Source organism: Leucopleurus acutus, assembly GCF_964270905.1.
Source record: "Leucopleurus acutus genome assembly, chromosome: 14".
In the NCBI taxonomy this organism is placed as follows: Eukaryota; Metazoa; Chordata; class Mammalia; order Artiodactyla; family Delphinidae; genus Leucopleurus; species Leucopleurus acutus.
This window is the reverse complement of record NC_139156.1, coordinates 36,579,034-36,689,607: the sequence shown is the minus strand read 5'-3', so window position 1 is coordinate 36,689,607 and position 110,574 is coordinate 36,579,034. Positions and strand designations below refer to the sequence as shown.

Sequence of the window (110,574 nt, the reverse complement as noted above, 5' to 3'; positions counted from 1 at the left end):
GAAGACTGCGGCAAGCAAGGGGTCCCCATCAGCTTTGTAGGTAATGATGTGGCTCTTGAATAGGTGATACTGACCACCCATACCCTCCGCTAGCATGTTCTTGCCAAGTTTAGTTATTCCTTGTTCTGTCAACATATTTCAAACAGCTTCATCAGGGGTGTAGGGAAAGGGGTAGATAAATGCTGGGGGATGGGTACATCAAGTTCATTGTACTTTTCTTTCTGGTTTTGTATATGTTTGGAAATTTTCATAATAAAATGTTTTAAACATCAATCTTTTTATCATTATTTAATATTTTTCCCAATCCTCCCACCAAATATTTCTCTGTGCTAATGGGACAAAATCCCAGTCATCTCTTACTGGTAGCTGCTCTGGCAACATGTATAAAAATGTATTGTTCAGTGGAGTTTAAAAAAAAAAGACAAACTTTGAAGCATGAGAAGAAAAACTCATATCTACCTTGAAGTCACACTATTTCATTTCAATAAACAATTTCCAAATTAGACCTATTGGGACCAGGAAGATGAGTGCCAAATAGATATTACCATCTTCATCATCACTGGGCAATGGTATAGGCACTTCAGAAAGAACTCACCTCTTGACTGAGAAAGCGTGACTTTGGTAATGCGGAAGGTGGGACAAAGCGTGCTGCCCAGCCTTCTCCACATCCTCCCATCCCCCCACCCCCCGCCCCGACAAATACTCCCAAAGAGGAGCCTGGATCAATAGACAGCAAATTAAGCCACTTAGCCTGGAAGTAGTGGTCTTGATAGAACCAGACTCTTGGAAAGATTCTTGGAAATTTCCAATCCAGGATCCTCCCATCTATACTGATTGGAAGACTGCAGCATAACCCAGAGGATTTCATCTGCCCAAGGAAGGGCTTATTTCCAAATGGTTTCTTGAACCCACATGAGAAGATCTGAGCAGGTGCAAAGGGAGGGAGGCAGACTCCAGCATCAGACAGCTTCCTAGTTTTACAGGAATTCACTACAGGCACTAGAGTGCAGTGACTGCAGAGTCAGAAGACGTGGGACCTAATGCCTCAGTTTCCATGCCTATTAAATGGTGATAATACAGACTGTTACGGGGATTAAATAAGACAATGCATAGGAAGTGCTTAACACGGTAGCTAACACATTGGAAGTTCTCAATAAATGGTTCTGCTTTTTGTAAATTATTTGATCGCTTACCACATCTTTATATGCCAGTTACATCCTGGCATAATCCAGACAGAGCCACTCACAATACAATCCAAACCCTTTGTGCAGGGGAAAAATGTTTTTCCAAACATGACTATCAACTCATTTTATTATGCTTTTGAAATAAGAAAATGTTATCATCAACAGCCAATCTGTTAGTGAAATCACAATCTGAACAAAAGGCCAAATGGTACAGTGTATCTACAGAAGTTAGACATTTCGTTTGCTTTTCTACTCAGTCAATTTCAAAGTAGAACTTGCAGTGATATAAAGAAATATTTAAGATGTAAAATCATCCCACCACAATTTTGTTCTTGATTCCACAAAACAAACACATCATTCCCATGAATTGCTCCATTTTGAAATAAACAGTATAGACAAATGGAACATAACAGTAAAATTTTGTGTCGATGACAATGGTAACCTCTAAGATCTACATTTTCCTTACTGGTTTCCTAAAAATGCCACTCCAAAAAGAAAAGTATAATACAAATGTATGCATGTATAAAGGCAGAATATCACAAATATTTTATACAAATTTTTAAAAGCTCTGATGTCTATGCTCATTTTTCATGAGTACTTATAATACTTTAGAGAAATTACATCACAGAACCAGATAAACAAAATTTTACCGTGATCATCACTAGGAAAAAATATGTATAAGAATATTTATAACTCTTTATATTTCAAAAAATCTTTAGGCTTGAAGATTCAAGAAATGACATTTAGTGTAAAGTGCTATTCCAAACACATAAAACTTCATTTTAACTTTGACTGTTTACAGATATTTTCCAAATATTGTTTTAAAATTGCAAATGACAAAGGAAGTGTTTCACAACTAAATTCTCAAACTAAGTATAAAGATAACAGGAAACATTCCTGTTTTCTCTTTGGAAAACACCTATGAGATATTAGTTTTCTGCCATCAAATCAAGTCAGCATTTCATTCGGAAAGCAATGTATTAATATATAATTTTATATATATATATTTAAAATCCAGTTATAGGCAAAGACTCTTGCTGAATGTGCTTAGTCAACCCTGGATCTTCCTCATGGCTGTGTTTCTTCTCTCAGCACCCCTGGCAAGGCATTTGTGAGATCTGTTGGGGGACAGTGGATTGAATGGCCTTCAGGGTCAAAATAGTTCCCTGAGGTTCAGATTTTAAATTTTTGAATAATTAAAATCCCCTTTCAATTGTATAACTTGCCCCTGTGTTACAAGTGCAACATGATTTGGGATTCAGGATTATAATTCAGAGGACTTAAAATGGTCGGAGACAGGCTGGGGGATCTGGCCTTTCTCTTCTCTCCCTATGCCCTCCCTCTTCAATCTGAAGACCACAGGAAAGTAGGGTACTTGGGAATGAGCAAACTATAATCCAATGAGTTAAGGTATGTGATTATAAACTGTAAAACAACACACCACTAGCCTTCTTAACTTTGTCCTCCCTCTCCCCTGACCAAAGCTACAATTTGTGGGAGGGCTGTGATGCTGAGGTTAACCCCTGAAGTCTTCTCATTCAGCTGAAAAGGTCCACTAATGATTATCTGTAAAGAGATGAAGAGCAGTGGACATTGGAACAAAAATTAACACAGGGAGAAAGGAATCTCAGCTTCAGAGTATCTCTAGAATAATATTTTTCAGGCAAAATTCCCAGGTCCTGTTTTGGGTAATGAACCTAAATATCTGATCTGAAAAGAAAACTTTCACCAGAGACCTGCTGATTCAAGAATTCAATTCCTGCCCAGTTGGAATGCTGCCAACATCTTTCCATTCCTAACAGGAATTGTCTACAGTTTAAATAAATGCTTTATTTCTAAAGGAAAAAAAAAGGGAAGCATTAGAGTTAACATTTCTGGTAAGAATTAGAAATCGCCCATGTGTCTTGGTGTGTTCTACTCAATTTAGAGTAAATATTATATGTGATAGCAACAGAGGTGAGCGTCTGGTTGGAGGTTAAGTGCCTCGTTTTAGGAAAAGAGCTTTCAGTGGTGGTGGAAGGTGAGGATGACAAACCTTCTTCCTAGTGGAGTTTCTCATTAGCATTTGAAACAGGTTGTCGAAGAGTACTTTAGGTTCTTCAAAAGGCAATGATTAATACAGGACCCCCTTCTCTGAACAGCATAAAGAAACCTACATGTCAATGTTTCTGTTTACCTTCTAACTGAGGAGGGAAGATGGAAGGGCAGAGAATTTGAAACAAAGCTGCGTCCAGTGTCATCTGCTTTGGTCGTGCCTTGAAATTACCTCTATTTACAGTGAATTATATCAGCTAGGTCCTAACATTCTCCATAGTGTGAGTGCTCACTGCCCAAAAGATGCGAGTTCAATTGTGAGTACAAATCCCAAATGGGGAAACTCTGAGCCAGTCCACCTTGCTTTGTTATTTGCTATTTTTCCATTACAAACATATTAATAAAACGATAAATTTCCTTAGAAGGCAATACTTCTGCCAAAATTAAATCCTTCAGAAACATGTACAATACAGTGGTCCCACCTCTTTCAGCCCTGAAGATTCAGGCTCAAGGCCATTGATCATGCGGGGTTGGAACCAAGCATTGCTATAGCCACAGACTCCCCATCTTTCTGATCTAATTCTCTTGCTACAGAATAAGCCACCGATCCATTGGTCCATAGCTGCAGCTTGGGATCTGATTCTTTGGCAAGGAACTGCAGCTGGGTTTTTCTCATCTTCTTTGCAAGTCTAGCAAAGCCAAGCAACACAGAACTAAATATCATTGAAAACCCACAGAGAAGAAACGCTGCAGTGTAGCTGCCAGTCGTGTCTACGAGCCATCCTGTAACAAGCAACAGAAAAATGATATTGAGTTGAAAATTCAATTATTTACCCATTTTCAAATCTAATAATTTGTCAGGATAATAACAATAGATGGCTAGCAACGCTGCTATAATTTTGACATAAAAAGCAGATGTCCTAAAAGTATTGTGCAGCAACTGAAAAATGCATTCTATTTTCTAGGGAAACTTCTAAAATGGATTGTTGTTATTATGTAAAGTGCTTGGAAGTGTCACACTCTTAGTATTCACACAATAAATATTAGTTATTATTAGTAATCCCATGAAATACGGTAAAAAAGATAAAAACAGCATCATTCAAATTACTGATGATGGGATTCTTTCTTTATCTAGGGTGTTAAGAGAATGTAATTGTACAGAATGCTAGTAGTAGTATTCCCAGCAGCCACATACTGACTATCCTGAGTAACAGAACACGCTTCTAGATAAAGCAGAATCCAAATTTTCTGTTGGATCCAGTCATCGTACCCCATCCAGTTTGAAAATTAGAACGTTGGACCATCTTACAGTTTAAAATGCAAACTTCAGAAAGCAGAATTCTGTAATCACAGAATTTTTTTTATCTCTTTTTTTCTTTATCTTTAAAGAAAAGATAAATTTTCTTTATCTCTTATTGCAACAAATTAACCACAATATCTATTCCGGCTCTAAATTTTGAGGAGAACCAGAGTATATGATATGCAAAATATAGGTCACAATAATCAGAGACTCAGTGGGGTAAAATTAGACCTTGGCAGGAAATTATTTTGTGATTAAAAAAGTTTTTTAAATTTTTATTTTATATTGGAGTATGGTTGATTAACAATGTTGTGTTAGTTTCAGGTGTACAGCAAAGTGATTCAGTTATACATATACACGTGTCTATTCTTTTTCAAATGCTAAAAAGGTTTTTTAAAATTCCTCCAAACTTTACTGATATGCCAAGAAAATCCACCAGAGAAGTGTACGATTTCTCCTCTCACCTACTTCAAAACGATTAGTCAAAAAAGGCATGCAAAAATTGTTAGAAGCCCTAAGTTTCCTGCAATCCAAACTACTCTCAAATATTTTAGTTATCATGTGATTCGCTTGTACATTTTTGTAGCAGAAAACAGAAGAGATTGAGTAGAGAGTTATCTTAAAAGTAATTAAACACAAGAAGTATTAAATAGGAACTCACATGCTAATCCTCTAGTACCTGGCAATGAGTATAATGTCTGATTTGCCAAATGAAGGCCATGGTTTGAAAAAAGGATCCAGGAATCCCAATTTATGTCCTATGACTTTTTAACAGAGTTACACTGTCCCTAAAGGTTGGTAAATACAAAAAAGTGGCTGTGGAGGGAGGATGTGGGAACATTTTGGGGGCATTTTCCAAAAATGAAGCACTAAACATGTAGTCCTTTATCATGGAGTTTAAACTGACGAGGAATTTTCATCAGCAGCTGTCAAGCAGTCAGTTTCCCTTGGTTTGATGCTTTAGCAATTGCTGGAGTTTAGAAATAAGCCAAACTTTGTATTCATAATAGCAGCTAAAGCAGAAATCCTGCGTTCTTCAAAAAATTCCCTCCCTTCCTTCTAAGCAAATGTTTGACTCATATCTCTTCTGCCTATCCTCAGAGAACTTCTTCACTCTCGTTTTTAATTTAGGCAGGTAATAATCTGGACCAATTATTCTCAATCTTTAGTGTACAGGAGCATCACAAGAAAACTGGCTGAGAGTGTAGATTCCTGGAACTCACCCCCAAAGGTCCAGATCACAGAGGGAGGGTCAAGGAGTCTGCATTCTAACAAGGGCCCCAGGGGATTCTGACGCAGGTGGTCCCAGGACCTCATTCTGAGAGACACCGGTCTAGACCACACACCCCAGCAAGAAGGCATGGGTTCTGACCTGTCTGCTGCTATACCGACAGCGCCAAACACAGTGCTGGTGTACACGGGCAATAAAGATTTGTTGAATTACTTGTTTAATGTATGCAATAACTATTTGTTGAATTATTTAATGCATGCAATGAATATTTGTTGAATTACTTATTTAATTATGTTTTTAATTTTTATATCATTTTTACAGTTTACAAAACATTCTAGATGCTTTACCCTGAATCCCAAATCTGTATATCCAAGTCTGGCCTCCCTCAAATTCTCAGATTTCATCCTTAAACAGCACTACTGAGCATCTTATTGGGTATTTCTGATATCTGAATATGTCTAAACATTAAATTTTTAGTATTTTTCTGGCAAAGCTACTCTCTCCAGCTTCCTTATTTCTTTCAACTATGCCATTATCTCCTAAGTTATCTTGGACTTCTTTCCCTCTGTCATCCCCACATGCTAAATCCAGTTGATTTTTTTCCCCCAAATTTCCCCCTCGCCCCAGAGCTCATTCTCATTTCTGCCGCAGCAGCCCTAGTTCAGGCCTTCATCAGATGGCTCTAGAACTATTAGGATAAAATCCTGTTTCTCCCCTAAGTTACCAGATCAATTGCTAGACCACGTTTTCTAAAATATACTCTTTACTATACTACCCCTTTGCACAAAAGCTGTAATACTAGCAATATTCTCTGAAGCGTATAGGGCCCCACTCCTTCGGCTGGCACTCAAGACATGACACCCGCACTTTATCATTTCAACCTCACTGCCTACCGCCCCCCCTACTGGAATCCTGTTCTCCTGCCAGCCTTCCCTCTGAACGTGCCCAACTTATTTATAAGTCTGAACAGCTGCTTCATTCCATTGCTTCTATCATTAGTATGGAATGGAATCAAGATCCTAATTTGGGATTTTTTCTTTCCAAGTATGCTAAGGTCCCCCAGTTAGTGGGAAGAAGATTATAAAACAAGGATGTAGGTGAGACCATGATGTTTTGGTGGCTCTGGCATCCCTTTCTCTTTCACGCTTCCCAACTTACTTCCAATCCTCATGGGTGTGTGTGAGTTCACTGTTTTTACATCAATATGACAGAGAAGAGGTGATTGGGGTTCTCTCTGCAAACTTACCTGCGATGGGTGGGCTCACCAAATATGGCACTGCATGGAGGAAGTACACCACGCCAAGCGCTGATGACAAAGAGGTGGTCCCCACGATTTCTGCAGTCACTACTGGGATCAGAGTCACATAGGCACCATCAAAGTAGCCAAAAGTACAAGCGAAAGGCACGAGCAGGGGGAGACTCTGAAGCATTGGGAGGCAGAGGTAGCAGAGCCCATCCATTCCGATGGCAAAGAGGTAGCAAATATACTGGTAATTCTTCAGACACCTGTGGATGTGAAGACCAAGAATGAGTGCAGTATGCACAGGTTCTATTAAAGAGCTCTAGAACCGTGCCCAGGTGGCAGTAAGCACTACAATTATTTATAGAGATGGCCTCTGCACTGTGTGTTTTCTACGTTGTCTTCCTGTCTTTCTCTTGGTATATGCAAATGCAAGAATGTATCTTCCCAGGAAGCATGGTATGGTAGAAAATAACCTGTGCTCTAAAATTAGAAAGATAGAAGTTTGAATCCAATTCTACCACCTACTAACTGCCTAACTCTAACCTCAATTCCTTTAGCTATAAAATGGGGAGGCTGTCTATCTCATAGTGTTATTCAAGGATAGTTGTGAAATAACACATAGAGTGTCAGGAGACTAATATTTTCTAGATGCTTTCATATGTGTCATCCGTTAGTCTCCAGCACATCATATATGCTCAGTAACCCAAGTGGTTATACAAAGAGGAAGCCATAATATGAAGAAACGAAGGTGATGTGCCAGAGATTATGAAGGTCTTGTATTAGGACTAAGTCGTATTTCAAGACCTCCCCAGTGGTACTTCCATGAACACTTCCCTTTGTAGATCCAAAGCCATCTACGATACCAATTATTTTAAAGACTCTGTATAATATCAGCACCAGCAATTTATGCTTTACAAATGTTTTTCTGCCCACAATCTCATTTAAGCCTCACAAAATGCTATAATGTCCATAGGCAAATATTGAACTGGCCCATTTTACAGATGAAGACCCTTGGGGATCTGAGGGTCAGGTGATTTTCTCTAGGTCACAGGGATAATCAGGGGCAGAGCCAGCACAAGAACTTAGGTCTTGTATATCTCAGACTAGAGATCTGTCTCTCAGACTTATACCAGGCTGCTTCTTGTTGAGTTATTTGATTGTAAGGATGGTTACCCTTTGCTCTCCCACCAACTCATTAACCATTAAAAATATGGATTTAATACTAAATATTATATTCACGATACTGGATAATGGCAGTTGGATCCTGATTAGTTCCCAAAGACATAACGTGTGAGAAGCCATAGGATGACAGCTCTTCCACGTCATAGCTCAAGTGTGAGGAGTCCATCATTTAGGAGAATATGAGTAGTTTGCTCTCTTCAATCCAAACAGATTAGCATTAGCTGAAGAAACTACTCAGTAGATTTCTTATAACTTTGGTTTCTAAGCCTAAAATCATAATGAAACTATTTGCTCTTTGCACTGTCAAATATAAATACATGGCTACAGGGCTTCCCTGGTGGTGCAGTGGTTGAGAGTTCGCCTGCCGATGCAGGGGACACGGGTTCGTGCCCCGGTCCGGGAAGATCCCACATGCCGCGGAGCGGCTGGGCCCGTGAGCCATGGCCGCTGAGCTTGTGCATCCAGAGCCTGTGCTCCGCAACGGGAGAGGCCACAACAGTGAGAGGCCTGCGTACCGCAAAAAAAATAAATAAATAAAAATGAAAAAATCAATCAATCAATCAATCAAATATGTGGCTACAGATAATGTGTTATTATTGACCTGATCCTCCTGCCTGGACTGGAGTCTGTTCCTCTCTCTATTGCCAGCCACTCTCTGGGGTGGTTCAAAAGAAACTAAAACCACAATGCCCAGACAGAAGTTGTCTCACCGGAGGACTGATTTGACTTAGAATGGAATTAAATCTGTCACCAGAACTTCGCTTCTGCCATTTATACATACCCAACATCCTAAAAAATCTAGAACAGGTGTCAGCAAACTATGGCCAAATCCAGCCCACTACTTGTTTTTTGGACTGTGAACTAAGAATGGTTTTTCCAATTTTGAATGTTTGGAAAAAATCGAAACAACAATAAAATTTTGTGAGGGAAAAATTGTATGAGAAATTAAAATTTTAATTTAAAATTAAATAAAGTCTTATTGGAACACGGCCACTCTCTTGGTCACATATTGTCTATGGCTGCTTTTGTGTTACAACAGCAGAGTTGGAGAGTTGGAATCATATGACCCACAAAGCCAAGGTGACTTTGTCTGTTTAATGTCTGTCCCTTTACAGAAAAGTTTGCTGACCTCTGACTAGAAGAACCAACAAGGGAGTTGCCTTCAGATATCCAAAACCTGTTAACATTATTCAGACCTAGGTATTCTAGAGGGTAAGGTGATGAGGGGAAACTCAAAGTTTAAAGTTCCTAGTGGGGACCCAATGGCGGTTTCATGGATTTACCTTCTGTCAGTTAGCCATCCGAACGTGATATTGCCAATAATGTCAATCACCCCAAGTATGGACATGAGAAAAGCAGCTTGCTGGTGACTCACTCCAATACTCAGAGCATAAGGCACCATGTATACAAAGAGAGGGCTGCAGCCATAAGCCATAAATAGAACAGAGATGGCCAATACAACGAAGTCTGACATCAGTAAAAAATTGTATTCCTGCTGCAAAGAGCCACAGAGGCAGGTCTGCACCCATTCTTTAGTCCAAGTCGAAGAGGGAGACGCCCGCTGAAAGCCTTGTGTCTCAGTTCTACAGACATGGTTCTGCTCTGAAGTTGTTTGGTCATCTTTAAGAGTAATTGGCCGCATCAAGGCGCCGCAAACACAGAGATTCAGAACGAAACCCCCAAGGATGAGTAATGCTCCCCTCCAGGAAAATTGTTCAATAAGGAGCTGAACCACAGGAGCCAGGAGGAAGATGCCAATGCCGCTTCCCGACATGGAGATCCCGTAAGCAAGGGCTTTCCGTCTGCTGAAATACTTCCCAACCATGGCAATAGCTGGAGAGTAACAAAGTGCGAATCCAAGACCTGGGGGTAAAGAGAGCCCTGTGAGCGCTGGTGGCGCGGCGCGGAGAGCCAGGGAAAGGGCATTTCTCAGAATCATGCTATGTGGAACAAAGAGAATCTGAGTCAAATAAGCCCTTGGAAAACTGCTTTCTACACCAAGCTGAAAGTGAGTCTTCCCTCACCAGTCATCCACAATTTGCAAAGTATAGCATATATATGACTTTCTTCTTGGGAAGAAAAGCCTTAAGGGAATATGACTTAAGCAAAATAAAATGAAGAACTTAAAAACTATTATACAAGCTCAATTTGAATTAACTAGAAAATCAGGATAACACTGACCTAAGAAATTTATTCTCCCCACCACTTCTTTTTTAATAAATTAAAATTAATTTTAATAAATTAAATTATCTCTGGATAATTTAAGTAGTTTTAAGTTATCCAGAGAATTACTTCAACTCTTCACTGCCCCTGAAGACACAACTCTGATAATCTGGACCACACTGGAATTTGGGTCTAAATAGCATTTGTGACCCCGTGAAAGCTCCAGAGTAATCTCACATATTGGGAAACGCTGTGCCAATTTTATACACGAACGTAGCATGTACACGTAGCCACCTGAAAATATCCCTTAAAGTCAGCAGAACGCCTCTTCAAGATTTTCCATTTCTATTCCTTTTAAGTCAAGAAAACTTGGAGGGCTTTAAACCTGGAATTTAAATGTCAAGGAGGGAAAAGGAGAACTACCTTCAGCTCCTGTTCCCATCTGCAGAGCAGAGTGAGCAGTGATCCCAATTTGCCTGGACTGAGGGGTTTCCCAGATGTGAGGCTTTCAGCACCAAGACCAGGATAGTTCCTGGTAAACTGGGATGATGGGACACCCTAGCAGTCAGGCCCTTTGGATGACAGGGGACAGATACCTTTTGTAGCTGACAGAGCTAGATTTATAACCTTACTACGAGATTATATCCTTTATTGGCCTGATCATGCTACCCCTGTGGCCCAGACAAGAGTTAGTGTTACCCTCCCCTCTAAGTGATGGGGCAGAAAACTGCTACTCTAGTCCCACCAACCAAGCCCACCTTGATCCTATGCAGTCCCTGTAAGTGTGATTTATGGAACGCACATCAGTTGCTTCTCTTTCTATGGGCTTCATTTTTCTAAAGATACTTCCATAACATCGAAAGAAAATGTGCAATGTAAGAATATTCACAGTGGCTTTCATTTTAAAATGGTAAAACCCCATTTATTGGACAATGGTACTCACTATAAAGTAGGGGCAACTCAGGTCAACCACAGACAGTATTTCAATGTCTTGGCAAAGATGTTGGGAGAATGATCATTGCCGAAAATTTATGTTGCTCTGGCTAATGTCACATTGCTTCTGAGTGGAGAATCTCAGCCATACACGGCTGCCCAAGGGAAAGCCAGCAGTCACTGCTGTCAAGTGGCTGAATTAAAGTGGTGACACATTTTCACTACAGTACGACAGTCCATTGCATTTCTAGCCCGTTTGGTTAACTGCTAGGTAGGCAGACATTAAGATAAATTATGCATCTTACAAAATGAATATTTTATGAATTACTGATCTGTTGGTGGGCTTGACAACCCCTGGATAGGGTGGGGTGAGAAGGGTGGTACGAAGTGCCCTTACCTGTAAGAACTCCCAGAGTGAGGTAGAGATGCTTCAGACTGGTGGCAAATGAGCCCAGGATGAGACCAGTAGATGCAAGCAAGCCACCCAGCATGATTCCCACTTGACAGGAAAAATGGTTACTGACAACACTCCCAAGTGGAGCTTCAAAAACAATAATAAATAGGTTCAACACAAAGGCCCTGAGGGCACTGTGGAAAGGCTGTGGGCTCTGCATTGGCAGAGCAGAGGACGACCCATCTTCAAAGCCTCGAGCCCGCCCCACTCATTCTACAGATTTGGAAACCAAGGAGAGAGGAAGTGACTTGTCCATGGTCCCACAGAGAATAAGTAGCAAAGCTGGAATGAGGATCACATTTCCTGACTGGCGTTTGACGGCTCATTCCACATCTCCATTCTATGACAGCCATAATCCCAGGATTATGTGGTGTTTTTTAAACAGTGAATCAGCTCCTTTAAACTACATGTCACTTGCACAGCGATGTGCCTTGTACGTTTCATATAGTGTTGATCATACACAATTAACAATAATTATGACAGGTAAATGGTAGAAAAGGAAAGTGGGCAACACGGCATGGCCAGCAGTGTTATGCAGGAAAAGGCCAGGCAGAGAGATCATAGACAAATTTCACAATCTGGCACTGTTTCCAGGCTTTTGGAAACCCTGTGGATGAGAAATCAAAGCCCAGAAGATCTAGGAAATGAGATGATGACATTTTGGTTGGCCTCACTCTATTTGTGGTTTAACAATGTGTCAGAATTGTGCCAACTTCCAGGCTTATAGACTAATAATTAAAGCTGGAAGAGGCCAAACAGAAATTGAAGCTTAGGGGAATATGACATACCCAAGATCACCAAGAACTATACAGTTCAGGGAACCTTACACCGAGTGCAGGGTTATTTCACCCTGTTATTCTGGCTCCTTGGGTCTCTCAGACTGATGGCAGAGATGATGGGTGAGGAATGTATGTGAATTTCTTTCTGAAGAATAATTCATGCTGACACCAGTACTCCTAGTAACAAGATCAGAAGAGCCAATTCTCTAGGTATCTGTGGAGTATAATTTTTATATCGATCAGGTTAAAATTGGGTGTGACACAAATGTACACGATAGAATCAGTCGTCAGCTTAATATCCCATCTAGTTAGAATAGTGGCTGGCTGCATATATAACCTCTGGAGAATAGGAATGAGCAAATCTCCTGAAAATATATCTAATTCTTCAGACTGATGCTGCTATGGCTATTGGAAAGTGACAAAATGTATACTAAACTCAATGAAAAATGTTCACTTCCCTGTTCATCATAGGACAGATATGGCCCCAATGGGTGTCCCAGATGTGATTCTGCAGAATTTAAATATTCTGCATCTAACATGACCCCGCTCTTAGCTCAATGCCTCACATGGTCATTGTGACCACTGTGGTCACTGAAGGCCATTTATTCCTCTTTGAGGGATTATAAATATTCTCCAAAAGATAACAGTGAGAGAAATGAATCACCTGTATCCTCCATGAAAGATAAACATGGCTGTCTTGGCATGCTCACACAAAGGCTGTGCCTAATCATCTGACCCTGAAAACCAAGTGATCATCTTACTGGTTAAAATAAAAAAGACAGGCTAGAAATAAAACCTGAAAATATGGTTTCTTGATCCCTTATGACCTTCCTGCGTTATCAGTAGCGTCTACTTAGCCATCTCATGAAACCTAGAATTGCACTCAAATTCCTCCCAACCAAGGAAATACATTTCAGCACAAATCAACCAATTCCTGATTATGTACATTTTTCTAAAAATAAATATGAATCAGTACCTAGAATGGAATAGATGACATTATTTATGATACCAAATAATACAGTATTTCTCTTTTGCCATTAAGACATGGCCTGAAGAGATAACAGTTTTCTAAACTACTCAGGAGTCACCTAAATGAAAGGATTAAATGGGTCTCGTCTGCAAATAGATCATTTTGATTTGACCCAATTGCGGAAAATTTCTATGGCACTCATTTAATAACTTTGGTTGGAAAGTTTTAAAAAGAAAACTCTCAAGGTTAGTTTTTCCTTAGATCGATGAGAGATTCCATGAATCTTGAGAACACTCTGTACACCGTACGTAGCACCTGTGTGGCTCTTGATGAAAACTACAGCCATAGTGAATGTGCTTATCTCATGATTGCACCATTCTATCCTTCTACAATACTTCCCTAAGAATGAAGATCGATGCATGAAAAACGAGCCAAATTTTGAACCCTCTGGGAAGGGATGAGAATGAAAATAAGACTTGAGACGTGATGCACACATTGTTGGCACTCATTTAAGGAGATCACATTGAAATGGCTCATGGTACTTTCCAGTGGCTGTTTATGTGACTGGAGAACGAGGGGACCACAGCATTCAGAAGAAAGCAAGCATATACTGTACGGTTAACTGCGTCCAAAATCAGGACAAGTACTGTGATTGCCCAGTTCCCTATCTCTATAGGTATGTGTCCAATTGACTGTATTCACTACCTGGTCCATCTGACATCAGCCAAGAATGTTAACTGCAAAAGCACATCTGGGGGAGTTTGGCTAAATGCAGGATCATACTTTTCTTTTTATATGGTTTTAGCCAATTTTTAATCATAGCCCTTCTACTCAGAAAAACTGGTCATCAAAGGCAGTGGAAGGTCACTGTCATGTATAGATCAAGGGTAGCCAGTAATTATCTATCCCTGGAGATACTCACCGCAGAGCATGGTCACACAGTCTACAATGGAATGGATCCAGGCTGTCTGTGCATAATCCTGAGAGAAGTATGTCTGGAAGTCCACAAAAAAAATTGAAATACATCTGAAAAAAAAAGTGCAAACATTTTATACCAAAAAAAAAAAAAAAAAAGAATGAACATGTATTCGATTGAGAGTTTCAAGTTTTGGTTCAATCATCTGTTCCAGTCTCCAGGGGTTTTAATTGATTTTCAATGGTACGTTGCTGGCCTGTAATAAGTGGGAAATCAGAAGCTAACCATTGAGATGTTCTAAGGGATAAGAACAAGTGTTTAGGACTTCCCTGGTGGCACAGTGGTTAAGAATCCACCTGCCAATGCACGGGACACGGGTTCGATCCCTGGTCCAGGAAGATCCCACACGCCGAGGAGCAACTAAGCGCATGAGCCACAACTACTGAGCCTGTGCTCTAGAGCCCTTGAGCCACAACTACTGAGCCCGTGTGCCGCAACTACTGAATCCCACACGCCTAGAGCCCGTGCTCTGCAACAAGAGAAGCCACCGCAGTGAGAAGCCCACGCACTGCAACCAAGAGTAGCCCCTGCTCGCCGCAACTAGAGAAAGCCCGCGCACAGCAACGAAGACCCAACGCAGCCAAAAATAAATAAATTAATTAATTAAAGAAAAAAAGAAACAAGTGTTCACCCACTAGAGTGGCTGCTGAAACCAAGTGGTTGCGAAGATCACTGCTGTAGGGAAGGTCTTATGGAAAAGATGACAGGTCAGACACATGGATTGTTACTCATCATACTGTTTCACTAACATCTGAAACTTCTAAGAGGTTGTTATACAAGTTAAGACTTGACAATAAAGTATTATACATCACCCAGCAATTTCACTTCTAGGTTTTAAGCAAAGTTAATAAACAGATGGTGATGATACTAATAATAGATACACATAAAAGGATATACTCCGGAGAACTATTTATAATAGCCAAATATTGTAAACAGCATATATGTCCGTCAGTAAGGGACTGGTTAAGTAACTTATAGCACATCAATAAAATGAAATATTATTAGGTATTAAAAATGATTTGCTTTGTATTTATTGATTTGGAAATAAATTCACAATATAATGCTAAGTAAGTTACAAAATAGCTCATATAGTAAGGGCTTATTTTTATAAAAATGTACTTCATGTAACTAGAAAAAGACTGAAAGCATATTAACCAAAATGTATCCGGTCATTATATGTGCATGGTGAGGTTATAAATGATTTTTTGTCTTTATTCTGCGTTTTGAATTATTTTACAGCGAACCTGATTTCTTATACAATCAGAAATTTATCTGCGTGTGTGTATATACATACGTATGGGGGTGTATATACAGAGACAGAGACAGAAACAGAGACAGAGACAGAGAAATTTTTATGCTGAAAAATAGCTAATTACTTAGGAAAAACAAGACATAAGTGATCCAGAAGCAATAGTTTGGAATGAACCGCACACAGATAATTCAAAACAGGAAGCTTTTAGAGCTCCGAGATAGCAGGGAAAGAAATCAGGCCTTGCAGCTTGGAGATGAGATAGGAGGATATCTGTCTCCTTGGACAGGACCACATTCCAACTCATTATGCTTCAGCAGCCCCTAATAACCTGTTATTTTACTCTCTCTTTCCTCTCCAGTTGCTGCTGGATGTAAAAGTGAGTGATAGAAAAGTTAAAGAAGGGGGAAGAGAATCAGGACTGCTGTGTTATGATGGTCCAGCTTCATGGGCATACAACCTATACAGTCACACAGAATCTGGCACTCAGAAGCATTAAACTTGGTTCAACTCAGCTGTCACTGTCTTAAAACTCCTAATAATTTTATCTTTGAATTTGCATATTGTAAGTGAAGTCCAATGGGACAATGAAGCATGCATGTGAGCAGAGAGCTACGGATTCTTCAGTCTGCAGTTCTGTGCTTTTCCATTTGCACATAGTCTTAGAGATGCCCCAGGACACAGAATTCCAGTAGACTCTTGTGTGGGAGTCCAGTAAGACTCAGACTGAGTACCAGGTAAGTGTGTTACACCTACAGCTGAGTGAGCATGTGCACAGGGGAGTGACAGAGAAAGACCATGCTTTCCTTTCAAACCAAAACTTGCTTCAAATGCAGAAGGCGGCAATGGTGTTTTAAGAAAGACAAAGGGCCGAGGATTCCTATCAGATCCTTTCTTACTCGCGTTGCTTCTCTGGATTAGCTGATCACTTATGCTGAAAATGATGACACAGAAGGAAAGTAAAAGGTAGGGCTACCGGTAATATAAAGATGAACGGCAGATTTGTGCTACTAATTTAACATTTCCATTCTCTTTACTCAGAACAACACTAAATAGTAAATTTAAAACACCGTGAAAAACCGAGACCGCTGAAAAAAGGAAAAGCTTCCCATTTTAGTACGTTTACCAGCCCTTTTTCTCCTGCCTTTTGAACAAGGGGTCCTGCATTTTCATCTAGCACCAGGCCCTGTAATTATGTTGCCAGTCCTGGTGATAGGAAAGAGAAAAGAGACGGTATAGGGCAGCGATCACCAACCTTCTCGGCACCAGGGACCAGGGCCCGGTTTCGTGAAGACAATTTTTCCACGAAGCGGGGCGGGGTGGGGTGAGGTGGGGGATGGCTCAGGAGGCAATGCGGGCGATGGGGAGCTGCCGATGAAGCTTCGCTCACTCTCGCCCTGCTCACCTCGTGCTGGGCGGCCCTGTTCCTAACAGGCCGCGGGCTCGTGTCCGCAGCCCGGGGGTTGGAGACCCCTGGTATAGGGTGCTAAATTCTAAGTCCCAGAAGGTACTGGGATGGAGTTTGATGTGCAGAGTACAGAGAGGGATCAACCCTTGTGGGCAGGATTAGGCAGAGTGAGCTGGGCAAACAGGTATAGGCCTGACAGGCCTCAGCCAATCCCCAGGGAAATGGGCGGGCCTTTACGCACCTCCCTCCGTCAATCATTGGATATGGGCACCGCTGGAGGGGCGAGCTCTCGCGAGAGGCAGCTCTGCGCAGGTGAGGGGGACCCTGCGGACACTGACAGCTGATGTTCACCCTGCAGCTGAGGCCCTCCAGATGGCACACCTCCGTGTTCACCAGAGTCCCGTTCTTGTCCTCCACACTGAGCACTGTATGGGATGATATCTATCAAAGGGACATCCAAAGTTGTCCTTCCCCTTTCACTGATTTAAGAAACCAGACAACGCGCTATAGTAGATCCGATGCTAGGTTAATAATTATATCAGAGTTTGGAGTACTGAAACATAGTCACGACGAAAATGCAGAGAATGATAACATAAACTGCCCGGCTGAGTATATAAATTTAAATTTAATTAAAATATTGCAGAACTTTTTCTAAAGCATGAGCTAACTGCAACAGACTTATACTAGTTTTAATTCGGTACAACAATAACAGGAAACTCTACGATGTCTCTTAACATCCTAAAGATTGCTAGACTAGTACAAAAAGTCTATTATTTTCTCCTAACCACTAGGCCTTCGATTTAAGTGAATAATGATTTCTTGGATATAGCCTCAGTATCAAAATAGTTAAGTTATCCTTAGCCCAGGGTTTCTCAGTCGAAGCACTATTGACATTTCGGACCTGATAATTCTTTGTCCTGGGGGCTGTCCTGTGCGTTGCAGGATGTTAAGCAGCATCACTGGCCCCTGCTCAGAATGTCTCCAGACGCTGCCAAAGGTGCCCCCGGAGAGCAAAGTCAGCCTGTTTAGGACCACTGATCTAATCAACCATCAAATTCTGCTATCCTACCTTATACATATCTTTCAAACGCTGCCACGGAGCTCCATTGCCTTTATCATTTATCATTCATGACAACACTTCTCTCCTGGACTGCAGCCAAAACCCTCCTAACTGATTTTCCTGAATTCACACTTGGCTGCCTTCAGTATATTCTACACTCCATGGTCCAAGTGTCCTCCTCACTAGAACACAAATCAGACCCTGATGCTTCAAACTTTTTTTTTTCCCGTTGCGGAGCACAGGCTCCAGACGCGCAGGCCCAGCGGCCATGGCTCACGGGCCCAGCTGCTCCGCAGCATGTGGGATCTTCCCGGACCGGGGCACGAACCCGTGTCCCCTGCATCGGCAGGTGGACTCTCAACCACAGCGCCACCAGGGAAGCTCACTTCAAACTTTTTAACATGACTTATGAGACCCTGCGTAAGTTGGTCCTTCTTAGCATCTCTCCTTTCTTCCCATCTGGTGCAAGCCTCCCTCATTCTTTTAGTCTCAAGATAATAGTCAACTCCTCCAGGAAGGCTTCCTTGACTACCTGAGTCTGGGCTTGATACCTTTCTTAAGTATTTCCACTACATGCTGGACCCTTACCACACTGTGTGGCAATGTGCTTTGCATTTGTTTGTATTCTCCACTAGACTCTTGCTCTGTGACAGCAAAGACCAGGTCTGTCTTATCTTGCATTGAATCCCCAATATCTAGTACCATAGCTTCCATATATGCGGTGCTCATTAAACATTGTTCAAGGTTCAAGGTACGAAAGGAAGGAAATTAGGAGGGAAGGCAGGCTGAGAGTTGCTAGAGAAGTCACTGGAAGATAAAGAAGTGAAATGGTTGAGTAGCAACTTCAAGAACGTGAATGAAAGGAAGAAGAAGAACAGATGGCATCTATGTAGGAGCACGTGGCTAGATACGGTACAGTAGAGGTGTGAAGAATCTGAGCTTATAAGCTGAGAGAAAGAATTAGTAAAAGAGAGATGCAGAAGTTGGAAATGTGGAAGAACATAGGACAACTAAGAGGAAAGCACCCCAAACAATAATAAGATATTTTGGTGTTGTAAATCATAATCTCTTCTCTCCACTAAATTGTTTTGGGGGGTTTAATATTTGTGGGACTATGTTTATTTCTTGTGACTTTTTTTACCTGTTCTGTTATTTTGTTTTCTGTTTGATGGTTTTTTCCCAACTGATTTGAATAGTCATATCTAACTGTAGGTATGTAAAATTCAGAAGTAACACCTGAGATTCTTGCCCACACATGTGAGTAGGCTTGTCAGAGGTAAAATTTAATAACCACATACATATGCTTCTTTTTTTAATATATAAATTTATTTATTTTTTTATTTTTGGCTGTGTTGGGTCTTCGTTGCTGCGTGTATGCTTTCTCTAGTTGCAGTGAGCAGGGGCTTCTCTTCATTGAGGTGCGCGGGCTTCTCATTGCAGTGGCTTCTCTTGTTGTGGAGCACGGGCTCTAGGTGCACGGGCTTCAGTAGTTGTGGCATGTGGGCTCAGTAGTTGGGGCTCATGGGCTCTAGAGCAAAGGCTCACTAGTTGTGGCGCATGGGCTTAGTGGTTCCGCGGCATGTGGGATCATCCCGGGCCAGGGCTCGAACCCGTATCCCTTGCACTGGCAGGTGGATTCTTAACCACTGTGCCACCAAGAAAGTCCTGAAATATGATTCTTAACATAGATATTGTGTTTGGTAACAAGATGTCTTGAAGAAAAAATATGTAAGCAAGGCACATTAACGAACAGAGGGAGTAAATAAGTAAGAATGCCTACTTTAATAGCCTGCACAACTTTAAGCTTATATAAATTTTATGTGTAAGGAAGCATCATCAGTTACAAGGTAAGAGTGAAATATGATTTTTAAATGCCCTGGATTATAAATGGTAGCATTGTCTGTAAAGCAAAAGCCAGCAAGCAATATAAACGTCCATCAATAAAAATGTTTTAAATAAATTATGGAAACATCCATATGGTGAAATTTTAAGCACCTACCTTTCAGTGAGGTAGAGCCATATGTGCTGATATGGAAATATTTCCAAAAGATATTATTAAGCAAAAAAAAGTTCAAAACAGTGTGTATAATATGATCCCATTGGTGTAAATGAAAAGAACATGCTTTATATATGGACATAAGGTTTTTAAAAAATTTTCTGGACAGATCTCAAGAAACTATTTATGAGATTAACTTTAGGCAGGGAAACAGGGATTCAGGAAGTGAGGAGAAAAAGGCTTTATCTTATATGTTTCTGTATTGTTTGAATTTTTACCTTCCAGATGTATGGTTTAACCTTTAAGCATATTATTTAAATCAAAGAGAAGGGAACACTCCCAAACTCATTTTATGAGACTAGCATTATCCTAATACCAAAACCAGAAAAGAACATTACTAGAAAAGAAAACTACAGGCCAATATTCCTGTTGAGTATAGATGCAAAAATTCTGAATAAAATACTAGCAAACTGAATTGGCAGCATATTAAGAGGATCATTCACCAGGTTCAAGTGGAATTTATTCCTGGGATGCAAGGATGGTTCAACATACACAAATCAATCAATGTGACACATCATATTAATAGAATGAAAGAAATGAATTGTATGATCATCTCAATAGACACAGAAAAAGCATTTGACAAAATTCAACATCCATTTATGATAAAAACTCTTAACAAATTGGGCATGGAAGGAACATATCTCAGCATAATAAAGCCATAAGTCACAAGCCCACAGCTAATATCATGCTCAATGGTAAAAGGCTGAAAGCTTTTCTTCTAAAATGAGGAACAAGACAAGGGTGGCCACTCTCATCACTCCTATTCAACATAGTCCTAGAAGTCCTAGCCTTGGCAATCAGGCAAGAAAAATTAATAAAAGGTATTAGAATTGGAAAGGAAGAAGTAAAATTGTCTCTATTTGCAGATGATATGATTTTATATATAGAAAATCCTAAAGACACAACCAAAAGGCTCTTAGATCTAATCAATGAACTCAGTAAGTTGCTGGATATAAAACTAACATACACAAATCAGTAGTGTTTGTATACACTAACAATAAAATTTCCAAAAAAGAAATAAAGAAATTGATCCCATTTACAATAGCCTCAAATACAGTAAGTTTAACTAAGGGCAGGAGATCTCTATGCTGAAAACTACAAGACATCAGTGAAAGAAACTGAAGAAGACACAAATAAGTGGAAAGATATCCCATGTTTGTAGACTGGAAGAATTAACATTATTAAAATGTCAACACTATCAAAAGCCATCTATATATTCAATGCAATTCCTATCAAGAATCCAATGGCATTTTTTACAGACGTAGATAAAACACTCTTAAAATTTATATGGAACCACAAATGACCCTAAATAGCCAAAGAAATCCTAAGAAAGAGGTATCACACTTCCTGATTTCTAACTATAATATAAAGCTGTACTCATCAAAACAGTTTGGTACTGGCATAAAAACAGACACATAAACCAGTGGAACAGAACTGAGAACACAGAAATAAACCTAAGCATCAACTAATGTTTGAAAAGGGAGCCAAGAATATTCAATGGAGAAAAGACAGTCTCTTCAGTAAATAGTGCTGAGATAATTGGATATTCACATGTAAAAGAATAAAACTAGACCCATATTTTAGACCACTCACAAAAATTACCTTGAAATGGATTTAAGGATTAAATATAAGACCCAAAACTATGAAACTACTAGAAGAAAACATAGGAATAAAGTTCCTCAACATGGGTCTTGGTAATGATTTTTTGGATATGTCACCTAAAACACAAGCGACAAAATAAAAAATAAACAAGCAGGACTACATCAAACTAAAAAGCTTCTGCACAGCAAAAGAAATCATCAACAAAGTGAAAAGAATGGGAAAAAATATTTGCAAACCACGTATCTGATAAAGGGTTAATATCCCAAACATACAAAGAATGCACACAACTCAATAGTAAAAAAACAAATAACCCAATTTTAAAAATGAGCAAAGGACCTAAATAGACATTTCTTCAAAGAAGGTATACTAAAGACCATGAAAAGATGCTCACCATCACTAGTTGTTAGGGAAATGCAAGTTAAAACCACAATGAGCTATTACCTCACACGTGTTAAAATAGTCATCATCAAAAAGATAAGAGACAACAAATGCTGGTATGGATGCAGAGACAAGGGAACCCTTGTGCACTGTTGATGAGATTGTAAATTGGTACAGCCACCATAGAAAACAGTAGGGATAAAAATAGAACTACCATGTGATCCAGAAATTCCACTGTTGGGAATAGATCCAAAGACAATGAAAGCACTAACTAGAAAAGATATCTGCACCCCCATGCTCATAGCAGCATGATTTTTAATAGCCAAGACATGGATGGATGAATGGATAAAGAAGGTGTGGTATGTATATACAATGGAATATTATTCAGCCAGAAAAAAATGAGGAAATCCTACCATTTGCAACAATATGAACAGACTTTGAAGGCATTCTGCTAAGTGAAATAAGTTAGAGAGAGAAAGACAAATACTGTATAATCTTAAATATATGTGGAATCTAAAGCAACAACCAAGCGCATATAAAAAGAGATCAGACTTATGGTTACAAAGGCGGGGGGTGGGGAGGGGAAGGGAATTGGAGGAAGGTGGTCAAAAAATACAAACTTCCAGTTATAAGATAAATAAGTACTAGGGATGTCATGAACAATATGATGACTACAGCTAACAATGTTGTATGATATATAGGAAAGTTGTTAAGAGAATAAATCCTAGGAGTTCTCATCGTGAAAAGTTTTTATCTTTTTTCTTTTCTTTCCTTTTTATTGTAGTTATATGAGAAGACGGATGTTAGCTGAACCTATAGTATATGTAAATCAAATCATCATGCTTACAAACTATTATATATAAAATAGATAGACAACAAGGTCCTAATGTATAGCACATGGAACTAAATTCAATATTCTGTAATAAACCATAATGGAAAAGAATATATATATTCAGTTATATATATATATATATATATATATATATATACACACACACACACATATAAAAAATTGAATCACTTTGCTGTACACCAGAAACTAACACAACACTGTAAATCAACTATACTTCAATAAAAAAAATCATGCTGTATGCCTTAAAATTATATAGCGATGAATGTCAATTAGTTCTCCATAAAACTGGAAAAAGAATTAACTGCCCAATAGGCACTGATCCTCTGAATTGACAAGTCACCGTGCAGGCTGCTTTCCTTGTCTCTGTCTCCAGTTCTCTTGGTTGCTTCCTGGTGTGTCACCCTTTTCTCCTCTGAGCCTATTGTGCTCAGGTATCCTCCTCTCAGCCTCTCCCAGGAACCTCTGAAAACAGGCCTTTGCCGCCAGCCACAATCCTCTTTTCTGGTTCCCAGCTGCCCTTCTTATAGAAGCACTAAGCTCACTTCCAGAACTTTCCTCTCATGGGAATGATGAAAGTTTCCACATGTAAGAACAAAGATGAAAGAGATGCCTTTTAACTCTATGACCTCCTCACTCCCAGAACACAAGATCCATAATCCAGACAGGAGAAAAATCAGACTCAACCATCATATTATTTTAAACAAATCTACAGTTTATTTTGACACATAATCAACGAATCCTTACTGTAGCAAAAACAAACATCCTGCTTCTTTCCTGCATTATCTATTTGTTATGGGGGGTACATCGATGCTTTTATTTATTTTTATTTTTTATTTTTGTGGTACTCCGGCCTCTCAACTGTTGTGGCCTCTCCCGTTGTGGAGCACAGGCTCCGGACGCGCAGGCTCAGCGGCCATGGCTCACGGGCCCAGACGCTCCGCGGCATGTGGGATCTTCCCGGACCGGGGCACAAACCCGCGTCCCCTGCATCGGCTGGCGGACTCTCAACCACTGTGCCACCAGGGAAGCCCGATGCTTTTATTGATGATGCTATCAAGTGAAGATATGTAGTGCAAATCAGTTTCTTTGGCTGCCAAGGGAGTGTTGCCAGAGAAGAGCAACAGAGTTCAATTTGAATGAAGGCACCTCTAGAGGAGAGAGCTAGCACATGCAGATTTCAAGTGTGGCTTTATTCCAAATGTAAATGAGATGAATCATCTCAGTGTACACACGTTTAACTTAAGTATAGTCAAGGCTATGCCCTTGGGTAAAAGGAAAAGAGGAAACATGACCAAATGAGATGAGAGAATCCCTGTATTTATGCTCTTTCTGTCCTTCAACCTAGAAATCAGCCTCCACTACCACAGCCAAGTGCAAAATGAAGCAAAAGAAGTTAAACTCTAGGCTTTAAGCTTCCAACGGCTCAGTATTCTGGTGAGCCGAGATGTTTTCAAGGACTATTTTGAGCTTATATATTTGTCCTTTGTGGGATGAGCTGCTTATGAAAAGAAATGTCTGGCAGAGCCATAATATTGAGCTGAAAATTGTCCTAACCCTCCAGGTTTATGTGGCAGAGATTATAGGAGACCACTACCCAGGACTTTTAAGTGTCAGGAAATCACATTCCTTGCAAAGAAAAAGATATCCGATCAGTCAAAGGAAACACACACACATGCACAAAACATATATTTTCACAATGACAGGTTCAGAACTAGAACGAAGCCGACTTAGAAAAAAAGACAAGCCAGGTCATCTGATAATAAATGGAGAAGAAAGTCCCACCTACCTGGTTACTGCCCGGGTGCAGATGGTAACAAGGAAACAGCCAGCCACAATCATCCAACCCCATCCTCCATCCGGTGGGGAGGTAGACTGAGCTCTATTTACTTTTGCCATGGTTTCAGTTCTTTTTTCTTCTTTTCCAAGTTACTCCAACAGCCCAGTTATGATCTTGGAAGGGTCTGCTGTCCAGTGATTTCCTGTTGGCATTCAAGACTGGTATAGAATGCTACCTGGAACATGGGTTACTGGCCATCTAAAACCAAAAATCAGGACATAGTTGTATTTTATTGCCATATCCAAAGACACTTTTTCACTTGGTGAAAATGATTATTACTTTCCTGTTAAATATGATTATTTGTTAACTGTGAATACTGGCCTAGTGCAAAGACCATTAGTTGTCCTTGGAACCTCTCCCCCTTCTTCTTTTTTTAATAACAGATCTTCTCAACTTTTAGCCAAATCCATGACGACAGTTTGGATACCATACCTTGAAGGTAGATGTGGCAACGTGGTTTAGTCTAGACTAAAGGGATATGAGCAAAATATTACATGCCACTGCGGGTTCCTCAGCTCAAAGGCAAAGGCACTTTCTTAAGACTTCCGCCACCTCCTTTCCCATAGACTGGAATGTGGATGTGGGGATGAGAGAGTTCCAACCACACAGGCCCAGACATCGCCCAAGGGGCTGGCAGAGCTGCAGGACAGAAGGAGCCTGGGTCCTCAAACGACTCTGTGGGGAAGAGGTGCCTCTCCAGCTCCCGACTTCACACACCCCTCACTGTTACACCAAAGTTAAATAAGCCTCAGCTTTATTTGAGGCTCTCCATTCTGGAGTCTTTCTGTTACAACAGCTTAGGCTATGTCTTAATTATTATACTGAATGATTCTGACAGTAACTGCGTTGGCCTTTCTGACCAAGAATGCTATAATTCTTAGATGGAAAAAATTGAAGCAAGAAGAGAATGAAAAATAAGTGAAACAGAATAGAAAGCCCAGAAGCCAGCACATAATAATTCAATACAACTAAATAAGGAAGCAAAGAGGGATGGGGAAAAAAAGGATTATTTGCCACCTCCCATTACAACTCTCCATTTAATTCCTTTTTTAAAAAAATAAACTTATTTATTTTTGGCTGCACTGGGTCTTCTTTGCTGTGTGCGGGCTTTCTCTAGTTGCGGTGAGCGGGGGCTACTCTTCGTTGCGGTGCGTGTGCTTCTCATTGCAGTGGAGCATGCGCTCCAGGGCACGTGGGCTTCAGTAGTTGTGGTGCATGGGCTCAGTAGTTGTGGCTCGCGGGCTCTAGAGCGCAGGCTCAGTAGTTGTGGCTCATGGGCTTAGTTGATCCATGGCATGTGGGATCTTCCTGGACCAGGGCTCAAACCCATGTCCCCTGCATTGGCAGGTGGACTCTCAACCACTGCGCCACCAGGGAAGTCCCTCCATTTATTTCTTAACCTTCTAGATAGATCAGAGCTAAATGTAAAAAAGAAGTCATTTAGAATCTAGGAGAAAACATATGCAAATAATTATCTAACCTCTGGATGGGAAAAGGACTCCCTGAGATGTAAAGTAATGTTAACAAACCAAGGTAAAATTTTGTTGATTTGTCTAAATTAAAATTTAACATGTCTATACGCCAAAACATGTAATAAATAAGACCAAAAGGTAAACCATAGACTTGGGGGGAAAAAAAAAAGCAACACATGATTCAGAGAAGTAACATCTGCAACATTAGTTCATTCAACTACCAACACTTATGGAGGATCTAATGTGTGTTAGGCATTATTCAGGACACCGAGGATTCAGTGATAAGCAAGACACACACAGCTCCTTGTGGCAGACAGTTTCTAAGCTACCCCTACGGTCTCGCATCCTGTTGTTCTTGTCCTTGTGTAATCCCTTCCATTGAGTGTGCGTGGGACCTGTGACTTGCTTCTAACCAGAATATGGCACAAGTGATGACACATGACTCCCATGATTAGGTCATGCTGAATAAGACTCAGCCTTGCTAGTCGACTCACTCTCCCGCTGGCCTTGAAGAAGCAGGCTGCCGTGTTGCACACTGCCATGGAGAAGGCCACGTGGCAGGGAACTATGGGCAGCCAGGAGCTGAGGACAGCCTCAAAAGCTAAAGTGACAGCAAAAAGCTAAAGCTCTCAGTCCTACAACAGAAGGAAATTAATTCTGCCAACATGCCAAGTGAGCTTGGAAGCAGACTTTTCCCCTAGTTGAGCCTCCGGTTGAGAACACACTCTGGCTGACACTTTGATTGCGGCTTTGTGAGACCCTGAGCCAAGCCAGCCAGGCCCAACTAAGCGCGGCCTGAATGTGGTCCCACAAGAACTGTGAGATCAAGTGTTTCTTACGGTATACTTTGGCATGTCAATCAAGCTTCTTAATTACAGTTAGGGATGAATTTTTTAAGAGACTAAATCAGAGTTTTAACAGGTGATTTTTCCACTGGATTGAGCCAATCACCCAATTTGGGGTACAATTTTATAATGATCACCAGAAGAAATTTTAAATAATATTGATTAAACGAAACATCAGGGACTTCCCTGGTGGTCCAGTGGCTAAGACTCTGGGCTCCCAATGCAGGGGGCCCAGGTTTGATCCCTGGCCAGGGAACTAGATCCCGCATGCTGCAACTAAGAATTTGCATGCTGCAACTAAGGCCCAGCGCAGCCAAATAAATAAATAAATAAAATGAATATTAAAGAAAAAAAAAGATCTGCTCTTTATAAATAAATAAATAAAACATCATTTCAAATATGACTAAGCATGCATTGTTTGGTGACCACAGACCACGCACCACCTGGTAAATCATGGACAAACCAAACTGTCTAATAAAGAAAAATTTACTTTAAAACCATGACTTTCTCAAGAAAATGGCTCCTGTGTGCCGCAACTAAGACCCAGCGCAGCATGAATGAATGAATGGATAAATAGATAAATATTAGAAATACAACAAGGGATGCAAAGTTGAAAAAATTAAAAAAATAAAAGAGACCCCAGAGAGCTACTTTGCCCCTTCTGCTGTACGATGTCACAGTAAAAGCATGGCATCTATGAACCAGGCAGTGGGCTCCCACCAGACACTGAATCTGCCAGCTCCTTGATCTTGGACTTCCCAGCCTCTAGAACTATGAGAACTAAAGGTCTGTTTAAGCCACCCAGGCTGTGAGATTTTTGTTATAGCAGCCTGTACCAGCTAAGATATCTAAAACTACAGATTTCCAAGTCGTCTTGAAAAACTGAGAGCGCTAAAGATACTGGTCTGGCATTCCTTCTTGGCAGCCATCAGCTGGAGTCAAGTATGACACCCTTCCTTTGGATAACACCTGTACAGCCCCTTCAGCCCGCCCCTGACCTCCTGTACTGTCCAATCCCTGTGCCATTTCACTCATGTACAACACCTGCCTGACTCCTTTAGGCAATAAGATCTTCCACTTCTGCCTATACTGTGTTGCCATAAATCAAAGTTTCTTGAACAGCCATACGTGAGTCATGTTTATGGCATGCGTGACGCCTAGCACTCTGGCGATTTCAACAGGACTAGCACTGGTGATTCTACCAGCGCCCGCGGACAAACACACACAATGTCATAACTCACCGATCGGACACAAACATGTGTCACGAAATGATAGGATCGGTTGTACAAGTGAAAAAGCCAAAGCTTAGAAAGCTGACTATAGTCCTAGCCTCTTCAGAGTTTTTTCTGTTAAAATAGTCCCCAAGGTTAAATTGTCTTCAATGTAAGATTATAAAGCCATCTACCCATACGTGGACAGTGTGAGACCATCCTCGGTCTGTGCTGCCCAGTGCTGTTGAAAAATTCTGAGACAGGCAGTGCTATGCAACAGCCCTTTGGAAAGCAACACAGGGCAACGGATCAAGGATTAGAAAGTTATTCGTATTCTTTGAAGAGTAATCTCAGTTCTGGGAAGTTATCCTAAGAAAACAATTTAAGAGAAGCTGAACACTACTGGCAAAATAAATAATAGCTGTGCTATGAATAACGTAAAACCGAAACAACCTAAATGCTCAACAACTGGGAAATGTCTAGAGAATTATGATACGTCAAACAAATGGGATAATAGACAATCCTTTAAAATTATAAAGAAGAAGAAAATACTGTAATATGGGAAAACATTTATGATGCAATGCTAAAGCAAAAAGGGGACTCTAAAATTGTGTGTACAATGTGAGGGAAGCTATGTAAAACTTCTGTAAAAGATGTATACTTGTAACTCACAAAGAATGGGGAGAATATGCAAAAAGAAATTTAGGTGGGATGGTATAATTAAGATTCATTTTCGGGCTTCCCTGGTGGCACAGTGGTTGAGAGTCCGCCTGCCGATGCAGGGGACGCGGGTTCATGCCCCGGTCCGGGCGGATCCCACGTGCCGCAGAGCGGCTGGGCCCGTGAGCTGTGGCCGCTGAGCCTGCGCGTCCGGAGCCTGTGCTCCGCAACGGGAGGGGCCCCAGCAGTGAGAGGCCCGCGTACCGAAAAAAAAAAAAAAAAATTCATTTTCAAAATTGCATTCTATTCTGAAGAATACTATAATGGTGGATACATGAAATTATACCTTTGTCAAAGCTCAGAACTGTAGAACACAAAAAGTGAACCCAAATGCAAACTATGGACTTTAGTTAATAATGTATCAATATTTGTTCATCAATTGTAACAAATGTACCACACTAAGCTAAGATGTTAATGACAGAGGAAATTGGTGGGGGAAGGAGAAAGGGTACACAGGAACTCTTTGTACTTTCTGCTCAATTTTTCTGTAAACCTAAAATTTCATTAAAAAATAAAGTCCATTAATTAAAATAAAGTAAAATAAAATCGCATTCAATACCATTTTATATATAATTTTCTGAAATAAATATTTCAGGTTACTCGTGCAGTGTAAATAATGAGCACAAAAATCTCTTTTGTATGGTTTCTCCAGGACTAAAAATAACCATATTATTTACTGACGCTGCACATTGAAAATTAGGTGGGCTTCCCTGGTGGCGCAGTGGTTGAGAGTCCGCCTGCCGATGCAGGGGACACGGGTTCGTGCCCCGGTCCAGGAGGATCCCACATGCCGCGGAGCAGCTGGGCCCGTGAGACATGGCCGCTGAGCCTGCGCGTCCGGAGCCTGTGCTCCGCAACGGGAGAGGCCACGGCAGTGAGAGGCCCAAGTACCGCAAAGAAAAAAAAAAAAAGAAAATTAGGTGATTATCCCATAGAAGACACAGGGAAGGTAACAAGCCTTTGGCAAAATAAAATGTTCTGTTTCTTTAAAAGATATTTAACATCATTAATTTTTACCTTGCCTCCGCTATCCCCAGATGATTCCATTTTTATTTGTTTCAGTTAGACGACCTCCTTTGGCATTCCCACAACTTATAAGTTCAGAACTGATTGGTGAGGGTCTCTCAAAAAAACATAATTGCATAAATCCAAATAAAAATTGTTAAGTAACAGCATAGTGAGCAAAGGTATGTTGTAAGTTAGAGTCAAGCTGGGTAAACCACAGAACAAGAAACATCCTCACACGGTTCCAGGGTGGGGAGAAAGGACTTCTCTGAAAGCATCAGTATGCGAGACTGTTACTAATAATTCCTCATGAATAGTCGCCCTTGAGCCTCACAAGCCTCAGAGATGGGCACGATTTCCCCCCTTTCCACGATGAGGAAGCTGAAGCGCTCAGAAGTAAAGGGACTCGCCTGACAACACCGTATCTGAGTCAAAATAGGGATAAGTAGCTCTGGTGGATTTTGGACAGTATACTTGCCCATCTGCCCTCCAGATTTCAAAATTGTCGTTGGGCATTTCTGTCAACAAGCCATGGTAAAGCTTAAGCACTCATTCATGTGAGTGACCATGACCAAAGGAAGCAGGGGGTGGGGTGGGGCAGCAGGGGAGGTTTAACCACCAGGTTAACTCAGGGGTGTATGGCTGCTCACAAAACATGTGAGTTTCTTTCAAAACAGGTCGTGTAATAGATTTATATGTATTCAGAAGAGATGCACAGGTTAAACAAGGCTAACCTAGTTTCCCGGAGACTTTGGAGCAGCCTGTGGTCCCCTTAGAACATCAGCCTGAGCCTCTTGTAAATAATTAACCCACCTGATATGACACAAATATAATGGAAAAGTCTTCACTGAGTTAAGAGAATACCTACAACTATAAGCAAAGAAAGTACATTTCCATCGTGCAATTCTTCATTTTAGTAAGCAGCCTTCCGTTTATTTTATTTTGACATCCAACCACTAAAATATAATTGTATTCTGCATCTCATTTTGGCTTCAGGAAAAAAAATTTTGAAACAAAAGAGTCTCTATATTAGGATGTTCCTCTAAGGTTACTCCTTAAACAGTACAGGTTGGGATATATTTTCAATTTCACTTTGTCTTCTTTGCTTTCAAAAATCTAATCATGTGTAAAAAATTCTTGCTAACAGTCGATCACCTTCCAGTAAGGCACTCCATTTGTAGGGCAAATCTTTCACATTGCCCTCAGTATAGTTTTCTGAAGTGATCCCTTCTATCAGAAAATCTACACATTTCTTACAGTTAGTATGCAGTTGGAGAAAAGGCACTTATTTGGGTGGGCTCCCAACACTGTCTTTCCATTGTTCTTTCCTTCCTTGATCCTTTCTGCTTATTTCCAGTGCCTTAACCTTTAGCAGTATCCTTACTTTTTACATTGGTTTGCAGACAAAAGAGAAGTAGAGGTGTGTGGCAGAAAGATACCAAGAGTGGGATTCAAGACTACTGGGTCCAAGTGACACTACTTAGTCGTCTGATCCTGCGTGAATCACTTCCTCTCTGCCACTATTTCCTAATCTGTAAAAACAGGCATCAAATTACTGATGTCTAAACTTTAAACCAGTTGGCTGATTGCTAAGTATCTCTTCCCCAATATCTAAGATACCTGGTAGACTATGCTTATTGTTTATTTCTCTGTGGAACAAGGAAAAGGGTCCCATCCAGAATAAATCCATTTATAAGTAAGAAGTCACAGTATTGTGTTGTAGAGGAAGTTCTCAGCACACAGAAAGGGAGAGCAGAAGCCTACACCAAGAGAGGAAGGGGAAATTTTTTTTAAAGGAAGGGTGATGAGCTGCCCAGATATCTCAGGGACCACGTCTCCCACTCCCTACAGCCTTGACCAGGGGTAGGTATGTGATAGAGAGAAGACATAGGAACCTGAGCAGTTGAGGGGGAAGCTGTAGTAAGAAGGCCTGTGCTGTGTGTCCCATGGGTAACAATGGGAAGACACTGCTTCACTGGGTGCCTTTGGCCTGTGATGTGTCTGGGCAGAGAGAAAGCCAAGACAGTGTCCACCGACTGTCCCTCACCGCCAATCTGGCGCAGGAGTGATCTGAGGCTCTCTCATGTTCTCAGTAGAAGACAGCTAAGAGATGAGAGGCAGGGCTGGGGCCAAGGGGAAAGTGGCTCCGTGGCCAATAACCTGAGCCTAATGGAAATCATGGCTGATCCTCAAGAACTACAACAAAAAAGGTGAGGAATTTCCCCCCGTGCTGGACAGTCAGAGAGTACAAACTACAAGTTCCACCAGCAGCAGATATGTCATCACAGTGCACAATGAGGAGAGAAGCCACTACCTAGAGACCACCAAGATGAGTTTCATCAGCAGGACGCCCAGTGACCAATACTAGGGACAGTTCTGCTTAGGCCAATGAGAATTCATGGATCTGCATGCCAACCACCTCCGCCACTGTTACCATGAGGTCACATGAATTCTCCCCTAAACCAACCACTCATACAGGAGAGGCAGGGATGAACACAATACAGGGGAGAAATGACCTTTACACAGAAATCAACCTTCAATTTGGCTGCTTATTGATTCAAGAAAGACTGAGCTAAATGAAAGACATTACTTTAACCTTGCAAAACCTGCTACAAACTTTTTACATTGAGGTGTAAGTTACATACAATAAAACACACCCATTTTAAGTCTACATTTTGATGACTTTTGACAAATGTACACACTCATGTAAAACCACCACAATCAAGATATAGAACATTTTCATCACCCCAAACATTCCCTCACGCTCCTTTGCAGTCGATCTCCACCAACCTCAGCATTGCGTTACCACTGGTTTGCTTTCTGTTGATGTAGATGAGTTTTGCCAGTCGAGAATGTCGTAAATATAGAATCACACAATATGGACTATTTTGCTTCTGGCTTCTTTCACTTATGACAATTTTTTAAAATAAATTTATTTATTTATTTTTGGCTCCATTGGGTCTTGGCTGCTGCACACGGGTTTTCTCTACTTGCAGTGAGCGGGGGCTACTCTTCGTTGCGGTGCTCGGGCTTCTCACTGTGGTGGCTTCAGTAGTTGTGGCACACGGGCTCAATAGTTGTGGCACACGGGCTCAGTAGTTGTGGCACGAGCTCTAGGTGCACAGGCTGAGTAGTTGTGGCACGCAGGCTCAGTAGTTATAGCGCACGGGCTTAGTTGTTCTGCGGCACGTGGGATCTTCCCGGACCGGGGCTCGAACCCGTGTCCCCTGCATTGGCAGGCAGATTCTTAACCACTGCACCACCAAGGAAGCCCCTATGATGATGTTTTGAGATTCATCCAGGTTGCTGTGCATACCTGTACTCGATTCCTTTTTACTGCTAAATAGTAATCTGTTTTATGGATATATTACAATTTATTTATCTGTTGATGGACATTAGGATTATTTCCGATTTTTGACCATTATGAATAAAGCTTATGTGAATATCTCTATACAAGTCTTTTATGGACATAGGTTTTCACTTTCTTGAGTAAATACCTAGGAATGAAATTACTGTGTCATATTGTAAGTGTATATTTAACTTTAGAAGATCAACATGGCTGTATGATATTACCGTAACACATTAAAGCTCCAGTGTGTAATGGAGTCTCATTGTAATTTTAATTTGTACTTTCCTTAGTACTAATGATGTTAACCGTTTTTTCATGTTTTATTAGCTATTCATATATCTTCCTTTGTGAAGGCTCTGTTCAAATAGCATGCCCATTTTTAACTGGGTTGTTTATCTTATTATTGAGATACAAGAATTCTTTGTATATTCTCGATACAAGTCTTTTGTAGATATATGTATTGCAAATATTTTCTCCTATTCTGTGGTTTGCCCATTCATTTCCCAATGGTGCATCTTGAAGAGCAGAAACTATTAATTTTGGTGAACTGAAATTTATTATTTTTCCTTTTTAGTCAATTGTATTTCTATACATTAGTAGTTGTTGCTGAAACTCAGCCTCTGTTCACCAGTGCCGAACAGAAATGCGGAGACAGAGTTTTGGGTGAAGCAGAAAAGAACAGCTTTTTATTGCTTTGCCAGGCAAAGGCGGCCATAGTGCGCTAATGCCCTCAAAACTGGGTGTCCCGCCCTAGAGGAGGTAGCGAGGAGTCTTATAGTGTTCAAGGAGCAGGGCGTGATCAGCACGTGGATAATTCTTGGATTGGTTGGCGTCAAGATGAAATTTCAAGCATCATCAACCTTCTGGTTTCAACCAGTCTAGGGTCTATGTTCTTGCGGTCAGCAGTTTTCATCTGGTGGGGGTCTGCCTCCTACAAAAACACCTTAGCAATGTGTGTCAGGCCTTATCTGTAGCTTTCGGGGAAAGCTACAGTTCCCCAGCCCAACAGCTATTCTTTGTTTCTACATCTTCACATTTCCCAATCATTAACTCTTGAGTCAGACTTCTACTTCAAAAGACAAGGACACAGGGGCTTGTACACAATTTCATAGTGAACAAATAGAAAGTGGAATTTAAAAATACCACTTTACATTAGGCATTTCATCAAAAGCCATGAGATGCCTAGGAATACTTTTAACATAATATGTGCATTATTTGGACATTCAAAAGTACAAAACAGTGCTGAGAGAAATTTATAAAGGCTTGAGAGAGAGGGAGAGCGAGCGAGCAAACATGTTCATTCCATGGACACTGAGAAGATGTCATATCTACCCAAGTTGATTGCTTCAATGAAATGCCAAACAAAGTCCAACAGCTTTTCTTCTAAAATAGAAACTGACAAGCTGATTCTAAAACTCATATGGAAATGCAAAGAACCTAGAAAATCCAAAATCATTTTCAAAAGATAGAACAAAAGTTGAAGGCTTCTCCTAACTGATTTCAAAGACTTGTTCTAAAACCAAAGTAATCAAGAGTGATATCGGTATATTAGATTAGTGGAACAGAATAGAGAGTTTAGAAATAGACCCACACATTTATTCGTATGGGAAGAAAACGACTCTCTAGTGTCACCTCACACCATACACAAAACCTAACTCGAAATAGCATATCTAAACATAAAGGCAAAAACTATAAAAAAAAAAAAAAAACTTCTGGAAGAAAACATAGGAGAAAATCTTCATAATTGGGGGACAGGCAAAGGTTTTTTAGACAGGACATAAAAAGCAAAATGAACTCCCCACTCTTGCCTTCATAGAGGCTTTGAAGAGGTTTAGATTTATTATAGCAACAAAGAAGCTGTTATTTTTTTCACATCTGTGTCATCATATGAGCAAATCTCGACCCTACCACAACTTACTAGAGAAGATTTCCAAATGGACTCTACTATTGCCTCTACAGTGGGAAAGTACTCTTTAACGATACACCGTCTGTACCCCTTAGGGCGTCCCATTTGAAGCTCTTTATTGAGATACTCACTCCTGTCTCCGTAGAAACAAGAGGAAACTGAGAGATACTATTTCTGATAATGGAAACTCAGTGTCCTCAGCCACGACCTGTTGGCCGAGGACTGTCTGGTCCCATATTCAGCCCATATATATGTCCGTATCTGTAGCCAAATATCAGCCTCATTCCCAGCCCATCGTCCCACTCCCACCTATCCCATGATACTATATGTTCCTTGCAACCCACTGAAAAAATCGAGCTTTTAGTATCTTCTTACATGCTGTTTTCTTTACCTTCAAATTCCTTCCTTCGCCACTTTCCCACCTGACTTATCATTTCTGCTTCAACTGCTTCCACCCCATCTCCATCCTCAAAGTAGTTATCTTCCTGTTACAGACTCTTGGAGCTCTCTGTACATACCCCTCCTGGCCCTTATCAGATGCACTGTTGTTATCTATTTAACGTCTCTCTCTACCACTGGCCTGTTTAACTCCACAGAACAGAAACAACCTTAAGTCATCCTTGTCTCTTCCCCCAATTCTCTCCACCATCTCCAAACCCCAACACACACACACACACACACAATGTCTGATGCAGAGTAAGAGCTCTATCAGTGTCTAATAAATGAATGAAATAAGCTCTGCCTTCACCAGAGAGAACCCCAGCAAGTCATAAAAAATAAATTAAAAGCATTAATAACAGTCACTAGTTTTAACATGTAATTCAATTGAAAGAAACGGGGAGAAGAACTTCATCTTCGTCAGAAAGGTCTAATCTTCAGACATCAGGCAAGAAAATCAACCATTCCAGCTAGAAAATGAAGAATATTCCGCACAACCGGCTTCCCTCTAAAGGACGCTCACTCAGGAGCAAAGCAGTCTTGTCACAGAGGAACCAGCCAGTACTTAGAGCTCAAGTCTCTGACTCCTGGGCCAGTGAAGCCACACAGCAATAATAGTAACGACAGTTACTATTTGGGGGCACTTAATCCACCAGGCTCTGAATTCACTATTATACATATGTTATCTCATTTTATCTTTTTTTTTTTTGTCTAAATGTTTTTATTGGAAACAAATAGTTGCACCAAGCAACAGCTTACTTTCCCCACTCCAAATTAGAACAGAGCACGACAGGGGCAAACATCATTTGGCAGGACGGTTCCAATATGTGGACATCCTTCTTTCTACTCACTGTGGTTGGGGTAGCTTTATTCGTAAGCAGTCACTCTTAGACACAATATTAACCCCAAAGTGTTAATGTCACTCAAAAGGAAGTGGCCTTAATTTCATGTGTGGGGCAGTATGTTCTATAAATGCCAAAAGGTGGGAGAAGCACAAACACAACCCACTCTTTAAAAAAACGAAATAATTCAAAGTAGAATTTTTCCATCCCCCCTTTCTCCTGTCATAAAAAGTAGCGCTGGGCTCTGACACCCAGATTTGGTTTTTATCCTGGTCATTTACAAAGTGTTCCCCCATATGACTTGCATCATTAGGGTTATGAATGATAGTTCATTCACTCTGAAGAAAGTATCTACTCCTTTCTCCCTTCTCGCCTCCATGCTCATGTTCCTTGGGGCGGCTGCTATCTGAGGGTCTCTTAGAGCCACCGTGCTGTTTGGCTTCTTCCAAAAATTTGTCCAAACCAAAAGGATCCTCCTCAAACTGGACTGGTCCTTCTCGGCCTCTGTCTACGGTCTGAACCAGAAAACTCCTTATTGGGAACAAATCTGTGAGTCTTTATTCTGGCTTCTAGGTCATCACTAACCATGTCCTTGTCCAGATTTTGACTGGGCCTGTAAATATTCTGGGCCATATCTTTACCACCTCTCCAGGCTTGATCATAAACATTGTGAATTTCATCTTCCCCACCTGCAAAACCACTCTCCGTACCCTTGGATTGGTTGAAGAGCCTTTGGTCATACTGAACTTCACTGGAAGTCCGAGGATTGGGCACACCAAGAACAATGACTTCACTGATATCTTGATTTTCATCTGCAGTTTCAACCTATTATCTGGAGCTGCACTGGAAAGATTCCGGTCGTGCTGTCTCTCTTTTCGCCTGTCACGCCGGATTTCATCCCTCTCACATGCCTCCCCATTCTCTTTTTCCACATGGGTTTTGATCCCAGCTCTTCTCTCCCCCTGGCTTTCTGGGCCATTTCTCTAAGTTTCTCTTCATGTTTCTCCTTTTCTTTTTTGAGCCATCTTTCTCTCTACTTGAGCTCGCATTTCCACAGCTTCACGAGCCTTCCAGTCAGCAATATAGAGGGCTTCGGCCAGTTTTGCAAAATTTTCACTGATGTGAACCGTCTGCAGTCCTCTTCCATCAGCCGCCAGACGTTTATCTAATGGAACTGTATAACCCTTTGCATTTTTCCAGTTTGAAATACAGGAAGGAATCTTCCACTCTTGTTGTTCCTTCACGGTCATCTTTCGGCTAGGAGAGTGCATGACAGGTACAGGAGGAAAAGGTGGTCCCCGGGGAATCTTCTTATTAATCTTGAACCTTGGAGGCTCCATCGGATCTTTCTGCATTTCCACCATTTGAATAACTCTCTGTTTAGCTCCAGAGTTGAAAGCCACTCCTTGTTGAGATGGTGTGTATTGGATATACTGAGGAGCGGCCAGTTTATCAGCTGCTGCTCGGACTGGCATGGCTGCAGCAACCTTCTGTGATAAAGGATTTTTCTAAGGTTACCCTTGTCTTTTTTCTCTTTAATGGCTTCTTCATCAGGTCTTTGCAGGTCTGGGTCATCTGCATTCATGACTTCTTTGGGAACCATGTCAGTGTACTTGCTATAAATGACCTTGTCTTTTGACTGTCCCTGTCGAGCAGTTGCATTATACTTAGTTTTTCCTTCAGCATGCACCTGAATGGCCAGTGCATTTGACACTTTTTCCTCTTGTCCCATATTCAGGGGATACTGGGCCACATGGATCGCTGGAAAAGCACCTCCACCTCCAAAGTCCTCTAATAACCGAGGTATCCAGCCTTTCCGGTACCTGCATGGGGGAGGTTCTCTTTGGGACGAGACCAGTGAGGTTTGTCATGATCTCTGGGATCTTGCCTTTTCTTCAGCCTCAAGCTGGTCCTGGGATAGCTGAGTAGGCGCAGGTAAAGAGCTGGTGAGCACCATCTTATTCCGCCTCCTCTTCTCATTTTATCTTTATCCCAGCCCTGTGGAGGAGGTATTATAATTTCCGTTTTACAGATAAAGAATGCTCTAACTATCCAAGATTTAGCCTCGGCCTGAGTTCAAAGCTTGTGGTCTTAATCTCTGCATCCCGTTGCTCTCCACTGGCCTCCAAGCTCCCTCCTGGTGGAAGCCATGATTATGTTTGATCTTGTGTTTCCAGCACTGAGAACAGTGCCTGGCATATATTTGCTAAATGCTACGGTGAAATACAAACCTCTTGGGAAAGAGAAAGATATCTTCCCTCCCAGCCCCTGGATATTTTATTACACCCTCTTACCAATGATTAAATGTCTGCTTCTACCCGCCCGGGGCTCAAGGGCCCACTGAACACCCCGGCCTAGGGGATGTGCATTGAACGGCCATCTTCCAGGTCTGCCATGAGGGAATTCCAACACTTCTGCACGGCCTTTATAACAGTGGAGAAAAGTATCCCAGCTGAGCCTTACAGACTTCTATCCAGGGGCAAACTCAAGCCCCCAAAACAACTGAAAGTCGGGGAGAAGTTAAAGAAACCCCTTCTCTCTCTACTTGGGCTTAGACTGTCTCTGGCTCGGGGACCCAACTTTTTTTCCACTTGAAGTCTCTGGGTCTTAGGGACGCCTTCTAACGCATATGGACTTATTTATTTTTGTTGCCCAATGATATTACACATACGTTGTGAAAAAAAATATATTGTTCTTGGGACTTCCCTGGTGGCGCAGTGGTTAAGAATTCACCTGCCAGTGCAGAGGCACGGGTTCGATCCCTGGTCCGGGAAGATCCCACATGCTGCAGAGCACCTAAGATCGTGCACCACAACTACTGGGCCTGCGCATCTAAAGCCGGTGCTCCACAACAAGAGAAGCCACCGCAATGAGAAGCCTGCGCACCGCTCTCTGCAACTAGCGAAAGCCCACGTGCAGCAATAAAGACCCAACACAGCCAAAATTTAAAAAAAAATTTTTTTTTAATATATTGTTCTTAAGTGCAGAAATACTTTGCTTTTTTTTTTTTTTTTTTGCTTTTCTTTTCCTTTCTGCTTCTCTCTGCTTAGTCCTCAGACAGATTCTGGTAACAGGGGAGTAAATAATTACCGACTTCAACCAGAAATTTTTGGATGTCTGTCAGGACCTTTTGGCACTAAACTGAAACACTAACCTTTGCTAATGAAGCTGCCGACGTTTCTACATTGTCTATGAGACTCTGAGGATAGGAATACTTTACATAAGATGTAGAATAAGCAGCAGGGTGATTTATATGGCATTTGGTCTACAGAAAAGGAGAAAAAGGTACAATTTTTGATTCACAAGAAGCAGAGAGTAGAAAGCAAGTTTCTTTCTCATCCTGTCAGTTCCTAATCCAGAGTCGCTGATTCTAGGCAACAACAGAAAAATGCTTACTCCTGAGTCCAATAGTTTGTTGACAGTGTAATTCAAAACAAGGAGCTTGCCCCCGGTAACCATTTTCTGCAAAAATACAGTTCTTTTCTCTCCTATCTGGAAATACAAGTAAAAGCAGTGATAGGCCTGAGCTGTAGCTAGCCCTCTTTGATAAAAAATACAACATGTAGTTGAATATTCCAGCACTTAGCACAATGTCTGGTATAAAACTGGTGCTCAATATTTGTGGGGTTCAGGGAAGAAATTTTTGTGTCTAACTCAGTGACCTTGCAGAACTCTTTAATTCTAATTTTACACTCAACAGCATATGGAATCATTAAATCAGATGACGTTACATCAGAGGCTTCTTGGCTACAGAGGAGAAACTTGGAGCTTGAGATGCATTTCACAGAATCGTTTTGTTAGTTGACAGAGAACCTTTTATGGAAGAACAGTGCTGCCTGTCTCTACAACATTTTCCTTACTCTGTCATCACTGCTCCCGCCATGTTGTTGACATGGAAGGGGAACCGAGTGAAATATTTCAGTTGGCTGGAAGTTAACCCCTCAAGTCACGGGGTGTTCTGGAGAACTTGTGTTTCAAAGAGAGTGCAGGCAGGGATTCCCTGGCAGTCCAAAGGTTAGGACTCTGTGCTTCCACTGCTGGGGGCCTGGGCTCAATCCCTGCTCCAGGAACTAAGAGCCCACAAGCCGTGTGGGGCAGCGAAAGATAATAAATAAATAAATAAATATATATATATATATATATATAAAAGAGAGTGCAAGCAGAAGAACTCAGGTCTGCACTCAGAGTGTGAGCTCCCTGTGAGCAGGGACCCTTAATGCTTCAGTGCCTAGGATGGTTCCTGGAAAAAAATGGCACTCAGTAAATATTTAGTAAACGAACACCCCCAAATCTTGAGTTATGGATGTTTTCTCAAGTCACGTGGGGAGGGTGCCCAGGGAGCTTGAGGAATGGGGGCAAGAAATTACCCATTCTTTCTTTGTTCTTTTTAGCCACTGTCAAACCAGATTAACTAGCCTTCCCATTATCTGGGTAACAGAGGCCTAAGTGAATATATCTCAATGAGATACCCTGAGAACACGGGGGCAGGGCCAGGTCCTGACACCAGACAGGGCCAAACCTGGAAACAGAACTTCACTGCCAGGCTGGCTGTCTCTTCTTGCTTTGACCGAGTGGCTAAAAACGAACGTGGGCTGCTGAGAGGCTCACCTACAGGGCCTGGCCCTCGGCCCATGTCTGCCCCATACTGCACAGGCCATCAAATTCCACAGGCCCTCAGAGATGTTTATTTTTGCACTCTGTAGACTCTGCTCGCTGCTGGAGCCACGGCAGGTCACACAAAGCACAAGGTGTTGCCAAGCTGAGAATGTGGGGTGCTCCTCAGTGCAAGACCCAGGACCAGGGCTTCCCTGGTGGCACAGTGGTTGAGGGTCCACCTGCCGATGCAGGGGGCGCAGGTTCGTGCCCCGGTCCGGGAGGATCCCGCATGCCGCGGAGCGGCTGGGCCCGTGAGCCATGGCCGCTGAGCCTGCGCGTCCGGAGCCTGTGCTCCGCAACGGGAGAGGCCACAACAGTGAGAGGCCCGCGTACAGCAAAAAAAAAAAAAAAAAGACCCAGGACCTTAATTTCTCCCCAGAAATGAAAGTTAGGAGAGCTTTTTACAGAAGTTCCTTTAACAGGTAGGTGGTTGTCTTTGTCTCTGTCTTTATTGAAATAGTTAGGAATGAACCAGTTCATCCCACTTCCTTCTAGATTTGGACCCACAGAAAAGTCTGATGAACAAAGGCCTTGGAAGTAGTTTCCAATCCTTGTGCATGTGAGGTCCCTCTATACATCGTAAAGTATTTCCTTAGCCAAGCAAGGCAATAGTCATGTTTTTAGAATAAGTTATCTGTTGATCGATAAAATATGTAAAGGCAACAGTTAAAATGAATTTCATGGCATTTTCAAATATTTTGTTTTATTTGATGAATCACTCTGACATTTACAACCAGCTGAAAAATTGTGGTAACTGTGTAAGATATTTTTCTGTCCACTGACAGGATGCCGTCATGTACGTGTGGATTTGCCCACCTTGTACTAATTCTGTCATCTCCTCCCAGGTCTGACACCCCCAGATTAGAAGCCCCTCTCTGTTTATTAAGGGTAAGCCTAGTGCCTTGAAGAACATCAATTCCTTCTGGTTTATGAGGCATATTATTTGTTCAAGGTCCCAGAAGGAACTGGGAAACTGGGTAGACTTCAACAAAGATATTATTTATAAAGGTGTGAACAAGTGTTCATAAAATCTAACAAAGGTCAGTAGAGTCCTCTGGGGCCAGTAACACTAGCACTTCTAGACCTGACAGGCAAAGGGAGAGAGCAGTTACTGGAACCTTCTGCAGAGTCACTGGGTAAAGGAAAGCAGCCAGTCCATAAGGATCTGACAGTAAAAGAACCAAGGAAAAAAATACACCAGCCTCACACTCTTCCTGCCTTCTAAGTCCCATCAGTGGCTGAACCAAACAGGAACCAAGTTGATGTAGCCTATAAGTGTCAGCCTTCCAGGGCAGAGAAGTGGGTGGAAATGGGATGAACAGTGAACTTGGAGGTGCAAATGGAAACTGTCCTGCACACCAGGGTAACCTGTAAGCTTGCCCTGTAGTGCACTAGGGCTATGGTTAAAAACGAGATCAAGGGGCTTCCCTGGTGGCGCAGTGGTTGAGGGTCCGCCTGCCGATGCAGGGAACACGGGTTCGTGCCCCGGTCTGGGAAGATCCCACATGCCGCGGAGCGGCTGGGCCCGTGAGCCATGGCCGCTGAGCCCGCGCGTCCGGAGCGCCTGTGCTCCGCAACGGGAGAGGCCATAACAGTGAGAGGCCCACGTAAAAATGAGATCAACTCCTGAGCCAATCAGTGCTGGGCCTTGTCTTTAAATTAGATCAAGCCACTCAAGGTTACCGACTCAAATCTTCTGGTGTATTTCAAACACAAAACTCAATTTGTGGAACCAACCTCCTGTTTTGCTGCTCATACTAAAATGCTCCCTTAGTTTCAGCCAGCGATCACCTTTAAAAGGACAACTCCAAAATCTGCATCTCTGCTGCCAATCTTCCTCCACAGTTGAAAACTCCGATTTCCAACAGCCTATAAGTTACCTCAAAGTCACATGCCTACAAAGCACTGGCTGGTCTATCCTGGAAACACATTTTATTTTCATGCTTTCACCATTTTCCAACTAGGTATGCTAGAACACTCTGAGTCTTTTGACTCTCCTCCCCAACCCTCGGAATAAGTGAGTCCAACTCGTACCACTTCCTCTGGTATCCCTCTCACACCTGCCCTCCCTTTTTAGTTTCCCATGACCTTGTACCTGAACGAAGGCAGAGCCTGTCCCAGCTGGCCTCGCTAATCCTGACTCCACCACTTAGTGGCTCTGTTTAGACTTTCCTGCGCTTACTAATTATGACTCTTATATAGTGTCTCAGGGACTCAGTTTCCTCATCTGTAGGGTAGAGCCATGCACAGTACCTACAACTAGGGACAAAGACCTCCTTTCCATTGATTCCACGGGGCAGAAACTCCAGTGGAGCTATTAGCACCCCTGGTGTTTACCTACTCACCTACTTTTCTCTGCAGGAGGAGAGGTTGGTTATCTGATTCATAGGTTTGGGAGAAACAGATGCACATGCTCAGCCTTTTGTTTTTCTTTTTTTTTTTTCCGCTTGGGATCTGCCTGTGAGTAGAGAGGGCTCATCCTTCTCAGCTCTTCCACCCTGTACATGAAACAGGGGTACATGCCCTTCAAAGGAGGCCTGTGGTTGTTTGAGGGCTTCCAAGGACGGTGACTGGGTAAGTCCATCTTTTATGTACCCAGAGTGCTGCAGCCCTTCCTGGCTGGTAGTCCTAAGCCTCATTCCCCTCTTATCAGCATTATCAGCACATAAGGCAGCATTTTAGTCTTTGATTCCTGTTTCTACCTCTAAATTGGTATTAGACTTGTGAGAAGACAGGTGGTTTTTATTGATCCAAATTTTTTTTTTTTTTTTTTTTCCGGTACGCGGGCCTCTCAGTGTTGTGGCCTCTCCCATTGCGGAGCACAGGCTCCGGACGCGCAGGCTCAGCGGCCATGGCTCACGGGCCCAGCCGCTCCACGGCATGTGGGATCTTCCCGGATCGGGGCACGAACCCGTGTTCCCTGCATCGGCAGGCGGACTCTCAACCACTGCGCCACCAGGGAAGCCCTTTATTGATCCTTTTGATCCCAATTCCTACCTCATGGAGTTGTTAAGAAAATGAAATGAGGTAATCCATATTATATCACAAAGCATAGGATCTGCCCGAAGTACACATTCAAATAAATGTTAGCTCTTCTTACTGTCGTGGCTATTGTTGTTATAGATTGCTTCCATGAGTCTTAGGAAAGGGATAGGAATTCTAAATTTCAATATCCTATGATTATCATAATACTTTATATCAAGATAGTGTGGAGAAGAACAGCTATAAAGTGATTATATAACTTTAATTTGTAAAATAAAAGTTATAAAGCAGAACCTTCTAAACAGCAGAAGAAAATCTATCACCATTTCCTCTCCAAAGACTTCACATGGAGGCATTCACATGTGCTCTGAGGCTGGGTGTGAAAGCTGTTCTGAAAGCACATTTCCCTGAGGAGGCTTCCAAGAGGCCCTTAGGCCACGATGCAGCTGTAAACAGTAACATAACATGGCTCAGAAAAAACAAGTTTTAAGAAGAAAAAAGAAACCCACATTCCTCTGACAGGATACTCCTCTCTGAAAGAGTTCCAGAGGTCTCCCCTGCCCTCAGTTATACTACTGCTCTTTGAGGCCTTTAAGATTGCTACAAATACGAATGCTGCATTACATTTTGAAGCACATAAACCAGTGCACTTGGCCTGGGGTCAGACATGCCTGCCTTTGAAACCCAGTGCTGACAACTAATAGCTGTATGAACCTGACGTGCGACTTAGCTTCCTGAGTCTGTCTCCTGCTCTGCATATTGAAGTTAACAGTTCCTCTTTATTAGGGCTTTAACGAGGATTAAAGGGCAAATATGTGTCAAAGCTCCTGACACCTATGAAAATATTCACATAATAACATACATTAACTCCCTTCCCTGTTATACCAGCTGATACATTTTTCATCTTCTTTTGTATCTTTCAATAATTTTCCAAATTAAAAAGTGAAGCAAGGGCTTCCCTGGTGGCGCAGTGGTTGAGAGTCCGCCTGCCGATGCAGGGGACACGGGTTCGTGCCCCGGTCCGGGAGGATCCCACATGCCGTGGAGCGGCTGGGCCCGTGAGCCATGGCCGCTGAGCCTGCGCGTCCGGAGCCTGTGCTCCGCAACGGGAGAGGCCACAACATTGAGAGGCCTGCGTACCGCAAAAAGAAAATGAAAAAAAAAAAGTGAAGCAAAAAAAAAAAAAAAAAGCAAAGCAATTATACAAGCTATATAGTAGCATACAGTAGGCACTCAAAAAATACTTACCTAAGTTAAACATATACCAGTTACTAGTTCAAACAGTGACATGGTTAGCAAATTATTAGTAAATAAGTATCTTTATCATACCTGAAAGCACCCATATTTCTTGTCTTAGAGTATCCAAAGGAAAAAAGGGAGAGACCCAGAGACTTTATCTTTCTATGTCAAGTTTCCCTTATGATATTGGGACAAGACAAAAGAACTAAATAATTGAATGAGGGAGAGTGGCAGAGAGAAAATGATGGGGAAAACAATAAATCCAAGAAATACTATGCTCTTTGAACATTTAAACTAATTTTTACTTCTTTGCAGTATTTAGTTGGTTCTTTCTTTTGAATTGCACACTGAAATTCTTTGCAGGCAAATATCTGTATATCGAATATCTGTGTCCATGTTCTCTTCCCTTTTTAGTGACTTTTCCTAAGTAGTACATGTCCCAACCATGGATCATTATAAAGCCTTTACGAATGATGGTTATGAGGACTGTAGCAGCACCCAAAAAATGCCTGTGTTGGGCTAACTCATAGTCAGAACACAAAATGTACAAGCTATGAGTACAACTACAGAAAATACATGTGCACAAGGACAAAATGAGAAGGGAATGCAGAGAGAAAGAAAATAGTTGTGTGAGGAAAGTAAGATTATAAATGGTCTCTTCCTGTATTTTCTGAACTTCTTGGAATAATCTCATACCCTTCTTATAAAAAGTAATAAAACCACTTTTACATAGTTGTATCTAAGTGTATTCTTACTGCTTTCTTTCCCATTCAACATCGATTCATATATGCTTTTTTGCATATTTGACAGAGCTGACATTTGACATTTTATATCTTTACCATGGTTGAGTTTGCCCTCTTCTTTTAAACTTGTCAAAATTTTATCCTCTTGGAATACTTAGGAGGGCTTTACTTTGGGACCACTCTCTTATACTTGGATCAAAGGTCACCCCTCACTTCTTTTCTTCCTAACAGGCTGAAAACAAGAATCTATCTGTGGAAAGAGAAAATTTACAATCATTTTTTAAGGCTGTCTAAGGAAACAATCCAATTAGCAGAGTTTAGTTCTGTTTTTTTTTTTCCCAAAAAAGTGAATGTGTGTGTTGTGTATGTGTAAAATAAAGAAATTTATTCCAGCATGCTCTTTCACTATAATTTTCAAAATTGTTTTTCTCTTAAAAAGTGATGAAATATTTGATGAGTAACTAATAGGAAGTGAAAAAGTCCACTTTAGGGCAACTGTACTAGACAGAATGAGAATGTGATGTTCTTTCTCGTGGCATTTTAGGCTCACGCAAAGATATCATTCCCTTTCCTTTGATAAACTTCTTGAGAGAATGCTGATAATGATAAAACTGTCTTTGCTGGGGGCTAGTAGAAGAATAAGTTCCTTAATATTTTCAGGGTAAAAATAAATAAATGCTTGATTTATATTGAAATAATTTTAGGATCTTAGAATGAGAATAGAAAATAAACATTTTGATTTCTACAAAATAATTAATTGCCTATAAGATTGAAAAGTACAGTTTCATCTGTAATTAACCGTTCAAGTCTTAAATCCATACTCCTCACTTAAAAGAGAATGTCAAATAATACAAATTTATTTGATTTCTTGTTTCTCAAGAATGCAATCCATTAAGAACACAGCAAAAAAGGCTGATGAATGGCTGAAGTCTACATTCCAAAGGCCAGTGTATTTTTACTGTGTATTCTATGCTAACAAGGTTGTTTCAATGGGTTTCAAGCCCTCCAATGATAAGCTATAATCACAGTGCAGTGCAAAAAGGTATCACAGACAAATCTGTAACCAAGTGTGAGGAGATCATTGTTAAGAGTCTAATGGCAATAGAATCGACCAAGAAAAAAAAGAAAAGACCCAGAAAATTCAATGGCTTGGAGTCATTTTGTATACAAGGAAATACATCAACATGTCTTAATTCAGAGCTTCCCAACTGCTGAACAGTGCTACAGGTGTGATATGGGTCTGTATTAGTCAGCTTGGGCTGCATAACAAAATACCACTGACTGAGTGGCTTAAACAACAGACATTTATTTCTCATAGTTCTGGTGGCTAGAAGCCCATGATCAAGGTTCTGACAAATTTGGTTTCTGGTGAGAGCTTTCTTCCTGGCTTGTAAACGGCTACCTTCTTGCTGTGTCCTCACACGGCCTTTCCTTGCCACGTGTGTGTATTGGGGGGGGGGGGGGAGTTGTCCAGAAATAGAGAGAGGTGGGGGGAGCTCTTTGGTATCTCTTCTCATAAGGACACTAATCCTATCAGAAAGGGCCCCACATTTATGACTTCATTTAACCTTAATCACTTCCTTAGAAGCCCCATCTTCAAATGGGTAACAGCCACACTGGTGGTCAGGGCTTCCATATATGAATTTGAGGGGGGACACAAGCATTCAGCCCATAACAGGATCCCTCAGCTGGGCAGAACCTTGAGTTGGCCAGAGCCCAGGCCAGGAACAGTCTCATGGTTTACCCCAATTTGGCTGAGAAAGATCATGATTTTTGAGGTCTGGCTCCATGAGAGAGGTTGGGAAGCACTGCTTTTAATGGACCCTGAATGCATCACTGCACTGACGACCGCTATGATAATAAATCTCAGTGACCCCTTAGAATGAAGAAAAATTACAATAATAATTAATGCTTAAATAACATTCACTATGTGCCACACCTGCTCTCAGTGTTTCTTTACACATATTAACTCATTTAACACAGCAACCCTCTGATACATGAAGTATTATAACACCAGGCTCAAGAGAAAGTCCTTTGTCATCAGACTGCCTGAGTCCACATCTCAGCTTCTGCACTTTTAGCTCTGTAACCTTGGTCAGGTTACTAACGCTCTCTGAACCTGTTTCCTCTTCTATAAAATGGGGATGAATATACAAGTGTACAATTCCAAAAAGTTCTGAAATTTTTTTCCAAAATTTTTCCATAGGTTGGCAACGTACTCATTTTGTGGCTAGACCCAAACACTCATAGTTTTAATATATCTTTCCGAGTGGGATATTCTTATGTTTCAGTGCAAAATCATTTCTGGTTGGTTGATCACAGGGTGCTCTCCCCAGCCCTGTTGGGGGGTTACATATATATATTCTATATACCACAACAAAACACTTTGTCCTAAGGATTTCTGAAAAGGTTTCAACTCACAGCTGTGAGAATTTAGTTAACTAACATACTTAGAACAGTGCCTGGCACATGTGGTAAGTGATATACTAGTATTAATTATTATTGCTGTTGTTCTTATTATTACTGCCATTCTCTAGATGAAGAAACTGGGGCAGAGAGAGATCAAGCAGTCTGTCCAAGCCACAGCCAGCACGTGGCACAGCTGAAAGTGAACCCAGACAATCTGGCTCCTAAGACTGTGGTCTTAACCACTGCACTATACCCTCTCTACAAATTACATACGTTTCATTTCTGTTCAGTCACGTTCAATGTTCCATGTTTAAGAAATATCACTCAGCCATAAAAAAGAATGAAACAATGCCATTTGCAGCAACATGGATGGACCTAGAGATTTTCATACTAAGTGAAGTAAGTCAGACAGAGAAAGACAAATATATGATATCACATATGTGCAATCTAAAAAAGTGATATAAATAAACTTACTTATAAAACAGACCCACAGACTTAGAAAACAAACTTAGGGTTACCAAAGGGGGAAGGTGGGAGGGAGGGATAAATTAGGAGTTTGGGATTAACAAATACACACTACTATATATAAAATAGATAATCAGCAAGGACCTACTTTATAGCACAGGGAAGTATACCCAATATTAAATGGGAAAAGAATCTGAAAAAAGATAGATATATGTATATGTATAACTGAATCACTGTGCTGTACGCCTGAAACTAACAGGACATTGTAAATCAACTATACTCCAATATGAAATAAAATTTTGTAAAAGGCAATGTTTTAATAAAATATTTTTAGAAATTTTGTCCAGCTCAGCTTCAAGGGAATTCGGCTCCATCATTCAGAATGATCCAAGAGCAGACCCTGGGGGAGGGGGCCTGCAGCCATGTCAGTTCTGTAAGAGCTGCACCTCCCTGGCCCAGCTCACCGAACAGGAGTCCACACCTGATCCCAAGGAGCCAACCACAGGCTGAACCAAACTCTGAGATTCTACGTCTTCACAACTGGGAATGGGAAAATGAAGTGACTGAGTCAGGCTGGAGCTGGGAGGTGCTAGGAGGCAAGCTGGGGAGCCATGCTCTGCCACGTTCATACCCACAGGATCTGAGGACCAGCAGAGGAAGGTAGCAGTTCTGTGCAGACCAGTGGTTCTCAACCAGGGACAATGTGGTCCCCCAGGGGACATTCGGCAATGTCTAGACACATATTTTGCTGTCACAGCCAGAATGCTTTTTTAAGCATCTGGTGGACAAAGGTCAAGGATGCTGCTTCACCCTACAGTGCACAGGACAGCTCTGCAAAAAAAAAAAAAAAAAGAGTATTATCTGGCCCAAAGAGTCAATCATGACAAGGCTGAAAAACCCTGGTATAGACTCAGAGCAAGCAGCCATGTGGCACACAGAGAGGGTGAGATAGAGGAGTTAATTGCTTTAGCTCCAGTGGCTCCCCAGGCCCTGATTGCAGCTGCTCAGAAAACCTAACGGCTCTTCCTGCCCCAAGTTTCCCTGAACTACTTTATGGCCCGTGTTCTTCCTGTCCATGTAACATTCCATAAAAGTTCCCCTCTACCTTGCAACAGTTTAATGAGTTGATGTTACCTGCAACCAAAGATACCAGAGACAGGTTTGGGGGAGAGCAACTCAGGATGGTGGGAACAGTGTTTCAGGCAGAAGGAACAGTATATGTAAAGGTGCAGAGATTGAGAAGGCAGGTGCAGAAACACAGAGGGAAAAATGAAGAACAATGCGGGTGAGAGGAAAAACATGAGTCAGGGCACAGAAGCAGCCATAAGCATGGTGTGTTTCCATGCAGAAAGGAGAGTGGTCTGACTAGATCAGCAGGTGTGTGCTGGGGAAATGAAAGAAATTAATCTCAGTGGAAACAGCTTTGAAAGAGGCATCAGACTATACAACTGTAATACAGGCCTGCATATCAGTGACTGTTCTAGGCCTAATTCATCCTTTGAATGGATAAAAGAAGAAAAGCACGTTTGGGAATGTATACTCCCTTAGCAAGCCATCTCTACTTGGTAAAAACACTGCCCTCTCAGTAAAAAGTAAAAAAAAAAAGCAACAAAGAGCATTTTCCCAATATGTGAAATAAACTAAAGCAGAGACAGAAATCTCTAGCATTCATGGCAATCAGCCAAAAGAGTTTTTAATCAGTAAGCTCCTCGGTTCCCCATTCTGTACTCCAGGGAAGATGCAGGGTGGGTGGGCAGCGATCTCACTGCCTGGAACTCAGAAGGGTCTGCGGTTGTATGTAAAAGCCTCATATGGTTTACTTATTTAAAAAAAAAATTTTTTTAAAGTCCACAAAGACTGAGAAATGGCCTTCCCCTTCACCTCAGTCAAGGAAGGAGATTTAGGATTCATAAAAGCATCACTAAGTCTTTCTGGGGAAGAAAAAACAAACAAGAGAGTCAAACACACATGTCGATTATGCAACGGTGACACGTAATAGAAATAAGCCTAGCAACAAAAAGAGAAAAGGAAATGAATGTTATTAAAACTGAGGCCTCCTCAATGCCTTGTTTCTCTTTTTTCCTCCTTGCTTTCTAACATGGATAATGTGATTCCCTGAGGAAAAGCTGCTTTTGTAGTCAGCAGGTCAAAGGTCTTAGATCCGAAAACAGTGTATACACAATGTTCCAGAAGAGGTGTGTGTGGCTTCCTGTTACTGAATCGACCCCTGCAGGTCAAAAGACACTCAAAGATGAAATTTGGATCTATGGGATGAAACGTATACCCTTTCACTGCCAACGGGAAGTGCTTCAGACACTGGTGGATGGCCACCAGGAACCTTTTCACAGCTGGCTGGGAAGGAGGCCTGGGCGCTGTGGGATCTGTACAAAGGGTCAGATTCCTCTGAGTGAGCACAGCCATCCTGGGGAAAGGCAACAAGGCTCCTCTAACGGGAAATAACAGCTGACTGACCAATTGGGTGTTTAAAGGAAATGCCCAGGATGGTGTGGCAAAAAGACTACTCAACATTTTAATTCCATAGGTGAATGTCATCATCACAACAGCAGCCACTATTTCAGCATTTACCTGTGGGCCAGGGCTTGTGCTCAGGGAGTTACACACATTAATTATAGTCATTCAGAAAGGGATCTGGGTATCTGCCCTTCAGCGTCGGTGCAGCTCGGCACCATGGTACCACAATTTTGCACAGCAGAATTGCGCTTTCCTTTCTGAATTAATGCTATGTCTATAAAAGTGCTTACAAGGGCTTGGGAACCAAACCTTCACCCCTAAATTGGCAGGCTATGGGACGGGTTCAGTTAGGCTTTGAAAATAAGCTGGCTTTCATTAGTTGGGTCATTGCAATGCCTGTGCCTGGGATAGCAGCAGTAGCAACAAACCAACAACAGGGACAGTTCCCCACCAAAGGATGCTTTAGACATCTAAAGATGCTTTTTCCCTCAGCAGTTTGGGGGATTTTCAAAGGACCACCTCCCTCTGTAAAAGAAGTTGGGAGGAATGATGACCAGGACGCAGAAAGCTCATGGTGAACTAAGATACAAACTATACCCAGAGATATCAAGAGCTGGTTGCGCTTATTCTGCACAATGTTAGGATAAGTAGAAGTTCTGATGCGACAAGAGTCAAAATGGGAACTGACATGTCAGGAAAGTGACTAGGGAGTGGCTTACATCCCTGTTAGCACAAGCTATTGTATGGCCTCTTGAAAGGTGTCTTTTGAGAAGAAAGAAAGGGTGATTGAACTTTTTACTTTTAAATAATAATCTCTAGAAAATGTGGGTATATTTTAATGGCATTATATAGCGAAAAAGCCTTTGAAATTACCCCTGGTATTGTTTTCAAAGCCAGGTTATTTAAATAAGGAATCCATGCTCACCATTTTGCAGACGTAGTATTTTGACCCCAAAAGTACTGCTTAAATTGATAATCAATAATGCACACCAGACTTGGTTCCCAGTGACCTTTGATGTTTCCAAAAATTATATTCACCTTCCTGGAGATCAGCCATTATTGAGGATATTCAAAAGAATAAGCTAAAAGTTTAAAGTAGTTTTGAAAAATAAGGCTCTAAAATATCATGAACAAGGATAGCTTGACCTTAAAAATTCCTAAGGATACTTTTAAAAGGGTAATATCATTTAGATATATATTTCACACTATATTTTTGAAACAATATTCTACTACATGTATTTACACCTGTGACTATATAATAAGGTCTGTTATTTCAGATATGATGAAAAAAAGGTGTAAAAGTTATTGTTGACTCATCCCTAAAGATATCAGTCCCATGTCCTTCTATGATCATAAAAGTCAATATAATTGGTGGTCAGCATCAAAGAGAAAGTGGAATAAACTGAAAAATATAACTCCCCTTGTACCAAACATCAGTATCCATAATGCTACATATAATTCTGTTCACTTGCAAATAAAAAATACATATATAACAATCTCAGAAGAGTCAGAAATAGACGACTAATATGTCTCAAGATACGAAGTGTCTTCATATGAAAAGGAATTAAAAAGTAGGGTGTTTCTTCAATTGGCAGAGAAGTCGATCAAAGGGTGATGGGCTTGAAGATTACAAAATCCTGATGAGTACATCTGGTGAACCTAGATTAGCAACAAATCTCAGAACTTGCTGGCAACACCTGAAGCCTGGAAGAGATTGGGTTGACTTATACGTAAAACAGTATTCTCTGATTCTCAAATATTCCAACAATCCTCTACCACCTGCATGTCCAACGATTCAGTTCATTTCTGACACTATCATCCTGGAGTTGGCATCAAATCCCACAAGTTACAGGGCTCAGCCCACAAGACTGCCCCCGCCAGTCTCAGGTCCTAGGGCACCTGTACCTCTGGCCGACCAACTAGAAACTGGGCTTTCCACCAGCCCCTCCTCAGGCTATAAAAATTTGCTAGAATGGCTCACAGAACTCCAGAAATCAAAAACACTTTAGTTACATTTACTGGTTTATTATAAAAGATACAAAGGAACAGCCAGATAGAAAGGTACGTGGGGCGAGGTCCGGAAGGGTCCTGAGTTGGGAGCTTCTGCTGGTGGAGTTAGTGTGTGCCACCCTCCCAGCAAGTGGATGTCAAGTTTACCAACCTAGAAGATTTCTGAAGCTCTTGTTCAAGACCGTTTTTTTTTTAATGTTTGTCTTTTATGTTTTTATTTTTATTAATATTTATTTATCTGGTTGCACTGGGTCTTAGTTGTGGCAGCCCCTTTATAGAGCTAAATCTCCAGCCCCACTTCTTTCCTCTCCCAGGAGATCAGGGAGTAGGGCTGAAAGCTCCACCCCTCTAATCACTTAGTCCTTCTGGAGACCAGCCCCGCCCTGAGGCTATCAAGCCCCGCCCCCATTACTTCATTAGCATAAACTCAGGTGTGCTCCAAAGGTGCTGCTTATGAAAAACGAAAGACACTCCAGTCACTGAGGAAATCCCAAGGGTTTTCAGGGTGCCTTGTCAGTAGCCATAGACAAAGATCAAATATATATATATTTTTACTGTAACTCAGGAATGTTCAGTTCAACTTTCAACTGAAATAATGAGATAAAATGAATACGAAATTCTATTGTGATGGGCCAGATGACCATCTTCAGAATTTACACCAAAAAATCTCATTTCACAGCTTTGGGCTCCTCGCCTAGCTTTGAAAATAGAAAAGGGCTGGGAGAACGGAGTTAAAAAGAGGATTATTTTAAGACAATTTCTTTAGAGATGGGGGATGCCCCCCCCCCACCTCAAGCTTAGAAAAAGGAGGAAATCAGGGCCTAGCTGGGACTCTGTTTGAAAACTCAGTGGAGGGGACTCCAGGCCCAGGGGATCAGAAGAAAGGCTGGCAAATGGCATTGACCCTGGCAAAAGGAGAATTGCACCCTCCTGGGAATAGTAACTGCATGCCCCCTTCCCCATGGAGTCTCCAGGGATGCAGGAAAGTTTCCCACAGGCCAGCCGCAGACTGCCATGGAAAGAGCTGCCTGGAGCCATTATAGTCCCACCCAAGAGGGCCTCCGGGCAGGGGAAATGGTCCTCTAAGGAACAGCAAGGGTCCATAACCACCAGAGGACCAAGAGCTGAGGGGGTTGGAACCAGCCAGAGGAGAAGTACTACATGCCTCACAGGGGCTGGGCCTAGAAAGTATGAATGAAAAAATAAAGTAATAGAATAGAATAGAATAGAATAGAATGTAGAATAGAATAGAATAAAGATGAAATCATCCCCTAGATAAAGAGTGTACATACCAAGTAAGATTGTACCCTAGTTTCCTAATCTCCTCTCCTACTGAGCCAGCAAGCCCTAGAGGAGTTAAAAAAATTTTTTTACAACAAGTTGGGAGAAAGGAAACTTTAGGCTGGACACCTTACCCATCCTCAGATCATGTGCTTTGGAAACCTACGTGCTTCTGGAAAGGCCTGGCTAGTTAGAGGCACAGTGATTCATTCAGAGACTTATGAACCAAACTAGACCAGTAAGAGTCAGCCTTGCAGCATTTGCTGGAACTACTGGGAAGGAGCGCCTTCTTTGCATGGGACTCCAAGCCGAAGAATGGATACATAGAGCTGCTGGTAGCCATTTCTGTCTCCACTGGGAGAGACCCCACCTAAAACGAAGTCAACCCAGGAAAGAGAAGGAGTAAGAGAAATACATAGTTCTGAAATTGTATCAACATCTGAATCAGTTTTAACTAAATCCTACCCTCGGAACTCTCTGTTCAGTGAATAAATGAATTAGCTTTTTGCCAAGTTGAATTTGATTTCTGTCACTTGCACCCGAGCTCCTGACTAATTTTTTGAAGCATTGTTATTCTGGTCTTATACATATGGCTCAGAGCTTATGTTATTGTCCAAGATCATGTAGTAATAAGTGGATAAACCAGGATGCGAACGCAAAGCAGTCAAATCCTCCATCCGTAGCTCTTTTCAGTTCCTCAGTTTGGCTCCCCATCCCTTAAAGTTATCCTACCAGTGTTTTATAGGCCTAAACAAACACATTTTTATCCCTTTTTGCACAGATACTCAAATAATCAGATGAGCCAGCAGTAATCAGAAGCAGTAGGACTGGGACAGTGAGTGTGTAACATGTAGCAGATAAATGAAGGGTTCTCACTAAAGTAATTTTGTCAAAGCAGACTAGTACCAAATCAATCTCCAGTTCCTCTAATGCTAAAAGTTCTGGAAGCCTAGGAAATTGAAGTATCGTGAGCCACAGGAACACAGTAGAAATAAAGAAAATCCAAGTAACCGTACTGGCTCCATTCCTGTTGGTAGACTGATTCAATCGCCCACACACTATTTTCTCTTTTCTTGAAGAACTGTGATACAGCGATACTTAGGTTCAAGTTTTTCAGCTATCTAATATGGAAGTCTGCCAGGATTATTAAATAAAGCAAATGTTTTAAATCCAACAAAGAAATCAATCAGCCAAGGATCAAAGAGGATATATAGCTAGTTCATTAACAAAGACATATGTTCTAGCTCACACTGTTGATAAGAGTATTAATTGGTTCAATTTTCTGGAGTGATATTTTGCAACATCTATCAAAAGTTTAAATGAACTTAACTTCTGACCCAATACTTCTACATTTATTTAGGAATCTGTCATATATGCTCAGATATGTTTGGATAAGGGTGCATTAGCATTATTTATAACTGAAATAAGTTTCTATTTGCAGGGAATCAGCTGGATAAATTGTGGTACATTCAGACTGCGATTTATTATAGATTGAACACACACGTTTATCTCTGCTGTCTCCTAAAATGCCACTGATGGTAAAGGAATAAAAAAGAAATAAGCCACAAAGATAAAGAGAGCAGGAAAGATGATGATAGCAGATAAGAAATGTGAACCAAATATTGGAAGCTGGGAAATAAATGAACAGATGGTATAGGACTTAGCCAAACGGAGAACGCTGAAACCTAAGCTGACAGGGAAGGAATACAATAAGGAGTAAGCTGACTGTAGAATCGCAGAAAGACTCAGGGATGGAGGAACAGAGGACTTCTAGACGCAGTGAATGTGGTTAAAAATAGTATGGATGGAAAGTCTTTAAAAGTTCTCCTCCCCCCGGCACCTGCCCCAGAATCAGATAATGCCACTTGCAGCAACATGGATGGACCTAGAGATGATCATACTAAGTGAAGTAGGTCAGAAGGAGAAAGACAAACACCATATGATATCACTTACATGTGGAATCTAAAATATGACACAAATGAACTTATCTACGAAACAGAAACAGACTCACAGACATAGAGGACAGACTTGTGGCTTCCAAGGGGGAGGTGGGGGGTGGACTGGGAGTTTGGGATGAGCAGATGCCAACTATTTTATATATAGGATGGATAAACAACAAGGTCCTACTGTATAGCACAGGGAACTACATTCACTATCCTGTGATAAACCATAATGGAAAAGAATGTGAAAAAGAATATATATGTAGACACACACATATAGGTAACTGAATCACTTTGCAGTACGGCAGAAATTAAGACGACGTTGTAAATCAACCATACTTCAATAAAATTTTTTAAATAATTCACCCCCCACATCCTGAGACAATTAGCCTCCCCATCTCCACTGGGGGGAGAATGGTGTGTACTCTGTGGAAATGCTACACACTATGTTATTGGGAACAGCAGATACAGTTGGGGTGCAGGGGGAAGGCGAGGCGCCATATGAAAACCATACTGAAAGGTGAGATACCCTGTCCCCAAACCCAGGTCTCACTGGACTCCCAGAACACTACCAGCCAAGCTTGTGACCTCAGGGCAAAAGACCGAGATGTATCTTTGGAGAAACCGACCAAACTGAGGGCAAAGGTGCTAACCCTTGGGAGATGCAGGAACTAATCTAACAAAACTGCTGGATCCAGAGCTCCTCCTTCATAATGCAGCTTGCCAATTCACCAATTCTTCCATCCAATCAGCTTTTTAGCATCTCGCTCTTAAATGAATAGACAACCACAGATCGCCAGATAATTAAAAGACTCTAATATAAAAGCTCAGATAGAGGGAATCAGGAGGAGAAGGGCGGGGGGGAAATGAACTCAGAGGAAACAAGGACAAAGACAATTCAGGGCATGAAAGAGAAGGACAAGGTCAGGAAAGAAAAATTTTTTTTTTAAACTTTAGTTGATATCTTCAAAAAGATAGAGAAAAGATAGTGCACAAGTCAAACAAGAAATGGAGGCTATAAGAAAGAAACATTCAGGAACCAAAAAAGAACTCTTGGAATTAAAAACATGATAGTGGAAATTTAAAATTTAATGGAAGGATTGGAAGATAATGTTTAAGAAATACCCCAGAAAGCAGACAAAAAACACAAAAATATAGAATATTAGAGCGAAAGAATAAGAAACTGCATTGGTTCAGAAGATCAAACATTCAAATAATAGGTATCCCCCAAACAGAGGAAACAGAAAGAAATACATGATGAAAGAAACACGACAGAAACGTTCCACATCTGAGTGTCCAACAAAATTAATGAAAAACCCCACAGCTCCCAATCTCACACCATTTATAAAAATCAATTTCAGGTGTATTATATAACAAAATATAAGAAACAAAATGATTAAGCTTTAAGAATATAATATCTTCATGAGCTGGAGGTAGGGAAAGAATTCTAAAACAGAGCTCAAAAAGCCCTTAATCATGATGGGAAGAACCCTGATACATTTGATTGCATTAAAATTAATAACTTGTGTTTATCAAAAGATATGATTAAAAGAGTAAAAAGACAAGACAGAAAGTGGAAGAATATATCTACAACATATATAACCTAAAACGGTTCCTATCAAGAATATAAAAGACACCCCTATTAATCAATATGATTAATAGGACAATCCAACAGAAAAAGGACCTGGACAGGCAATCTACGCAAATGGAAATCCAATGGTCAATGAGTACATGGAAAGATGCTCAACTTTATTTGCAAGCAGATATACAAATTAAAAACACAAGATAGGTGTGAGCCCTAACGTAAGCTATGAACTTTAGTTAATCATAATCATCATAATAATGTATCAATACTAGTTCATCAATTGTATCAAATATTCCACACCAATGCAAGATGTTACTAATAGGGGAAATCATGGAGGGGCAGAGAAAGAGTATATGGAAACTCTATACTTTCTCTTCAGTTTTTTTGTAAACCTAAAACTGCTCTAAGAAATAAAGTCTACTAATTAAACACACACACACACACACACACACACACACACACACACACACACACACCCCACATGATGAGATACCACCATACATGCATCACGTTAACAAAAAATATTAAAAGTTTGGCGATACCAAGTGTTGGCAAAGATGCAGAGCAATGAGAACTCTCGTACACTATTGGTGGAAGTGTAAATTGGTACAAATATTGTTGAAAACCACTTGGCATTATCTAATAAAGTTAAAGAGAGGACTTCCACATGACCTCTCCTAAGTATATACCAACAGAAATGCATATACAAATGTATGAGAGCACATGTATGAGAGTGTTTATGCAGGCATCTCTGGTAAAAACCCCAAACTGGAAAACCCCTAATGTCTATCAATATTAGTAATTCGAACAAAGGAATACCATGTTGCAATTAAAATGAAAGAACCACAGCTACATGCACCTATACAGACGAATCTCAGAAACCTAATAATAAGTGAAAGGAACAAGTCCCAAAGTAATATGAACAGTGGTATTCTATCCTCAAAAATTTTATAAAACTAAATTGTATTATTTAGTTAGAGACATACAAAAGCGAAGTCCACAATACACAGGACAGTGGTTATCAGGTTGGGGGGAAGGAAACGTAATCAAAGAGATCCAGCGCACAGGAAGTTGGGCTGGAGGCAGAGTGTCTTCTAAGATATTGGCAATGTTCTATTCCTTAATCTAGGTGGAGTTACATAGAAGAAAAAAAAGAAAAAAAGAGCAAAACACTTTGAAAATGTAACTAGCCCCTCTGGTTTTTTAACTTCTGGTCTCCAGATCAGTCATTCTCACAGCAGCCAAGTCAGAACATCAGTAAGCAAAGTTCTAGGGCAAGAAGGGACTAGCTCCTTCAAATACGTTCATAGAACTCTGTGAACTGTTCTATTCTCCCTCCGCCGTCATAAAGGGTCCTTCAGAGAGCTCTCTGGTTGAACCAACTTTGTAAAGTGAGGGTAGCTGGCAATGATGAGGGCACCAACAAGACTCTGACACCAACAAGACTCGGACAGTTAAAAGCAAAAGGATATGATCAACTCTAAGCAAAAGTTTTCTTAGTGATTTCAGGATTTATTACGCAAGTGGCAAGAAATTTAGGAACTGTCTTTAACCTGATTGGTGGCATTAAGATATTTGAAAGAAAAAATGTATATATAGAAAAAAAGAGTGGCATTGAGCATAGATAAATGGGCAAAAGGAATAAAATATTATAAATAAATAATATAAATAAGTAAATAACATAAAATACAAGAGAACAGGGACTGTGCATAGGTCCACTTTGATACTGTACTGGGATCATAACCCCTAGTTATGATCAATCCATTACAATGAAAAAAGTGTTCTGAAACAAAAAAAAAAGTATAAATTACAGCCTGACCCACCTTCATGGAGCCCAGGGATTCAGAAAGAGCTGAGAAAGGCATGGTTCTAAGCTTACAACTCCCCTCTACCTGCTGGACAGGAAGTAAACTCCTTTTATGGTTGCAGCTGCATGTCAGGGAGGTTGAGCACTGAATCCTCAGGAAGTTCTGACACTTTGTGAGCCGGGGAGGGAGTGAAACTAAGGGAGAGGAGGCTTGCGCGCCTCTACCTCCAATCTGCGCTTTAGTTGAAGAATATCCACGCTCTGTGTCTGCTCAGAATTAATGTGTTCGGTCATGCGCCCTGTTGATAAACACTTTCCCCATGGGTCAAGGAAAATATCAAGCTTCTTTGGTTTTATTTATTTATTCTTAAAGAATACACGTAGAAACAGAAGAAGAATACATAAGTTAACATATAGTATTACGGGGCTTCCCTGGTGGCGCAGTGGTTGAGAGTCCGCCTGCCGATGCGGGGGACGCAGGTTCGTGCCCCGGTCCGGGAGGATCCCACATGCCGCGGAGCGGCTGGGCCCGTGAGCCATGGCCGCTGAGCCTGCGCATCCGGAGCCTGTGCTCCGCAACGGGAGAGGCCACAACAGTGAGAGGCCCGCGTACCGCAAAAAAAAACAAAACAAAACAAACAAACAAACAAAAAAAACATATAGTATTATGTTATAATACTATATGTTAACATATAGTATTAACATATAGTATTCATAGCAATAAGAAATGTATACTATTCTTATATCGAACTACAGTATGTTGCATTTTTTTGTATCAAATTTCTGAAAACTCTGGGACTTCCTTGGTGGTCCAGTGATAAAGAATCCGCCTTCCAATGCAGGGGACGCAGGTTGGATCCCTGGTCGGGGAACTAAGATCCCACATGCCACAGGGCACCTAAGCCCACGCACCACAACTACTGAGCTTGCCCGCCTCGACGAGAGGGGCCGCGTGCCACAAACTACAGAGCCCACACACTCTGGAGCCAATGTGTCACGACTAGAGAAAGAAAACCCACAAGCCACAACTAGAGAGAAGCCCGTGTGCTGCAACTAGAGAGAAACCGAGCAGACCGCGTGCTGTAACGAAAAGATCCTGCATGCCTCAACAAAGATCCCGTATGCCACAACTAAGACCCAACGCAGCCAAAAAAAAATAAGGAAAATAAATAAATTAAATAAATAAATATTTAAAAAAAAATCTTCTGAAAACTCAAAGACCAGGTCTTTTCAGTGGAGGTAGAAAAGTATAATGGTGAATAGGGGTAACTGAAAAGCACAGGGGGAAAATTCCACATGGTGCAGGGAAAAGAGCACTGAATTAGGGTCTCAGGAACCAAAGTTCCTCTACATGCACACAGCTGGTTAGAGGCAGAATGGAGTTAAATTTGGACCTCCTGACTCCTAATCTAGCACACATCCTATTACATGCTATTGCTACACTGTGTACAGCTACTGATTGAAGGATTAGAAGTGTGTAGACATCAGAAAGAAAAGACCCACCGACAGACGCATGGATAAAGAAGATGTGGTATATATATACAATGGAATATTACTCAGCCATAAAACGGAATGAAACTGGGTCATTTGTAGAGACATGGATGGACCTAGAGACTGTCATACAGAGTGAAGCAAGTCAGAAAGAGAAAAACCAATATTGTATATTAATGCATATATGTGGAATCTAGAAAAATGGTACAGATGAACCTGTTTGCAAGGCAGAAATAGAGACACAGACGTAGAGAACAAACGTATGGACACCAAGGGGGGAAAGGGGGGTGGGATGAATTGGGAGATTGGGGTTGACGTATATACACTAACTAATATGTATAAAATAGATAACTAATGAGAAACTGCTGTATAGCACAGGGAACTCCACTTCACTGCACAGTAGAAACTAACACAACATTGTAAAACAACTGTACCCCGATCAAAAAAAAAAAAAAAAAGAACAGAGAGAGAAAGAGAAAGAAAACCCAAAATGATTTCATTAAAAACATGTTTCTCTTAATTAAAGAAGACCTTTTTGGGACTTCCCTGGTGTCACAGTGGTTAAGAATCTGCCTGCCAATGCAGGGGACACGGGTACGAGCCCTGGTCCGGGAAGATCCCACATGCCACGGAGCAACGAAGCCTGTGCGCCACAACCACTGAGACTGCGCTCTAGAGACCACGAGCCACAGCTACTGAGCCCATGTGCCACAGCTACTGAAGCCCGTGTGCCTAGAGCCTGTGCTCTGCAACAAAGAGAAGCTACCACAATGAGAAGCCTGCACACTGCAACAAGGAGTAGACCCCACTTGCTGCAACTAGAGAAAGCCTGCACATAGCAACGAAGACCCAACGCAGCCAAAGTAAATAAATAAATTAATTAAATAACTTTATTTAAAAAAAAGAAGAAGACCCCTTCTAGTAAGATATAAACTAACATTTTCCTATTGAGGTCAGAATTATATTTTATGTATGCATGTAAACTACATATTTATTTCCCCCAAATTGTAAATTATAAGGGCACACAGATTACATAAGATAAAGCCAAAAGTAAGTACAATTTTTATTTTATCTACTTCTGTACTATTTGAAAATTTAATAAGAAACAAGTACTACTGTTACACCCAGTAAAAATATAGTGATATTTCTAGTTCAATTGACTGAGATTAATTACATTAGCTATGAGCTCTCATTTACATAGGACTGGCTGAAGTATAATTCCTGACAAGAGGAGTTGTTCCAGATATACAGTTACAGTTACGTGGACAAAATAATTTGTAAAACTATGTATGATCTACCACATTTTTATCAAATACACATAATACGTAAAATATCTACAAAACTTCTGGAACATTGCATAAAATGGAACAAAGGAGAATGTTAATTCAGGTAAAATCAATCCACTTCCTATGGTGAAGGCCACAAAAGTTGGCTTTAAAATTTCTAGACATAACCAATAAAGGAAAACCCAGCCAGATACATGATTTGTAATGTCCATAAGGTAATGACAAAACAGCTGGACTAAAGCCAGACAGTTTTTCCTAACAGTAATAATAGTGTGCTTACACAGTGCCTACCATATGCCTGGGCACCATTCATTTAATCTTTTCTACAATGACCCAAGTGAGGGCTAAAACTGCTAGCGCCATTGAACAGATGGGGAAATGGAGGCACACAGAAATTAATGAATGACTCACCCAAGGTCACACAGGTGTTTAAACCCTGCCTGGAGTGCTGGCTCCAGAGTCCCCACAAATTCCATTTGAGGCTGGAATTCAGACAGAGTGACTTTTAGCTGCTACAGTATCTCTCCTCAATCCCTCATAGGGAACACCGTGTGATGTAAGACTAACACCCTCAAGAGCATTCTTACAGCAGGCACCGTGCCACAGTTTGGAGGGCTTTTTAGATTGGACCATAAATGCACAGTTGGATGGAAGGCGGCACTATTTATTGGACCACCTCATTCCCCTCCTTAAAACACTCCAATGGTTTCTCCATTGCCCTGAGAATACCACCTATCCTCCTTATAACATACAAGGCCTTGAAGGGCCATCTTCGTACTTCAAATGTCACCTGTTACCACTCTTTCCCTCAGTCATGCTGAAGCAGCTTCCCACGTCTTCTGTCTATTCTCTGAACATGCTAAACTCATTTCTGCCTCAGGGCCTTTGCACTTGCTCTTGCTTCCCTGGAATACCCCTCCACCCCCATGGTCTTTACAAAAATGGCTCTTTCTTGTCATTCAGACCTCAGGTCAAATGTCTCTTTCTAAGAGAGCCCTTCCCCACCATAACAATGCATGATACCCCCTGTCCCCACAACCTCTAAATTAGACTGTTTCAATTTCTTCATAGCACAGTTATCACTATCTGAAGCTGTCTCATTCATTAATTTGTTTACTGTTTGTCTTCACTACAAAACCATAAGCTCTATGAGGGAGGGAATTTTTTTTTTTTAACATCTCTATTGGAGTATAATAGCTTTACAATGGTGTATTAGTTTCTGCTGTATAACAAAGTGAATCAGCTATACATATACATATGTCCCCATATCTCTTCCCTCTTGCATCTCCCTCCCTCCCACCCTCCCTATCCCACCCTTCTAGGTGGTCACAAAGCAACGGGGGGAGGGAATCTTGCTTATCTTATTTACTGCTGGATTCTCAGCACCTAGAACATACCTAACATATAACAGGTCCTGAGTAAACAAACATTTACTGAAATTGAAAAATTAATTGAAGACAATGTGATCCTTACCGTGTTGCTTTTTATTTCAGTTATTTAGGCTGGCTACTCACACAGCCCAGATCCTCAACTGCTTGAAAGCCCAGCTTCAGTTAGGGCGGTGTAGGGAGTACACAGCCTGCACAACCACCATTTCATGCTGGAATTCGGGCCAGAGTGATGCCCCCAGAAATATTCCTGGTCCAGCTGCAAACTAGAGGCCACTTGCATTCACCAGCTGGTGGGCAACGCTTCTGAGCAGAATTAAGCCACTTGCCCAGGAGTTTGCAGCATTTCAGAGCCTCACACTGGAGAGCTATCCAAAATGTGCCAAGTGCCTGGAGCCCTTGGGATTAGAGAAGCAAATAAACATCAGTCATCTCGGCCATACATCCGCCAGGCATCGATACAGTTGATACCACTTCCATAAGGAGTGTGCATTTAAGTTTCCAGCTGCCAAATCACACTGGCTGCCACAGACTGAGACAAACACAACACTTGTGAGTGTTAATTTGGCAGAGGACAAAGCAGTCCCCGACTTCGTATCAACTAGGCCTCCATCTGTCCAAAGAAGCCAGCAGTCAGCTTTCTCTTATCCCTTCATCAATGATTGAAAAGATGAGAAGCAACAGTGATGGGCAAAGCTTGTAGGAAACACGTGCTCTACCCTAGATCAAAACCGCAAGTGGAGGTCAGGTCAGGGGGGTCCTATTTGGTAATAAGGACCTTGTCAAAACAGATACATGCTTAGTTCATTTCTCTCTGATGAACGTTCTCAAAAGCAGCCCCATGTCATTCAAAACAGCAGGCATGAAGGAGGATGAAGCCCCACTCTCTTTCTATAACAAATCTTAAAAAATGATAACCTATCAAATGATTTGTTTCTCACATAACTGACTTATACCTTTTTTTTATATTATTTTCCTTTGACATTAAATATACCTTACTAAAGTGGTAGGTCCTTGACTAGCCTCATTACATAAACATAACCTTGTTTTATTTGAGAAAGGTTTTAAAATAAGGTGGTCAAAATGTGCTTCAGCAAAAAGAAAACTCACCAACAATTAATGTAGTGCCACCTAATCCATGGTTGTTATCTCATTCCTACTTAGAATTATAAAAGGTCCCTGTAAAATCCCATTAACCTGAGAAGAACCTCTCTTCATGGCTCTGTGCCTTCTCCAAGTGGAAGCACAGAGTGATTAAGTAGATGAAACATGAAGTGATTTCACACCCAGAGGGTAGACAGAGAAGGGCGCGTCCGGAAGTGCTTGGAGCGTGTGGATTTCTAAATGTGTGTAAAGAAGTAGAGACACGAACAGGTGAGTCATGGGCAGTGACCCGTAAAGGCCACGGGGCCATGTGGGTTGGAGGAGGTGTCACTGCAAAGTCACTGGAGAAGACAAGCCCCAGGTCAGATGGAAAGAGGCTTGCAGCGGAGTTTGCAATTGTCCTCATATGATTTGGACCACTAAGGCCGGTGCTGGGCCAGGGCTTCGGTGATGGAAGCGAACGGCAGCCCTTGGAAGAGGCTTTGGAGGAAAACGAGGCCACGTGCCCAAAGGGTGGAAAGGAGGGAGGAAGGCAACAGAAAGCCAAACCCCAAAGTCATTGACTGCTTCTTTTTTGAGAAGTTTGGGAGAAAACCGAGCACAAGAAATGTTGAGATGAAATGAACAAGGATGTCTTATCCAGATGTGGTGTGATTAAGAAGTGGAATCACTCTTGTGCCTCCCAGACACACAATCTGTCCTCAGTGTCACCTGTTTCCAGCTCTATGAGGCCCCAAATTTAGTCATCACATCTTACCACTGTTTCTTATATCCACAAAAAACCAGCACAAGTCCTAACAGCTCAAGTTGGGACAATTCCAACAGTCTCTCTGACTTTGCTGCAAATTCTTGGCCCTCAGACTAGGCAGCCAGAATCATCTTGTCAGGAGAAAACAAACAAAAAATTTAAAAATCTCCCATAAGAGGTCACTGATAATTGATTAAAAGAGTCAATCACGTGTAAAGAGGCCCTTAACTAGTGCCTTTCCTTATCACCTGTCCCCTGGTTCATCACTCTCTCTATCCCTAAAAAAAAAACCCCAAAAAACAAAAACATACTTTTAACCCACCCTTTTACCCTGTAGGTGATCAAATATAGTAACTGGGAAAAAAAAAGCAATAAATTATATTATTGTAAACTGGACAAGCCTCATTTTCATAAAGGTAGTAGTAATTTGCTCCAGGAAAGGATTCCTTTCAACTCTTGAATTGGTACATAATGCAATCTTTACTACTTTTTAAGCTGACATAGGCACTTGCTATGAGCCATAAAGCTCTTTGGAAAATTACAAAATATATAATTTCACAGAACAGGAAGAAAGCAGCCTTCCCTTTCATTTGTAATCCACCCAGATGACCAGTCAAAACCTTGCCGAGTAAACATACCTAAAAAGGAGATTTCTTTGTGTTAAAAATCAAAATGAGGGAGGAAGATGCACTTGGGCACCAGAAAACCACATGCTGAGGCCTGGTTATGACAATGTCTGTAGTCTAATCCACTGCCGAGAAGCTCTGTTTCTGCTTCACTGGGCAGAGGAATGTGTGGCAGCCGGGCCTCCAGCACTGGAGCATCTGTGGACGGCCTCCACCCATGGACAGTGGCAATGCGACAGGGGCAGCATCAGGTCCAAAGTCAGCAAGTAGGGGGACTCACGTGAAGTCTTCACATTTTTTTTTTTGCGGTACGCGGGCCTCTCACTGTTGTGGCCTCTCCCGTTGCGGAGCACAGGCTCCGGACGCGCAGGCTCAGCGGCCATGGCTCACGGGCCCAGCCGCTCCGTGGCATGTGGGATCTTCCCGGACTGGGGCACGAACCCGTGTCCCCTGTATCGGCAGGCGGACCCTCAACCACTGCGCCACCAGGGAAGCCCTCAAGCATTTTTAATTACATATATTATACATGCTTAATGTGGAAAAAGGAGAGAATAGAGCAAGAAGACAATAATAAAAATCAGCTACATCCTGCCAACTAATAGGCACTGTTTTTATTTGGAATAAATCCTTTGAGTTTTTTTATATTATATATGTATGTAAATACATTTTAAAAAACAAGACTGAGAATTCACACCCATTACCATGGCTATTATTGAAAACAAAAACAAAAATGTTAGCAAGTGTTAGTAAGGATGTGGAGAAACTGGAATCCTTGTGTATTGCTGGTGGGAATGTACAAGAGCGCAGCAGCTATGGAAAACAGGATGATGGTTCCTCAAAAAATTAAAAATATATAGAATTACCATATGATCCAGCAATTCCACTTCTGGGTATATACCCAAAATAAATGAAAACAGGGACTTGAACAGATATTTGTACATCCACGTTCATAGCAGTATTATTCACAATAGCCAAAAGATAGAAGCAACCCAAGTGTCCAGATGAATGGATAAACAAAATGTGGCATATGTACACAGTGAAATACTATTCAGCCTTAAAGAGGAAATTCTGACCCATGGTACATCTCAGATGAACCTTGAAGACATTATATGAAGTGAGATAAGCCAGTCACAGAGGTACAAATACTGTGTGATTCCACTTATGTGAGGTACCTAGAGTGGTCAAATTCATAGAGACAAAATGAGAATAGTGGTTGCCAAGGGCTGGGGGAGGGAGAATGGGGAGTTATTGTTTAATGGGTATGGAGTTTCAGTTTGAGATGATAAAAAATGTTCTGGAGGGACTTCCCTGGTGGCGCAGTGGTTCAGAGTCCACCTGTCAATGCAGGGCACACAGGCTCGAGCCCTGGTCCGGGCAGATCCCACATGCCATGGAGCAACTAAGCCCGTGTGCCACAACTACTGAGCCCGCATGCCACAACTACTGAAGCCCGCATGCCTAGAGCCCGTGCTCTGCAATAAGAGAAGCCACAGCGGCGAGAAGCCCACGCACCGCAACGAAGACCCAACGCAGCCAAAAATAAATAAATTAATTAATAAAAAAAAATGTCCTGGAGATAGATGGTGATGATAGTTGCACAACAGTGTGAATGTACTTTAATGTCACAGAACTATACTCTTCTTTGTTTACTGAAGTATAGTCGATTTACAAAGTTGTGCTAGTTTTGGGTGTACAGCAAAGTGATTCAGTTTTACACACACACACACACACACACACACACACACATATATACATATATATATTCTTTTTCAGAGTCTTTAGAACTATACTCTTAAAAATGGCTAAAATGGTAAATTTTACATTTTGTATTTTTTACCAAAATTAAAAAAAAAACCCATGATGATCCTATCTGTAATTTGCTGTTTTCGCTTCATTTGATACCATGGCTGTTAATAAAGGTACCCTGTCTGATCATTTAGACATGATTGCAAAGTATTTTACTGTATGAATGTACCATAATTGAGTTCACCAATCCTCTACTGTTGGACAGTTAGGCTGCCTCTGATTTTTCTCTCCCCAAAAGACGCTGTATGATTCAATCATGTGACATATCAGGTTACACTACATTCCTGATGATCTTTCTTTTGGACTCATTAAGCTCATTCACAAATATTCTGAAAATCTTGCACTTCAGTCAGCAAAATTTCCACACCATTAAAAAATATTTATTAACTACTTGTCCCTGTAATATATTAATAATTAATAACAAAGATAATGATTAATACTTAATTTTAAATATTTATTCAGTACTTGTACACTTTTTTTTTTTTGGCCGCATCGCACGGCACGCAGGATCTTAGTTCCCCGACCAGGGATTGAACCCATGGCCCCTGCAGTGGAAGTGCGGAGTCCTAACCACTGGACCGCCAGGGAAGTCCCAGTACTTGTACACTTTCAAACTTACTATGGAGGACAAAAGTTAGAAATATTACTAACTGAACATGACACCATGGGCAAGATTCAAAATACTTAACAAGAGGTGGATAAAGGTGCCAATCACTCAGAGGAGAGGCCAGCTGAACAATGGGTCAGCCAGACCAGTTAACCCTGACTAACCCCAAAGAAACCATTTAACCAGGAGTATGGAGTAATACAGGAGTTCTAAAGCAAAAGTTTCTGAACAGACCCTATCTTTTGTTGGTCGCCCAAAGGAGAAAGAGCATAATTGGGAAAAGAGGAGCCAGACTCTAGATTGGTAAAGTTCGAAACCCCTATGGGACCTGGAAGTGGACCCAGAGGTTCTGTCGGATAAACTGGGCTAGAGCCTAGGAGAGAGATCTGGTGTGCAGATCAAATATACACTTGGAGGTCAGAGCACACAGTTGATCACAAAGACCTTTAAAAGCAGGACTTTCAGACTCTGTGGGTGTCCCCTGTTAATGGCAGAGTCAATTCAGCACGTCTGGAGGGAGCCTGAGATTCGCATTTCTGATAAGCTGCTGAGTGAGGCCTATGCTGGTCCCCAGACTACGAAATGAGAAACAAGGTGTCCTGAGGGTGGGTAGAAAAGGAGAGAGAGGGGGACTTCGAAGAACCCTGATCTCTAGGAGAGGAGGCTGCAACGAAATTGAGAAAGGTAAAAAGAAGTCCAAGAGAGCCTGGGGTCACTGAGGTCAAAGAAGAAAGGAACAATACTGCAGCCCTGCTGAAGAGGTACTGAGCCTGTCATAGTCCACTCGGGTTGTCACAACAAAATACCACAGACTGGGTGGCTGAAACAGCAAACATTTATTCTCCCACAGTTCTGGAGTCTGGAAGTCCAAGATCAGGGTGCCAGCCTGCTCGGTTTCTGGTGAGAGCTCTCTGCCTGGCTTGCAGAGAGCTGCCTTCTTGCTATGCGCTCACATGGCCTCTCCTTGGTGTGTATATGGAGAGAGAGGTATTTCTCTCTCTTCTTCTTCTTAAAAGGAAACTAATCCTGTCATGGGGTTCCACCCTCATGACCTCATCTAAACCTAATACCTCCCAAAGGCCCTACCTTCTATTTTTTTTTTTAATTAATTAATTAATTTATTTATTTTTGGCTGCGTTGGGTCTTTGTTGCTGTAAGTGGGCTTTCTCTAGTTGCAGCGAGCGGGGGCAACTCTTTGTTGTGGTGCGCGGGCTTCTCATTGTTGTGGTTTCTCTTGTTGCAGAGCATGCGCTCTAGGCGTGCGGGCTTCAGTAGTTGTGGCATGTGGGCTCAGTAGTTGTGGCTTGCGGGCTTAGTTGCTCCACAGCGTGTGGGATCTTCCCAGACCAGGGCTCGAACCTGTGTCCCCTGCATTGGCAGGCGGATTCTTAACCACTGTGCCACCAGGGAAGTCCTGGCCCTACCTTCTAATACTATCACATTGGGGGTTAGGGCTTCAACATATGAATTGGGGGGGGCACACAAACATTGCATCCCTCAAAGTGCCCACTGGGGCTTCCCTGGTGGCGCAGTGGTTGAGAGTCCTCCTGCCAATGCAGGGGACACGGGTTCATGCCTCGGTCTGGGAAGATCCCACATGCCGCAGAGCCGCTGGGCCTGTGAGCCATGGCCGCTGAGCCTGCACATCCAGAGCCTGTGCTCCGCAATGGGAGAGGCCACAACAGTGAGAGGCCCGCGTACCGCTAAAAAACAAACAACAACAACAAAAGTGCCCTCTGGACTTTGTGTAAATGTAAAGATACCCAGTAGGTGTTTGGCAGCAACCTCATTGGATGATGTGATTACTTGAGGCACAGATTCATTATGACAACCCAAGACCACTGCTGTAATACTCATGACCTGTCAGCACTCTCAGGCTCCCCCAGGTTGAGAACGCTGAGCCCCTGGCTTGGCAGAATTGCTGTGTCCCGGCTCAGTGCAGCACCCTCGACATAGAGGAGAAGGCTGGAGCTCCTGGGTGCACATGCCAGGAAGCTCCTGAAACAGGAGTCTAGGCCACAATCGTTCACATCTCTAATACCTATTAATTTGCTAAAAACAGTCCCCCTGGGCACTACAGACTTAACAGAACAGTCAGAGTCAGAAGGCTCGAATCCCTGCCGGCAGTCTGCATTTTCTCTCTCTGAAACTATCAATTTTGCTTTACTTTACAGGCCCAGCAGAAGTTCTATTTGTGGAAATTGAAAATAAGTGCAGTCACAAATGCTTCTTATCCCCATATTCCCACAAGAAGCTCAAAGAAAAGGCACATGGTTTCCCAGGTCCAAGCTCCCAGGCTTGTTATTCTAGTGACCTCATCACTCACTCTGCAGAAAGCCCTGCAGAAAACCAGGCCTGCAAGAGCCCTGCTCCCCATAGAATGGCTTCCTGGGGGAGTTCCCAGCTCAGCTCACAGCTCTCTGGCCCCGGCCATGGGATCCACCGACTAGGGCGGTCATAAACTGCACTCAGCCATCATTAGTTAACCTCGGAAAGTCATCACAATCGATACGATGAGAGATGGGATTTTCCACAATGCTTTACTTTCAATTAAAATTAAAATTAAATAAACCAGGTGCTGCCTTGTAGAGCCAATAATATTTTATAATTGTGGTTATTTGGCAAATTAAGGCAAAAGACCAAGCAGAATGCCAAAATGAAGCTACCTTGACTTATAATTACAACGATCTCGCTTATCCAGACATATTAGCTAGCTATGTGACAAAGGGCTAAAAGCTAACAAAATTGAAATCTGTGCAATTTATTCACAGGAACACATCCATGCATCTGATTCATTTATTTATACTCTAGAGATAATTCTAACTGGCCTAATTATTTGTTTTTCAAGGCAGCAACAAAGTAGAATGTAAACTCCAGGGCAGGGATTTTTGTCTGTTTTGTTCACTGATATATCCCTGACACCAAGAACAGAACTCAAGTATCTGATGGATGGTGAGAGAATGAACCTTTACATGTTCTCCTCAATTTTACAGCCCAGACCCACCCTATTATGTCACAACTCAGCTACTTCACACTTGAGCCCCAAAGACCTTTGATTTTGCAACCCCTGGTTTAAGTGCTATGACAGACCATTGGCTTATAAATGGATATTCTAAGCAACTGATACAATTTCTTGTATGAATAAAAATATTCCCTCTGTGATATTGTTTCCACTGGTTATTTGCTTAGCACCTTGTTTTTACCAAAACAAGTGTCCACCTTGTTTCCTACCAGATCGTAAACTCCTTCACTCTAGTTATTGAGGCAAATTGGTTGAATTGAGCTGGAAAGGGAAATTTTAGCTCAGTGCCTATCCTTCACCATTTGAAGGCTCTCCAAACTGAACTCCACCTGGAGAGGAATAGAGTCTTGTAAAAAACTGATAAACAGAAACCTCAATTAAAGAGTCAGGAGACCAGAAAGGGGAGCACTTATGCCCTGTGATGGTAACAGAGCTCAACAGCAAGAAGGAAGACTCCTTTCCTAGCAACAGCTCAGCCAGTGAAAGGCCATGGACTCTGTTTACTAGAACCCTGCCAACTTCCTTTTCCCCTCTATAAAAGAGTTCTCCTTCCCTGGCTGTGAAGGGACTTGCACGTGGCTCACCATGGTTGCAGACCCCAAACTGCAATTCTCTGCTGATCCTGGATAAACCCATCTTTGCTAGAGAAATATCTGGCAGTCTATTTGTTTTAGGTCAACAGTGTGGGTAATTGTTTTTAATCCCCTCATTACCCGGCATATCATAGGAACTAAGTGGCATTGTGATTTCCCATTTGAAACACAGCACTTTTTTGGATTAACATTCTGTTCAAGTTACAACAGTTCTGTGGCCAATGTGATACTTCCAATAATGGCCAGGAATCCACTAAATCCATGACAGCCCAACAGTTCTTGCTGAGGCCTAATTCAAGAAAAATTCCAATGTTTAAGAGCCATGTTCTTTTTTTTTTTAATTCAAAATGAAAATAGCTTATTGAGTTCTATTGGGAGAATGGGGAGATTAGAAATGTACATTCTCATAACCTAGAACACCAACTTTATTGAACAGAAGACTCTCACGTCCCTGTCTGAGCGTCTCTAAGAAATAACCCTGCAGAGGTAGTTGGGCAGTTTTCTGATCTTTCATATTTATACAGAATTCTACCATTCACAAAGTGAGTTATTAGGCATTACGCATTCTCCAAACCACTCCTCAAGGGATTGATTACCACATTCCCACAACCCTAAAATAACAGAAATTGTAAGTTACCTCATGGACTTAAAAACAACTTTTCAGGAAAAAGGAAAAATTAAGAAACTCCAGGATATTAAATATTTGCATCTACTGCCGATCACATGTTATTTCAGAAACATTAAAATGAGAAGGAAAAATAGTGTACCTTAGACTCGGGGAAACTGAGACTAGAATCTTCTGATCTTCAAGTGACTTGCCCAAAGTCACTCGATGATTTGCCTACAGGACCAGGGCTAGTGCATCTTCATTTCTTTATGCAACAGTAGCTGAGCACCAATACATGCAAGTGCTGGAAAAACAGAGATGAGCAGAGGCAGCCCGGGCCGTCCTCCCCACCTCTTACTGTCAGGGGCTCTGCTCTCTGCTTGGGCAAGGCAGGACAGAGCAGCACAGATAGCTCTCCTTTCTCAGAAGAGTTGGCTGCCAGGACACTCCGGTGCTGCTAAACCTGGGAGTATCTTGGTTCCCAGAGCCCAGCCCTCCAGCAGCCTCACCCAGGTAGGTCCCGGAGAGGACAATGCGTTCCTGAGCCCCACCTCTGCCCTCTCAGCAGTTCTGTCTGTCTGGAGACAGGCATGCCTGGCTCCTTTAGGTGATTTGTACACGCAGAGAAGGTGGCCAGGGAGCACACACACCAAACTGTTCGCAGTGTAAACCTGGAGCATGGGAGAAGAGGGGGTGCAGTGGGGAAGCAGTATGCCCTTTATTCCCTTCTGTAAAGTCTAAACTATTTCAGAGGTGATTTTGAAAATGCAGATCTGGAAAAAGAAACCAAGAAAAGCAAATCTAAAGTGTGCAATTTGGACATACAAGGGTTTGGGTTGAAATCCAGTCTCTCCCACTGACTTGCTGTGTAACCATGTCTCCACTGTCTACCCACTTCACAGCGTTGTTCCAGACGATTTAGTTGCTGCCACTGGACTCTCTCCCTGTCCCCACGTCCACAGTCCTGGTCACACTGTGTGGTCAGTCTGTTAATGGGTTCTTCCAGGCAGGGTGGTCCCACTCTTTGCTTTTTCCTAATATCATACATGACACATTAGTGCTTAAAATTACCTGGGGAAACATATAGGCAGATAACACGATTTATATCATATACGCTCTACTCGCAACTATGACTTTTAAAAATCTGTTTAAGAATAGTGGCAGTTCCTTCCTCTGACTTTCTGTTGCTACATAGCTTCATTCATCCATGTATCTTGTGGGCGGTGGCAAGACCTGGGGAGAAGTATTTTAGGAATTGTTGAAAGAATTACACTGGGTCATATGAAGGAGTCTCTCTACTCCCTCCTCAAAACCGATAACAAATACTCCACGTTCACATTGCATCAACAAAAAAACAGTATCTCTCACTTCATCTTTCCCATCAATTTACTCACAGAATGTCTAAGCGTATAGCAGAGGGCCCAGCATGAGGGCCAGAACCATGAATAAAAAGCAGATGTGTCTGAAAAACAGGCCTTCAGGGAGTCGATCTGCAAGTAGATCAAGAGGCCTCCTGAGCAGTAACTCACACTAAGGGGAGAATGAAGCAAGAGGCACAAGTTGAGTTTCTCCCCTGGACTTGACAACTAATGGGGAAGAACTGACGTAGGCTGGATTTCCTCAAAATCCAGTATAGGTTAAGCAATTCAAACACTATTTGTATTATAACTGCAAAGGGGGTCTGGGAAAAAGTAAGTTATGTGGTATCAGGCAGAACAGTTCTGATTTTCCGGAAATATTTTATGATCCCAGGCATATAAAGCAGCAGAATGAAAAGACACAAAATCCCCAAAAACATTACAAGTGTGGCATTTTCACCACTCAAAAGCCTTCCACGAACTGATCAGGCAACTCATATAAAAATTTCAAACTCTCACCCAGCTATGCTCCTTCAAAGAAACTACCATAACGATATAAACCAAAATACAGAAAAAGTTCACTCCACAATGATGTTCAAAGCAGGGCAACGTGCGACATCAAAAAAATGATGCCCCACACTTACTGACTTCATTTCCTGATAGGTCTCTGGACCGCAAAGCCTCAATACAACACAAATTCAGCCTTGACCTCTTCATGAGGCTCAGATGGCACAAAATATACAAGAACCTGAGAAACATTTGTAAATCCCTTCACTATTTCAAAAGCATAAATATGCAAAAAGCTTATACCTGGAGAAAGAAAGGAACGGTGGAAAGAAAAGTATCACGTGTTCTAAAAGTACACATGCACACAAGTGTTTTGCAAATCTCCAGAGCAGTGAGCCCTGAACTAGTGAGCTAAAGACAATCGGTGGCAGATAACAGAGAAACTGTCAGGGGCCTCACCGCCAGCTGCCACTACTCAGTCACAAAGCCCGAGGAAAGGGCAGTGACCCGACCCTTGCCAATGACTTGAGGAAAAGTCTTTAGGGAGATCCTGGGAAAGGTTTCCTCATTACTGAGGAGATACGAAGACACAGCTTCTCCCCTTCCACTGGATGTCTCCTACCTCGATATGACCCTTCAAACTATTACCCATCTTGGGACCATGAGGGGAGTCAGGCTGAGAACGAAACCAACACAGGGCAGGACCGAAACCAAAAGAATCACAAAGAAACAAACTCAGAGCCAGACATTCTGCTCCTGGACTTTCTACTACACAAAGGAATTCTTCTCCTTACTAGTAAAGTCAGCCCAGGTTAGAGTTTCTGTTCCTTACACCCCAAAACATCCTACCTGCTACATGTGCCACTTCTGCATCAGACCCAGCTCACAAATTATTTTTCCCTATGCGGTAGCTCCACAACTTCACATGTGGGGATTTCTAAGCTTCCATCAGATGTACTTTTGATTTCCTGAAATCCTAAATGGGCAGAAGCAAAAAGGGAGACAGAGGTATGCACAGCTGTACAAAGGGAACACATACGGCTGGTTCCCATCACACGGCTAACTATAGAAGCAGAGACCACCACAGTGAGTCCCACTGAAGAGTCTCACTGAGGCTTATGGCCCCTCTCCCATGACCCCCACCCCCATATATCACAACAAAGCTCGACATCTGGAAGCCCGATGATCTTCAGCTGCCTCTCTCTGCCCAGAGAGTGTTGTACTGCACACGACCAGGAGAAAAAAAGAGGAGGGAGAAGGAAGGGGAAGAGGAGATGTCATCAGAGCAAGTAGTCTTTTCTTTCCAGGGTGATAATGGCAATTTTCTAAAACACCCAAAATTGCTTGTGAAATGTACTGTCTTGTCAATTAACACTTCAAATCCTTTTTTCAAAAATTACAGTGCAGAATAGAAGCTATTCAACTGTTCTTCGACAATGTTCTACTGAGACCACTGAGTGATTTTTATTGCATGCCAGGTATCAGCTAACCTTCTGTATCTTTCCCTAAAACCATAACACACTTGAGTTGCAGCTTTCTAAAGTCTAGACCAGACCGTGGGGCTTCTTGGAGCCATCCTCCCAGGAGAAGCAGGGTCTAGCCAACATCTACCCAACATCTCTGCGGATCTCAGCCTTGACCTTGACCTCGTGAGATTTACCTCCAGTCCACTTGAGTCATGTCCTCCCAAAGCCACACCATCAACCTACCATCACCTGTGCCTACCCTCACTTCTGAAATGCAGCGTTGTTGTGAGAATTAAGTATCCCTCTCTAACCCCAACTTTCCAACCTCCCCAAGTCTCCAGCTCCTCAACTTCTTGTTTTTTTTTTAACATCTTTATTGGGGTATAATTGCTTTACAATGGTGTGTTAGTTTCTGCTTTATAACAAAGTGAATCAGTTATACATATACATATGTTCCCATATCTCTTCCCTCTTGCGTCCCCCTCCCTCCCACCCTCCCTATCCCACCCCTCCAGACGGTCACAAAGCACCGAGCTGATCTCCCTGCACCTGGTTTTCAACCTCCTTGAACCCTCAGGCCCCTGGTTCCTCCATTTTCTCCCATTCCATCAGCCTGTCCTGCTCTCGTATCCTTCTTCTTCGAGGCTAGAGCTCATGATCCATCACATCAATTGCTCTCTTTCTGGCATCCCCAAACCTTCCAAGCCACCAGTCCCCAATTCCACATCAATCCAAATATCCAAACGTTTCCACTCCTATAAACGGTAAGGCAAGTTTTGCTAGAGCAAATCTTTCAACCCTGCAGATTAATGGCGCGACACAATCATGATTTCTAACACAGGCTAAGTGCGTGGAGTGACTCAGCATCAATGTGTTGCACCAATTCCATACACACGTTGGTTCCTGGTTCTGCCTCTTAGTAGCTGTACAACCTCAGGCAAGTTGCTTAACCCTCTGTGTTTTAGTTGTCTCATTCGTAAAGTTAGGATAATAATTCCATCTTTACAGAGCTGTTGAAAGAAATTAGTGACTAAATATATGTAAGTTTAACAATGCTTAGAACATAAAAAGTGTCCAAAACTATTGGTGCCAGTTACTATTTTAGAGAGAACTGGGGCCGCTGGATAGGATTTCCCTCTATTTCCTTTCCTTCAGTTATTCTTCCAGTTTATTCACATCCATGTGCATCCTTATTTCTTTTCTGCCTTTCTCAAAGAAAGATGTGTCCATTTATATTTAATTTTTCTAGTTATTATCCCCCTCCTCTTTTCTATATTTTGAACCTAGACATTTACACTGGGTCTTCTTTAGCCTATAAATTTACTCAAGTGTCTCTCATCTTGAAGCAGAAAGGAAGAACAGGAGAAAGGAAAGAAGGGGACATAAGGGAGAGAAGGGGCAAAAACTACCCTTCAGCCTTGCCACCCTTTCCAACTACCACCAATTACTTTCTTCCCTTCACACTCCCAGCCTCTTAAGAACCTGTCTCCTCACCCCGTCCTCATTCCCACCACCATGGAATGGAATTTGCCACCTGCCCCCCATACACACCACGCAAGCTATTTTTGACATTATCACCAATGGCTCCTAATTGCCAGTGGTAGCTCTGCATCCTTAATTAACTGGCCTCTCTGTAGCATCTGGCACTGCTGACTTCTCCCTCATTCCTGACCTATTTCTCCCCTGAATTTCCATGACAGGAGTCTCTCCTGTTGAGCCTTCCTCCCCTGAGACCTGTGCTTCTTACTTCTTTGGCTAGATCCTTCTTCCTCGGACCACTCATTAGATATTGCGTCATTTATTCATTCATTCAACACATGTACTGAACACTTACCGAAGGGCAGGTACCATGACAGCTGCTGGAACCAGCTAAGCAGGGGCAGCTGAAACACAACTCCAGAGGTCATTACTACTCATGGTGAGACACAACGACTCAGACATCTGAGTGGTCTTTTCTGAAGTCGTGTGTGGCAGTGACACGACTCGGGCCCTGCCCTCACACTTGGTATAGTGCAAAAGAACATGTAACTAGACAATTAGAGGACAAAAAGAAAGGTACAGTGACCGCGGTAGAATGTGAACACACCCTAGTTACGCTCCACAATTTTTTGATCCATTTCACACTTCACTCTTCACACACTCCCCAGGTAATTACATCCCATCATGTGATTTTAACTGAACCTAGTAGCCGATGATGCCCAAATGTTGTATTATTTGCACAGAATATCATATTGCCTACCAAACGTCTCTACCACACGCCCTAGAGGGCACCAAGGCACCAAAAATATAAATGAAGCAAAAGTCTTACCATGAGGCATTAATCATTTCCCATCTGTACCACTTCAGCAGACCCCCTGGTTTATCACCCTCTTGGACTTTTCTTCAAGCCCCATGAAGAGTTAGCTGTTTGAAACACAAGTTAATTTTATCACCAAACCCCCAGTCCTACCTAAATCCCCTGTGTAAAAGCTTTCAAGGATTACTCTTAGTGGCCAAAGCAAAATTGAAACTCCTTCTACCTTAGTGTGATACACTAGACCCTAAATGATCTAGCTCCAGGCCTGCTCTTCCGTCATCTACATAGCCACATACATACCCTGCACGTCGGCCACCCCAAACCACCCTGAAAAACCATGTGGTTCCTTCAATTCACAGTGTCCTTTCCCACCTCATTGTCTTTGTACCCATTGTTCCTGCTGCCTAGAACGCCCTTCCTCTGGTTGTTCACCTCAAGAATTTCTACATTTAATTGCTTGACCAATCTAGGCAGAGTTAAGTACCTCTGGCTCTAAACTCCCATAGAAAGCAGTCACTACTGGGACTTATCACAGTGCAGTGATTCTTTATTGATACACCTGTCTCCCCTAGGATAGCGTAAGCCTTTGAGTAAGGACCCTGCCTATTCCCTGTGGGCCTTCAGCATCCGGGGCAGCAGCTAGCACGTGCTGGGTACTCAGCCTGGTGAAGAGGTAAACTCACTGAGTTATTTTAACATTGTTTAATCACAGTACTTTTTAATTAGGGACTTCAAAGGTAATTAATTCTCTTTCATCAAATGTCTCTTCCCCAGAAAAGACTATTTAAGATTATTAAAACTATAAAAGGCTAAACTGCAATTTTACCTTAATATACAGTAACCTGTCTTTGGAACCAATTAGGTATACTATTATGCGAGAATTTATAAAGAAAGCAGAATGTTCCAGGACACTTCTGAGATGTCAATTTGGGGGATCAAATGACTCAATGTCATTTGAAATTTTAGTTAGACCTTCATTTCTAATAAAATTAGAATATTTGGGACTTCCCTGGTGGTCTAGTGGTTAAGACTCTGTGCTCCCAATGCAGGGGGCCTGGGTTCGATCCGTGGTCAGGGAACTAGATCCCACATGCCGCAACTAAAGATCCCTCATGCCACAACTAAAGATCTCGCATGCTGCAACGAAGATCCCATGTGCCACAACTAAGATCTGGTGCAGCCAAATAAATACTTTTTAAAAAATTAGAATATATGGTTGGCTATATTTTATTTTATTTGAATGTGGAAGATAATCAAAGAAGTCAACCTAAAGAAGTAAAAAGGAATAACCCATAGTAGAAGATAATGTAAAAAAATATATACATTTATATGAATATGTATAACTGAATCACTTTGCTGTACATCTGAAACTAATACAAAATTGTAAATCAACTATATTTCAAGAAAAAATTTTAAAAAGAAGTAAAAAGAAGAGGAAAATGTGTGGGGCTTAATTTTTGATACAATGACCAGTCCCTTTATCATTGGAACACCCTTACTATTAAGTAAAATATTTTTGACAGTATCTTATTTATATCCATTTATTTATTCTTTACCCACGTACTTTGACTTTTTCTAAGAATGTTTATGAATTTTTTAATTAAGTCATCACTGTTGCCTGGTGAGCCTTGTAACTGAAGTTGCCAAACAGCTAGCAAGCATGGAGGGCAGGGTCTGTGTCACTGAAACGAAATGAAGCTTGGACCCAGGTGGAATGGACCTTACCCCTGGGTTCATTGGGATTACAACCAGAACCTGGCAGTCACTGCTCTGATTACAAAAGAGAGAACAAAGACATGGGGGAGATATCTGGCTTTTAAAAGTCAAGAAACCACAATACTTCTTAAATCATTTTATGCCAAAAATACCACAATGGCTGTCTACACTGCCAAATCCACTAGCTAACCACTCAGGTTTATCTTCTCATTCTGCACCTCAACACGCGTATGGAAGAAGCCCTATAGTTCTGAGCAGGATATAGGATTTTTGAAGAGTGGGAGAACTTCCTTGGCTGGTTCCCACAGCCTGTGCTCTGACCCTACCAGGCTACCTCCCCCACCCACACATACACTCGTGTTCCAACTCTTCCAACAGTTATGCACAAGCATATGTGGGGAAACAGCAAATTAAAATAGAAAAAGGAAACATCACTGACCAATGTGTATTGGGTTAACGTGAGTACAGAAGAGTGTACCTGACCTAGCACAGCTACTCCTCGGCATTTTATCTCTGACCTGTTACACTCTCTATAAACACTCCCCATGGGTAATTACACTTACACACACACACACACACACACACACAACTTAAACTGAGTCTCTATGCTGATGACTCCCAATCTATATTTCTTGCCCAGAATATCTAACTGCTCATTTGGCTCTCTCTCCCCACAAGCATGAAGGATATAAAGTTAATAAGACCCCAAGTCTTCCCATGCTTTTTTCAACACAGATGCACAGTAGCAGCTAGAAATAATTAGGAGTGACCAGAACCACATAAACCAAATTTGGCAGGGAAGGAAAAGCAGAAACTTAGAAACATGTGACCTAGGTATTTACAAACTTGTTTTTGCCAAGAAATCCTTTGTTCAAATAAAATCTTACTTGGAAACCCAAAATGTGAAATCAAGAATAGCCCACCTGCTCGGGTTGCAGAAAAAACCACCGAAAGGAACCCTAAGCTGGACGCTGGACTCTTCCTGCCCACATTGTCCCCATGCCCTGGAACAGCCCCCGAGGCTCCTTGAAACTCTCAGAAATCTGCAAAACATAGTTCAAAAACTACTGGTCAAGATCCATGAAGGTGCTATTTTCAATACAAAAATTAACAGCGTAAGCACAGTTTGGGAAAGCTAACTGGTAACCAGGCATGAGAATTTCCATGAGTATTAACAGATGCACACTATATATAAAAGAGATAACCAACAAGGACCTACAGTACAGCACAGGGAACTATACTCACTATTTTGTAATAACCTATAAGGGAAAAGAATCTGAAAAAGAATGTGTGTGTGTGTGTGTGTGTGTGTGTGTGTGTGTGTGTGTGTGTATGTATGTATATATATACATATATATATATATATATAACTGAATCACTTTGCTGATTCAACAACACAACATTGTAAATTAACTATACTTCAATAATAAATAAATGAATACATAAATAAATAAAAGAACAAATGTCACTAAAAATAAAGTTGGTTCTGAGTAGCGAGAGCTAGATCAGTCTTTTTCAGGCCCTATGTCAACCACTTCACCACATTTTCTCAAAGACAGTAAATCCCAATGACAAGGAAAACCCTAAAATTAGTCATATTTTGTTTAAGTCACACAAGGCCAAGTTTCAATTGCTATCTTTCTTATACTAGCTTTCTTATCTAAACTCCTATATTTTCGAAATCAATTTGGTACAATTAAAAGGAAAAGTATCCTTTTAATTAAGGATTTAAGAGGCAAATTTGAGCATTAGGATTAACAAGTCAGTCAACTTAAGGAAACACATAATAAATAAGGACATATCTGTAAGTTATTATAGAGGAAACACATTGTTGTACAGGAAAACCCCAACTTACTGTCCTCGAGTAACAGACCTGTATGACACCACAATCACCAAAAACATGCAACAAGGTGGGCAACCGATGGGTTGGTTGACTGTCATGATACCAAATTTGGTTGCTTTGGTTACTTTGACACTGTACACACATAAGCTCAGTGAATCTCACGGGGGGAAAAATCAGTGGAAATTCACTTAACCGTTAGAAAATCTTCCCATTTACTTAGTGGACACTGTATAGAGAAATTACAAAAATCCAATATCATGTTTAATTTTTTCATCATAAAAAGACACTATAACAGCGATTTGTTTCAATGACATTTATTCTGAAAAAGCATAACATGATTAAGTATTATATAGATTGGTGGCTCTCAACCCTGGCTGCACATGAGATTCACCAGGGGAGCTTTAAAAATTCCTGATGCCCCGGATCTGTCCCAGAGCTACTGAATCAGAATTTCTGAGGGTGGCTTTTGGCACCAATAGTTTCTTTTCCTTCCCCAGCTTATTCTAATGTGTCACCAGGCTTGAGAGCCATTGATATAGTCTTGCATCAACTGATCAACTCAGTTGTCAAACACCAACACGAACAAACCATTCTTTTTGGTAGCAGTGACGCCTGTGAGCTGGGCTCCCCCGGCTCATGACTAGTTAATAATGATGGGTAAGGCTGCTTTCCGCTAGTTGTCTGGTTGACCCGTATCTGACCGAAGAGGCTGCATTCCCTTCTCCTTTAAAGCAGATCTAACTTTGTTGTGAGTGTGGGGTTTTTTCTTTTTTTGGTCGTTCCTTCATGGGCTGTGAATGTCGTTGTTTTGATACAGGTTTAGAGAACTGAAATTGCTATTTCAAGAAATACAACTGGTTTTGGTAGATAAATATGACCTTACTTCCATGGAAAGTATTTCATCAAAAAAAAGTAGAATTACAAAATAGGTAATTGTGGCCTTCATCTGTAATATGTTAAGTAAACCAGAAAATGGTGAAATGTGCTCAGAAATATTTTTAAATTTATAAAGTCTACAAGTGACGACATATTGGTAGAGTTAAGATTTTATGTGGCTACTTTGTTTACATATATGAACCAGGGAGCCATAAGACAGTTTGGGGAAAAATGGGTTGTGATTTTTATGGTGAGTTAGAAGACTGAAAACTAGGTTCCGGCCTCCTCTATAATCAAAAGGGACTAACATTACATCCATAAGAGAGGCTCATAAACATGGAATTTCTCTCCAGAGCCGGAGAAATGAGCTATTTTCAAGATCTGCTAGGGTACCCTAAGAAGTTGAAACATTAAAAGCTCTCTTAACTGAAGCCATCAAAGTCAGTAAAAGCAGAGAGTCAAAAAGTTGATACATCATGTTTCAAACATTTTATTTCAATCTTAGTCACATAAATAAAAGTAAAATCATTCACTAGTCTTTGGGTGCCAGGTCATGACTGCAGTTCTGTGTTGCCTTTGTTGGTTAAACCTCCCCCAGATTTCCTCCTTCCATTTCTTAAATGCACTGGTACCTTAAAGGCACTTGTGAAAAAACCTGAGGGCAAAATCTCCGTAGATTTTTTTACTATAGTTTCCAATCTTTGATAGCTCTGTATTCCATACCTGGGGAGCAGTCGTTTGTTGATTTTTTTAAAATTTAGCCTTTTAAAGTATATAATTCAGTGGTTTTTAGTACCGTCACAATGTTGTAAAACCAAGACTACTGTCTAATTCCAGAACCCAGCCATCACCTCAAAAAGAAACGCTGTACCTACTGCCATTCCCTCTCAATTCCCCCACCCCATACCCTGGCAACCACAAATCTACGTTTTGTCTCTGTGTTTGCCTATTGTGGATATTTCATATAAATGGAATCACAGTGTGTGGTTTTTGTGTCTGGTTTCTTTCACTTAACATGTGTTCATGGTTCATCCAGGTTGTAGCTGTTGACATTGTTTTTTAATATGGCTTATTTTTATGAGTCTATATGGCAAGCAACTTTGTTTTCATAGAAATAGCATTCCTTTTTGGCACTCCCATTATATCAGTTTATGTAATATTTAATTAAATTGCAAAATTACAAGAGCAAGTATTAATAAAATAAACAAGACTGTGACCAAACACCACGGTAAGCGTGCACCTGAGCTGATAAAAGCAAAGTACACCCCTTTATTATGATGACAGTTACTTGCCACAGTGGTCTCTGAGCTCTGGGCAACAACGGGTTCGCGTTTCAGAGGGAAAGGAGAGCACCGGTTAAGCCCATGAGCTGTTTTAGTGTTGGTGGATACTCCATTACCTAGGACGGAGCGGTATGCATGCAGAGGGTGTAGAGGCGATGTGTCTATTAGACAACCCAACACAACCTCAACTGTCCCCAAAAGGAAGTCTTCCATATGTCTACTTCTTCAAAAGAGGCAAGGATGTGTTCCCATAAAGATAGGTATACCCTCCTGCCTTTATAAAAGCTTTACCATCCTACTCATCTTTCGAGAATCAGCTCAAAGGTGTCCTGCTCTATAAATTCTTCCCTAAGCCTTGGCTCCCCAGAGTGCCTACATGCTCTCTCTCCTTCAATTTCCAACATACTTATCTATCTCTTACAGTGCTTATAACTGGTATTACATAGCTAGTTACACAATGTATTTTCTTCCATATGAGGCTGTAGGCTGCTTGTGTTTTTATATCTCCTACAGCCACCAGCACAGGAAAAGAGGGGCACGGGACACAATCTTCGCACAAACCTGTAATAAGAAGTTCAAGAAATATTTATTAAGTAAATAATGAATGAGCACATTGATTAAATAATTAAGTAAAGGTACGTAACTTCCTACCTGGCTATAGAGCAATGCACCTCTTTCTTCAATGTGCAGTAAGGAAGGGGGATGAGAATCCGATGGGGCAGAGTGGTAGGCAAAGGAAGAAAATCAACTCCTCTGGGTGCCTAGCAGCTATCAGAAATCATGACTCTCCTCCACGTGTCTAACAGAGATCACTTTCAAATAGGACATTGTTAGATAATGACACTTCCTGATGTCCTCTGATGTAGAACAAATTAAAAACAGAGAGAAAAATCTTTGTACTCAAAACATCCCATTGTCTTCAAGTGTGGATTTGGTTTTTGTCAATTAAATTATTATACCACTTGAATGGGTTTTTAGATATCCTAGAAACTACTCATAAGAACATAGCTTCCAAATTGGCGATTTTTAAAAGCAAAGCCATGGGTTAGGTAAGGAATGCATAAACAACCCTCAAAGCGGCACTGAATACTTTTTTTTGGCCGTATACGACTGAAAAACTGCCAAGCTCATTTTGATAAGCCTTTGTTAAAAACAATAAACATGCCTGAGCTTGCAAACCATGCCGTTCTGAAGAAAAGGCAATTGAGAAAATTAGAAAATGCTTAAAACGGCGATGTCTGATTAAAAAGAAAAACCTCTGTGGTAACGGATTTACCAATAAGTCAGCACACTGTGTCTCCTATTAATATGGAGCAGGGGACAAAACGCAAAGTGAGACAAAATAAAAGCAGAACACCATCTTCATAAATAAATAAGAAGCTACATCTTAAAACTAATACAATTACAGTCTGCAACACTGACACAGGGGCACCAACACGACTGAGAAAACTAATCCTCGCATGCTTCATTAAGTTCAATGTCACCACAATGATGTCCTTGCATTAAAGGAAGTGTAATTTCAGGGACTCCGAATGAATATGCATACAATAACCAAGTGTGGGAATTTCTATTCACATAGAGTTTACGTATGTCAGTTCATAAAAGTTAAAGTCACTTTAACTGAATTTATTTTTGTTTTTCACTGATTATAAAATCAGCAGAATCACAGTATTGGAAGGAAGATAATTTGGAATATTTACATCCATTTCCCTACTTTAGGCAAAACTGAAATTCTCTCCTATCTGCCAAACAAAATCCTGGAATTCTAATGAATTAATTGTAACTTGAGGTCCACAGGATCAAAGTTCTCTGTTTCGTTCACTGACATACCTCAAGTGCCCAGAACAGCACTGGGCACATAGTAGGCACTCAATAAATACCTATTAAATGAAAGTAAACTGAAAGACATAAAAAATGTGCGATGTAATGCTAAAATGCTAATAAATAAGTCTGTTTAAAATTCCTTTCTCAGCTCTGTGATAGGTTATGGTGTTAATCATAACACACAAATTGTCCTCATATAAGCCACTTTTCTCAAGCCGGCTCCAAAGTCACAAATCACACTTTTAACTCTAACCAATCACCACCACAGGGAGGTAAGAATCAGAAAAGACTTCAAAGAGAGATGAGGGTAAATTTCATCCATATGTTTTGATTTTGATTACTTTTCTTCTCCTGGAAGTTCATCTGCGATGTATCTGCATATTCATCTTTGTATTATTATTTAAAGACATGTATTTAAGAATGTGTTATTTAAAATTAAGGGTTTGGGGGCTTCCCTGGTGGCGCAGTGGTTGAGAGTCTGCCTGCCGATGCAGGGGACACGGGTTCGTGCCCCGGTCCGGGAAGATCCCACATGCCGCAGAGCGGCTGGGCCCATGAGCTGTGGCCGCTGAGCCTGCGCATCTGGAGCCTGTGCTCCGCAACGGGAGAGGCCACAACAGTGAGAGGCCCACGTGGCCTTTTTTTTGTGGCCACAAAAAAAAAAAAATTAAGGGTTTGTATTTTTTAAAATTATACTACAAAGGTGGTTTGACTAAATCAACCTCTCATCTATTTCAGAATCCCACCAGTTTAAATAAATAAATAAATAATAAGAACAGGAAAATGACATGATTAGGTGATTCTAGTCATCATTTTTGCTCAAAATGCCTGGAAGCAATATGCTTTGAAAATTGAATGGCGTTGGAAGCAGAGGGCCTGGATTCTGGTGTTGGCTCCGTCACCAAAGAGCTTAACCAATCCTTGCTAACAGGAAACTGAGCTTCCCAGGCTGTAAGGTGAAGAGTTTGACAAGACGACCTCTAAAAACCTGTACAATTTCTAAGATCCTGTGATTATAAGTGACCAAATCCAGTCACTTAATTACTACTCCCTGGGAGGGTCAGACACCATTGGCTTAGTTTGACATGACATTTATACGGGGAGAGGGGAGCAAACTATGCAGGGGCAGTTGATTTTAAAAGCTAGTGATCTCGGGGGACTTCCCTGGTGGCATAGTGGTTAAGAATCTACCTGCCAATGCAGGGGACATGGGTTCAAGCCCTGGTCCAGTAAGATCCCACATGCTGCAGAGCAACAAAGCCCATGCACCACAACTACTGAGCCTGTGTGCCACAACTACTGAAGACCAAGCACCTAGAGCCCATGCTCCGCAACAAGAGAAGCCACTGCAAGAAGCCCACACACTGCAAAGAGTAGCCCCCGCTCACGCCAGCCAGCAATGAAGACCCAACACGGCCAAAAAAAAAAGCTAGTGATCTCCGATACCCTTGGACATAGTGTGTTTCTAAATTTGGAGGATCTGAAGACTTTCCTCCAGGGTTAATCTGACTGGGCCACCAGAGTGCCCAGCTCTCAGCAAAGAAAAGGTAAGATAAACTAATTAGAGTCCCTTCAAGAATGGAAGGATTGCACTACTGGGCATATACCCTGAGAAAACCGTAATTCAAAAAGAGTCATGTACCACAATGTTCATTGCAGCACTATTTACAATAGCCAGGACATGGAAGCAACCTAGGTGTCCATTGACAGATGAATGGATAAAGAAGATGTGGCACTTATATACAATGGAATATTACTCAGCCATAAAAAGAAACAAAATTGAGTTATTTGTAGTGAGGTGGACGGACCTAGAGACTGTCATACAGAGTGAAGTAAGTCAGAAAGAGAAAAACAAATACCGTATGCTAACACATATATATGGAATCTAAAAAAAAAAAATGGTCCTGAAGAACATAGGGGCAGGACAAGAATAAAGATGCAGACATAGAGAATGGACTTGAGGACACAGGGAGTGGGAAGGGTAAGCTGGGACAAAGTATGAGAGAGTGGCGTGGACATATATACACTACCAAGGGTAAAATAGATAGCTAGTGGGTAGCAGCCACATAGCACAGGGAGATCAGCTCCGTGCTTTGTGTCCACCTAGAGGCGTTGGGTAGGGAGACAAGAGAGAGGAGATATGGGGATGTATGTATATGTATAGCTGATTTGCTTTTTTTCTTTTTTTTCCCAAAATGCAGAGAAGATTTATTTCGTACAAGAGCATAAAAGACATAAATAGAAGACTATGTGTGTGTGTGTGCGTGTGTTTTCTGGAAGTGGGGGTCATGGATGTCAGGCCTGGAAATATGTGAGGTAGGAAGTGACGAGACAAGCCAGGCCCGTGAGATCAGGTGGGCAAGCCTAGCACCTGAGGTTTGAGCTAAAGAAGGTGGCCTAGTGATCAAGGGACACCCGTGGTGAGCCTGACCCCAGGGCAGTGGTCCTGGTTGTGATTCACCTTGTTATACAGCAGGAACTAACACACCATTGTAAAGCAATTATACTCCAATAAAGATGTTAAAAAAAAAAAGAATGTAAGGGTTGAACCAGTGCCCTGGCAGATCCCATCCAACTCAACACTAAAAAAACAAGAAAAAAAAAGTTACAAGAGATTCAGAATGCTGAGTTGTGAAAGCCGAAGGCTAACCAAAGAGCCCCAGGACTTACTGGAATCGTGCTTTTAAATTTTGCTTCAAACACCTTCCCCTGAATCTGCACTACAGGTATCACTGATTTTCTGTGAGGACAAGAAGCAACTAAGAAATTAAGTCAATTGAAGGTTGTGAGTACTATTACCTGAGGGTGAGGAGGGATTCAAAATAAAGAAATAAATAAGATACACTGGAAACAGAATCCAGAAGACAGGCGGTCTCTCTTGCACGAGAAGTCTGCATTTGGAAAACACACAGGATAGGGATCAAAGCCGCTCCCTTTCCAGCCACCTGCCCAGAAACTGCCCGAGCGCCTGCCCAGCACCGTCGGGGCAAGTGGGCACGTGTCCCTCCTCTAAACCAACGGGCGCTCCGAGGGACCGGGTTACGGTGGCGGGCTCCCCGCGCGCGTCTCACCAGGCGCTGGGGCGGCGGGGAGCCAAGGGAGAGCCCTCCGCCACCTCCGCCCAGCCCAGCCCTAGAGCCCGCCGCCGCGCCGCGAAGGATGCCCGGGTCACCTGAGCCACCGCGTCCTCAGCAAGGCCGAGCGGGAGATAGGACAGAAGGTGAGCCAGGTGGTTCCCGGGCCCGAGCGCTCGGTATCCCGGCGCCAGAGCGACCGGCGGGAGACTGCGCCCCGGCAGCCCGGCGGGCCAGCCTCCAGCCCTCCGCAGCCCGCCCAGACCCCCCCTCTCCGCCTGCCCCCGCCGGGCCCCGCTGCGTGCTCACCTCGCGTGGTCCTCTGCAGCCCGGACGGCCGCGCGCGCGAGGACATACCCCCGGGGCGCGCCCACCGTGCCGCGTCCCCGCGCGGTGGCCCCTTCCGGGGCCCCAGGCGCCGCGGTCAGCGCGTCCGAGGCGCGGGGAGCGGACTGGGCGGGGGCGCCGGCGGTGCGGGGGCGGGTACCCCGCGGGCAGCGCGAGCAGCGCGGGAGGCGGAGAGCGTGGCGGGGAAAATCCCCGCGCTCGGCCTCTGAAATGCACCAGCAAGTTCAGCGTCCCGAGCTCTGCCGTGCACTCTCTGGCCGGCGGGTGAATGGGATTTATCCCTGAGATCCGCTCTACGAGCCGCGGCTTGGCGAGGGGTGAGGGGCGCGCGGGAGGAGGGCCGCCTCGCGGTTATGTAATGGATCAGCCCTCAGTGACCCGAGCCAGCTCGCTCTGGGACGGCCCGACCCTCCCCGGCAACTGCAGTGCGTGCCCCTGACCTAGGCAAGCAGAGGGGGCCGGGTGTTCTCAGAAAGAACTTTCCCCTGCAGGCTCAAAGAGCAAGCTGTGGAAAAGGAATCCAAGGACTCTCTTGGGTGTATCCGGCAGGGATCTGGACTCTGCCACACAACCCATCCCACTTCACAGCACAGGGAACTGAGGCCCCAAAGTGTTTAAAACACTGTTTCTTATTGTTAGATGGACCTAGATTCAACTCTCCTGAAAACCTCATGACCTTAGCCAAGTTACTTAAATCTCCGAGCCTTTCTTCACATATAAAACGACGATAATAATAGTGTCCACTTCCTGTGCTTGCTGAAGAGGACAAAATGAATGAGGCACAGCAGTCCGGTACGTACGTAACACACGCCCAGTAAAAGTTACGGCTGCTCCTTGTGCTAAGGTTCGCCCGACTCTCCAAACGTCGCCCTAAAGTCGGCTGTCTCACTGGCCTAAGGAGCTGCCCGAGGGACCTTCCTGTAAATTATGCTCCCCGTCAGAAGCAAAGTCTCCGAACTGACTAGGTCTGATTCCAATTTCTTGGGTTCTACATCCTTGCTACTCAACAGCATCGTCATCTGGGACGTTGCTAGAGATGCAAAATCTCAGGCCCAACCCCAGAGCCGTTTAACGAGAATCCCTAGGTGATTTAGTCGGTTGTACTTCAAAGTTTCAAAGTGAGTAAGGCTTTTTAGAAAATTTGAGAAGGGGACTAGAAAGTTATGGCTCGGTGGCCACACAATACCTTAGGGTATTTTATAAATAGACTCCTAAAGACCTTCCTCATTTTACCCTCCCGCTATTTTGTCTCTTTACCCCCTCCCCAGTTTCCTGCTCTTTAACTACAAAATCTGGATTGAGCTCCTCTTTTCACCTGCAGAAAGCTCTGGGTTACATCTAAGTAATGATTAGTGAAGCTACCTCTAAAACACACAGAAGAATTAGCAAATACGAATTGTAAAAGAATTCATTAGCATTGAAAATGTACTTAAAATGTTGAAGCAGCTGTAAGTCCTGAGCTTTCATCTGTGAAGGTCTTTAGGTTAAAGACTTGAATACTTTTGCAGTTCAGAAAAATACTTCTCTTAGTTAAACATTGCTTTGGGTGGTCAAGAAGACCCAATTTCCACCTTAATGTAGGACAACCAGTTATTTCTTTTTTCTTCTTTTTTTTTCTTTTACATCTTTATTGGAGTATAATTGCTTTACAATGGTGTGTTAGTCCCTGCTTCATGACAAAGTGAATCAGCTATACATATACATACATCCCCATATCTCCTCCCTCTTGCATCTCCCTCCCACCCTCCCTATCCCACCCCTCTAGGTGGTCACAAAGCACAGAGCTGATCTCCCTGTGCTATGTGTCTGCTTCCCGTTAGCTATCTGTTCTACATTTGGTAGTGTATATATGTCCATGCCAATCTCTACTTCGTCCCAGCTTACCCTTCCCACTCCCTGTGTCCTCAAGTCCATTCTCTATGTCTGCATGTTTATTCCTGTCCTGCCCCTAGGTTCTTCATATCCTTTTTTTTTTTTAGATTCCATATATATGTGTTAGCATACAGTATTTGTTTTTCTCTTTCTGACTTACTTCACTCTGTATGACAGTCTCTAGGCCCATCCACCTCACTACAAATGACTCAATTTCGTTTCTTTTTATGGCTGAGTAATATTCCATTGTATATATGTGCCACATCTTCTTTATCCATCCATCTGTTGATGGACACTTACATTGCTTCCATGTCCTGGCTATTGTAAATAGAGCTGCAATGAACATTATGGTAGATGACAATTTTTGAATTATGGTTTTCTCAGGGAATATGCCCAGTAGTGGGATTGCTGGGTCATATGGTAATTCTATTTTTAGTTTTTTAAGGAACCTCCATACTGTTCTCCATAGTAGCTGTATCAATTTACATTCCCACCAACAGTGCCAGAGGGTTCCCTTTTCTCCACACCCTCTCCAGCATTTATTGTTTGTAGAATTTTTGATGATGGCCATTCTGACTGGTGTGAGGTGATACCTCATTGTAGTTTTGATTTGCAGTTCTCTAATGATTAGTGATGTTGAGCATCATTTCATGTGATGGTTGGTAATCTGTATGTCTTCTTTGAAGAAATGCCTGTTTAGATCTTCTGCCCATTTTTGGATTGGGTTGTTTGTTTTTTTGATATTGAGCTGCATGAGCTGCTTGTAAATTTTGGAGATTAATCCTTTGTCAGTTGCTTCATTTGCAAATATTTTCTCCCATTCTGAGGGTTGTCTTCTTGTCTTGTTTATGGTTTCCTTTGCTGTGCAAAAGCTTTTAAGTTTCATTAGGTCCCATTTGTTTATTTTTATTTCCATTTCTCTAGGAGGTGGGTCAAAAAGGATCTTGATGTGATTTATGTCATAGAGCATTCTGCCTATGTTTCCTCTAAGAGTTTTATCGTGTCTGGCTTTACATTTAGGTCTTTAATCCATTTTGAGTTTATTTTTGTGTATGGTGTTAGGGAGTGTTCTAATTTCATTCTTTTACATGTAGCTGTCCAGTTTTCCCAGCACCACTTATTGAAGAGGCTGTCTTTTCTCCATTGTATATTCTTGCCTCCTTTATCAAAAATAAGGTGACCATATGTGCGTGGGTTTACCTCTGGGCTTTCTATCTTGTTCCATTGATCTATATTTCTGTTTTTGTGCCAGTACCATACTGTCTTGATTACCATAGCTTTGTAGTATACTCTGAAGTCTGGAAGCCTGATTCCCCCAGCTCAGTTTTTCTTTCTCAGTATTGCTTTGGGTATTCGGGGTCTTTTGTGTTTCCATACAAATTGTGAAATTTTTTGTTCTACTTCTGTGAAAAATGCCAGTGGTGGGCTTCCCTGGTGGTGCAGTGGTTGAGAGTCCACCTGCCAACACAGGGGACACGGGTTTGTGCCCCAGTCCAGGAAGATCCCACATGCCGTGGAGCGGCTAGACCCGTGAGCCATGGCCACTGAGCCTGCACGTCCGGAGCCTGTGCTCCACAATGGGAGAGGCCACAACAGTGAGAGGCCCAAGTACCACAAAAAAAAAAAAAAAAAAGCCAGTGGTAGTTTGATAGGGATTGCATTGAATCTGTACATTGCTTTGGGTAGTGTAGTCATTTTCACAATGTTGATTGTTCCAATCCAAGAACATGGTATATCTCTCCATCTGTTTGTATCATCTTTAATTTCTTTCATCAGTGTCTTATAGTTTTCTGCATACAGGTCTTTTGTCTCCTTAGGTAGATTTATTGCTAGGTATTTTATTCTTTTTGTTGCAATGGTAAATGGGAGTGTTTCCTTAATTTGTCTTTCATATTTTTCATCATTAGTGTATAGAAATGCAAGAGATTTCTGTGCATTAATTTTGTATCCTACTACTTTACCAAATTCATTGATTAGCTCTAGTAGTTTTCTGGTAGCATCTTTAGGATTCTCTATGTATAGTATCTTGTCATCTGCAAACAGTGACAGCTTTATTTCTTCTTTTCTGATTTGGATTCCTTTTATTTCTTTTTCTTCTCTGATTGCTGTGGCAAAAACTTCCAAAACTATGTCGAATAATAGTGGTGAGAGTGAAGAAGACAGCAACCTTGTCACATTCCTGATCTTAGAGGAAATGGTTTCAGTTTTTCACCAGTGAGAATCATGTTGGCTGTGGGTGTGTCATAGATGGGCTTTATTATGTTGATGTAAGTTCCCTCTATGCCTACTTTGTGGAGGGTTTTTATCATAAATGGATGTTGAATTTTGTCAAAAACTTTTTCTGCATCTATTAAGATGATCATATGGTTTTCTCCTTCAATTTCTTAATATGGTTTATCATATTGATTGATTTGCATATATTGAAGAATCCTTGCATTCCTGGAATAAACCCCATTTCATCATGGTGTATGATCCTTTTAATGTGCTGTTGGATTCTGTTTGCTAGTATTTTGTTGAGGATTTTTGCATCTATGTTCATCAGTGATATTGGCCTGTAGTTTTCTTTCTTTCTAACATCTTTGTCTGATTTTGGTATCAAGGTGACGGTGGCCTCAAAGAATGAGTTTGGGAATGTTCCTCCCTCTATTATATTTTGAAAGAGTTAGAGAAGGATAGGTGTTAGCTCTTCTCTAAATGTTTGATAGAATTCGTCTGTGAAGCCATGTGGTCTTTTGTTTGTTGGAAGATTTTTAATCACAGTCTCAATTTCAGGGCTTGTGATTGGTCTGTTTATATTTTCTATTTCTTCCTGGCTCAGTCTCGGAAGGTTGTGCTTTTCTAAGAATTTGTCCATTTCTTCCAGGGTGTCCATTTTATTGGCATAGAGTTGCTTGTAGTAATCACTCATGATCCTTTGTATTTCTGCAGTGTCAGTCGTTACTTCTCCTTTTTCATTTCTAATTCTATTGATTTGAGTCTTTTCGCTTTTTTTCTTGATCAGTCTGGCTAAAGGTTTATCAATTTTGTTTATCTTTTCAAAGAACCCGCTTTTAGTTTTATTGATCTTTGCTGTTGTTTCCTTCATTTCTTTTTCATTTATTGCTGATCTGATCTTTATGATTTCTTTCCTTCTGCTAACTTTGGGGGTTTTTGTTCTTATTCCTCTAATTGCTTTAGGTGTAGGTTAGGTTGTTTATTTGAGATGTTTCTTGTTTCTTGAGTTAGGATTGTATGGCTATAAATTTCCCTCTTAGAACTGCTTTCGTTGCATCCCATGGGTTTTGGGTCATCATGTTTTCATTGTCATTTGTTTCTAGGTATTTTTTGATTTCCTCTTTGATTTCTTCAGTGATCTCTTGGTTATTAAGTAGTGTATTGTTTAACCTCCATGTGTTTGAATTTTTTACAGATTTTTTCCTGTAATTGATATCTAGTCTCATAGCATTGTGGTTGGAAAAGATACTTGATATGATTTCACTTTTCTTAAATTTACCAAGGCTTGATTTTGACCCAAGATCTGATCTATCCTGGAGAATGTCCCATGAGCAGTTGAGAAGAAAGTGTATTCTGTTGTTTTTGGATGGAATGTCCTATAAATATCAATTAAGTCCATCTTGTTTAATGTATCATTTAAAGCTTGTGTTTTCTTATTTATTTTCATTTTGGATGATCTGTCCATTGGTGAAAGTGGGGTGTTAAAGTCCCCTACTATGATTGTGTTACCATCGATTTCCCCTTTTATGGTTGTTAGAATTTGCCTTATGTATTGAGGTGCTCCTATCTTGGGTGCATAAATACTTACAATTGTTATATCTTCTTCTTGGATCGACCCCTTGATCACTATGTAGTGTCCTTCTTTGTCTCTTGTAATAGTCTTTATTTTAAAGTCTATTTTTTCTGATAAGAGAATTGCTACTGAAGCTTCCTTTTGATTTCCATTTACATGGATTATCTTTTTCCATCCCCTCACTTTCAGTCTGTATGTGTCCCTACGTCTGAAGTGGGTCTCTTGTAGACAGCAAATATATGAGTCTTGGTTTTGTATCCATTCAGCCAGTCTATGTCTTTTGGTTGAAACATTTAATCCATTTACATTTAAGGTAGTTATGGATATTTATGTTCCTATTACCATTTTCTTAATTGTTTTGGGTTTGTTATTGTAGTCCTTTTCTTTCTGTTGTGTTTCCTGCCTAGAGAAGTTCCTTTAGCATTTGTTGCAAAGCTGGTTTGGTGGTGCTGAATTCTCTTAGCTTCTGCTTGTCTGTAAAGGTTTTAATTTCTCCGTCGAATCTGAATGAGATCCTTCCTGAGTAGAGTAATCTTGGTTGTAGGTTTTTCCCCTTCATCATTTAAATATGTCCTGCCACTCCCTTCTGGCTTGCAGAGTTTCTGCTGAAAGATTAGCTGTTAACCGTATCGGGATTCCTTTGAATGTTATTTGTTGTTTTTCCCTTGCTGCTTTTAATATTTTTTCTTTGTATTTAATTTTTGATAGTTTCTTGGCATGTTTCTCCTTGTATTTATCCTGTATGGGACTCCGCACTTCCTGGACTTGATTGACTCTTTCCTTTCCCATATTAGGGAAGTTTTCAACTATAATGTCTTCAAATATTTTCTCAGTCCCTTTCTTTTTCTCTTCTTCCTCTAGGAACCCTATAATTCAAATGTTTGTGCGTTTAATGTTGTCCCAGAGGTCTCTGAGACTGTCCTCAATTCTTTTCATTCTTTTTTCTTTATTCTGCTCTGTGGTAGTTATTTCCACTATTTTATCTTCCAGGTCACTTATCCATTCTTCTGCCTCAGTTATTCTGCTTGATTCCTTCTAGAGAACTTTTAATTTCATTTAAAAGTGTTGTTCATTATTGTTTGCTCTTTAGTTCTTCTAGGTCCTTGTTAAACATTTCTTGTATTTTCTCCATTCTATTTCCAAGATTTTGGATCATGTTTACTATCATTACTCTGAATTCTTTTTCAGGTAGACTGCCTCTTTCCTCTTCATTTTTTAGGTCTGGTGGGTTTTTGTCTTGCTCCTTCATCTGCTGTGTGTTTTTCTGTCTTCTCATTTTGCTTATCTTACTGTGTTTGGGGTCTCCTTTTCGCAGGTTGCAGGTTCGTAGCTCCCATTGTTTTTGGTGTCTGCCCCCAGTAGCTAAGGTTGGTTCAGTGGGTTGTGTAGGCTTTCTGGTGGAGGGGACTGGTGCCTGTGGTCTGGTGGATGAGGCTGGATCTTGTCTTTCTGGTGGGCAGGACCATGTCCAGTGGTGTGTTTTGGGGTGTCTGTGACCTTATTATGATTTTAGGCAGCCTCTCTGCTAATGGGTGTGATTGTGTTCCTGTCTTGCTAGTTGTTTGGCATAGGGTGTCCAGCACTGTACCTTGATGGTCGTTGAGTGGAGCTGGGTCTTAGTGTTGAGATGGAGGTCTCTGGGAGAGCTTTTGCCGTTTGATACTATGTGGAGCTAGGAGGTCTCTGTTGGACCAGTGTCCTGAACTCGGCTCTCCCGCCTCAGAGGCACAGGCCTGACACCTGGCTGGAGCACAAAGACCCTGTCAGCCACACGGCTCAGAAGAAAAGGGAGAAAAAAATAAGTTAATTAATTAAATTAAATTAAATTAAAAGTTATTAAAATAAAAAATTATTAAATATAAAAAATTAAAAAGTAATTAAGAAAAAGGAAAAAAAAAGAAAGAAACAAAGAAGAGAGCAACCAAACCAAAAAACAAATCCACCAATGATAACAAGTGCTGAAAACTATACTAAAAGAACAACAACAAAAAAAAAAACGGACAGATAGAACCCTACGACAAATGGTAGAAGCAAAGCTATACAGACAAAATCACACTAAGAATCATACACATACACACTCACAAAAAAGAGAAAAAGGAAAAATATATCTATATCTATATATATATAAAAAAAGAAGAGAGCAACCAAATCAATAAACAAATCTACCAATGATAATAAACTTTAAATACCAAACTAAGATAAACGTAAAATCAGAAACAAATTAGGTGCAGAAAGCAAACCCCAAGTCCACAGTTGCTCCCAAAGTCCACTGCCTCAATTTTGGGATGATTCGTTGTCCAGGTATTCCAGAGATGCAGGGCACATCAAATTGATTGTGGAGACTTAACCTGCTGCTCCTGAGGCTGCTGGGAGAAATTTCCCTTTCTCTTCTTTGTTCGCACAGCTCCTGGGGTTCAGCTTTGGATGTGGACCCGCCTCTGCATGTAGGTCGCCTGCGGGCATCTGTTCTTCGCTCAGACAGGATGGGGTTAAAGGGGCGGCTGATTCGGGGGCTCTGGCTCACTCAGGCCCGGGGGAGGGAGAGGTACGGATGCGGGGTGAGCTTGCGGCGGCAGAGGCCGGCGTGACGTTGCACCAGCCTGAGGCCTGCCGAGTGTTCTCCCCGGGGAAATTGTCCCTGGATCACGGGACGCTGGCAGTGGCGGGCTGCACAGGCTCCCAGGAGGGGAGGTGTGGATAGTGACCTGTGCTCGCACACAGGCTTCTTGGTGGCGGCAGCAGCAGCCTTGGCGTCTCATGCCCGTCTCTGGGGTCCACGCTGATAGCCGCGGCTTGCACCCGTCTCTGGAGCTCCTTTAGGTGGTGTTCTGAATCCCCTCTCCTCGTGCACCCCGAAACAATGGTCTCTTGCCTCTTAGGCAGGTCCAGACTTTTTCCCGGACTCCCTCCCGTCTAGCTGTGGTGCACTAGCCCCGTTCAGGCTGGGTTCACGCAGCCAACCATAGTCCTCTCACTGGGGTCTGACCTCCGAAGCCCGAGCCTCAGCTCCAGCCCCCGCCCGTCCCGTTGGGTGAGCAGACAAGCCTCTCAGGCTGGTGAGTGCTGGTCGGCACCGATCCTCTGGGTGGGAATCTCTCTGCTTTGCCCTCTGCACCCTTGTTGCTGCGCTCTCCTCCGTGGCTCTGAAGCTTCTCCCCCTGCCACCCCCTGTCCCCGTCAGTGAAGAGGCTTCCTAGTGTGTGGAAACCTTTCCTCCTTCACAGCTCCCTCCCACTGGTGCAGGTCCCACCCCTATTCTTTTGTCTCTGTTTTTTCTTTTTTCTTTTGCCCTACCCAGGTACGTGGGGAGTTTCTTGCCTTTTGGGAAGTCTGAGGTCTTCTGCCAGCGTTCAGTAGGTGTTCTGTAGGAGTTGTTCCACATGTAGATGTATTTCTGATGTATTTGTAAGGAGGAAGGTGATCTCCACGTCTTACTCCTCTGCCATCTTGAAGGTCTCTCTTCCAACCAGTTATTTTTTAAAGTTTTGAAGAAGAGAAAGAAAACCTCACAGGCTTTCTTCCATCTAAGTCACCAGTTATAGAGACTCTAGCAAAGCACAGAGCAATTCTTTTGTTTATGTCATTAAATGCTGTGTGTGTGCGTGTGCGTGTGCATGTGTGTGTGCGTGTGTGTGTGTGTGTGTGTGTGTTTGTTCAGGTTTAGCTCGGCTGATTCTATCTCTGGCAGAATGATTTTCATCTTTTGAGAGCTGAGAAACTGTGGATCGTTGATGCTGCTGCTGATAGAGAAGGTCACTCCCATCTGCTTCCCCCTTTGGGGCTCCCACAACCCAAGGCTGTTGAACAAGCTGGTGCCACGGGGTGGGCAGCGTGGAGGTGAAGCAGGAGAAGGCGGAATGAGGAATCGCCTTTCTCTAAGCCTGGAGGGTTGGAGGAGCTGGGAACGGGAGAAGAAACCCCTTTGCTTGCCTTGGAATCCAACCAGGGAGGAAGGGGGAAATGCAGCATTTCTCCTAAACAGTGCTATCCAATAGAATTTTCTGCAATGTTGGAGTTGTTCTATATTGGCACAGTCCAAAACTACTATGAAATGTGGCTATTTACATTTAAATTTTAATTAAAATTCAGGTTTTTTGTGTGTTTGTTTCTTAGTGCGAGTCTGTCGCAGTAATCACATTTCAAGTGGTCTACATTGATGTGCAGCTCGTAGCTGCCATACTGGACAGCATATAAAACATTCCCTTCATCACAGGAAGTTCTATTGGACAGCGGTGGCTAGAGGCCAGGATTTGGGCGAGGAGGTGAGCTTTTCAGCTTTTCCTAATTCTACTCAGAACCTCATCTGTCCTAAGGGAAGTGGAGGAATTGATGATTAAACCTAAGCTGTTGAGTCCTTTTGTGAGGGTCAAAATGGGATAGTCCATAGAATGTGCTGGATGCCATGCCCTGCACATAGTAAATGTGCAAGAAGTCGTAACCAGTATTAGTATTAATACTAATTTTACATTTTTAAAAGTTGGGGGGGACATGGTACTACAGTTGGATCATTATTAGTTAAATAACCTTTTGCTAATGTGGTCAGCTACTCTGGTACCTCAACTACCATTTATGGCTGTGCTCCAACCCCCTCCCCTAGCTTCTTCCTTCCCTCTCTGAGTTGGACACTACCTGTACTGTTCTGGCCTAGAGACACAGCATACCTAGTCAAATCCCTACCATTTGTAACCAATAAATAACAAGGGTGTGAACTAAAATCACACTGCGCCATGGTTCAGGGGAATCAATTTTCAGATGAGATTCTCGGAAGCATAACACCTTAGGGTACATCCATTATAGAAGGAATTGTTTGTTCCTGTTACTTGGTCAAACAAGGATGTGTGGACTCAGCAGAGAGAAACGAGAACATTGGCTCCAGATAAGTGATATTTGGGGCGTCCACGTCAGACTGGAAGCTACCAGAAGGTTGGGGGTAGGGGATGGAAATGTGAAGCTTTTGCCTAAATAGAATTTGAAAGTTTATTTCCATGGCTAATAAAGATTCTAAGGATAACTACAAACAGCATAAAAAAGATGCAAGTATATTATTGCTGTCAGTTATACAAATGAGGGCAATACATGGAATGGGAAATTGTGATTCTTCCCAGGACACCAAGAAACAGACTTCTGAATAAGCTTTTCTCAATTTCCTGTTCTTCTGACTTCTTTAACAAGATCCATCCTATGGGCACCTTTCAGATTCCACTTTCTTTATTGTCTTCCTTGGTCCCTCTTTCATCACTTCTTTTCTTATGAAGGTTTTCTTAGAATTTAGCCCCTATTTCTCTGCTTTCCCTTCTTTGCCCAAATCCCGATCCCCCTCTTGTCATGACTGTGGCTAACATCTGCCTGTCAGAAGCAGTGCATTTCCAATTCTGACCTCTCTCTGAACTCCATTTATCACCAGACCCCCAGCGGATATTGTCCCTTAAATCCTTCCCACCCCATCACTTCGAATGTTAACCTATCAGGAACTTGCTAGCTGGGTGACCTTGGATAAGTTACATAACAACTCAAAACTTCAGTTTCTTCACTTATGAAACAAGCAAAATAACAACACCATCCTTCCAGGGCTATTGTGAAGGTTAAATGAGACGTATATGTGTGAAGTGCCTAGCACAGTAGCTCACGCACAGTTAAGTACTTAATGAGTGTTAGCAGAATGATTCACAATAGCCAAGACATGGAAACAACCTACGTGTCTGTTGACCGCTGAATCGATAAAGAAGATGTGATCTATATATATACATATATATATGTGTGTATATGTATATATATATACACACAATGGAATATTATTCAGTCATAAAACAAGAAGATGCTGCCATTTGTGACAACATGGATGAACCTGGAGGACATAATGCTATGTGAATAAGCCAGACACAGAAAAACAAATACTGTATGATCTCACTTATATGTGGAATCTAAAAAATTTAAATTCACAGAAGCAGAGAATAGAACAGTTGTTGCCAGGGCCTGGGTATTGTGGGAAATGGGGTCAAAGGATATAAACTTTTACTTATAAGATGCATAAATTCTGGGGATCTAATGTACAGCATGGTGACTATAGTTAATAATACGGTATTGTATACTGAAATTTTCAAAGTAAGTAGACTTAAGTGTTCTCACCACACACACAAAAAAGGTAACTCTATTAGGTGATGGGTGTTTCAATTAGCTTGGTTGTGGTAATCATTTCGCAATGTATACATATATCAAATCATCACACTGTACACTTTAAGTATGTTGAATTTTTATTTGTCACTTATGCCTCAGTAAAGTTGAGGGGAAAATTAAAAATAAGATAAGTGGTAGCTGAAAATACAGCAAATACAAATACTCTTCCCTTGACCCCGTAGAATGTAAGCTATTTGATGGCAGAAAACTTCTCAGTCTCATTTACTGTTCCCCCAATGCTGACAGAGTAGGAACTTCAATAAATCTTTGTGGAATGAGTGAATGTTAGCTACTCATCACCTTTGTTGTCACCTCTGTGATCCTTCCTCTTATAGATTCATTTGATTAGGATTTATGACATTTATTCTGAGCTAAGTCAGCAACCGTGGGCAGGACCAAGGTAGCCCCACACTATGACTTTCTTCCTAGTTCAGGGCTGCTGTGCAGTTTGAGAGTTCTCTGACCCAGCTAGGACTCCTTCCGAGAACACATCAGGGATAAGAAAGTTTACGTGGAGAATGGGAAAGATAGAGAAACTGCTGGTTTTATCACCCAACCAGATGGGGAGTACGACCCCAAAAGCGATGAGAAAGTCCCCACGGTCTGCCCCACAGACTTTGTGACCTGCCCTCTCTTGCTCCCATAGGATCAGCTCAAAGGTCCTACTGATTTTAATAACATTGAACTTTGTTTCCCAGTTAATTTCTTCAAAATCTTTCAAATGACTGCTCAAACTTTTATGTCATTTTTTCCCGAATTATGCATTTGGGTTTAGCGTTTGGTTTCTCCAAATCAAATTTAAATAAAATTAACTAATTTTCATCATGTTAAGAGATGATGTACACCTCTTTCCCTTCTCTAAACAGCTGTTGGGAGAGCTGTGAGGAATTTAATGACTTCCTATAATGTCCCAGGCCCTGTGTATAGATTTCCTTTGAGTCTCACAGGACCTAATTTCCAATTGAGGGAAAGTGGCTCAGAGTGGTTAAATAAATTGCCCAATATTATGCAACTAGAAAACTGTGCTGGTATATGAAATCAGGTGTGTCTACTCTGGGATAGGTTGATTGCAAGAACAACTGGGGTTCTCCATCCCTGTTTCCATATCCTTTGCAATGTGAATTAGCTCTGCCCATCGGGAAGTGGGGCCTGTTTCCCCACCCCTTGAATCAGTGGGGAAGAGGAACAGTGGTGGGCCAGTGCTGAGTCTAGATATTAGGCCACCACTGGCTCCACTGGCTCTCTCTCAGTACCCTGCATCACCATGAGAATGAGCCTGAGCTAGCCTGCTGGAAGATGAGCGAACACATGGGGCCAAGCTCAGTCAGCTCAGTCACCCCAGCCAAGGCCCCAGACACCAGGAGAGCCAGACCAACATTAGCAGAGCCGCCTGCTACCCCCATGGCAGGCTTCAGGGGCATGAGTGAGCCCACCTAGACTAGCTCAGATCAGCAGAACTACCCAGCCAACCTACACGCTCATGCACAAAAATAAAGGTTTCTTGTTGTAGCCACTGCAAGGTTGTTGTGTTTGTCATGCAGCGTTATTTAGCCAAGAGACGACTACTATAAGTTCAGTGTCTGCAGATCTTGTATTTACTTTAGAAGAGTATAAGAGAAAAGGTTTTGCAAACACATCTATCAGAAGTCTTTTCTGCCCAGTTTTTATTGTGCTTTTCAATGACTTAAGGGAAAAAAAAAAGTGTTGTGAACAATATATTAGAAGAGAAAATAACTTATTTGTGTTTAATGGGCCAACTTAATGAGCGACTGAATTGCAAACTGAACTACAGTGTGTATCTCTCCATCTCTATCATGAGACAAATCCAACTGAAACAAATCAACCAGTATTTTTGAGTGTCTAGCCTGGGTGCAGTACAGTAGTATTTAAGACAGCGTTCCTGTCTTCAAGGAATTTACAAACTAGTTGAAGTAACCATGCAAATGAGAGAAGTTGAATAACAATAAAGGCTTTCAAAAACACCGTCACCACAATCTAACGTTTCAAAAAGAAAAGGTGCACGATCATTTTGATAAAGGAAGTCAACACCTGCTAGAATTCAGAGGAGAAGCTAAATGCTTGGGACAGATGTTGCTTAAGGAAAAGGCTGACTTTACAGGTGAGCCTGGAACTCCTTGGAGCATGTCAACAAGCAGATAAGAAGGCTCTCATGGGAGGTGAAACTGCAGGTAATAATATTAGCAGTGGGAAAGTGCAAGGTGTATTTGGTGGTGAGTAAATAAGTCATTTTGATGAGAACAGGGAAAATCAATAGGACAAAGTGACTGATTAGATAGGGAGTGAAAGAGACACGAGAAGCATGTGTGTCTCCAGCCGGGAGGATGGTGATCATTAACAGAGAGAGGAGTTAAGAGGTAGCAGTCGGTGAACTATTCAATATATGACACGTGGGGCTTGAGATGGGAGTGAAATACCCAGCAGACTGTTGGAAATTTAGGTCAGGGGCCAAGGGAAAAGGTCAAAGTTAGAGATAAGGCTCGAAAATCTTCAGAGCAAGAGAGCTGAGATGAAACCAGAGCAGAAGGACAAGGCCTGGACCTCGGGGAATGCTCGCAATGTCTAGTGGGGGAGATAGGAAAGATGCACAGCTGCCTGCTAAGCGGGATGGAGCGAGTGCCTCATGAGTCGCCTAAGTGTGACAACCATTCAGAGGCAGGAGAGAGGTGTACACCAGCAGAGCTGAAACATTCTCTTTCAAGAGAAGAATGAGTGATGATGAGCAGGACCTGCTCACAGCAGGACCAGACGCTTCTGTAAGTCATTTGAAGGGATGCATGGTTCCAGCTAGACGGCTCATCTGCTAACATCAGAAACACAGGGAAGGCTGATTAGACTTTATTTGCAAAAAAAAAAAATCAGCCAGCTTTGTTTGGGGCTGACTTACCCTCTTTGACTCTCTGTGTTGATCTTGTTAATGGATTAATTAGCAAGTTTCTGCTTCACCTTTATTCATTTTTGATTAATTCAGAAAGTGCAAATTGAAGCAAGTATTTGATGAGGATAAAGCCAATCCAAATAAATAAGGCATCAAGGTAAAAGAACAATGGCCAAATGCCCTTTTAGTTTCTGTGCTAAAGTATATCTTAATTGTTACACAAATTAACACATACTGGGTACTATTGTATCAGTCTTTTTCAGCAGAGACACATTTATACATTCATATGAATTAGTTCTCGTGATTATAGTCAATGACACGATAGCATCATTAAGTGAAGAAAATACAATTCCTCCCAACCACTGGAAGAACCACTCAATGAGTTTCTAGCAATATAAATAATAGCCATTGGTTCTATTTTATTTCAGTAGAATGTGAAGAGTGGAAAAACACGAAGTAATAAAAAAGGCTACCTTGGTTTTTATACATTTATAAAAAGGGGCCATAAGTCTGCCAGCAAACGGCTTGCCAGTTGCTTTAAGTGTTTCCAACCAATCTGAAGGTTAGTTGAAAGCAGTGTATCTTGTAAGCAGACACATCAACGTTAACCTTCTGGTCTATATCTGCTCCAAGTGCTCTGTTCCAGAAACACTACATGTAGGAACCGGTATGTTAATATGCTTTCCAAACGGCTCAGCACCCTAAAATTTAAGAATCATGACCTAGGTATCCTAGGGAGACCCAAGGATAGTTGGGAAGGTGCCCCAGTGGACAGGACCCAGACCTCCCCTTTTCCTTTTCTCTTTCTTTAAGCAGAGCAGTTCTCCTCTATGACTTTATTGTGTTGGGTTTCCAATCCATTCCATTCATCAAGCCAGAAATCTAAGAGTCGTCCCTTACCTCCCACATCAATCCATCTGCAAGTCCTGTCAATGAACTCATCAAAATCTAGCTCAAAATCTGCCTCACTTTTCTCCATCTGCATTGCCAACACCCTAATTCTGCTTGCCGCCTTCTCTTGCCTACTCCTGTCATAGCATCCTAACCCACCTACTTGTTTTTGCTCTAAGCCTCTGCCAGTCCATTCTCATGAGACCACCAAGAATTTTTTTCTCAAAACTTAAATTAGATCACATTGCCTCACAGCTTATAACATTTCTATGGCTCCCAAAGCACCAATCTGGGCTCCTCTGACCATGGCCCATAAGTGTGTCATGCCCCTGCCCATCCCTGCATCATCTTGTGCCACATTCCCCATGTCTATTTTTTTTCTTAGCATCAAGCCAAGGACGTAGAGTCTTTACATCTGTTCTTCCTCCTGCCTGGAAAGCTCTTCATCTTTTTTTTTTTTTTTTTTATTGCAAAGACCTCAACTTAAATATCACCTCCCCAGAGGTCTTCTAAGACCATTCTACTTAAACTCAATCTCTCTCCTCCATTATTCTCCATCTTAGCACTTTCTTTCTCCTTCATAATTTTTATGTCAACTTGAGTTTTTGTTGCTGTTTGCTTTCATTTTGTTTGGCCCTAAACTAAAAGCTCAATGAGAATAGGAACCATGCCCATCGTGTTCACCACTGTGCCTCTGGTACCTAGCGTGGTGCTTGGCATATATCAGGAACTCAGTTATTGGATGAATGAATGGTTAAAAGGAGTCGAAGTTTTCAAGGTGTGGAGTCCCTGAGATAGACAAGTTAGACATTTTGGTTGGGTGAGAGTGTGCATTTAGAAATTAAATTCCGTTCCAGAGTTATACTGGTGACCGGTGATCTGAAATTCTCAAGCCCATGCTCTTCCAGCCTAGTGGAACTACCTCACATTATTGTTGGGAGACTTCTATGAAGCTAAAAGGTTATGTTGCCCCTTATGAAGAGAGATGTATTCCTGTTTATCTGTAAGTACAAATTTATCACAATAAGAATTTGAGCTCTTTGGGGGAGAATGCCAATTGATTATACAGCATGCATTATTAATACTTGTTATGGTTATATTAAAACTCATATGGGGGCTTCCCTGGTGACGCAGTTGTTGGGAGTCTGCCTGCCAATGTGGGGGACACGGGTTCCCACCCCGATCCGCGAGGATCCCATATGCTGCGGAGCGGCTGGGCCCATGAGCCATGGCCGCTGAGCCTGCGCGTCCGGAGCCTGTGCTCTGCAACGGGAGAGGCCACAGCGGTGAGAGGCCCGCTTACCGCAAAAAACAAACAAACAAAAACTCATATGAATCTCATGTAATCTCATTTTAAAAGTATAGGCTTTTGGCCAAGAACATTATGACTATCTAGTTCGGCGTTAGCATCATCTGGAGAGGGTCTAAGGCGGGATTATTGAAGTAGATGTGACTGCTTGCTAACGGCACATTGTATTTCCCATCACTGACGGAGGGGAACGTGGAAGAGGAGGGGCTGGTATCGTGCTGGGAGGCGTGGAATGGATGAAGATGCTGAGAACTAGCTCTAAGCTCCCTTCCAATTGCTTCTGATTCTTCAATTCCAGCTGAGCCAATTCAGCCTAACTAAACAGTTATTGAGGACCTTCTGAGTGCCAGGAACTGAGCTGGCAGCATGACCGTGAACGATATAGACATCCACTCTGCCCTAACAGAATCTGGAGACGGTCAGTGAGAGGTGAACACGACTTGGTAACACCAGGTGGTGACATCAGTCAGCACTTGGCTGTCCTCTTGGAATGTCAGTTTGGCACAGAATTAGCCACGTGTAGTGAACAATAAAAAATAGCACTTTTGGGCTTCCCTGGTGGCGCAGTGGTTGAGAGTCCGCCTGCCGATGCAGGGGACACGGGTTCGTGCCCCGGTCTGGGAAGATCCCACATGCCGCGGAGCGGCTGGGCCCGTGAGCCATGGCCGCTGAGCCTGCGCGTCTGGAGTCTGTGCTTCGCAACGGGAGAGACCACAACAGTGAGAGGCCCGCGTACCGCAAAAAAAAAAAAACCCAAAACTTTCTTAAATGGTATAAAATATTTCTAGCCCCCATATAAAAAAAATGACCACTGGACATGTTGGAAATGGCCCCAGAATTTGAAGTCCCAACTGGCTTCACTTAAATATTCCTTCATCCCCTCATTTGTTTGAGCTCTTTAGCAATACCTACATGTTTATTGTATTTCCTGTGTGATATTGAGCCATTTTTTTCTTAATTTAATAGTAAACTCCATATGCACTTCTCTTATTAGATTTATGAAATAATGGAATGTCTGACTTGTGCAGAATTTCTTGATATGTAAGCCTGCAGCTGTTTTCCAATACCCTGTTGTGTTCATAGTTACTTACTCAAATTTGATAGAACGATCACGGTGCTGATTTGTAACTCAGGGCAGCCAGAGCATCTTTTATTTTCTCATTAGCCCCTCTGCAATAATCATCATTTTCCACATTAGGTACTACATTCATTGTTAGTATAAATCATACTCTTCTGAATTGTCTCAACACCAACATTGACAAGTAGCTGGCTCATTTCGCACCTACTTTTTATTTAAGTTGACAATAGTTGTCTCACTAGTTGTAAGACATTTCCTCCACTTTTTTCAGCTATTTTATGACTTAGAGGAAAAAATACAGATTATGTGATGATGTTGGGCAAGTCATTAACTTCTCTGGGCCTGTTATTTAATCTGTAGAATTAGAGGATTTAATTAGGTTAGAGGTTAAGCTACTGGACAAATGAGGCAAAGTTAGCTCTCAGATGAGCTTGGAATGGCCTTCACAGCATTGAGATAATTCATTGGCAGCGCTCTAAAACTGGGAGATTCCCCATGAAACTCCAGATTTCTGGCTTCTCTTTGAAAGATCAACATTGAATTCCCTTGACAAATCTGGCCCCAGAGACTCCTTGCCTCCATCTTACATCCACTAGTGACAGGGGAGGAAGACACAGCTAGCACCTCGCATCTCTCTTCTGATAGCACCTGAAGATGGTTACACTGCATGCCCTGTTCCTGCTGAATGCTAACAGGAGACTTAGAAAAACCAGACTCAGAAAGGGAAGCTCTCTTAATGGCCTAGAAAATTCCTTGAGGAAGGAGAAAAACAGCGACCTCACCTATACTGTAGCCTTTGGCCGCTGTTCATGTTGTGGTCCTGCATTGCTCAATATTTATCATGGTTTGGGTTAATACGTTTGTTTAAAAAAATTGGGGGGGAGGGGTGGGGTGGAGGACAAGGTGATTTATCTTGACTCCTTGCCCTTCCTGGTTCTGTGAATCCACCTCCCTTAAAACAGTTCTTTCTGTTTGGTAACTTTAGGAGAAGGTGTGTGTGTGTTGAGGGGAGCAGGTCTTGTTTTGGGTTTAAAAAAAAAAAGAAGAGAGAAGAATATTCTAGCCTGAGCTTATTGGGAGAGAGTGGTCTTTAAATTAGACACCTGCTCTTCACTTAATTGCAGGCCCCAACTGGCCCATTTTATTTATCTGTCTGGCCCCTCTAGGCATCTGAGTTTCCACTAGGTAATCTCTAAATCCCCTTCCATCTTAACAAACCTAAACGTTTTAAAGATATTCTTTCAAAGGGGCCGAGCCTCTGCAGGCAGGTATATCCCTCCCTCCCTCTCCTGACAGAATATCACCAGTCTAAACACAAAGATACAACCCTTGTCTGGGTTCCATTAAATCCCCAGAAGAATCCCTAGCACATAGAAGGCACTTAGTAAATATTTGTGGAATGAAGTATTCGGGGTTAGCAATTACCTTTGGAAAGGATCTATGGTGATTAACAGAGCAAATTAGTGTTTAAGAGAGCCCAGACAATCACCTTAATGATAATGTCATTATATTTTATGTTACCCAGTAGAGAGGGATAGCCAGCCTAAAATGCTTTGGTTTAAGTATTTTGTTGTTTTTTAAACTCCCTATTAACATGTCCTGGGTATAAATACAGTCAGGCTTTTAGATTTCAATTTTATTTCTACAGAAGGGTAGGTATATATTCCAGGCAGTAGTGAAGGAAAACAGCAAGCCTGAGTCTTAAAGGAATAAGGATTTGCCTCCTTAACTAAGATAGGCTTAAAAAAAAGCACTTCATGAAAATCAGGTGTCTGAACGGAGCCAGGGCAGGGATAGGTGGCAGAACGCTGCCCCCTTGTGTTTAGTATTAGAACTTACAACCTAAGTGCCCACACAGAGACGGAGAACAAACTAGTGGTTACCAGAGAGGAGAGGGAAGGGGGACGAGCAAGATAGGGGTAGAAGGTTAAGAGATACAAACCTCAATGTACAAAATAAATAAGCAACAAGGATATATTGTACAGCACAGGGAAATATAGCCATTATTTTGTAATAATTTTAAGTGGAGTATAGTCTATAGAAATACTGAATCACTATGTTGACCACCTGAAACTAATACTGTAAATCAGCTGTACGTCAATTAAATTAATTAATTAACTATAAGTTCAATCTGGAAAGCTAAAAGAAAAGAATGCTGCAGTATTTGGAAAAGTACACGTAAATAATCTTCTCAGAGGAAGAGATTGAGAAAACTGCCTCATTTGACTTCAGTATAAACTAGCAATACTAACAAAACAGCCGGCAGCGCTGGATGGAGAGCAAAGATTTTAGACACTTAAGATTACTTTAAAAACCCACCAGCAAATACATATTGAACATCTAGATGGAAGTCATTGGAATGGAGGTGGTGTATAAGATCATGGAGCTCCAAGAAGAATTCCACGCCCCTAAATTTGCATGGTTCTTTG

At 41.9% G+C, this 110,574-nt stretch overlaps 1 protein-coding gene and 1 pseudogene across 7 annotated transcripts; both read right to left on the bottom strand.

Moving 5' to 3' along the window:
• Nucleotides 1-1,324: 1,324 nt before the first annotated feature.
• SLC16A12 (solute carrier family 16 member 12) lies at nt 1,325-90,416 on the bottom strand. Of its 6 annotated transcripts, none has more exons than XM_082854676.1 (8): nt 90,100-90,416; nt 81,814-81,933; nt 24,842-25,090; nt 14,396-14,499; nt 11,668-11,811; nt 9,458-10,037; nt 6,996-7,255; nt 1,325-4,001 (listed from the first exon to the last, which is right to left on the bottom strand). In XM_082854676.1, exons 3-8 carry the CDS (start codon nt 24,949-24,951, stop codon nt 3,739-3,741), a joined length of 1,461 nt encoding a protein of 486 aa, XP_082710802.1. In that variant the 5' UTR covers nt 24,952-25,090; nt 81,814-81,933; nt 90,100-90,416; the 3' UTR covers nt 1,325-3,738. The 6 variants fall into 6 exon arrangements, with proteins under 6 accessions (XP_082710802.1, XP_082710803.1, XP_082710804.1 ...); XM_082854677.1 differs by having other exon boundaries at nt 11,668-11,769; XM_082854678.1 differs by lacking the exon at nt 11,668-11,811.
• LOC309971132 (SNW domain-containing protein 1-like) lies at nt 36,223-39,401 on the bottom strand (annotated as a pseudogene). The gene has a single exon. The product of its transcript is annotated as an SNW domain-containing protein 1-like (transcript).
• Nucleotides 90,417-110,574: the final 20,158 nt, after the last annotated feature.

Excerpts from the sequence above, each read along its gene's own strand:
- SLC16A12 (XM_082854676.1), bottom strand. The coding sequence starts at position 24,951 with ATGGCAAAAGTAAATAGAGCTCAGTCTACCTCCCCACCGGATGGAGGA. Across the intron at positions 11,812-14,395 it reads CTGTGTGACCATGCTCTGCG|CTCCACTTGGGAGTGTTGTC; the intron begins GTGAGTATCTCC and ends TTGTTTTTGAAG. Across the intron at positions 10,038-11,667 it reads CACTCTGGGAGTTCTTACAG|GTCTTGGATTCGCACTTTGT; the intron begins GTAAGGGCACTT and ends CTTTACCCCCAG.